This window comes from Argopecten irradians, chromosome 11 (assembly GCF_041381155.1).
Source record: "Argopecten irradians isolate NY chromosome 11, Ai_NY, whole genome shotgun sequence".
Lineage (NCBI taxonomy): Eukaryota > Metazoa > Mollusca > Bivalvia > Pectinida > Pectinidae > Argopecten > Argopecten irradians.
The window spans coordinates 35,520,497-35,664,675 of record NC_091144.1 but is presented as its reverse complement, the minus strand read 5'-3'; the positions used below and the strand labels follow the sequence as shown (position 1 = coordinate 35,664,675).

The window sequence follows — 144,179 nt, the reverse complement described above, 5'->3', positions numbered from 1 at the left end:
AATCTATCAGAGATTACGGAGCCAAATGACCTTCACCTCCAGCTAACTGCCTCCAAAGCCAACTATGCTTTCCCCGGGAGGCATCATTAGTTCAAACCTGCTAGTGATTTAAGATCTTCTGACTCACAAACTAAAAATATTGCGTCCTGATCAATACAAATGCTGTTTGTAAATGAATGAAAAATAAATTGCCTCTGTGCATGCGCTGGTTAAAATACATTCATGGAAGATGGATTTTTTTCCCTCGTTTGTTTTATGACTTTTTAAAAAAAAATTCTTTTCCCATCAGTAATTGATTTGCCGATTGAGTAACGAAATGGAATTACAGCACCATAGGATGACACTGTGGGTTTGATGGAGTTGCTGATCGATAACCATGACATTCCTTCCTTCCAGGCAAAATACATCAGAAAACATCTCTGTCAACCGGGCTAATGCACTTCAATCATCCTAAAGGCCGTACTGACCATCCCAATGATTGGGAGAGAAGACATATCTCCTAATATAGATAGCTGGTATAAGCAGCTTGTGTTTACCAGTTAAGTTGTATAAAATTGGTCATCCTCTTTATGTGAAACATTAACATAACAAACCTCATGGTGTTGGAACGTTCTCTATAGTCAAACTTGTCTATAACAACAACTCAAAGGACAGAGGAAAAATGGTCTTTATAGCCAGGTGGTCTTTATACACAGGTTGAATTTTGTTGAAATTTGTCATTTAGGAACCCTAGAAAAGTGGCCTGATTAAATAGGTGGTCTTTATAGAGAGGTGGTCGCTGAGGCAGGTTTTACTATGATATGGGGCCCTATGACAGTGGTCTGACTAAGTAGGTGGTCTTTATACAGAGGTGGTCGCTGAGGCAGGTTTTACTATGATATGGGGCCCTATGACAGTGGTCTGACTAAGTAGGTGGTCTTTATACAGAGGTGGTCGCTGAGGCAAGTCTACACTATAACAAACAAACCCTGAACTTAAACAGAATGTGATAAGACTGTTGTTCTCTCAAAATCTAACTGAAGGCGTCAGGTGTTTTGTGTAGTGGAGACCTACCTGGTATATGTATTTCTGTGGTGAGGTGTAAACATCAATAGATGTCTATAGGACACAGGTGACGCTACACAGCCCTCCAGGGGTTATTGTCAGGTGTAGCCTGATCCATCAGATGTGATAGACATTGTCTACGTCACCAAAGTGTCAGTGGAAATAAATAGTTTTCACAGCAAATATATCACCATGTACATGGTAAACTTGTATACACATACACTTGATAATCTGGACAATACAGTCCTCCACCCAAACATGTATGGAGTGCAAATTTTCCCGATAATTATATTCCCTCTATATTAATGGGACATATGAGTCATTTTGTTAAGCAAAGCAAAGAACACAATGTTTCCTTCCTAAAGCATACAGAGAAACCCTGTATCAACAGGGAAATATCAAGGTCACATTCCTAAAGCAAACAGAGAAACCTGTATCAACAGGGAAACATCAAGGTCACAAAGTCATGAAATCATCACCGCGGGATGCTACATAGGAAATACATAGTACTACAGGATATGTACCATAGCCTTGTCAGCTGTTGTCTGGCCAGCCACAATGAGATTTACAGGATATCAACAGGAAAATGTCTGTACTTTGAGCTTAAAAATGTAGAATTTGTATTAACCTCAACAGGAACTAATAAATATAGCGACATTTAGATAGCATTCAACAAGACCAGCAAGTCAAGGGAAGTTATAAGTACATATAGCGACATTTAGATAGGCATTCATCAGGGCAAGCAAGCCAAGTGCTATTTATAACACTAAATCTTACAACAAGAGTAGCTATCATCAGGGCAAGCAAGCCAAGTGCTATTTATAACACTAAATCTTATAACAAGAGTAGCCATCTTATTTTTTCTTGAGCATCTATGAACTGTTTGAGAATGTTAAAATGTGGCCAATACATAAACATCATTATTGACACATATTTATGAATGCCAGCAGCTTAAATAAAATGTTACCTTAGCAGTTCATTGCCTTTCCTACATGAACACCATCTATGAATAGCATTTCATTATCTTATGAATTTTGGCCTTGCCAAAAATGCCATGTGAAATATGCAATTTTGATGAATGTCCTTTTCTGGTCAGTACCTTTCCCTATAGTATGGCCAATGCTTAGGAGATACACATTTTTCAATCCAACATTTTGTGTGGTTAGAATGGGATTGTACAACATGGCATGTAAAGACCATGAGTCTAGTTGTACACAGTATATCTACAGCATGTAGTCTGCCAAGTCCATGTGATAGCAGAAGACATTATCATCAAGCCTTCCCACCGCGGTTGGAATTACTACTAAACATTGCACTGCCTGTACAGAGATACTACAATCTACACACAGACATATAGACAGGCCTGCGAGTCCACAAATTACACTCAAATTACAGCCCATCAGATAAGGCTTTCAGTGCCTAGACTAAATACAGCTAGCATGCTTGTTTCAGAAAAGTTTTCTTTCTCCTTTCCTTCCTGTTGCTAGGCTACCAACAGTAGAGAAGTGGCAATGCTGAAAGTGTGGCACAGCTTTAAAACCATCGCAAACTTGAATACATCAGTAATATGTAGTGTTGTACATTGCTTCACAGTTTTCTTATACATTCAATAGCAACATGACAGTGACAGTGATGCCTGATTCTAAAACAATTTTAATACACAATAAAGTTATGATTGATTTGTTTACTATTAGTCCTATTTACAGCCAGAGTCATTGCAAGGACGTTTGCCAGGTTTGATTGTGGAGGAAACTGGAGTACCTGAAGAAAAAACCACCAACCAGTGGAAGAAATGAACAGATCACCTACAGTTATTTTGTTGATATCTATACTTTAGTTTTGGTGACTATTGGATGCTGCTTTGGATCGGTTATATGTTGTTATCATCGACAGTTGGCCATAACAGCTAATGGCATAAGCAAACAACAATGAATGTTTACCGTAATACCCACTCAGAACGCTTGGAAAAGTGCACTGGGGTAGTTTTATGTCACAGGTTGACAGTCTTACAGCTAGCAAAGAAGCTTTGTCGGGTTGAGCAAATCCTCTCAGCTTAATAGGATTCAATGAAGACAAGGACCACTCTTGAATCAATATTTCGCCAAACCCTGAGCTCCATCAAGTTAGGCTGTAAAGCCAGTTTGATTTCAAATTCAAAATTCAGATCCATTAGAGAACTTGGGAAGCTAATCAAGCTGGTTTTCACCTTTAAGTATCCAAATTCTCCACAAGTATTGATTCTTGATTATACCATGCTTTTTGGCATTCATGCCCTATTGTATTAAAATTGCATGTCACAGCTGGACCGAAAACAAATATGATTATATCTTTGCTTTAAATATATTTGAGACTGAACAATCCTGCAAGCTTAAGCATTATGCATAAATTTGTAGTTAAATGCATAAATCTGTAGTTAAATGCATAAATTTGTAGTTAAAGAGTGTTACAGAATCTACAAAAGTACTTAATAATTCATCAACCATTCATCAATGCTGATGGGTCCCCTCTGGGCCTCCACATGTCATTGACCTTCACCTTCGGATGAACAAGTAAACAACTGCATGTGATCAGTAATTAATTACCAGGTGGTCAATACAGTGTTGGGTTTCAACTGATATATGGAGATACATCCTGACACCCCTGGTGATGGCTCTGTCCTGGCATTCTCTCCAACCTCTTGTTGACCGATTACTATTCCTTTCACCTGAAGGCCAAAACCACTCTTTAACATCTACCATTCAGACAATACCTGGATGGTAGTAGGGGATGTTATTCTAGTTGTAGACGTTGAGTTTGAATGCATTGCCTTATAACTTAATTTGATTCATATTTGCGAGACTCTCACAGGTAATGTTCTCAGAGGTTGGCGCATGCAGAACGGTAGTTTACAAAATGTTGGTTGATGTTAGCCTAGAAATTATCAACACTAGATTCAAAAGCATTTATCTGATTTAATACTGGTGACAAAGTTAAAAAAAAATCTACACCTACAGCTGTAATAGCATCTCCTACTAACATCCAGGTATGTGTCAAAGCCGTGTTTTATCGGAATATATTTTAACATGACACCATGGTTGGTCGTACATTGTACCCGATTTGGTGTCCCACACCTTGCGGTAAAGTTAAAATTAGTCAGAAGCAGGTGATTTCTTTTCCATGCAATTTCTGACTGACTTTTTCGCTAAAACAGTAGCTCTTTCCATACGTACTTCACTGATTAGCGCTGATTCAGAGTCTATACGTGAGGTAATTAAAACATATTTGTGTATTCTTTTTATATTATGAAGCTTATGATGCCAATCATTTAATGTATATATTATATACTGCCTACTGGTACAGTACATGTTTCTGATCTTGGTAATTGCCGACAGACATTTCCGACTATTTAGCTCCACCCCTACATTAAAGCTAGCTACCATGCAACCTGACTAGCTACCAATCAACTGAACCACCCACTAGACTGGCCGTCACATGTACGCTTATTGTAACTGTGCTGTAAATGCATTCTTATTCTAACCAGAGCCATACATTATGATCTTCTAACTACATTTGTTTATTGCATATGTCTGCTTTAAACAGATGTATTGAAGTTATTTTAACATGACCTTTATTTACTCACAGTTTATCCCGGATAGATCCTCACATGCAATGATGACCCACTTCTTAAGTAAGGTTATATAGTAATCTCTCTGGAAAATTACAAAAAGTAAAAGAAGTCTTGATTAAAAAAATATCAACAGACTCATGTACATAGTCCCAAGTTTATATATCTATAGTAACATATTGTAACATAAATTCTATGAAAATTTCACATCAAATAGTGATAGATAGAATTACATTGATTTATTTTTACTTTCAATGACAATCATATGTAACCCTGCGGCTAATCAACGGACACCACCTCCTGATTCCTGTGTAGCTGGAATACTTAAGTAAGGGAGGGTGATCAGAATCATCACAGAATAATAGTATTAGGCCGTAAAGACACCTACCTTCACCTCTTCATCTACATGTTCCTGGTCGACATACTTTTTCAGGTCTGCTAGTCTCGCGTCCAGTTCCTTTTGTTCCTTGAATGCCTGTATCTTACTCTCCCTTTCACTTATCATTTTCATCATACCAGGGGGCCTGAAAAAATAACAGTAAACATTTCATCATACCAGGCCTCGATTTCTTGAAACAAACTTAAGTCAAAAACTGACTTAAGTCATGATTCTCACATAAGGTAAAGGAGAAAAACTTTAGTTTTGAATTAAGTCTGCATTTTTGTTTCAAGAAATTGGCACCAGGGGGCTTGGAAAAAAAGCAAAGTCATATCATACCAGGTGGCCTGAAAAAGTGTCATATGGTTACTAGAGGGCTGTAAAATCCCAAAGTCATCTTCTGAAGTTTGAAAAAGTCAAAATCATGTTTAAACACAGGGAGCTATAAAAACATAAATAATCTTGATCACCTTCTATTATCTACAATCTGATTAGAATAACCTCTACAAATACAGACAATTTAGTTGTATATTTACCCTGAAGGAAGGACTCGGTTGTCAGATGTTTCTTCATCATCCTCTATGTGGACGCTCACTTTGGCCACTTTGTATGTCTTACATTGACGCAGAAAGTCTTCATAATAAGCCTGAAATATTGAATAAAGAAGTTATTTCTCTCATCATTCACAAATTTGTAGCACATGTTCAGTAGGAATAGTTTGTTTTCTCTTTGTTATGTTTTAAATTCAAATACTGTACTCAAAGTTTGCAGTTTTGTAGTGTTTGTAGCATGAGAATCTTACAAGAGTAACAAGATCTTACGAAGATTGTCTTGAGCCATGGATAAAATAAGGACATCAGTAAGTTTGTGGGCATCTATTTCTGTCAAGAGATAAAAATTTACAATCTAACCCTATGGAAGTGAACTTAATAAACTACGGTATATCATTATGATTTGCGTTGATTTATTGGGTTTTATTGTCTTAGGACAACCTCCTTTATCTGCAATACGTTGTCTGTATGTTTTGGAAGGCTGTGGTATATACATGTTGTGTCACCTTGTAATAGTGGAATTCTTGCATTTTTTATAGTGCTATCTCACTGAAGCATGTCATTGAAGAGGCCCAACAAGCACACCCCACACTGTCACATTATACTGTAACAATGAACAAACCAGTCATCCAACTACCTTTATGCTAAAGCAGGAGCAGAAATGAACACATTTTTAGACTATAGTGTGTCTTGGTCAGGGAACATAACCCAGATCCTTACTCACCGGGGCCAACTCTCAAAAGATAGTCAAGAGTGAGGCGGTTTAAGGGAAGATGTCAGGAAAAAGAAGGCCAGGTTAAGATTCTAAATTCAAATTATGAGACTATCATGCCATAGGGCCAGCAGGTACAATTTCAACCTTATTACTTTATCCTCATTAATGGTTAAAAGCTATACTCACTTTGCCTGTCCTAACAAGCTGAAGTCTGTCCTTTGTTACCCTTTTCTGTATAAAATATCCCATTAAGGCAGGAACAAGCATGTACCTGAAAAGTTTGAAACCACATTTATCCTCAAATAACGCCTCTATTTCTGTTGAAGTCTCAGGTGTTAAAATTTCAGAGGGAAAACTTTGGTAGATAGCTACTTGATGCAGTATTAGTATAGTAAAGATATTATAATTATTTTTTCTTTGTTTTCATAGTCTAAATCTGACTTTCTGATTGCATTATTTTTTTGTTTCCATACCATATGAAAAAAGAAATCTGAGAATGGTGTGAAACCTGCCATAATCAAATTGTGATATCAAAATAGAGCCACTGATTTGCATATTGATTTGGAAAAAGAATCACTTGAAAAATCAGTGGAATCTTACATTATACTTTATGTTATGAAATAGTCTTATGATTTAATCATAAGCATTGATGTCACTAGTTTTTAATATTATTGAAGTAAAAAAATGTTTTTAAACAACATTTTTCATACTTGTCTCAAATATGCATGTAATTTTAAGGTGAATAAAAAAAGACACTGTTTTCAGTGCTAAAGTTGATATAATTATTGAATAAAATGGTAATATTGGGATATTGATGATATTGTATCTATATTCTGGCCAAGTTTTACAATAAAGCAGATATTCTAATCTTAGATGTACTACTTGTAGGTTTTATGGTAGATCTTGGTGTAACTGTTGAGAGACTCTCCAGAAAGAAGGGTTTATATAACTAGCATAAACTACCTATTGACTAAGGTTATATATAACCTTTAGAAAATTCTAACTCAAGAGCCCTAAAGGGCCCCTTAACGGTCATCTCGACCTACCGTGGCAATAGTAAAATTAATTATATATGGTGGACACTTGTCAGGACCATGTCAGGATCATTTTAATTTTTCTTTCACAAATTTTATCTTCAAAACAGGGCCCATAAGGGCACTTATCTTATTAGTGATATTAATTAAATATAGTGTCATGGTTGCCATTCTTGTATTTCGGATCAACCCGAAAAATAACAACACTTTGTTATGGACACATAACCATGTGATATCATTGTCATGCAAGCTTCGCCAAAAATTCGCACGTGTAGAACTTGATAAGAAGTTCGAAATATGTTTTCATGATGGCGGCTGTGGCGGCCATACTTTGGATTTCGGAATCGACCCGAAATAAATAACCAAACTACTTTGTTAGCGACCTCATTCTCTGTCAGATCATTCAATGCCCAAGCATTCTGCCCAAAACTTCGCACTGGCTAGAGGACGTGATTAAGAAGTATCAATAATATTGCGTAGCTTTTCAATGATTGGCGGTTTGGTTGGCTGCGCCAACATGCGGTTTTCGGATCTCGACCCGGAAAAATAACAACCACCTTTATTTGGGACCAAAGTATGATATCCATTTTCAGTGCAAGCAATTCAAACCAATTTCGCAACACCGGTAAAACTTGATCTAAGGAAGTCAACAATATGTTTTCGAGATGACGGACTGGTGTGCGCATTCCATGGATTCAGGGATCACACCCCGGGAAAAAATTGAACAACGACTTTGTGTAGGTAATACCACTGACACGAGGATCCATTTCTATGCCAAGCTATCCAGCCAAAATAGCACCCGGTCTAGAACTTGAATAATAAGATATCAATATATGTTTTTTTCATAGACTGGCGGCTGCGCGTGGCGGAGCCAGTCTTAGCGATTTTTCGCGATCAAACCCGAAAAATAAACTACACTTATGTGCTTAGTCGGTCACCTTGTCTCTACTAGATCATTACCATTTGCACAACTCTTTCAGCCATATCGACACTGATGTAAAGAACTTGGAGTAAGAAGTTCTAATACTGATTATGTTTTCAAAGATGTCTGTGTATGTAGGGCGGTCCTATCTTAGGTATTTTCGGATCAACTCCAAAAAATGAACAAACACCTTTATCAGGTACCAAGTGAGGATCATTTCTATGCAAGTTTCAACCAAATCGGCACCGGTAAAACTTATGATAAGAAGTTTGAGAATAATGTTTTTTCGAGAATTGCTAGGCTGGATGGTCGGCCATCTTGATTTTGTCAGGATCAACTGCCGAAAAAATAACAACGCTAACTTTGGTCTAGGGACCACCTCATGGACCAATTCAATGCATACTTCAGCCAAATTTCGGCAGCCGGTAGATAAACTTTGTGAAGAAGTGTTCGAAAATATTTTTTCAAGTCAAAGCTGGCGGCTTGTTTGGCAGGCCAATCTTTATGGAAATTTCGGAATCAACCCGAACTATAACAACACTTAGTCCAGGACCTATTTCAGGCTCATTGTCATCGCCAACTTCCAGTCACAAAATCGCACCAGGTATAGACTTGATATAGAGTAAGATTCAAAATTGGTAGTTTTTTCAAGAGTGGCGGCTGTGGCGGCCATCTTGGGTTTTTTCACGGTATCAAACTCATAAAATTAACCAACACTTTTGTTGCGTATCTCGAGATGTGGATCAATTTCATGCACAGTTTTCAAACCAAATCGCACCGGTGGAACTTGAGAAGGAGTTCAAAAATGTGTATCAAGAAGGCGGCTGTGGCGGCCACCTTGGGATGTCGGATCTACCTAGATAACAAACAACTTTTATGTTCGGACCAAATCAGTATTCAATTCAATGCAATACTTCAGCCTCAAAATCGCTACCTGCTAGATACTTCGTGAATAAGTTCAAAATATTTTTTAATGAGGTCAGGCTAGTGGACGTCCCATCAATGGATTTCGTGATCAACACTCGAAAAAATAAACGCGAACAAACACTTGATTAAGGACCATGTCCAGCGAATCATTAATACATTGCGAAAGCTATCAGGCTCAAAACGACATCTTGGGAACTTACTTTGTAGTAAGTCAAAGCTTCAACAAAGGTGTTTTGTTCCTAAGATGGCGCGGATTAATAGTGGCGGGCCATCGTGACTGTTACTCGTGATCAAACCCCAAATTAAAATAACAACACTTTAAAATTGGGTACGAAAAGTTGAAGGTTCGATTTTCATGCAAGTTCTCCCAACCCTAAACGCGAGCACCGTTAGTAATCATTGATAAAAAAAGTTTCAAACATTTGTTTTCAACGATGGACGGCTGTTTGAATCGTGGCACGCGCCGATCTTAGTGATTTCGGGATCAACCACCCAGGAAAAATAATACAACACAAGTCTTTGATTAGGGACCACAACACAGGATCAATTGTTCATGCACAGCATCAAGCCAAATCCTAATCACGGATAGCGAAAACCTGATAAGAAAGTTCGAAATAAAGTGTTTCAAGATTGGCGGTTTGTAGGCGCCAGACATGGATTTCTGATCGGACCCGTAAAAAAATAACATACACTTTGTTATGGGGACTCATGCTCAGGGATCAATTTCATATGCAAGCTTCAGCCTAAATCGCACTGGTACAGAGACTTGCGAAGACATGGTTTATAATGTGTTTTCAAGTATGGGCGGGGTTGTGCGGCCATCTTGAGATTGTTTGCTGACAAATCCAAAATAATAACAAACACGTTTATCCTGACCCATCAAGTGAGGAATTATCACTTTCACTGCAAGTTATACAACCAAATCGCACGGTTAAAAACTTGAAGAAGAATAGTTTTCAAATATGTTTTTTCCCAAGATGGAAAGCGGATCTAGTGCGGGGTCCAAATCTGTGGATTTCGGATTCAACTACCTGGAGAAAATTAACAACACATTAAGGTTTAGGGACCGATATCCAGGATCATTTCCTGAGCAAGCTTTCAGCCCAATCGCCACCTGGTAGGAACTGTGTAGGACGGACTTTTGTCGCGATAAGTAAAGTTACTCAAGACTTGCAGGCTAGGATGCGGCCTTCTTGTGAGGATAAAATCGATCCCGCCCGAAATAATAACGATCACATTGTTCGTGACTCGATGTTCAGGATCAATTACATGCAAGCTTTCAAGCCAAAGATCGCACCGGTAGAAACTTTGTAGCAAGAAGTTCAAAATATGTTGTTTTCAAGAAGGCGGTTGTGGCGGCCATCGTTAGGTATTTATCGAGATCGAGACGCGACCTAAATAATAACAATCTCTTATGATTCCGGATCCATTGACAGGATCATTTCACGCAATATTTCGAGTGAAAGTCGTCACGGTCTAGAACTTGAGAAGGATAGTTCTAATATAGAGAGTTTTCTCAAGAGATAGCTGCTTGTAGGTCACTGTGTGACCATTCTTCTGATAATTGGGATCGGGACTCGAGTAAAAAAACCAACAACGCTTTCTGTCAGGGACTCATGTCAGGATCAAATTTCCATGTTCAATGGAGATATCAGCCAATATGCACACCTCGTTACTAGAACTTGAGAAGTACAGTATCCAAAAAAGTGTTTTTCACAAGCATGGGCGGCTGTTGGCGGCAGTCCTTGGATTTTCGGATCGACCCAAAATAACAACTACAATTTTGTACCAATTAGAAGACTAGCTGATGGGTCAAGGAAATCCATTCTCAAGCAATTATCCAGGCCTATATCGCACCAGTGTTAGTGGTAACATGAGAAAGAAGTTCAAAAATGTTGTTTTCCAGACAGCGGTCTAGAATGATCGCCGGTGGAGGCCATTAACTGTGATAACTTGAATCGTGACCAATTTGCAAAAACTACGCGTCACCAACTATGCTCTTGGAGATCCTTTAGTCTAGTGATCTCATAAAAAGCCAGTCAATAAAACCAGGCCAATATGCGCACCTGTTCAGAAACTTGAGAAGACGTATCAATAATGGCGTTTTACAACGGATTGAGCGTCTGTGGGCGGCCCATCTTTGGAATGTCGGATCGACCCGTGCGAAAAATCACAACACTTTTACGTGTTATCACAGAAAGTCCAGGGAACCATTTTACGACAAGTTGTCAGTCAGGAGCCACATATTCGCACCGGTATAATTTGAGGAAGAAGTCCAAAATTAGTTTTTCCAGATTGCGGGCTGAAGGTGGGACTCATACTTGGTTTGATCTGGATCAAGCCAGAAAAAAAACAACACTTTGGTCGTGACTCCATGTCAGGTATCATATTCATGCAGAGGTATCAGCCCAATCGCACCCGTAAGAACTAGAGTCAAGCAAGTAGTTCAAAATGTAACTGTTTATCCAAAGTTGGCCGAGACTAGAGTAGGCGTGCCATCTATGGATATCGGTAAGAAAGTGAAATCGACCACGAAAAAAAACAACAGACACTTTTGTCGGAGACAATGTTCCGGATCATCTTTCATGCAAGACTATCAGGTCAAATCTCCACCTGTAGATACTTGATGAAAAGGTTCAAAAGAATGTGTTTTTCATATAAGGCGGTCTGTGGCCGGCCATCTTGGTTTTTTCGTTATTGACCCTAAAAATGAACATACTCTTTTAGTTGTGGGTCCGATGTCTGGAATAATTTCATGATGGCCAGGTTTCAGCCAAATAGCACACAGTAGTAAACGTGAGAAGCTAAGATTCAAAATAGTGAAAAGATAACGCGCGGCGCACGACGGACAGACGAAACATGATGACTATCGGTCATCTGACCCATTAGGTCAGATGGGACCTAAAAAAGCATATCATGATATCAATGGATTAAATTAAACGAAACAAGACAATCAAGTTTCCATGGTTACCTTAGTTTCTGTTGTTGATACCTCCCCTATTGATTCATTAATGCTAAACAAAGTCAGGTCATTAATCATCCTAATTGCCTTCTCTCCATCTGCTAAACCTTTAATGGCTTTGCTTCTGTAATAAAAGATAATATCATTCAATCATTACAGAAAACATTCATCAATACAATCTTGTTCTCTATAATTTAACCTTAATGAAATACCGGTATATACATTATTTTAATTTATCGTTTAACAATAGATTGCTGAGGGATTTTGGTCACACAACTGTATGGTCTACATGGACTATGGTAGTTTATTCCTTCCCTTCTTTCACTCTTCCCTCAGAATATTTGATAGAATAGTGATTCTTAAATAAACAAATGTCCATTTTTTTTATGGTTATTCAAATCTGGGAATCAAAATTACCGATAAAATGCAATACTGGGCAGTACAGTGATATATACAGTTGGTAGTAGACTAAAGGTTACACATTGTGCACACGGTGTGAACTACGAGTGGACACGGAGTGCACGAGGTTTAGACTACAGGTAGACACGGAGTGCACGAGGTTTAGACTACAGGTAGACATGGAGTGCACAAGATTTAGACTACAGGTAGACACGGAGTGCACTACGTGTGAACACGGTGTCCACTACAGGTGGACATCGTGTCCAGGTAAAATGTCCACTACATTCAGACCACAGACAGACTAGATGTGTGTTAGGAGATATGCGAAAAGATATATTTTTTCTGTAGTCTATATAGACTTTGACATATAGAAGTATTTATCGCAATCAGAAACACAATATTTTACACATGAAATTGCCGTTAATTACTGGAAATCATTCGTACTGTAATGTTTATTTGAATTGATACATATAAAGTGTAAAATATATCAGTTCATATCATATATATCAAATTTATAAATGAGGACATTTAATAGAAGTTATAATTAATATAAAAGCAAATTAACTGCGTACAGGTCGTTACGGTAAACCACTGCTGTTTATGCCTCATCAATGGATAGTTCAACCCGCACTGTTACAAAGTAAAAACTGTTATTTCCTTAGCTTGTGATATATAGTTAAAACAATATGACTTTTTTTCTAACAAGAGGCCCAAAGGGCCTTAACGGTCATCTGACTACCTTGGCAATAGTAAAATTAATTATATATGGTGTCACTTTGTCAGGACCATGTCAGGATCATTTTCAATTTCTTTCAAACAAAAATTTTCATTTTGCAAACAAGAGGCCCAAGGTGCCTTAACATATAGGAAATTAATTAGATATATCAGTGTCATGGTAGCCATCTTCGATTTGTGAATCAACCAGAGATGTAACAATACTTTTGTCGGGACCATGTCAGGATCATTTCATGCAAGTTTCAGCCAAATCGCACCGGTAGAACTTGAAAAGAAGTTCAAAATGTGTTTTCAAGATGGCGGCTGTGGTGGCCATCTTGGATTTCGGATCAACCTAAAAAATAACAACACTTTGTCAGGACCATGTCAGGATCATTTCAATGCAAGTTTCAGTCAAATCGCACCGGGTAGAACTTGAATGAAGAAGTTCAAAATGTGTTTTCAAGATGGCGGCTGTGGCGGCCATCTTGGAATTTTCGGATTCGACCCGCAAAATTAAACACCAGTAATTTGTCGGGACCATGTCAGGATTCATTTCATGCAATTTTTCAGTCAAATCGCACCAGTAGAAGATTTGATAAGGAAGTTCAAAATGTGTTTATCAAGATGCGCTGTGGCGGCCATCAAGGATTTCGGATCGACCCGAAAAATAACAACACTTTGTCGGGACCATGTTCCAGGATCAATATCATGCAAGGTTCAGCCAAATCGCACCGGTAGACCATGAGAAGAAGTTCAAAATGTGTATTCAACGATGGCGGCAGTGGGCGGCCATACCTTGGATTTTTCGTATCGACCCCGAAAAACAACAACACTTTGTCGGGACCATGTCAGGATCATTTACATGCAAGTTTCAGTCTAAATAACGCACGGGTAGAACTTGAGAAGAAGTTCAAAATGTGTTTTTCAAGATGGCGGCTGTGCACCCAAATGAATTTTAATCAGTTTCCAAAAATTTCATAACAACACTTTGTTTGGAACCATGTAAGGATCATTTCATGCAAGTTTCAGTCAAATCGCAATACGAAATAGAACTTGAGAAGAAGTTCAAAAATGTTTTTGTCAAGATGGCGGCTGTGGCGGCCATCTTGGATTATGGATTGACCCGAAAAATAACAACACTTTGTCGGGACCAGTGTCAGGATCATTTCATGCAAGTTTCAGTTGCTAATCGCAAAAGGTAGAAAACTTGAGAAGAAGTTCAAAATGTGTTTTTCAAGATGGCGGCTGTGGCGGCCATCTTGGATTTCGGATCCAATGAAATGTCGAAAAAATAACAACACTTTATGTCGGGACCATGTCAGGATCATTTCATGCAAGTTTCAGCCAAATCGCACAGTTAGAACTTGAGATGAAGTTCGAAAAATGTGAAAAGTTAACGCACGGTTACATAACGACAGAAAACCTTCGGGTCAGATCACGACCTAACAAAATCTTATTTGGACTAATAGTTTCTTCAAAACACAAAGGACAAATTGATTCCAATTCTTGTTCAAATCATGCATTTGGTAATGAACTTTACGTGAAGTCAGAGATTTACCTGATTTTTTAGTGTTTGTCAAATCGTGCCCAAGAGTATTTTGATCAGCAAAATATTTTGATTAAAAAACTATATTGAAACTATGGCATAATAATTGATGAAGGAAGACATATAAACATAAATCAGAAAGTTGACATAAAAATTTAAAACTGTAAGTATGGAATATAATTTTGAAAAATGGCATGGTGATGTGAAAAAGTTTTAAGCCCATATGTCAAATGTATACTTTTGCATTGAAACATAGTTACCTGGTGCGTTTGCAAAGCATTTGTTTTAAAAAATATGAAAATCGTCATAGACCTTTAAAGGTCGGATTAGAAATTTGAACATTTTTGTCAACTTGTCAAACTGAAATGAGTGAACATGTAAGCAAGAATCTTAATTAAAATATATTTTTGATCAGCGAAAATAACACTGATCAAAGGACGATTTGGTACTAAAATGTCAGGTCACATTCCTGATAAAAATCTAATATTGTCAAAAATAAATCCAAGATTGTTGATGCCAATTTTAATGTAGATACAATATTGTTGAATTGATTATTATTAGTGGTTGTCAATTATTTTTAAAAAAACTCTGATAATTTGACAATTCCCATTCTGAATTTCTAAATTCAAACCGCGTGAATCATGTGGTAACAAAATCAACAGTGTCAATACATAATATACTGAGATTGTAGTAAAAGTGTTAATGAAATTTTATTGCATGAATTGATCGACATACTGCACATATCCGACAGTAAATGTACGCTTAAAATATGACCTGCTCGAATCATAAATGGTAATCGCTTCTAAGGAATCTGCATTGCCATGGTCAGACTTTTCAAACTTATCAGATATAAGCTGAAAATTGCAAGGTTTGATACTGTAATTTATCACTAACTTTGGTCAGACTGGGGCCTGGGCCTTCATTGAGCCCCTTTCAATGTGTTCAGTAAGGGTGTAACTCAGACTAACATCACCTGTATTACGTACCTTATCCCGGACCCCAGGATGGTTATAGCATGTTTGTTCCTTTCTAATAATTAGGTCCCGGTAGCATCTCTTCATATTATTACATTGTACTCACACACAAATACGTATCAATAAGCAAACAATGCAAGTCATTATGGTATGTATTTTAACTGGTTGTTGCCATTTTAATTAATTTGATAATGAAGCTTTGTATACTAAAATATATACACTAGGAGATAGTAAAGTCTGAAATTACTACGTTTTATCTGAATTATTCAGACTTTCCTTGTGGAATCAGACTAGTTTTATTATATTCAGACAAATTCTGAAGATTCAGACACGTATTTTTAAATTCAGATAAGTCGCCTAGAATTCAGACAAATGTAATCTAAAATTCAGACAAATGTCATCTAAAATTCAGAGTTGTCGCTGAAGATATTGGCTCCCTGCCAGCAGTCACCGTCGATTAGGTACTGGCCCCCCTGCCAGGGTCGGTCACGGCTGAGCGCACGGCTTACCTGTGTTTCAGCTAGCCAGAACTGGCCAAGTGCCAGGTCCCAGCATGAGCTACCGGTTACCGAGACATCAATCTGTCATGGTAGTATGTCAGGTGAATGGAGTGAAGCTTGTTAAATTAATCTCAAATTAAATCATTCTGAAACAGATATGTTGTCTTGCTATTGTTTTTTTTTCCCATTACAATTGCAAAATTCCAGTGTGACCTACCGGTTGCAGGGTATAAGTAATGGTACTGTATTTAATCAGGTAAGAGAAGTGAAGTTTTTGTAACGTAATCTGAATAAAATTCATTCCGAAAACTGAAGCATTGTCTTGTTGTTGTTGTTTGTAAATAAATAAAACTGCCAAATCCCACTGTGAACTACCGATATCCGGGGCATAAATCATGGAAATATATCAGGTAAAAGGAGTGAAGTTTTTGTGAAAGGAAGTATGTCTTGAATAAAATTCATTCCGTATTTAAACAGAAATAAAAGATATTGTCTTGTGTTTTTTGTAACTAAATAAAACTGCCAAATCCCAGTGTGAACTACCGATATCCGGGGCATAAATCATGGAAATATATCAGGTAAGAGAAGTGAAGTTTTTGGAAAAGAATCTGAATAAAAATTAATTCCGGAATGTAATATAAAAATTGTCTTGTTGTTGTTTGTAACTAAACAAAACTGTCAAATCCCAGCGTGAACTACCGATTGCCGGGGTATAATTAATGGTAGTATATCAGGTAAGAGAAGTGAAGTTTTTGTAAACGGATCTGAATAAAATTCTTTCCGGAATTAAACGGATGTATTGTGTTGTTGTTTGTAAATAAACTGCCAAATCCCAGCGTGAATTACCGAATGGTAGTATATCAGGTAAGAGAAGTGAAGTTTTTGTGAAAGGATCTGAATAAAATTCATTCCGTATTTAAACAGAAGTATTGTCTTGCTGTTGTTTGTAACTAAATAAAAATGCCAAATCCCAGCTTGAACTACCGATTGTCGGGATATAAGAAATGGTAGTATATCAGGTAAGAGAAAAGAAGTTTTTGTGAAAGGATCTGAATAAAATTCATTCCGTATTTAAACAGAAGTATTGTCTTGTTGTTGGTAACTAAATAAAAATGCCAAATCCCAGCGTGAACTACTGATTGTCGGGTTATAAGAAATGGTAGTATATCGGGTAAAAGGAGTGAAGTTTTTGTAAAAGGATTTGAATAAAATTCATTCCGTAATTAAACTGAAGTATTGTCTTGTTGTTGTTGTTTGTAACTAAATAAAAATGCCAAATCCCAGCGAGAACTACCGATTGCCGGGGTATAATTAATGGTAGTATATCAGGTAAGAGAAGTGAAGTTTTTGTAAAAGGATCTGAATAAAATTCATTCCGGAATTAAAGTATTGTCTTGTTGTTGTTAGTAACTAAACAAAACTGTCAAATCCCAGCGTGAACTACCGATTATCGGGGTATAATTAATGGTAGTATATCAGGTAAGAGAAAAGAAGTTTTTGTGAAAGAATCTGAATAAAATTAATTCCGGAATTAAACAGAAGTATTGCCTTGTTGTTGTTTGTAACTAAATAAAAACTGCCAAATCCCAGCGTGAACTACCGATTGCAGGGTATATAAGTAATGGAAATGTATCAGACCTTATAACTGTTCAGATATAGACTTGCTGATCATAGATGTGATAAAAGTGAACATCTGATGGTCCGTGCAAGATTTAGACTATTAGGGTTGATGCATGTCGATCATCATAGAATCATGATGCAGAGTACGTGTTTAAGCATTTTAGCTTCACCTTGTTAAATGAATTCAATATCTGTATACAATACCTGTGACCACCTTGTACCCCCTGCAGAGAGGTGTCCGACTGGTATACACACGTGCCAGGCGACAGGCTTTACCTGACAAAACACAGCGAGTGTTCACAGTCCTCGTGGAGCCTGCGTTATAAAATGAAGTATTTCGCCTGCAAAATGCTAACTAACTTTTCAGTACGATAGACCAAATACTAAAAAAAGACAACATGGATTGTACAGGAATATACCTGGTAATAGAGTTTAGAACTTGACTGCGTTTTTATTCCATTCCAAAAGATTTTATTGTCAACAACAAAAGTATTATATTTATTCATACAAGATGGTATATACACTGGGTTGGACATTAGGCTAAGCCTATATTTGTCTTCATTTTTGCTGTGTTATGACGACCCTTCATGCTTATGCAAGTGTATGTTATGTTTCGTCTGATATAACTTTCTACAATACAAACATTTTGATATTACTTTCTACAATACAAGCATTTTGATATTACTTTCTACAATACAAGAATTTTTAAGATATATTTATAATATGAATCTGCTATAAAATGCTTCTCTTCCGAGATTGGGAGGAATTTTCAGTCGATAAAGCGCCGTTTCAAACCAGACCTACAACGAAGACAAAGCCTGCAGATACCTTTAGCAGATAATTCATTGGATACTCAGTATGTGTGATGTTTTTCTAATATACACAACCTGTCACACCTACCGGTCTGAGGTAATCGGTACATATTTAGGGTTAGGGTTTGATTGATTGATTGATCATATTTAGGGTGAGATGTGATCTAATTATTACTCAGGAGAGGGGTAATTACCGTTGGTAACAATGACAACCTGCAATAGAATGTTAAGGTAATTATATAATTATGGTGATCCGTGTGACCTGACAGAGAAAGCAGTCTATATACACACAGAATATTGTTTCAAAAGTAATCTTACATCGCCGACTATATAAAAAAATCAATCAACCCTCCATTCGTCTTGTATTTATCTTGCCACATTCTCCTCTTTTTTGACTAGGTCAATGTTAATAATGACCAATTGAATTGCGTTATATACAATAATATAAATAACCGTTGTAATCTATTCTTCTATCCATCAGTAGTCATTTTGGCCCCGGCGTCATCGCTATACCACGGGACCTCTACACTCTGGAAATAAAAAGAAAACAATAGATGTAAACAAACATGTAGACGAACACGTTGGGTAGTGTTATTTCGGACTGAAGAAGGCCCTATAGTGCCAGAATATATATTCCATAGAAATGATTTTGATTTTACTTTGAATTTATTTTGGCCTTTTATTTCGGATTATTAATATACTAGCTTTATACCGTTTTTCCTCATTATGAAAAAAGAAAACAAAATAATATGAAATGTAAAATTAACATGACTGGTTAATTTCTTATCGTAAAGCCAGCAATACATTATGTATTCTGTTAAGTATCCAACGATAAAGCAGCTTGGTAAAATCACATAGTATTTTCTTATCATATTCGTAAAAATTACGGTTATATTACAAATAGTAAAGTTATGTTACGAGTTGTAAAGTAAATTACGACTTTTTCTCAAGCCTGGCCCGGAGGCTATATTCTTCACCGGGAGGTGTGAAGACTCCTGCTGTGCGACCATGCCTCGCTGGCACAGCTACTTTACCTGTGTCCGGCCGGCTAACTGGTCGGTCAACGTCCCAATATTCTTACTGTGGGCATTTCTTGTTTATTTGTTTATATTCAATAAAGGCATTTTTTCAGAAATATCGAGAAGTTCAAGTCGCATAATATATATTTCGTCTTCATGTCCAGCAAGTTTTCGTTTCAACAAACTTAACGTAAATATGATTGATTTTCAGTAAAACGTTCATATGTTTCATTTAAAATATTAATTTCAACACAAGACGATACATACATCATGAGAATATAGTACCAAACAGGTAGCGAGTTGTCCTAATTTAAAAAAAAAAGTGTGTATAACCAGACACATACATAATTTATTTTATCTACGTCTCTGTTATATTATGTCTACGTCTCTGGAATAACTCACGGGGAAAATCACAACCATTGTAAACTAAATCACAACCAGTGTTAACTAAGCAAAGTACCTTGCCGCGGGCAAAACGTTACGAAGACAATTAGGGATCACACATACTGATAGCAGGGAAAGCCCACCTGTGGTTTGATTGACAGCCACAGGTACGCTAATTAGTAATTGATCCATGTCACTGCAACTCACAGGTAAGTGCCCGAGCAATTTTATTCTGATTCTTTTGCAAAAACCTCTTTTCTCTAACCTGATATACTACCATTAATTATACCCCGGCAAACGGTAGTTCACGCTGGGATTTGGCAGTTTTACTTATTTACAAACAACAACAAGACAATACTTCAGTTTAATTTCGAAATGAATTTTATTCAGATTCTTTTACAAAAACTTCACTTCTCTTACATGATATACTACTATTTCTTATACCCCGGTAATCGGTAGTTCACGCATGGATTTGGCAGTTTTATTTAGTTACAAACAACAACAACAAGACAATACTTCAGTTTAATTACGGAATGAATTTTATTCAAATCCTTTTACAAAAACTTCACCCCTTTTACCCGATATACTACCATTTCTTATAACCCGACAATCAGTAGTTCACGCTGGGATTTGGCATTTTTATTTAGTTACCAACAACAAGACAATACTTCTGTTTAAATACGGAATGAATATTATTCAGATCCTTTCACAAAAACTTCTTTTCTCTTTCCTGATATACTACCATTAATTATACCCCGGCAATCGGTAGTTCACGCTGGGATTTAGTAGTTTTACTTATTTACAAACAACAACACAATACTTCTGTTTAATTCCGGAATTAATTTTATTCAGATTCTTTTCCAAAAACTTCACTTCTCTTACCTGATATACTACCATTAATTATACCCCGGCAATCGGTAGTTCACGCTGGGATTTAGTAGTTTTACTTATTTACAAACAACAACACAATACTTCTGTTTAATTCCGGAAAGAATTTTATTCAGATCCTTTTACAAAAACTTCACTTCTCTTACCTGATATACTACCATTTCTTATACCACGACAATCGGTAGTTCTCGCTGGGATTTGGCAGTTTTATTTAGTTAAAAACAACAACAACAAGACAATACTTCTGTTTAAATACAGAATGAATTTTATTCAGATCCTTTCACAAAAACTTCACTTCTCTTACCTGATATACTACCATTAATTATACTCCGGCAATCGGTAGTTCACGCTGGGATTTGGCAGTTTTATTTAGTTACCAACAACAAGACAATACTTCTGTTTAAATACGGAATGAATTTTATTCAGATCCTTTCACAAAAACTTCTTTTCTCTTACCTGATATACTACCATTAATTATACCCCGGCAATCGGTAGTTCACGCTGGGAATTGACAGTTTTGTTTAGTTACAAACAACAACAAGACAATTTTTATATTAAATTACGGAATTAATTTTATTCAGATTCTTTTCCAAAAACTTCACTTCTCTTACCTGATATACTACCATTTCTTATATCCCGACAATCGGTAGTTCAAGCTGGGATTTGGCATTTTTATTTAGTTACAAACAACAGCAAGACAATACTTCTGTTTAAATACGGAATGAATTTTATTCAGATCCTTTCACAAAAACTTCACTTCTCTTACCTGATATACTACCATTAATTATACCCCGGCAATCGGTAGTTCACGCTGGGATTTGGCAGTTTATTTACAAACAACAACACAATACATCCGTTTAATTCCGGAAAGAATTTTATTCAGATCCGTTTACAAAAACTTCACTCCTTTTACCTGATATATTTCCATGATTTATGCCCCGGATATCGGTAGTTCACACTGGGATTTGGCAGTTTTATTTATTTACAAACAACAACAACAAGACAATGCTTCAGTTTTCGGAATGAATTTTATTCAGATTAAGTTACAAAAACTTCACTTCTCTTACCTGATTAAATACAGTACCATTACTTATACCCTGCAACCGGTAGGTCACACTGGAATTTTGCAATTGTAATGGGAAAAAAAAAACAATAGCAAGACAACATATCTGTTTCAGAATGATTTAATTTGAGATTAATTTAACAAGCTTCACTCCATTCACCTGACATACTACCATGACAGATTGATGTCTCGGTAACCGGTAGCTCATGCTGGGACCTGGCACTTGGCCAGTTCTGGCTAGCTGAAACACAGGTAAGCCGTGCGCTCAGCCGTGACCGACCCTGGCAGGGGGGCCAGTACCTAATCGACGGTGACTGCTGGCAGGGAGCCAATATCTTCAGCGACAACTCTGAATTTTAGATGACATTTGTCTGAATTTTAGATTACATTTGTCTGAATTTTAGGCGACTTATCTGAATTTAAAAAAACGTGTCTGAATCTTCAGAATTTGTCTGAATATAATAAAACTAGTCTGATTCCACAAGGAAAGTCTGAATAATTCAGATAAAACGTAGTAATTTCAGACTTTACTATCTCCTAGTGCATGGAGTTGGCCTTGTATCGCAATTCTTACTGTGTTTCTTATATATATGTAAGTGTATATATGGTGGTGTAAGCGCAAGTTATAATTAAGTAAAAAGTTAGAATATATTTGAACACTCCATATATATGTAAAGCGTTTTGATGAATTATGTTTTCTTGGATTCTAAATGATTGCTACAACCTTTAAATTCTGACATTCTGCCTATTGCTGGTGCGAGCAATGTGTTTGCAGGTGACTGGTCTATTATAATGTGATTTGACAGTTTTTTGACAATATTTGTGTTTGTGTAAGTTTATTGTTAATTATACGAGATCTGGCAGACAGCTCATTTCAAATTTAGGTGTTCTGTTTCACAACATATAAAAAACTTCTCTGAATGCTTAATTTCATTGGGACATACATTGTACAATTTTTCTTCTAATCTTGAAACAGAGGCCACCAACCCACACCTGAATTTGGCACCAACTTTTTGGTTGTCATAATAACACAAGCCAAGCAGTTGTACAATATTAACATGATAGTAGGTACTAAATTGGTGGGATTGAAGTACAATATACAATGATTATTGTTTATTAATGACTCGATTATACTGAAATCAAGGGAAACATTTGAGCATGAAAGCATCCATATAATAATCTCCAGTTTTGGGTCAGTTCTTGTGGGGAATTCAAGCAGAGAAAGGCGGGGACTCACAGTTTTGGAATGTATACTGACACTCGGCTTGTTTGAATATGATCTTTATCTCACACAAAGAAAAATGTTTAACTATATAGTCACTACTAAGCAGCAAAGTATTCAAAACCATGGATGGCTTGGTGAAAAAGTTTGACAGATTTTGAAAAATTTGCTATGACAGTGACATTGATATACATAAATGTTGATCATGGCAGTTAATAAGATAATTGTAGCATGTATAGCTATAGCGCAAATGACACATCTAAAGTTTATACCTGGACTATAGTAATGAAATACCATTACAAAATAATGAAACAAGTGAAACTGGATTACTGCTTCACTGTCTTCCCAGTAAAATCTTCATCATCGGTCAAAATAATGAAAATCAACATTACAAAAAAAAAACCGGTTATAATTCAATCGATAAGTAACAATTGAATCTGTATGAATTTTAAGATAATAGTATTTGAAGCCCCCTTATATATATATTGCAAAGGTAAGAATCAACAATCTATAAATTGTAGATATATTACAGTTAATTTTACCAAAGATCATCTTAATCAGTCAGAAAATTGTACCAGAAAACAGCAGACGGCCTTATGTTTTGGTTGTAATATTGTAATCTTGACTTTATTTGCATATTAACCACACTTCCTGAGGATAGTCTCAAGCTTGTCTCCTAGATCTGCTGTAATGTCACAGCAGGCATCACACTGTCCTATATAAATGTACAGGCCATGTGGTAGCTATTTATTTAAAGCTTATGACAGATCGCAGAAGGTTTGTGTTCACCTGGAGTTTTTTTCAATTTCAAGAAATTTTATTGCAAATAAAATGCAAAAGGATTTGGCATGATCAGGCAAAGCCTATAATAGCCATCAACAAACAAATCCGGTATAGTACAATAATCAACAAAATATTTTAAATAATTACATCTTGAATGAATATTATTATTATTAGTGTATCTCCCCAACCTATCACTGTAGAAAAAATCTATAACGAAAAAAAATAGTTTCAGTTATGAATTCTGATATATGTACAATAAATATGTATTCTTTTCTTCACCTGAAGTTATGAAACCTTTTATAATTTCTGAATTGCTACCTAATATATATATATGTCAATGTGTAACACCATGTCCATCATTTCTATGTATAAATGTACACTCACAATTACAACCATATATCCTCAAAGATCTTGTCATCATGAGCAATTGAAAATCTGTTGATTTTTTGTTTGTTTCATGTTAGGGTTAATTAATTGGAATGATGCATTTAACATTTGATTACAATAATAGGCTTAGGTGATATAAGAACCCATTTTATTTGTGGGCTGTGTGAAATAGCAATATTATTATTATTTGTTTCATTGTTTTTGTCACCTCAGAAGGCACCTGCAGGTAGTGATCTCATGCATATTCAATTTACCAGACTGAAGGTGTCCAGTATTACAATTGATACTTCGGAAATTCCCTGTATTATTATGCAAGCACAGACATCAGATGTATTTTAATTTAGTGTTCTGATATAGTTGTGTATCAAATGTTATTTATTAGTAGATCATTATGTGGACTAAAATGTGAAATATGTATGTTGAAAGGGATGTGATGAATTCAGGACACCAAGTGGTGCTCAGTGTTGATTTCTAGACAGTGTTGTTCTTTGTTGATTTCAGTACAGGGTGTTGTATGTTGATTTCAGTACAGGGTGTTGTATGTTGATTTCAGTACCGGGTGTTGTGTATATATATATACATATGTTGATTTCAGTACAAGGGTGTTGTAAGATAACATGTGTTGATTTCAGTTCATGCAGGGTGTTGCATGTTGAGTTCAGTACATGGATGTTGTGTGTTGAATTCAGTACATGAATGTTTTGTATTGAATTCAGTACAGGGGTGTTGTATGTTGATTTCAGTGCAGGGGTGTTGTGTGTTGAATTCAGTATATGAATGTTTTGTATTGAATTCAGTACAGGGGTAACCGGTGTTGTATGTTGATTTCAGTACAGGGGTGTGGGGTGTTGAATTCAGTACAGGGATGATGGATGTTGAATTCAACACAGGGGTGTTTGTGTGGAATTCAGACGAGAGACATTCTATGTTGATTTCATGACATGCATTCTGTGATGATTTCACAACATGGATATTTCAATCTGTCAATCATCAGACATCATATAGCTTTAATATATTTACTACCTTGCTACACCTGAACATTATATTTGAGGATACCATAATCATCTTTACTATCATTAGAGAGGACCGGACCTTTCAGTGTTCATTAACTATACATCGATCAGCACTTACATCTTGATCCTTTGAAATCTATAGTAGGGTAGACAAACAGTGATGATAAACAATTAAATGGCATAATTGGCGATGTTAAAATGGTCTGTTGATTGTTTTATAAGTCTAAATATATGTCTACATATTATAGTATATCATTACTATACCCATTTATAGATAAAGAAATTAACAGAGTGTAGAAAAAAATTATGTAAATGTTGAGAAATTCAAGATGATCTGGAGTTATATTTTACTGATTTGAACCTTTATTATATCAACAGAACAGGAAGTTACATAAAGTTAACGCATCAGTAAACATCCACAAAGTATGAACAATATAAATATCTCATTGCCATTAGAATGAAAACTGTTTGACATTCTGCTGCAGTCTACACAACTTACAATCTGAGGGTTTTCCTTAATTGACATTAATGCATACCCCTGGAAATTCTTAATGAACTGTTCCTAATTTTGAATGGGAAGATTCAACTATGTCCTCAGGGGTGAATCTGCTAACACAGCAGCTGAGGGTGAGGGTAAATTGAATATAAAAGTCTGGATGTACCAAATAACTAATTACAAAGTGTCTACAAAATATTGTGAATAAGGGCTCTTCAAAACTCATCAAAGATTTTGGACAAATGTAGAATTATTTTCTCTTTATGTATCTTTTGTAATGTACAGGGGTGTACAATTCCACTAGCCCGACGTCCGGGGCTAGTGAATTTCAGGTCAGGGCTAGTGGCGTCACGATCATTACTAGCCCGTGGGCTAGTGGAAATTTCCTGATAAAAATCTTTACTTTGAAATTTAGTCGTAAATCAGCAGTTTAGCCTTCTATTGCTGTTCAGAATTCTACTAGCAGTAAATGTTTGGTCAAAACTCGTAAATAACATTTTTCATCTAGGTGCATCAAACGCTTTGTTATGTAATTGGTGAAAGTTAAGCGCATGAGTGACCCAGATGGCCATGTGTTTGCCGATGGTGTTGACAGACCCCTAGGGAACGGGAAAATCTAGATTTCTAGACTCTAGATAAAAATTAATTATGAAGTGACTGTTATATTATTTAGCATCACTATCATTTTAGTGTTATAAATTTAAGTATATGAGGGTTGGATTCAGAAAGTACTACTGCTGTGAGATGGATAGAGGATCGTTTTGAAGTATAAAATAATGGTAATTTTTAGTCCTGTGCACTTGCAGATCTATACATATATAGGTATGCTTAGTTCATTGACAAAAAATAAATTCACTAAATGTTTTTCAAAATAACTTAAATAGAATTGAAATCTTGTAAATGAAAATTAGCAGTGCAATTTAATAATCATTTACAAAATATTTTATTGTAAATTGTCAAGTTGAATTTGTGTACAGTTCTTGGAAATAAATTTATATGAAATTATGAAATTGGCAACATTTTATTCAAATCTCATGCAAATGTTACTAAATAAAATGGAGTTTTTTTAATACTCATAAAAATCATGGAAAATAAGTAAGATCAGTAAAAAGTAATTTTACTTCAAGATTTTGTTACAAAAATTTCATGAACTGTACTATTTACTAAATTCTAATAAGTTCATATTACATATAAAATGAAAACAGCAGATATTTAATACTGATTGTATTCATGTTATATTTCCTTGCTAAGCTTTAATATCAAAGTTAAACTTTAATAGATATACTGATTATGTTTTCTTTCTTTACATTTAATGATAGTTTTAAAGCAAATATTTGAGTGATATAAGAACTATAATTTCAAATCTGAAATATTTTTGCATGCGATGGCATTGTTGCATTATCAATATCGACTCAATAATGTTTTCACTATTATATGAATACCTGGTTCCTGTGAAACAATCTGTGTGATATCTTTATTAGCAGATATGGTATTTAACACACTGTTTAGACATGTATTTGTTTTGTACAGGTTTGTACAAAATCCAGATCGAGTAAAATGTGCATATGAAAATGAACGAAAAATAGGGCTAGTAGAATTCTGATCAGGGCTAGTGAAAAAATTGTTGGTACTAGCCCTTGGGCTAGTGCAAAATTTTTGGAATTGTACACCCCTGATGTACATTGATGTAGAAACCAGCATTTATTAATTTCTTTATTAAACATGAGAACACATCTAAATGGATAAAATAATAGTCTAGGAGAAATATTTTCCATAGTTGTGTAAATACATATATATATATATATAAGATAAATAATTATTTTCTTGAATATTATTAGTATTATTTAAATGTTGATTAATGTCTTTCACGTACATCTTTAGTATAAATTTATGTGATTATAAAGCAAAAAATTCACAAGTTCCTCGTTAATGATATTCTTATGAAGATAATCCTGCATAGGAAAAGTCTGTGTTAAGTGGATTTTCAATGCAGTTTATCATCATTGTATCTGCCAATGTTGTCAAAAGTTTCACATGAATATATATTATGGTTATACTGATTGGGCATTCTGATTGTACAGATTTTAACAGGGTTATATTTCATATCAATATTTAGTTTTATAACAAAGTTTGCTAAAATCCCATTGAAATGAATATAGATATACAGTTACTTGTTGTAGTGAGTAGAATCATGAGAATGGTAGTGTAATATGTTCAGCCATGCTACAAGTACAGTCATGCTATCTGGAGCCTTATAAGCCAGTAGGGTTTTACATGTATCTGGGTCAGAACACTCAATGCTGGCAGGAGGCCAGCTGTTAGTTGGGGGGCCGTCTCAAAAGGCAAACAAAAAGTAGTTCCGTTCAGCATTACTCTACTATACACAGCTAAGGCAGTTGATATTGATCTTCCAGTGTGTACACATGGAGGCACAGACTTGTTGTCACTGTGAACCACAAACTAGAGGAAATGTACATAAATTGTCTGACACAACACATCTCATGGTGGCTTTCAGCTCGGCAATAATTTTATTATAGACAACACGAAACACTGTTATTAGCTGTTCATAGCAAAATAAAGCTGTTATTATTCATTGATTGATATATGATACTGAAAAAAATCATTATTGCAAAGTTTGCAAAATGCAAAGTATTATTTATTTTTTGTATTACCAACAAATTCTTTTCTAAGGCATGTTTGTATATATAACATATACATGTTTGTATATATAACATATATACATATGGAATCAGGATTGAAATAACACTTTGAAGTGATATGATTAAAGTAGGAATTTAACCATATCGATCATATATAGTATATAGTTGATTATTACCAATAACACATTGTCTAAAACAAAATAATTTGATATACCATGTAAGTACCAAAATTACGAATTTCTAAAATTATTTAGCATAGAATCCTTCGCTTGTTGGAGATAAATAGTCATTATTTTCAAAATTTACAAGGAATTGTACATGTAATTGAAAGTAATAACATATATAAAGGATTTTCGGGGGGTAAATCAGGAGCAATTACCTAATTTATGATATGAATTTGTTAAAAGTCCTTACATGTTTATAATGAAATACAAATATATTAACTATATTTACATATATGTTGTATTGCATATATGACTTTCATTGAGAGTAAAAGCAGACATGTTTACTTCTATTTCTCAAACTTATTAATTTTCTTCTTTTTAGATATATCTTTGTATTTTAAAATGCAGAGATAACCTCTATCCTCTATCCTTCTATAGTCTTTGATTTGACATGCATTTCTTGTATTAATCTAGACAAAATTATAATGTTAGTGTGTTCCTTAGTAGTTGTTGAAATTTCTTAAAATCTAGATATTAAAATCTTTTCAAAATATCAAATCCTTATTTTCTTGCATTTCTCGATTAACGTTGATGTTAAATTGGGGAGCTTATTTCAAATATATTTGTACAGTATGTTACTGTTAAAACAATTTTATGTCTCGTCTGAAAATTATCAATTGTATGTCTCGTCTGAAAATTATCTTAAAACTTTGTAACTAAGAGATCTTGTTTAGCATTCACTCGCCTTTGTAGTTCTGTCCTGTCCATACAATATATATGGTTGTTAACTATAGCTAGCTGCTACCACAGCATCAAATCATTATTCTGGAAGATCCAGTTCATGTTAGAATTACTGAAACTCGGTCATGTTTACACTGTAGAGGATTTCAATCTGGCTGCTGTGTGAAGGATAAGACCTACTTCTTGTCCATCTTTGTTGTAGTTGTTTATATACTGTATCTCATCAGGAAGCGATGTGAGCATACTTCAAAGAAGGCCTGCCCCATTCTTCAGAGCCGCCATTTGTATAAATCTCTGCAGCTGACAGGTTTCGTGTGTCCAAGTAGAGCAATGTGCATGATTTATGGGGCCGGGTGCTCCAGAAAGGTTCCAATTTGAATATTTTTGAGACACCATTCGGTTTATTGATGAAATTTCCAGAATTTCTTTAACATATGGGTTCCTGGCAATTAAGGATGTAAATTGAATTTTCAATATTGGCAAACAAAATAGGGTTGAAATAACAGAAAATATGCTTTTCATTTCAGTAAAACATTATCCTAACTTTAGTATGCATATACATCTTCCAAAATTTCTCGTATATAAATATGAAAAAATCCCATAAACATCATGTAGAAAAAAACTCAACTTTAGTGTTGATATTGATGATGAAATGTTTTTAATATCAAGATAATCTTTTTTGTTAAAATGCTTTTTTCCAGGAGAGGAATTAATATATCTAAAGTGTCAAAGTTGTCATCCAATCCTAGCAGTTCAAATGTTTTTGTATGCATGTATCGTACAAGTAAATTCATATTATAATAGAACATAATTTTATTTACTTATATTCACCCCTGAAGACAAATTTAGACTCATCTAAACCAAGGACTAGACCAGTCTATTATGAAATTTCAGGGATGAATGAGTTAAATTAAATGAATTTTTAGTAATGGCCTAAATGCATTTAAATCATCACATCAGATTGTTATCAAAAAACACTTGATCCACAAATCATCTGTACATTTTTGAAATTAACAATTATGTAACAATTTTGCTTTGTATAATATAAGCAATAAATGTGTCTTTTTCCTTTGTTAATCATAAGAATTTGAAGGAGGATTGTTGATAGCCTATGCATCGAAAGGCAATATTTCTGATTGCCATGCAGGCAGCCTATATTGTTGGTGATGGGTTCCTTCACTATTGACCCCTGACCTGGTCACTCACCTCAGCTATTCCTGATTTATGAGCTATTTATAGCTGGAGGTGATGGGATGTGTACTTGGATTCAGGGGGAGATGTCAAAAGCTGTTTCTTACAAGCAGCTCCCTTACTGGGGGAGATGTCAAAAACAATTCTTGTGCAGATGTTATACTGGGGCATATCTTATCAACTGTCCATTGAACCAGTTTGTTCTGATTATCTTATGGACCAATAGACACAGCTTTTAAAAACACTGTTTGTATAATATTCATAAGAACAAAAATAGCATATAACGATGCTTTAGTTTAGGATATATATAAGAACTTTCATATGAATATAACAAGGCACATATGTACATGTATTATAATATTTTGTTATCCAAATCTGAACCATTTTGTCCCATCTTGTTTATTTCTTGTAGTGGCATAGACATGTTATGTCTTATATGACCGACTGTAATTTCTTATATAAGACATTTTCTTTGCTTAGAACATTCTTTTTACACTAGGCTTATGGATAGATATCTCTGTCCAAATGTATGATAAGAAGAGTTGAATGTAAAACAAAGCAACATACAGCCACAACAGGTAGATGTGGTAAATGTACCCGTGTTTATATATATATATATATAACCACACAACAGCTGGCCATCACCATATATATACATTATAGTGTTTATAGCTACCCGACACGGTCCATTGGTTATATTGATAATATTGGCACTTCATGTCAGAACATCTTGACATTCTAGAATTTGTGTGTTATATGGTTCACAATGTGGCGTCTGTCCTGTTTGGCTTATTGAACTATTATATCCTTCAACAACATTGATTCGCTTGTTTAAAAAAATGGGTTTATTGATAGTTTTTCTTAAAATCAAAATATTGGTATTATTTACAATAATATGTTACCACAGTTTAGAATCTATATACACAGGTATATAGATATTATTATAAGTTTGACTTATTAGTGTTTCCCACAGGAAAAAAAAGGGCATGGTGCTAGGTTTTGAAAAGGGCACTTTGACCGCGATAAATAACCATCAGAGGGGCACAAAGGTTATATCGACGACTTCCAATACAAGGGAAAATCTTTAAAACTGTCTTGTTGTTTATGTAATTCTGGTTCAACTTAATATCATTTAAATGCTTTAAACTCTCTTAGTTGCTAAGTAATATCAGGACATCTATTTAATTATTCTGAGTGAACAAAATGATTTTGGAAATAGTTATCTGCCAATCATATATGATCATGACTATAATTGATTCACAAGAAAGATCTAAATTTCATTTATATTAATTAAAAGAATGGGAAAAATGCAAAATGTATTCCTTTATTTCAATCCAATTACCTTTATTTTAATATATATCTTTATTGAAATATTAAAAATACTGTATTGAATTGAATAAGATAACATGTTTCATTATAATGGATATTTAATTACAAAATTTTCTAAATTTACAAGCATTAAATTAAGAAAATACAGATAATTAGATTAGTATTCCAAATATTTTAATTTAATCTGATAGAGAAAAAAATTATTTCTTTTTAATTTGATTTATTTTAATTACTTTGCCATTAATAATTTTATTATTATTAATATATCTTTTCTAAAAATAAATTCACATCGAAATTCTAAAAAAATTTATACCGTTTTCATTTTTAAAAACGTGTACATATTAGTAAAAATCCTGAAATTCAATACCTCCGGATCTACTTTTACAATACACCCAAAATGGCGGCCATTACGATTGCAAATTTTGACATCCATCAGATATAGATAGGCCTATTTAACATTAAAAACGTGAGTAAATAATTTACAGTTGTAAGCAGTATTTGTTTTTGAAGTAATGCTCACTATCTGTAGTCATAAAACTTATTGAAAGACCAGCTGATTGTTTTCTAGGCTCAGACTTCAGCTTACGTAATACACAGACCTGAAAGTGACACCACAAGCCAAGGTGGAAATAGCCCAAGGCTGCTAATTAGGGTCACTGGGGTATTGGTCAGGGGGTCTGGGAGTGGTCACACCTCTTTTGTTTACTTAATTATCAAGCCACTGCCTGGTATTTTGGTAGTTTAGTAAAAGTGTACTGGGGACAAACGGGGCAGGGCGTTAGGTTATAGGGGCATGGCGTCAGGTAAAAAGGGCACGGCGCGGCGCCATGCTAATCGGGGCTGTGGGAAACACTACTTATGAATTATCCAGCAGGTTTGAATATATTTTTTTTACCTAATGAATATCAAATTCAATAGGTTATGGGGGAATAACTGATAGTGATCAAAGATATTGACAGCTAAAATACATATTTCAATATCCAAAACTATAGGTACCACATATATTCCGAATCGCGATATGGAATAAATCATGACGTTGAAATGTTGCATCAAATATATACATCAATAGATAGAATGAAAATTATCTGTTTGAAGATATTAGAAATCATTTGATCTTCTGGTAAAGTTAATATCTACCAAACCGTTTTGTAATATACATAGCAAACAATTTACATCAACATTTAGAGTTTTCATTTTATGTAAAGTTTGAAAAAAACTTTCTAATACACAGACTCATTGCTTTGGCTTAAAAATTTTAATGATCGTGGTTGTGTGATAGAATCCTACATTACTACAAAATCTCTAGTTATCAAAATCATTTGTCCATTGTTGATTTGGACATTACCATTCATCCACAATATGGTGCTCTGACTGAATTTAACAAAGAACTGTTTCCTTTTAAATGTTTAGAAGCATTATCCATTCACACTGTCAAATAATGGTAAGATTTAGACAATTGTTGATTTAAAGCCTGGATAGCAATGTTTGTAGATTGTTCCAGGCATAGAATTTAACCTGTACTATAAGCCTGTTTACAAAGACCGGATTTGGCTAAATACAAAGTTAGATAATATCAGTCCATGTGTCACTACTACATGTGTGTGCTGGATTATTCTCCTACATGAACCTTGATGATTGTGTGAAATATTCTATAAAGTTTCACACAGTTACTGCCGCTCAGGGTAGATTTGCTTCGTACATTAATTAATATAAGTCCTTTTACATGATTAAGTCATTCACCCCTGAAGACAAATTTGAAATCTACCAAATCAAACAATGGAATATTTCATTATGAATTTTTAGGGGTGAATCAAGCTCAGAGTCAAATCATTGAAAATATTGTCACAAAAATAAAATTTGTTTTATTGGTATCTAATTACTAATATACAACTAAATATGACAGAAATGTTATTTATTTGTATTATATACTGTGTGTTTTGTAAATATCAAAACAGTTGTGTATTTGCCTTCGTGAATTATAATCCTTCCACTATAGGTACATCTGTTACTCCAGAAATATTTGTGGTTTAGCATGTGTGTATATATGTATATATCTGTAGTGAGTGTGTGGATTTATATGTATATACATACTGCTAGGATTCTATCAGTAAATTTCCTACATATTTTCACTTTGGAAGTTAACCACATCCTATTTTCAGAAGCATTATCCCTTGTAGATTACATTTAGGATTTTAACATTAATTGGCTTTTATGTAGGGCATGCACATGTTCACAGATACTTGGCCTGGACAGAAATATTTTTTATGAAACTGACATTAAAGAAATCATTGTCTTTTATACGAGTAAAGTCTGAGTGTTTTGACATACAATAGCTTCCCTCCAACTCTTGAGTTGTTCCTGATCATTATTTTATGGCCTCAAACAAAAGATGTGCTCTGTTTCCATTGCATATGACCTTTGGTGACCCTATCATCTTCAACAGAGAATCGGTTACTAAGCATGATAATGGTTTGCTCTGTGTCTTGATAGTACTCTTAACCTTTCATGGCATTGAACAGAGACTCTTGTTCCTGAGCAAGGTATTATGGTTGCTGTTTCCATTGCTCTTGACCTTTCATGACCTTGAACAGAGACTCTTGTTCCTGAGCAAGGTAATATGGTTGCTGTTTCCATTGCTCTTGACCTTTCATGACCTTGAACAGAGACTCTTGTTCCTGAGCAAGGTATTATGGTTGCTGTTTCCATTGCTCTTGACCTTTCGTGACCTTGAACAGAGACTCTTGTTACTAAGCAATGAGCAAGCTTGAGGTAAAGCTTTGTTCTGTGTCTAGTGCTCTTGACCTTTTCTGATTTTGAACAGATTCTTGTTTTTTAGCAAGGTAAAGCAAGGTGAGCACTTTAGTGAGCAGGTACCACTTTGTGACAAGCGCTAGTGAGCAGAGGTACCACCTTGTGACAAGTACTAGTGAGCAGAGGTACCACCTTGTGACAAGTACTAGTGAGCAGAGGTACTACCTTGTGACAAGTACTAGTGAGCAGAGGTACCACCTTGTGACAAATACTAGTGAGCAGAGGTACCACCTTGTGACAAGTACTAGTGAGCAGAGGTACCACCTTGTGACAAGTACTAGTGAGCTGAGGTACCACCTTGTGATGAGCACAAGTGAGCAAAGGTTCCACCTTGTGATGAGCACAAGTGAGCAAAGGTACCACCTTGTGATGAACACTAGTAAACAGTGGTACCACCCTGTGACAAGCACTAGTGAGCAGAGGTACCACCTTGTGATGAGCACTACTGAGCAGAGGTTCCACCTTGTGATGAGCACAAGTGAGCAAAGGTACCACCTTGTGATGAACACTAGTAAACAGTGGTACCACCTTGTAAGTAGCACTAGTGAGCAAAGGTACCACCTTGTGACAAGCACTATAGTGATCATGAGCCATCTGGCAGACAGCACCAAGACCAGCCACTTTCTTAGCTACAAATTATAAGGGCTCTGTCAGCAAAACCACAACGGCTTCAAAAAATAGGATGCACAGTTTTAGGAAGGGTGATAAGCATAGCTGCAAAATTTTACATGGCATAGTACCATAGAATGAAGTAGTCTTGAGTTGTATGTTACTTGATAGGCATTTTAAATATATATATATAAATTATATAAAAAAAGTTGTTGTGCTTTGTATGTGGAATGTGGTGAACTCTGTAATAATAAATTTGATACATTATTGTCTCTTTACTCTCATCCAGCCTAGCTATGAATGGTGATGGTGGTTACTTAACTCAGAGTAAAGTGCATCACAGGAGTACAAAATCTGCTGTTTGAAAGTGCACCAAATAAAACAATTTCCAATCAGTTGAACTAATCACAGGCACATTATCACACAAATTTTATTGATTTCTGAAAACAAAGCATACAGAAGCTGTACATGTGATGTCAGAATGTCTTGTGTTACAAACTGAGATGTTACTGTGGAGGTTGTGTTGAAACTCACTGTGGAATTTCATGCCCCCACAATGAAATGTGAGCCATTGATAGTCACTCAAGATTTGTCATGTTATTCAAAAAAGTAGATATCAGCATTTATTTAGAAAGAGGTGAAACATTGAAAGCCTTGTGGTAATCTTTGTCAATGCCTCAGATTTTTTCCTCAATTCTTCTGAATGACTGCAGTATGGACAGTGTTCAATCTACGATTATTTTTCGTGGGTCCTTTTCAATGGTTTTTGTGAAAACAATGGGTCCCACAGTGTTAAAGATACCAATTTCCAGAAATTTCATGGGTCCTTTTCAAATTCTGTGAGTCCAGGACTCGGGATGCGCATGTAGGTTCATCACTGTATGGAATGAACCATTACCACAAATGAGATGAAATTTTGTCAAAACAGGAGAATTTGAATAATTTCTGAGACATTCTGGACTGACTAGGATGGTTCCCATGGGAGGTGTTTGAAAAAAAAAATTCTTTTAAAAAATCAACCCTACTTTAACTCATACTGCATACTCATGGCACATTAATCTCTTAATTGCCTTTGAGATGCATTAGCATCACATATTTGTAAAAGTGAAGTTTTTATAACTTCAACTCCTTCAGAAAAGCGGAGGGTGCTTATAGGGAGAGGGGCACTAATTATGACAATTACGATAATAATATCAATATAGCGCTACAGGTATGATAAAAAAGGACATTATTTTTCGGCAATGAAAAAGGTTTTGAGAAAACCCCTCTGAGCACTTTTGACAAGACACCTGTTTGCCCAAGAATTTTACAGGGCAATTAATGTTGCTGTGTCTGTGTATTGGCTAGAGAAATTTACAGACATTCCAACAATTACTGTAGATATCAGGACATTTATACCCTCAAGCACAGAAGCACTGACTCCATTAATTCAAAACCTAAGTTGTGGAAAATTCTGACCTAAGTCTGTGTTTTGCTTTAATGTTGTGGAATTTCCTTTATTATTTAATTCTTGTCGGGTACAGTGTGATATTTATTATAGATAGTATTTTAATCTTATAACTAATAAAATCCGTTGTTGTACTTGGTGACTTTAGTTGTCCTCTGAATGTTTTAAAAAATAACTAGACAGGCTCTGGCCATGACTGTTTATCAGGAAAGCTATACCATATAAATAAGTAATTTACCTATGTCTCACCTGTATGGCTGCAGCCACCTGCATGTTGTGAGAGATTTATACCTGACCACTATAGGAATCTCAAGTGATCATCAACTCATCACCCCTTATATACAAATGGACTTTTCTAAGTCAAACGCTGGACCAGTCCATCATGAACTGTCAGGGGTGAATGATTTATAATGTGGTGTATTTCAAACGCAGTCCTATGAATATTTTAAACTGAGGATGACCTTGAACATAGACAAAATGTCTTTGTATAGATGGTAACGGACACCAAAACACATGTTATATGGAGAAGGTGGTAACGGACACCAAAACACATGTTATATGGAGAAGGCACTTACAGGTACTCCTATAGTCATTTACACTGTTATAGCTGTGTACAAAATGCATTAACCAATTCAGTGTGTTCACTGAATACCTGACCAACTAGTATAGATATATATCGGTTTATACTCGTGTCTTTAATATGCACATAAGGACACAGAAGACCCTTGCTTCATGTAGATTACAGAGAGCTTACCATTTCTGTTCAAATACTTACCCTTCTGAAAAAATGTGAATACTATTACTAGTATAGCTATTGGTTTATCCTAATGCATATGTCGACGTCCTTGTGGGGAGACAGAAGTCTACACTAGCTTCATGCACATGTTTATACAGCAAAACCCCTTTAACTCAAACAGTAAGGAACCAGATAAATCATACAAGGTTGGTCATGATCGATTATCGATAGTCAAAATGTCTTGTCTCAAAATATGACAAACAATGCATGTCAATGACATTTTAATTACCATGATTTTATGCATTTATAATTTTTATGAAAGTGGAATATGATTGCAATATCAAATTAAAAATGTATGCATTTAATAAAAATGAGTTTTTGAACATATTCTCAAGGGCCGAACACCTGTTCGATGACATACATGGTTTAAAAGTATGTATTTGATGAAACAGGGATACATTTCTGTTTGAGGAATATGGTGTATTCCATGAATAGCTGTTCGAGCTATTCAGGGTTTTGTTACATGAAATATATAGAGACACGCATGTAGAGAGAGGCAAGGGGTGTGTTTCTCTTAATGTAGAAAGAGGAAAGTTGTACGGTCAGGACCATGCTATCAGTTCCATGTATGGAGGGTATTCGAGGAATGCAGGTTCGAGTAAGAGGGGTTATACAGTATAACTTGTCTAAACCGGATGTGAACGGGACCAGTCTATTTGTTCAGTTTATACAGGTGTCCGGTTTATAGAGGATAGAACCTTATCACAATATGTTCACATGGAAATCATCAGAAGATTTTTTTTTTATTACAGCACAAACATTTATTCTCACATATGTACATGGTAGAACACAGAATTCCATCCTACGTTTTCTTGGTTTCTGAGGTGTACATGTACGATCCATTTCTCTCGGTGTGCTACATTCAACTGAACTCTCAGAAGTTATGTATATGTTTTATTGTTAGAATTGACCTTGAAAAGTATTCACAAATACATTAATGTATATGTAACAAAACCGTCGAATGAAAAGTGAAAAGTTGTCACTATCTAGCCCTTAGTATACCGGTACAGGTAAATCCCCATAGGCGCCTCATGATCAGTCCCATGTTGTGAAAACATCGCTGCCGGTTTGCCCAAGTTAATTTTACAAAGAAAGGTATAATAACATTACTTAGACAGTTCTGGTTTTCAAAGTAGACAGGTTCCGGATTATGCAGGTTTTGGGCACTATAGTTTGTTAAGAAAATTGCCGGGACCAAACAAATTAATCGGTATAGACAAGTTTCCGGTTTATACAGGGTTCGGTTTAGACAAGTTATACTGTACTGTATATATGATTGCAGTTCTAGTGCGTGTCCTTCTGAAAGAAAATGTGAATGCCATTATTGCTTTAGTCTACATGCCATACATTGGTTCAATTGTACCAGCTTGAACTTTTTTACTCCACTGTTTGAAATGTTGTATAATGTAAACACAGACAAATCTACAGTTGTAGGGCTTAGCTTGTTCATATCAAGTGGTATTTATTGAATGTCAACAAATTTAATGTACAACCTGCAGTTGATCATCAGCCTGTATTTATGTTTTTGTGCTCCATGATGAAAGTATATAAGCACCCCGATCCCATGGATTTAACAGTGTTTTACAACATATGATGCCTGTAACATCACTATTGTATTCCATATTACATGAACTTGTGAGTCTTTTTATGTGAATCACGACATAATAATCCGTCTCACAGGATAAAAGGCAGATGCATGTTTATACTGTAAAAGATTTATGTACCATGAGTACAGAAAGATTAGAAATATGGCAGACGTTTTTCGTCCACAACTTACATTTTGAAGCATCAATGAGCCCCTTCTTATGTTACCATTATAGCAAATACAGTATTATTATTTGGTCGTCTTCAGATGTCAGTCAGAAAGACCTGCTTCATCTGATGGCAAAGAAGCTAGTTGCGGTAGTATAACAATAACTATGACAGGTTACAGTTGACTTCAATATTATATATATATATATATATGATAAATTTAAAGAAAAATCCTTACGGACGAAATCTACAAGAAATAAAAACAATAACTACTGACTAGTAAGCGCTTTCGCCCCATTCCAAATATGAACGACTCATATTTGAAATATGAATGGGGCAAAAGCGCTCACTAGTCAGTCGTTATTGTTTTTATTTCTTATATATATATATATATATATATACTATATTCACCATAATTAGACCCCTCCCCATATAAGCACCCCGTCCCTCTTCTGGAGAAAGATTTATAATGTAAACACCCCCATCCCATGGAATAAAAATCACGTTATGGCATATGTAATAATAAACTTTCGAGTTGTTCATATCATATTTGAATCATGACTTAATACTGCATTTCAATTAGGAAAAATGACATAAAATTAATGTATGCATATGTATACTGTGACAGATTTATGTGCATGCATGAGTACAGAAAGTGTACAGAAATGGCTGACTTCTTTAAGAGCATTTTCGTCCACATGTGGTCCTTTAGAAGTGCCCACTGTATTACATTTTTTAAGTGGCCTAGATGCTAATTACAATGAATACTGTTATATGATATAGCATACAGGGTTTTACATGTTCATGATATGTATGTATAGCTACTGTACATGTGTAAGCTGTGAGCCAGTAAATGTTGACATATGGTGAGGTGTACTGTTATACAGATGACCAGATGTAGAAGGATATTCCTGGAGAATTAAGTCCCCAAAGTAATTGTACCCACATGTCTACAAAGAATGTACACAATTACTACTATTAGCAGTCAGTAAATCTATAGCTAGAAGGGTATTATTACACATATACACACCTGTACTAAAGTAGCCAAATCTACTGACATTTAAAACCAGTGTATGTTAATTATGATTATTATAACTATGGAATATAGGACATTGTTTTATCTTACTAAGTTCTCTTTCGTTAAGTTCTCTCTCGACTCTGCCTCACTTTAAACCTTTAATCTAAATGTTCATTTATGAGAGAAACTATTACGGGTTCTCATTTCAACTGACATCAAAGTCTGTAGATTTATTGGTATTTTATGCAATCTCTCTAAAATGGTCATCAGATGTAAAATACACAGGGAGTTGCAGGTACTCCTACTTTACAATCAGTCAATATTTTTATTTGTACCATTTCAGTACATGTATGTTGCAATGCCTATAAATTCCTTATCCTAACTTCACCCCTGAAGACACATTTAGACTCTTCTAAATCAAAGACTAGACCAGTCCATTATGAAGCTTCAGGGTGAATAAGTAAATTAAGCTTTTCACTTTTGTGTTCGATGTGGGAGATGTGTGAAAATGAAATTCTGTTTGAAGGTAAAATTGTTGAATTTTGATTACATTGATGTCTATGTCTATTTGTTACATATGCTAATATTGTTGATTATTGCTGATATAGACTTCAGGGCTCGAATTTTACATTTTTTGCCACTTGCTAAAAATAGCAAGTGCCATAAATTTTTACTTGCTAAAATATATTTTTTACTCATAATTAATATCCGTATTCAAATTACAGTTATATATAAAATCCTTTATTTTTGCATAGTGATGTGAGGTGTATAAGTACATAATAAATATCAACAACATTACTGTAAGAACTGGGCCCCCATATTTTCCATTACAACAATTTTTCACAATCATTATGCCATTTTTACAGTTGTCCCTGATAAAAACCACTTGCTAAAATAAGCAGGTGCATATTTTTTTCACTTGCTATTCTGGTATATCTACTTGCAAAAAGCAAGTAAAACAGCCTGAAATTTGAGCCCTGGACTTGGAGTTGTCTGTGTGAATATTAATTAATCATTATAATAATTAATTACTAGTCATAGTTGTATTAACATATGACTTGTAATGATATGTAAAATCCTGTTCAAGCTTCTAGTGGCTTGTAAGAGATAGACAGGACCCTGTAAACATTTCCTGCCTCAGTCATGTGTTGACAGATAATTTCTTGTGGCGTTTTATCTTTTTAGGTCAGACATGTTTATATACAGATCATATATAAATACACTATTACTATTTATCTGTGTTTGTTGATTTTAGTAGACTACAGCTTGTGTAGTAGAAAATGACTGTAGTGCATCAGTAAAGTTTGATGATCATTGTGTTACGTTTGTCTCCTAAACTCCCATAATGAACTTCCACCAATTCTTTCTAGGCTCAAAAAAACGAAGTTTGAGTTTCTTAGTTTAACATCCTTTTAACAGCCATGGTTTTGTATGTAAGGACATGCCAGGTATTTTGTTGGAGGAAAGCCGGAGTACCGGGAGAAAAACCACCGACCAACGGTCAGTACCTGGTAGCTGCCCCACATGCGGTTCAAATTTGCAACCCATAGGTGAAAGGCTTGTGGTAATATGTAAAGACATCTTAACCACTTGGCCACCGTGGCCGCAAAAAGAGAATTATCTCGTGTTATGTGTAACACAGGAAAGTTTGTGTATTGTTGAGGATTAATTCATGACATTGAGATGTAATAAAGAAAACCCAATAGTGCCGAGGATTATATGAATTCTGTAACTTCATGTAAACATATAAAGGATATAAAAATTACTGTCTGACTGTGTTTTGAATCACTGATAGATCTTATGATGAATCTCATGCTGAAAAAACTCCCATATATGTTGTTTGAAAGGTAGGTAGGACTATTTATGTCTCACAAAAAAGTTAATTACCTTGTGAGTCCTCCAATAGCATCCTTGTCACCTAGCTCTCCTCATTTGACCCTCGTTAACGATGTCTCCTTGACACCTGTCCTCATTTGACCCTTTGTTATGGTGCTTGTCTACCTGACACCTGTCCTCATTTGACCCTTAGCAATGGTGTCTCCATGACACATGTCCTCATTTGACCAATGGTGTCTCCATGACACCTGTCCTCATTTGACCAATGGTGTCTCCTTGACACTTGTCCTCATTTGACCCTTAGCAATGGTGTCTCCATGACACCTGTCCTCATTTGACCAATGGTGTCTCCTTGACACCTGTCCTCATTTGACCAATGGTTTTCTCTTTGACACCTGTCCTCATTTGACCCTTAGCAATGATGTCTCCTTGACACCTGTCCTCATTTGACCAATGGTGTCTCCTCGACACCTGTCCTCATTTGACCAATGGTGTCTCCTTGACACCTGTCCTCATTTGACCCTAAAAAGTTCTGCCCAGACATTTCCTGGTATTGTTTACATTCATGCATGGAGTTTTGCTAAATCCATTGACATTAAATATTTTCTCAAATTATCATCACTGGCAGAATTTTGCTAAACTCGTCGGCATTAAATATCTTAAATATTATCACTGGTAATTATATTTGTATTCAATGTTAGTATTTTTTGTTACTGAGCTACTTATGTACTATATACAGGAAATAAACATGTTTTATATTGATTATCCCCCACCTTATGCCCTATATCTATATAGTGTGTTGGTGGTGTTGTACTAAGGTAACCTGGCAGTGTTGGCCTGTCATAGACAGCCTTCCAGCATCCTATAAAATGCTGCTATCTCAGACAGTACTACAGCTGGCTACATGCTTTTATATTCCACAATTTGAAAGAGTGCCCCCATGTTCCCCATGTTAAATAATCAATAAATATTGATAAAGCCTTGCTTCTACATGATGCCTCTGGTTGCTAAAATCTGATACCTGCCTCCTACTGCGCTGAATGGAATGACCTTGACCTGGAGCTTCCTTTGGCCTCAGTGGAGCTGTTGCATTGTGTTTTGGGGTAGGGGAGCATGTTGGTATTGATCTTGTCATCACCCATAGGCACACATTGTACATGGTGATCACAGACCTTTTACAAGACATCCATTCAGATCCAAAACCTGCTATTTATTCCTCAGAGTTAAATACATGAACATGAAATGATGCCGGGGTTAGCTTTTCGTGCCTTATAGAACCTGTCTTTGCAAAATTACTTTTATACTAAATGCCACTTATTTTACTAAATTCAACTTTTTTTACTAAATGCAGATTGCTTTCCTGGGGATGCTACATTATAAGAGTTTAACTGTTGTTGCATTAATTAATATTGTTGAAGTTGATGGTACAAATAACTGATCTCTGAGGGCGGGTAAAAACATTTGTTTATTTATTGGGCATATTTTGATTTGCATAATGAAAGGGTTTATCTTAAAAATGAAATAATGTCGATGGAAATATATAACAAATAGGGTATTTTTTACGAAGGAATTTAGAAGAAAAAAGACTGATAGTGTGTTTATGGAATTCAACACTGTAACTCTTCCACAAGAAGAGTCAAAATTGCAAACTTCAATACCTGGTTCAGACATGGTGAGGATCCCTTACCAGACCCTATCATTATTTAAAGTGGTTAACGTTTCTTTCTACGCCACTCCAAAATAGAAGAGAACTGTTAAGTATATTGAATCCATGATTGCATAAAAAGTATAAATATATATTAGAACATAAAATGTATGCAATGGAGTCTTGATTATCTTTGGGCTGCGATAGCGAGTAGTTAAGATGTCCGACATATTACCACATGCCCTCCTACCTCTGAGTCGTGAATTCGAATCCCATGTGGGGCAGTTTCCAGGTACTGACCGCTGGTCGATGGTTTTTCTACGGGTACCCCGGCTTTCCGGCAATAAACCTGGTACATCCTTGCATGACCCTGGCTGTTAATAGGACGTTAAAGTAATAAAATCAAAAATTTCAATTATCTTGAAGTCCTGCACCAACGGCTATGGGAACATGGACAAATTCTATCTTTGATATATATGTGTGTGCAGTTCTTGAGACACCTGAAAAAATTGCAACAGGGTTTAAACTTGTGTTTCAGTACTGGTAACAAATCTAAAGTATTTCAGTATTGATTTCCTACCAGTTCCTGTTTATTTGTGGATTAATTTTGTTTCAGTAACGAGTTGTTGATGTCTAAAGTGTTTGACTACATCGATCAACAGGTCTGTACCATTAAGGTGTTGTGATAGTCACTCACTCTGAAATGGATGTTGTTAGGTTTCTGATAAATTACTCCACACAAGATGTTTATTTTTTAATGGATCTAGATCTGTAATTTATGATCTCCCCTGTTTATTGGATTTGTATTGAGCAGAAATCTTCTGATTTCAGTAATAAAATCAACCCAAAAGTGACAGTGGAATAAGGATTTGGGTTTAAACATCGTAGATGTGACAGTTGAAAAGAGGACTTTGGTTGAGTATTGACTCTCAACTGACCATTACTACAAGATGTAAGGGTCATTGGTTTCTTGGTCAGTTCGTACTCAGACCATCAGACTGACCATTACTACAAGATGTAAGGGTCATTGGTTTCTAGGTCAGTTCCTACTATCTCAGACCATCAGACTGACCATTACTACAAGAATTGATGAGGGGTCATTGGTTTGTAGGCCAGTTGGTGCTACTGACCTGCGGATCAATGACCACAATCAATGAACACATGGATCAATGCTCTAGGCCAGTGATCAGAGTACAAAGGAATTGTAGCTTAGGCCTGCAGCTGAGCCGATTCAGCAGCTGAAAGTCCGGTGTGGGAAATATCAATACAGCCAAGGAATTAAATCATAGCCAAAATCTGCTTAGCAATAGTAAGCATGGATTATATTACTCCCTCAAGATCTTACACCAAACCTACTACATCACATTAGACCAATAACATGGTGCATAATCAATATTTAAGTGGTTACTATCACTGCCATTATGTCTATAATCACTGCTGTTATTGGTGTAATGATAGCACTCAGTGATCGTAAATATAACCCCTGTGGGTATAAGGAAAGTGTCGAGGATGGCCAAAGTGTTTAAAACAGTAAATATAACACATAATTTCTCTGATAATTCAAACTCCCAATGCAGTGTATGTTTCTTCATACTAGAGAAAAAATTTTATCAATATTCTTACAACTTGAATTCACTATGTCCGTTCTTATCGAGGAATTACAACTTCAGCCTTTTTGAATGAGGTATATTTTTGATACCAACATTAAAATGTAAACCTAAGTTCTTTTTTAATTGGTGCATTATTTTATATTCTGACGTCCAACAGTACTGTTTTGATCAGATACATCCCTGTTTTGTTTTGTATTTTGTACATGAAATTGTTGTTAAAAACAAACCATGTGTTTTACACACTATGAATATCAGAGTGATGAAATGTTGTACACAGCCTGTCTTGTGTGTCTGTCACACTTGACAAAGCCTGGACCTCAGCCAACTCTCTATACCAAGGTCAAGGCCACACAGATCTAGATTGGCCTCTATCCAAACTCACTTTACTACAATGATATCACTGATTTATGAATGTCTAACTTCTGTACAATAATAAATTGTCTGTCTTGGAGTAAATGCTGAAATGTTAGAAAAAATTGTAATGTTTAGAATCAAGAGAGAAATTATACAGAATATATATATTGGTCAAGGAAGTAATATCAACAGTTTATTTTCCATTTAACACTGGATCCTTATATATAGACATATGTCTGTAGGATACAAATTACTTAAAATAGTAAATATAGGGCATTTAAGAAGTACAGAATATATATACTTATATTATCTCCATATAATTAATTTTTCTTTGTTGTACAGTATCATAATATAAGTTGTTGATTGTTGTGATGAAGTGGATAAAGGATAGATACAAAAATTGAGATTTTTTTTCTTTTTTTCTTTTGAAAAGCAAAATGTACCTTATCCATTATATACATGTAAAAAAATTTGAAAAGCAAAATGTACCTATCCATTATATACATGCACACTTTATTACTACGTATACTGTTATCAGCAATTTTGGTTACCATAGAAACATAATGTTGGCATCTGATTGATAAAAAATTAAGTACTGTCCATTTCAGTTGTAAATTGTTATAAAGAAGATTTAAAAGATGGCAAATACAATGGTTATAGTTTTGAAGACATCAGATGCCATTTTGTTGTATACATTTACCAGATGAAATGTCAACAAGAACATGAATTAAATTTGTATATTGATCATTTCGAGCTTATTTGATCCTTAAAAATTTTCAAAAATAACACGTCATTTGTTTGCCATGCTCTCAAATGTAGTGGGAATATTACTTAGACGTTGCCTTATAGTTCTAGTTTGTTCTGGTTTAAACGTTTCTCATAGTAAGAATTTCTTAAAGAGTTGGAGTGAAATTTTATTGAAATGTTCAGCAATCCACACTAACAAAAATCCATGTTGTCTTCATCAGATCTACCAAGGCAGCAGCAGGTTCTTTGTGTTTTAACATGTCAACTCCTTGTATTATTGTCTAAACACAAACTTGTGATCAGAAATATATTATTACTGCTAATTATGGCTCAATATCTACTTATTGACCTTCTTGATTCTAAAATGGCAAGAGTGAATATCTCGATTATATTTATTGGTTATAGTTATAAGTATAACAATCAAAAATGTTATCCTCCTCGCCAATGTGGTAAATATGCTTAGTATATATATAGAATGTAGATAGGGCAGTTGTAGTTTACTATCAAACATGAGTACGGGTTCGTATAGTACGTCCTAACACTAGCAGGTGTAAATTACGTCAATAATGGTCACAGACTTCTGCACATCACCTTCAAGCGAATTCACTCCGGAGAGGTGAAGCCCAACTCGTCCAGTGTCCTCACAACAATATCTCAATTTTCTGTATCAGTTACAGATATAAATGTAATAAACTTTGTCATTCCTGGAAATCTTTAGAACTTGTGGTTGTATGATCATCTCCCAGAAGGATCCTGTGATTATTACTATTTGCTGAAAGTTGTTACCAATAACACCGGTGACTGCTCTGGGGAAATTAGTGACTAAATCTATAGGGATGCCATTCATTAATTTACTTTCATATTGTATTTTATTTTATAGTCTTGTATTATTCATATAAATTGGAGGAATTGTTCTTATCTTAGTAAGAGATGTGAGTAATTCTTCTTCAAATCAAAATTCATAAATCATGATGTACTAAATGTAAACAACCTCCGACATATTCTGGGTGAAGGGGAAGTAACTCCTATAACAATATTGTACTTGCAAAGTTTTCTGCCAGCAATATTTTTTGAGTTGCCTCCCTTAGGTCACTGTTGTGTATTGACATTTCCCATAACAGCATGGTGTTGACTGGAAAACAGAGGCTACAAATCTGCATATGGCTGAGCATCAGACAGGTTGTGATAAAAAGAAAATAGTTACAAGGAATGATATACAAAATAATGTAGTATAGAAAGAAAAAAATTGACATACTCTCCTGTCCAGTCCATCAAGTACCATATATTGTTTGATTATAGATAAGTCAATATTGTAGGTCATTTTAACTACGAGTTGAAGCCACTCTCCTAAAATCCCCACAAACACCTCAATAACCATGGTATGGAAGACAAGCAAAAAAAAAATTTATGACTTATTAGTCATTAGTCACATAATCCTTCATCAACCACAGACGAAGCAACAAAATTTAAGATACACAGGAAAAAAAGCTTTATGTTCAGATAAAGTTAGTGATTTCTGTATTGTACTTCATATTAATTTAAAAAATCGGCACATAATTATATTTCATCTTTGTATATTATAGAGTTAGCTCCCTTGCGGGTAGGTATCGATCGTTATGTCATTATTTTGTGGGCGCAATTCACGTCGTTTTCTCCGAAATGTATGACATTACGTTCACAAAAACATGACGTCACAATCAATACCTACCCGCAAGTGCAGATAACTATGTAATATGCAAATTCGGAATTGCATAATGGTTTCCTTGATTATTAATTTCTAGGGCTGAAACTTGTGTCTTTAGAGAGATAAAAATAAAAGCAATTCTCAATATGGATAATATCTATATAAAGAAAAGTTACTATTTTGGTGTTTGTACCCTTTTTTGGGCAGATGAAAATCAAAATAAATCTCAATGTGAATAACATCAAGCTAAAGAAAATTTACAATTTGAAATTTTGTACTCTTTTTCTAGAATGTAATAATAGAAATATACCTCTATGTGAATAACAAACAAAACAAAAAAGTTATTTATATATACAATTTGAAGTTTTGTACCCTTTTAGATACAGAGTCCAGAGTTCACTGTCCACTTGTTCTCTGTAGATCTAGATTGATCGAGAGAAATCCTGTTAAGTGGATCTATTGCCATTTTATGATTAAGTACTTCGATCATCGCAGTATCAAAAGAACTTATATTAATTCCATGCTGTCCGCTATGCTGGCTGCTATGCTGGCACATCCTCGAGATTCTTGATGTTTTGGCGTGTTGATCCACTTGAATGCTGCTCCAAGACCCCAGGCGTATGTGGAGTGCCGCTACTGGCATGGGCCCTATCTTTCTTTCTGAGCAGCTAAAATGACTTGATTGCATACGTAACCCATAAACCCTGAAATATGACACGTGAAAAGATAAATACAAAAAACCGTACTCCCCACCAGCTACATGTGAAAGTTAGATAGATTTTCCCACGCTTCTCTCCCAGTCTGCTTCACTCCAAGCCAAGTCTTTGTCTTTGAAACCGCTGTAGATCTTAAAACTCTTAGGGGGCAGAAAGAGTTTTGGCTCGGCTGCAGTGGCCTCTCATTATGTTCATGTGGTATTAATTTAGAGTGTATAATTCAAAACATTTTTATAGGATCTTTGAAATTTAGATGCTAGCTTTTGTCTACATTCAAGTGATGCAACGTATGCCATTTCCTCGGAGAGGGTGTTAGGAAGAACACAAAAAAGCATCATGAATGATTGTTTGTAGTTTTGTTAGTTCAGATCTAATTTAGTTCAGATCCAATTTGTAGCACAGAAGCTCTGAATCAGAGAAAAGAATAAAATGCTGCTCAAAATTTTTGGTAATCATTTTCTCTTTAAAAATTTTCCTAAAATTCATCTTTGAAATGCATGATTACCAAAGTATACCGAGTAATATTTGAATGATTGGCCTTGACCTAGTTTGTGTCATGAAGTGATGAAAATACTGTTGTAGCTACTCATTTGTTATGTCTCTTCCATTGGTTTAGACAAATAATGACCTTGATCAATAGTGACCTTGAGATCGAGTGTAACTCCCTTTTAAGTGTCATTTCATTATAGAGTCATACTATACAGAATCTGATATTCTTTTGAGTTATACATAACCTTGGCCAAGGTCTTGTGAGTTGGCCACGCAAAGTTGTTGTACAGTAAGAAATTGTAAGATAATGACACGTCATACCAATGGGGTGATATATAACAGAGTTATATTTAGTAACATGAAATCAAAGTCTATGAGTGTGTGAAAGGGGGAGACAAGAACCAGGCTTTAGAAAAAACGATGTCTAGTCATTTATTTTTAACATATGTTTGTGTTAAACATAAAACTGGCCCTTCTGGTAGGGCATTAGAATTGTACCTGCTGCCCCTATTGCATGATCATAAAAGATGACTAAATTAAGGATCTTAACTTTTCTCTTCTTCCTAACTTATGTTTTCTTCTTAACATCTCCCTTGACACTGCGTCACTTTTGGGAATTTGTTGAGCGCTGATGTAGGCTCGGATTCTCTCTGGATTTTTGCTATTGCATGGCGCTCAGCATAAAAGGAGTGGGACGTCTGCCTTGTTTGCCCGAACGTTGTCAGTATAATGTGACGGGGTTTGGTGTGTTGTTTGGTGTCTTCGACAGCATGCTTCAGTAATACAGCACTATAAAAAGGGCAAGAGTTTCACTGGCTGTCAAGAAGACACAGCACAAATATACCACAGTCTCCTAAAACATGCACCTCGCACTTCACACATACAAGACACCACATACATGGGAGGCCGTCCTTGAATGACCCTGGCTGTTAATAGGACGTTAATCTGATAAACCAGACCAAACTTAACATAAAACTAGGACTGAATTTGTGAAGTCTGTTTGGTTTTACTGAAGTCTGTCTGGTTTTGTCTGGTTTTACTGAAGTCAGTCTGGTTTTGTCTGGGTTTACTGAAGTCAGTCTGGTTTTGTCTGGGTTTACTGAAGTCAGTCTGGTTTTGTCTGGGTTTACTGAAGTCTGTCTGGTTTAGAACGAGCCACTGCCACCCTTCAGAACTGTGTGTGTGATTGCTGATGTTGTCGCCCACATTAAGTCTCCAGTGGTTTCCCATCATTTGTTTCTCGGTGTGCTATCGATCGTGGACTCCGATATTATACTACACTTGTTACAATATTTTGTTCCTCAACGGTTTGTTATTGCCTTTTCAGGTCCTGGTCGAGTTTGACGATAGACATTGGCAGCGCAGAGAGTGGGTCCGAATTCACGAAATCTTCCAGCTATTCCTTGTAGAGCATACTATTGTATGGGCTGAACGAGCTGATCCCGAGAATTCTGAACAGCCAATCAGTTGGCCGGGCTTGGTAAGTAGCAACACACTTTGTATGTTAAAATATTCAGGTTCATCGTGTAATGGCATTTCATATCCAAATTTTGTAACATGTAGCCTATTTATGCATGCAAGAAATATATAATTGACATCAAATTAAGAATGCCTCTTACTTTGTCAGGCATTGAAAAATTCATAAAGTTTGAGGTTAAATCAATATATAGATTTGATCACATTTAAAAAGAGGGGAACAAATAAACTACCATGAAATTAAATTGAAGTAAGAGGGACATAGCAACTCTTCCAATTGTCTTATTCAAGTTACGTTTAATTGAATATAAAGTGAAAGGGCTCACACAGATCAAAACAAAACAGAAAGTTAATTTGCCATTGGGTTATAAAAGTTTGAGTAAGCAAAGCTCAATTGTACTGCATTATTTACCTAGTGAAACTAATTAGGATATTATGGTTATATACAAAACATATCTTGCAGCAAAATAAGATGTTGTCATGATTAAATCTATTATCGTGTTTAATGGTGCTGGCTGTGTTGATATATAGAATCAGTCTGTTTAGTTTGATAGACTTGAAGTTATCAATATGTTAGTACTGGATTGAGATGAGAAACAGATAAAAACCCTACATTATGACCTACTCTGAAGGCCCTTCCAAACTAGCTATAGATCTCTGCTTGTTGAGTGATGGATGGATTAAGGCCGAGAGCTGTACAAATTAGAGACCCCTACAAAAATCAATTGCTTCACTGCAGATGTGCTCTGGGGTCACTGGCTCCTCTAGCTGAAGATTCTATTTCAGTCTTACCCTTCTACAGTTTGTTGCCTCCAGTGTACTTGTTGCTAGATTGGTTTTCCTTTTGGTCTACTAGTTATATAAAACATTGACTGTAAATCAATATGTCTTTGTCACCTTGCTTCAAAGATGAAGATTCTTGGGGCGATGTTGATAAGTGTAGTGTTACCGGATCAATTTATACACACAAATAAGATATGTAGAACTAAAACGGGTTATAAAATGATAGAAAATCTGATATTTAAGGTTCTTGTCTAATTATTGAAATCAAATCAAATTAAGGTATATATGGTTTTTGCCTGAGTATTTAAAAGAAATCAAATTTGTGAGGTAGTTTTGGTTAATTACTTAAACGAAATCAAATTAAAGTACAGGTTTTTGCCTAATTATTTAAAAGAAATCAAATTAAGCTAGACTAATGCTTCAAATTTTATTTCTGATTTCCCACATTTTGGCTTCTATTGTTATAAAATACGACCTCCGATGGGAAACTCTACATTTACATAGAAAGAATGTAAGTGTATAATGAACCCAGCGTGGAAATAAAGCTTGGCTGAAAGGTCATGGCCAGGCGAATTATCCTTATATATGGTGACATGTAGACAGCATTCTGTAAATTGTTACAAAAAAGTGTTTTGGCAGATGTTGGTGATGATTTTAATGGCATTAAGAGAGCCATATTTTGCAGCACTAAGGCAGTGAGTCCCTGAGCAGGGCCAAGCGAGCATGGTGGGCCAGACTTGCTTTCTGTTGCCTGGCAACCATTGGAAATCAATATTTAATTACAATTTCAACTGATTTATTTCTTTCTACTTTTGCATTTCCTATCCAGCCTAAGGCAGCAGGGGATTACAGAGCTAAAGAGATAATATATTTAGTCAGCTATGTTAGAAGCCACGGGATAAGGCAACCAGACATGTCATTATTTTATACATCTTTTAAGTCTGTCACATGCTCAATCTCTAAATCCTAGTAGAGCAGGAAGCCAGCACCGTCTGAGGTCTGCAGCCTATATAGATGTCCAGTCTATAACAAGAGTATTGCAATACAAACATTTCTCAAATGTTCTAATAGTCATTCTGTTAATTCTAATTATTTGGGGTTCGCTTTGTTGAAAATCTTACAATTTCAATTATTTCTTGGATTTTTTTTTTTTTTGATTTTTTTTTTTATGAAATGATGTTGTGTATTTTTTTTTTTTGTCACATTTAATTATTCATTCTTTGAAATCTCATTAACAGATCGGAGATAATTACTCATTTGATAAAACAGGCCCTCTGGGCCTCTTGTTTGGTAATTTACTCTGACATCAACACATTTTAGAATGATAATTATGTAGTTATCTTTGATTAAGTTTGAATAAAAAAAAGATGCACAAGTCAGTTGCAAAACTAAAAAAAAAAAAAAAAAAAATCTAGCAAATGCAGTATAATTTGCGGCAACATTAGAAGTGGAGAAGCCGTCGGCTTCATTACCACATGGAAATGATGAGATCCCGCTCTTGTCATTAAGGTTTAATTTATCCCTTTGAAATTACTAAAAGTCGCAAAAATCAATACCAACACTACTATTACATAGTAAAAAATGAAATCTTAAACAGAGGCTGTGTCGAAACGGTTTGTGATATTTGAAAATTCACTTTAAAAATCTTGCAGCAGATAGTTGAAAAAATTCACTTTAAAAGCTTGCTGTAATTTTGAGTATTACGACTCTTGGTGCCTGAAGGTTACCTGTTGACATTATTTTTGTAATTCTGTTATTGTACCATCAAGTGCTGTGAAAGCTTCTAGGAGCAGTTTTACACCAGAGGAGCTTCTACATGCTCAGACTCGACATAACATGGTGGTACGGAATCGGCTTGATTCCTGGCATTTCTGAAATTGCCTGCTGCTTTAGTGGTGTTTTTAACCATAAAACAGCAGTGCGCCACCATCGAACATTACTTTTTCTATGTACATAAATGTTGTTAACTTCCTTTGGGAACATTTCAAAATGTTAATAAAGCAACGTCTTTGTAAAATGTTCTCGTTGTTCCTGTCATCTCCTGTTGAAGGGTGAATTATTTATATTGCTGAAAAATTGATTTTTACTAAACTGTCATTTGCCATTCTTGGAAATGGATAATGAAATTTGTAGAATTACAAATGAATAGGTGTATTGTTGGTAATGAGTTTCCAACCTTCCTGCACTAATGCCAATTATAGTAACTGTTTCTACATGATTTGTATGAAATATTCAGATTAATTTTTTTTCTTTGATTAAACTTTGCTCTGATAGACAAGCATCAGATGATGAACAGATGAAGATATCCTCTCTAGGTTTAACACCTGTGTTCCTACTCTTCTGGAAAGGGGGTGTCTTGTGTCTATGTGTATAGTAATGGCTTCCGCTTCACCAGCAAGAAAGTCTGGTTTCTGTGATCAGTAAAATGTTGTATAACTATTATACATACAAGGTGTTGGAGGGGTGGGGAGTTATAAAGTAGCTGCTGTTCTCACTTACCCAGATTGTTACCTGTTTTACATTTATACAAGTTCATGGTCGTTATGGTTTGCTCCACAATCCTGGATTCCATATCAAAATCTAGCTATAGATCTAGATGAGAACAACAAAACCTTTATTTTAAATTTAACATATTTTTAGGTCTCAAAATTGATCAGAAATATTTTAAGTTGTTGGCCATCATTTGTTTTCAGGATTGTTTAGTGTTATTTTCCCTTTCCAGAAATTGATATTAAAAATTATATAATTCAATGGCTATGTATATTGTTTGTTAAGAGTTGTAGATCTACAAGCTTGCTCCAATTGTTGCAAATGAATGCTATATTTTCTGTCCTTATTGTATATTTGTAATGTTTTTGTTCCACAGAACTTCCGAACCATTGTAGATAAGGCTTGTCTGAACAGCAGCAAGAAGAAGCCGATAGAGTTCCTGTCTGATAAGTTCCTTGGCTTGGTTGACGATAGGAGTCTGAAATCACATTCAGTAAGTACATGGACCACATCTTATAATTCTATCAGAATTTCACCACAACAAATTATCTTGTAGTTCATTGCCATCGTGCGAGGCATGTACAATTTATGCTGTGGGGGTTCTATATGAACAGTTATACCAGGATTCTCTTATGATATATATAGTGGTCTATATATCAAACAATGCCAATGAAGTACTTGTCTCAGAGAATTCTGAGATAGTTTCACCTTTTAAATTTCATGACATTATTATATATTTATTGTAGAAAATCATGCTTTGGAAATATAGATATTATATTGAAGAAAAAAGCTCACTAATAATTGTAAACATACTTACTTTTGCAGTCCAATTTTAGCACAAATGCCAAGAACTGTAAATTATGACTTCTTAGCACAGGTATAAAATAGTTCAATTGGATAGTTCAATACCGGAAATACCCTTTTACAGATTTTATGCTGTACATAAATTAACGCTTCAAAAACACACAAAAAACGCTGAAATTAAAACTAGCCCTAAAATAAGTATGTTTACTAAAGTTATAGAAACTTCCATGGTAAAACAACATTTGGCAGAGTTAAATTGCCAGGCTTAAACCTATCAGATAAAAGTAATTAAAATACCACTTCCTGTAGATTCAATTATTAGCTCCTATCTGCATTATTCATATTGGTGTAAGCACAGGGTTGACTCTCAAACTAGACAAAAGGTTTATACATCAAATACTCTGTGGATGCAGATTGCCATAGGTTTTTATCAAGGTCACTACAAACTGAATTTTCTCCAGTTGTGTTGTGTGTGGAGACCTGTTACAAAGTGTTTATTGTATGAGATAGGTGGAGTAATAACTGTCTATCAGGCCTGAAAGTCTTATCTCCCTGACTATGAGGGTGAATCACATTCCAACACTGTCTGCTTGTTGATTAGGTTTTCTTCTCTTGTTGAAAACTTCTGAGGCAAGATGTCTTCTCCCAAACAAACTTGGTAGGCATTTATATCAGCATGATACAGGCCTAATATTAGGTCTGTAGGCCTACTATAGAACTTCACAAGATGGCATTTGAAGGTTTTAGGAATCAGTGAAAGGAATAAGGTAAGATGTCTTTTCCCTTCAATCAAGGGAATGGGGCAAGATGTCTACTGTCTTAAGTCAAAGGAATGAGGCAAGATATCTTCTGTCTTCAGTCAAAGGAATGAGGCCAGATGTCTTCTGTCTTATGTCAATGGAATGAGGCAAGTTATCTTCTGTCTTCAGTCAAAGGAATAAGTCAAGCTGTCTTATGCCTTCAGTCAAAGGAATGAGGCCAGATATTGATGTCTTCTGTGTTCAATCAAGGAATTAGGCCAGATGTCTTCTGTCTTCAGTTAAAGGAATGAGCAAAATGTCTTCAGTCAAAGGAATAAGGCAAGATGTCTTCTGCCTTCAGGCAAAGGAATGAGGCCAGATGTCTTCTGTCTTAAATGAAAGGAATGAGGCAAGATGTCTTCTGCCTTCAGTCAAAGGAATGAGGCCAGATGTCGTCTGTCTTAAGTCAAAGGAATAAGGCAAGATGTCTTCTGCCTTCAGTCAAAGGAATGAGGCAAGCCAAGGAAAGACATGTTGTCCAAATAAAGGTTCTTTTGGAGTTGCCTATGTTCATGTCATAACTTCCAAACTGTTAAATATACCATAAGCTAAAGACAATTTGCAAGGCATATTTATGCAAGATTCATCTTGATTTCAATAACGGGAATATGAAACAGTAATAGAAAAGGGTGGGAAATTCTCACACTTTGTATAACTTAGAAAAGTTTCAATCAAAACCATTTAAAGAAAAGCCAATTTGGGTTTTCAATGGTTTTCCATGCAAATAATTAGACAGCGTTGGGAGAGTTATTTTTGGAACTGAATTGCAAGTGGTGGGTATTATGTATAAACTTTCTTAGTGTATAAAGTTCTTATGTCTATATAAGAAGTGGGATTTGTTAGCACTGTATGTTGCCTTTGTACCGTTTATAAAATCACTTGATTAAATCCTATGAATTTAATCCCGTCAGAATAAACCGGCTGGTTACAAGGCGTTTCTAGTGTTATTTTTAGCTCTACTATTAGATTTGAGTTGGCCAAGGCACTAAGTTTTCAATTCAAGATTAAGGTTCTATACCTTGTTCTAGGGTCAATATTTAATCTCGTATGAATCAGTCCTTTGTTTGCTCGCTTCGGTGACGAATATGCCTCTACGACTGTCGAAACGTATGTATACAAGTTCTTAAATAGGCAGCTCTTATACATAATCTCCCCTTTAAATTTATTTATTCTACTCTTCAGAAATAAAACTTGTCATATAAGCTAGATTTTAAAAGGACTAGTAGCGGAACAAACAGTTTCTAAAGTACGCGGCTAGAATTATAGATTTAATTGTATAACAGGTATTCAAAGGTGGGTATTTTATTACTGGTGGCCACAATCGGGCAATTCGTCTGCTTTCAACGATTTTGAAATGTGGCTGCTAGACAATTTCCAGGTCATAGACTGTTAACCATGATTTATGTTTAAAACTGGGTCTGAAATTTAGCAATTACCTCAGGATTATAGAGAGTTGTTAAAGGTTATACATGGCCATGAATAAGCAAAATTAAAATTTGCATAGAAGTTTTACTCGTATTATTCCACCTCATTCCTGAGACGCTTGGGATGGCTTTAGATGTTAACCCACTTACATAAAAAGGGAATGCTATATCACATCACAACAAAAATAGATAGAGGAATGCTAGAAAATAAACACATTCCGGCCCGGTAGTTTGTTACAGAAACCGATCGAATGATGAGTTTGTCCTCATTGACCAGACCCATTAGTGAACATAATGTACACATCGCTGACAGATTTAAAATCTTCAAGCTGCATTAAATGTTTATGGTGGAACGATTATGTGATAATTGTTTCATGGTGCGTCTTTGATGTGTGGGACTATCTACTGTAGTAGCTATTGTTAAGAGTAATCCATTAGCTGATATTGACTATACACACCAGCTAACGCAGCATAACTTAGGTGTATGGATAAACTATTTAGCTGGGTTGGCGCTCTCCAATTTGCATGTCAGACACAACTTTCCCAGTGCTGTTATTACAGATGCATTCTGACATTATATGTACAGTAATTACTTTAGTGTCATATTCCTTGCTTACAAGGCCAATTTAAAACCAGATTCATATTAACCACGGCCAATGATTTATAGTCCTCACATACATTCTTGATGGTGTCTGTTGATATTGAAGGTCAGAATTTTGCTTGAAATTGTAAATTCATCATCGTCTTGAGTAAAAATCAAATTCAAGGTCATAATCATGAACGAAAGCATTATTGAAACTATCACTGCATATGTAAACACAGTATGTTTACGATATTCATCAAGAGTGAAAGCAGAACTAATCAATATTATAGTTATGTGTTCAAGTTCAAGGTCGCATGGTGGATGTGAATAAAGCTGTAAGCCATCTCATTTTGATGAGCAATTAAAGTTTTCGCCTTGTGCAAACATTCTGATATCATACAATTAATCACTAAGAAAAATATTTTAAAACATGCACAACTTGTAAAATTGTTTGCTGCAAAATGAATTGGCTACAAAAAACTATCAAAAGCTGTTGATGGTCTACATTAAAAAAGTTCACATATGTGGAAACTCTTAGGTGAAGGTCACTAGTTGTTGATGGATTTGGTGATGATGATTGGAGGATGAGGATGGTGGTATACACATGTCTATAATCATCTAAATCAGCCGTGGGTTTAGGCTTGATTAGAGCTTTGGTAATTACTATAGTGTCTCTGGTGTTCTAGTCACACAACAACAGGACAAAGGGAAGCCAGGCAATATTGATTGTCACCAAGGATGAGTACTCAAAATAGAGCACAACAATTGATTGTCACCATGGATGAGCACTCAATATAGACCAGAACAGTTTTACCATACAGCACCACAGTCATTAAGCAGATCAACTGTTATTGATAATAAGGGTGACCTGAATATTAACTGTGAAAACACCAATTCCAAACAACACGCTTTAAGGTTATTGTACCAGATGTTGGCCACAAATATGTTTTGAATCTTTAGTCATCATTTTCTACAAGTTGTACATCATCGAATGAATGAAATACACCATTATGATTCATATCACATTACGTCATTTTAACCAATTGAAATTCATTCATGATCCGGAATAGTTTGATTTGCTATACAGTCTTTCCATTGAATATTGATTTTGTAAGTTCGTAAAAATATGCTCCTCCTTATGTAAGGTGTCTATTGTGTAATTGTCACTTACAGTGATTTACAAAAACTCTTTGATCAAAATCTACCACCATCACTATCTATCATTAGGTAACTTAGCTGGTTAAAATGGAATAACACTTCCATTAGCATGTATGGTCTAACATATGCATAATGTTGCCTTGGTTGAGATATTGCGGGTTTGTTGACATGTAATTGCTTCATTCATTTATCGTGCTGACTTTAATTCCTCTCCTTGGAATTAAAAATATGAAGCGTGGTCGTTATCTTTTTAATTTATCTCTGCACCACGTTTATAGGCATGCGACGATTTCTGATTGGATTAAAATGAAACTCCATTAAAATCTGCAAACATTGATTAATCTCGGTTGTGCCACGAAGGTCAAGGTCACTTGTGATATATTTATTTAAAAAAGCAGTAATAATACATCGTGAACGTAACTGTGATTTAATGTTTAAATTTGCGATGAAGGTCAGTGATAATGTTACACTGTTATTACCATGCCGCCTGCTGTTTTAATTTCCATAAACAACTTCTACATGAGGGTTAGACTACATACAGGTTTTACACATAGGTTTTGTGGTTGGACTCTCTTTCATGGCCAACTTGGGAGACATAGACATGCCACAGTTTTGTCAGGGCTCTATCGACCAGTCACTTCCAGCACTCTCAACACAATGTTAACCTGAGACCGGTTTGGCTGGTATTGATCAGGAGCTAGTGGCAATGTAATCTAGGTCATACCAGCTCTTGGCTTACAGCAAACAGCACAAAAAATGCTGGATTGGGTACTAAAATCAGTTGGTGATACCAACCTGAATCTCTCCTGTGTGATAGTGGATGACATGCTGCAGGGTTTCCAGATATATCAGAAATATCTAGAGTTACACAATTTGGTGATGCATTTGTGAATCTTATGAAAATATCAGATATATCTTAGGACAGGGCATTAGTATAAATCTTTTTCATTTTTAACTGATTTTTGTCAAAAAACTGTAATTTGCTTTCTTATTCTTTGTTTAGTATTTTGGAAGAGAGCAACAGAATTTTAGGCTCACCTGCCTAATGGGAAAATGAGTTTATGACAAGGTGTCCATGACATTGGCCCAATTCAAGGTCACAGAGATCAAATAGGCTAAAATATTTGAATGACGTTTTTGTCAATAAAGAGGTCAGTAAACCTGATATTAGGTATGTGGCATGCTTGGATAAGTGGCTCCCAAGTTTGTTCAAATAAATGACCTTTACCGTCATTCAAGGTCAGGGGCCAAATAGGCTAATAAATCTTAGAGAGATATCACAAAATCATCTGATACTTGTACTGTTACAACATAGCTAGCTATAGACTAGCCAAACCTATTATAGTACAATAAATCGAGAGATCTCAGTCAATATTATACTCTACACTATAGCCAAACCTAACCTCTTGTTATAGATAGAGATTTCACAATATCAGTTGATTCATAAATAGACCCACCATTCTATGCCAGAATGTAATCAGAATATTAATACAGTCACATTGCTCTACTTTTATCTCTCGTCTTGTTTATCATTGGTCGTTACACAGGTGTAGTCAGATCATATATACAGGTATTTCGTTACGGCACATTAATCATGCAGTAATTAGTTTCTATGTAACAATGTGTGTAGAGATATACCTATATTGATTGGTGTATCTTCTCTAGGTGTATATATATAATATTATTGGTTGTCTGACATGCTAAGTACCTTCTTCCTGTAACATGTACATGTATCCACACGGCTGGGTTAGCGAGTACAGAGCTTCAAGTGTGTATAAACAATATCTTACAAGTCTGATGTGTGCAAAGTCACCTTATCAATTCTCCATCTCAATCTAAGGTCAGTGTTCAAGGTCACATCAATAATTCTTTGTCTCATTCTTAGATTAGGGCTCAGAGTCTTCATCTCAATCTAAGGTCAGTGTTCAAGGTCATATAAACAATGCTCTGTCTTATTCGTAGTTCAAAGCTTAAAGTCTTCATCTCAATCTAAGGTCAGTGTTCAAGGTCACATCAACAATTCTTTGTCTCATTTTTAGATCAGGGCTCAGAGTCTTCATCTCAATCTAAGGTCAGTGTTCAAGGTCATATAAACAATGCTTAGTCTTATTTTTAGTTCAGGGCTAAGAGTCATCATTTCAATCTGGTCAGTGTTTAAGGTAACATCAACAATTCTTTGTCTCATTCTCAGATTAGGTCTCAGAGTCTTCATCTCAATCTAAGGTCAGTGTTCAAGGTCATATAAACAATGCTTAGTCTTATTTTTAGTTCAGGGCTAAGAGTCATCATTTCAATCTGGTCAGTGTTTAAGGTAACATCAACAATTCTTTGTCTCATTCTCAGATTAGGTCTCAGAGTCTTCATCTCAATCTAAGGTCAGTGTTCAAGGTCATATAAACAATGCTCTGTCTTATTTTTAGTTCAGGGCTAAGAGTCATCATTTCAATCTGGTCAGTGTTTAAGGTAACATCAACAATTCTTTGTCTCATTCTCAGATTAGGTCTCAGAGTCTTCATCTCAATCTAAAGTCAGTGTTCAAGGTCATATAAACAATGCTCTGTCTCATTCTTAGTTCAGGGCTTAAAGTCTTCATCTCAATCTAAGGTCAACGCTCAAAGGTCACACAAACAACTTCCTATCTCATTGGGTTAGAGGTCACTTCTAGAGGTTACCTTGATGGCTCAAGGTCACCTCTAAATAATTCTCATCTCCTCTGTATTTGTTACTAACTACAAAAGTTTCAACAGTTTTAAAATATTCTTATTTGTTCTTATTTGAAATTATCCAGCCCACTGAAATGTATGTCAGTGAAGAACCCTATAATGCATATGGTCTGTCACACCTGTACTGATCCTGGAGAAGCCAGTGTTACAATCAGATGGAAGGTATTTGTGGATTGTCGTTGACCACCTAATCATTGATTGGTTGGTGCTTAGCCAGTAGAAGCTGTACAGAATTTGGAGCAGCTGCCTGATGCCTTTCGGTATTACCATTGTAGATTTATAGGGACAGGGCCTGATGGGGATCATGTCCAATCACGGTTCCAGGAATGCCGAGTGATGGACCCTGGCTTACTTGTCTCCCCACAGACAATCAGGACCCATCCATCTTGATCCTAATGCCTTAGTTTGTTGCTTTTGTGTTCCTTCAATGAGCAGCACTAGCCTGACAGTTTATGGGCTAGATTGATGGCTTTAAATGACTACATGCATTATTCATTGTGTGCCATCATTTGACTTGTAAATACCGGGGTCTTGGCTATCTCATCGGGACAAAAAGAAGGTTGCTACATTCTAAAGGCTTAAAGCGGCTGCAAAAATGAACATTTAGGTCCTAAAAAACATTGATGGTCCTCTCAAACTAAACATTGATGGGTTTTCATTGTCTGTTTTATGCATTTTGTTTATGGTTTTATTCATGGGGCTCTGGTGGACCTTTCTGTTGGTGATGTAATGTGCAGTTCTCATTTCAAAACATTCTCTTCAGGGGTCACAAAGAAATTCACTGGTGTCATTGGAACTTTCTTTATAAAATTTTCAGGAAACTTCTTACCTTCATAATAGTTAAAAAAAATAGGGGGTCAAAGGAACTAAAAAGTTAATTAGTTATGCTGAATTGTTTTGTTATTGTGGGAAATGTTGCCAAAAAGCATGTTGGAGATAATGCTGAAGTTTACAGTTACTTTATAAGCATTGCATTTGGTAATTAACCACAACTTCAACTTGGAGATAATGCTGAAGTTTACAGTAACTTTATAAGCATTGCATTTGGTAATTAACCACAACTTCAACTTGTAAAACAAAAAGTCATGATCAGTTTAAACCTATTTGAATTGATGTGTACAGTGTCAGGACTTAAGCTGTTAGATTCCAGACATGTTGTAAAACCTCTCTTAAGCTGGTGTATATTTGATTGTCTGAAGACCCAGACGTGCTGAAGACATACCAGGTACAATTTACTCTTTGTTTGGGGAAGCCTTAGAACACACGCCCTTACCAGTCATGGAGATTCGTGTCTCAAAGCTTGGCCAGAATTCGCTGCCTGGAAATTGTCAAGCATCCATTCCAGCACAGGATCCTATACAAGCATGCGGGTGGTGTTCAACTCTCCGCACTTAAAGGGGAAATAAATTATTAATACGTACCTCGGCTCAGAATTAGACATCAGTGGCACTAATGCTCGAGTGATTTAACATATAACCTGTTATCTATATTACTTATGCGGGTAAAAAATAACATAAATTAGTTCTACCATATTAACCTTTATCGCAATCTCACTTTCAGGGTTTATATGATCCAACTATTTTTCGATATTTCACAGATAGCCAAAATTTTCGTGATCATAGTATTATTCCAAGAAATTGTGATTATTTTAATTCTCATTAAAATAAATTACCTTTTGGGAAATATTCAAGGTTTGATAATAAATGTACACATTTAGAATTACTTTCCTGTCTAATATTCAGATAACATACTCAGTGCTGATTGAAATCGCTCTTCCATAGAGTCCTATGTATGTGACTTATTGCTGGAAACAGGAAAACCATATTGGCTCTTTGGTAATACAAGTTCAGAAAGTTATCCTGCCTTGATATGAAACCACTGCCTTTCTTTAACTGAATCTTTCATCCACATACTATTGTCCTCGACCTGTCCTCCATACCATATTGTTTATTGCCTTTTGTTTAGAAGTCTATGGTTTCAGGGGAAACCTGTTATTTGTCTGGTACAAGTGCTGGGGATGACTTATGGATTTTGTAGTTGGTATAAAAGGAATACGATATAAATTACTTTCCAGGGTGTATCGACCTGAAATATTGCTAGCTCAGCATTCTAGCACCTATTGTTGCATATTCTGGTTCACTTTAACTATAATCGACAAATGTTCTGAAGGGAGATCGCGATAGGTGGGAAATACAAGGGGTAGGTTGGTCAAAGAACTTTTATCAAGTGGTGAACATGCACTCAAAATAGTGATCTGGTGTCTTTTGTGTCCAAATCCCCAGTCAGGTCAGGTTATAATTAATTTTATTGAGATGGAGGGTTGTGGGTCTAGCAACAATACAAGTGGGAGATTCCCCAGATCATAATGGTTACTTGTCTAGGGTCAAGCACAAGCAGAGGCACGTTTGAAAAATGACAGTTTTTTTCTACACAGAAAAAATATAATTACAGGGTACTGTGAAGTTGTCATTTTCATGTATTTTTGTGAGTTTATCAGTTAAAGGCTCTGCCATAGAGATAGGAGCTGCAGATTTTAGTGTGTTGCTCACATCAGGGTGGCTACCCACACTTTAGTGAAGGTCACACGTGTCATAAACTGTACAAAGGCCTGGTCGTACCATTATGTGTGGCTGGTCAGGGGTGATATTTCTCCACCGAGTCCTCCGACTTTATCAGATTCAGGTCAAACCCCGTATTGTAAACATAGGCTCGTATCACTGTAATTATAGCACTTCGATCATGGCCTTAGTGTATACACTTAAAGTGGTCCGGGCAAGGAATTAATTCACAGGTACCCAAACACATTGGTGTTCCTTTTAAAAGTTTTTGTAAATCACTTGTTGGAGCAGTACATAACGAGGAAGGTTAAAGGGACAAGGTTGATTTCCCATCGTTAATGGAACGAAACACCCTTTTCTTTTCATGTTTGAAGCTAATTACAAAGCATTCTTTTGGGTAATCAGACAAGTATTATAATTAATCATATCTAGGTGAATTACTGTGGTCCAGCCCTGGTGTTCGTTAATCATGTAGTTCAGTAGAGTTCTATTTGGAGCCTACAAAGCAGTGTCAAGGTCGTAACATAGCGTGGGGAAGTCAATTACTGAAACTAAATAGGAATGATCCAAAAACTAGAACATGTATTCTAAATGTTTTATTCAGTGTGCTTAATTTTCTCTCCTTGCAGTGACCTTCTGCTTCATTTTAATTTCCGATAGCTGTATGATTCTAGTGTTATTTTCCTATCTGATTGTTACATTTTCAAAAAACTTTTTTTCTATAATACCTGTGGATTGATGTGATGCTGTTTTTGTCATAACGGGGACATTTTTAATGGTATTTAGATATTATGTGTAGAAATGAATCTTGTATGTCATATTCAAAAGACAGTTTTTTTTATATCATACCTTTAGATTGATATGATGCTATTTTTATCATAACTGTGACATTTTCAAAGCTATCTGGATACTGATCATGTGTAGAAATGAATCCCCTATGTCGTACCCCGTGAGAGCGAGGGAGTTACAGCCGGAGGGAGTTACAGCCCCGCCAGTAATATTTACCTGGCCTAGATAAACAATGCCACGTCTTTGTATCAGCCTGTGTTTAAACAGCAGTCTTATGTTTACTCTGAAATATTGAGTCAGATTCTATCTTTTATCATGTAGGTCATGCTTGACTGCAACGCTATGTACTTCAGCCTTTCTCCTGTAATTGTTGTTAGCTACTTGAATGTCGAATTAAAATCTATATGGAGTGTGTGCCATAAAGAGCTCCGAAAATAAATATGACCCAGGTAGGTTGTTTACAGGCCTAATGTTTCAGTGGTTATGTGAACTGTGGGCGGGACTTTTTGCTTCGCTGGCCTATTTACTGACTGAACATATTTCATACAAGCAGATCGACTTATAAATATTAACACACATACATATGCAGACTTATAAATATTAACACACATACATATAAACTTACATATACTACCACACTTACATGCAGACCTAAAAACAATCCCTTTTCCCTGGTTGGTATGACGCATGCTGCGTCTGCATTTGCTACACCTCTTGATTATTGTGTTTTCCTGTAGCGCATCAAAAGAAAACTTGTGGGGTCTATATGGACATTGACAAAACACTGGGGAGGTTTACATTAACAAACACAACTGAAATGTTTTCTATAGAAATCCTACCAGCTCGCGTTATGTTATTCTGTTTTAACATGAGTTTGTGAATACTTGATACCATTCCTAGATATAGCTATCTGCAAATCAGGATTTATATATAAACTCTCCAACAGAGGTTGATGGCTTTTACACATTCCCATTTAATAGACTGCTTAAGTAGATTTCATGTCAGTCTGCTGAATTGAAATATTGTATAAGATGGTATGGAATGACAGCTGAAAGGTGAGAAGGTGGAATATGTTGTCAGGATTTTTGTGCTGTAATAACCATGACCAAAGTAGGTCAGCCTTCCTTTATATCCTATAGCTGTAACACTACCTTTATTGTGAGCTTAGATCAAATTCTATACAGGAGAAAATGTTCTCTCTGTTAACACAGAAATCTGCTGAAACATCAAACAGATTTCTACAATAGTTAGGTATTGATTCCTGCAGGTGAAAGTACAAACCTTGTGAACCTTCCAGTCTTTGATCCTGGGCCTATACTCATCTGTACTCAGGCCCAGCTGTCCTGGGGTCTATACTCAGGTCTCTGTACTCAGGCCCAGCCAGTCTTTTATCTTGGGGTCCAGTCTCTGTACTCAGGCCCAGCCTGTGTTTGGTCCTGGGGCCTATACTCTGGTACTCAGGCCCAGCCTGTGTTTGGGGCCTCCTGTACTCGGCCCAGCCTATACTCAGGTCTCTGTACTCAGGCCCAGCCTGTGTTTGGTCCTGGAGCCTATACTCAGGTCTCTGTACTCAGGCCCAGCCTGTGTTTGGTCCTGGAGCCTATACTCAGGTCTCTGTACTCTGGCCCAGCCAGTCTTTGTCCTGGGGGCCTATACTCAGGTCTCTGTACTCAAGGCCCAGTCTCTGTCTATGAACTTTTATGGGTTTGAAACTTGAATTTCTAATTTTGACATTGTCATTGGTCAGGACAAGTCAAATCAAATCAAACTTTATTTACACCACTATAACCTAACATGTTGACATCTATCAAAATACATAAATATAACAGTATTATAGAGTTATTATACATATTACATTCTCCATTGTGTACAATACACACCATCATAAATATATATAATGTGATATATATTAACCTTAAATCATGTTCAGACAAGGACACAACTTAATTCAGTACCTAGTGAAAATAGTTTCTTTCAGTAAAGATATTATCCAAAGCCCATCTGTCTATTACCTTCTACTCAGGGTACTTTTTGTAACCTGAGGTACTATTTGTATTTAGCCTGGTGTATTAGACCTAGCTTACTAAGTCTACATTGATCCTCTTAATCCTTACTACAGAAATAGGTACACAACTGTGAATAAAAGAAAATAATCATGAATTATCTAGGTTATTTATTAGAAGTAGTGGGGAGTATAGGAAATGTTCTAGACACACTTTATCTCATTTATTTAGATATTTACCAGATTATAGTCATATCTGGATTTCATCAGCATAAATTAAAATATTTAATAATTGGAGTTAATTGAGATGATTGAGGGGGGATTAGTTATAAAATTGGTGAAGGTAGCCATCATAGGGTAGGGGAAGGGTATTTATATGGGTTTGGGGGATTTGCGGTGGGGGGGGGGGCTGCATATAGGGATATGGTAACCTATGGAAGTAAAGGTATTCATTGGGTGGGTGGGGAGATATGTGACAATGGAAGGTAGGTGGGAGGGGGAGTTATGTGATAACAATAAGAATCTTCAGTAACATACACAGTATTCACTGCAGTAACAGCAGTTATGTAGGGGAAGAAAGAGGTTGATATCGTGTTAAGATTGAAGTACACACTCTGCATGTCTATGTAGATTACATATTTATGATAGTAGGTACAGGGCGTATAGATTAACTGGTGCAACAACATCTGGCCCTAAGGCTTGGTTGGGCAGCGACCAATACAATATTTATATTGCACTTACTAGGCCTTTCCAACCAAATTGATCTGCTGTGTGTTTACTTTTATCAATCTAGCCATCACAGGCTTTGTAGGAGATCAAATTGTTGTGAAAGATATTTTTAGCCTAGGTCATTTGAAGGACATGGACCTAGACCACAAGACCTTGTAGGGGGAATGTTTCAAAACCATTTGGTAGAGAGTCAATGATGGAGACTTTGGGGGCTGTCTCACAATGTACTTCTGGAGAAAAAAAACCATTGAGTGGGGCTGTCAAACACTTGAGTAAGGAGTTTAGAGTGGATCCTGACATTTGTTAATTAAGATACTTTTCTAAGTTCTGGTGATTCATCACTGTCTGCTGATGTAGAACACAAATCGGATGAGAAATGACTCTCCTGTCTCATTCCCGCATTTTCTAAAGTTATATTTGTAAACAACAGAGATTTTTGTTGTTATACAAGGGGATAATATTTATGGCGTATTTAATTGCTGTACAAAAAAAATATCCATGAATCTGCTTTATCAACTTAATACATGCTTAAACATTGACGTGACTGACACTCTATGGGCCTACTTATACACAGACACATACTTCAGTTACAAGTACATCTACCGACATATTGTCCTATGTTAGGTTTATTTGGAGGAAACACATGTTCAGACAAAAGGAGTAGTAGGGAAATTCCTTTCAATGCTGGTCAATTTTGATTAGCAGTTCTGTAACATGAAGTGTCAAGTGACCTATTCTAATCGCCTTTTGTCCGTCGTCGTCCGTCGTCCGTCGTGCGTCGTGCGGTGTGCGTCGTCCGTCGTATGTCCGTAAACAATTTACATTTTTGACTTCTTCTCCAAAACTGCTGAAGCAATTTCAATGAAATTTTGCACAAACCTTCTTAGGCATAAGGCCAATAAAAATTGTGAATTATATGGTCCCCACCCCCCAGGGGGCTGTGGGAGGGGCCAAAAGGGGTAAAATTGAGTAAAATTTCAAAAATCTTCTTCTCTACTCACAGATGTGGTAGAATCAAATACTCTTCATAGATAGAAAGGTCTTAAGGTCCTTTACAAAAATTGTGAATTATATGACCTTGGGGTCTCACGTTTCCCCCTGGGGAGGGGTCAAGTTTACTATAGTGTATATAGGGAAAATACATTTATGAGAATGTTTTGCTCAATTTTCATTGGAAACGAGTCAAACTTGGTTAGAATTATTAGCCTGAGATAGCATTTTAATATCATATCCACATTGGTCCTGGCCGACCCCCTGGGGGCAGAGGGGTGGGGCTAAAAAATGGTCAAATATATATAGGCTAAAACTTCAAAAATCTTCTTCTGAAATTCTGGAAATGGTAGAATCAAATACTTTTCATAAATAGAAAGGTCTTAAGGTCCTTTACAAATATGTGAATTATATGACCCTGGGGTCTCTAGTTTCCCCCTGGGGGAGGGGGTTAAATTTACTATAGTTTATATTGGGAAAACACATTTTTGCTTATTATTTGGTCATTTGTAATAGGAAATGAGTCAAATGTTGTCAGAATTATCAGTATGAGATTGGCCATTTAATCCTATTAACAAATTTTCTATGACTGACCCCCAGGGGCTTTAGGGGCGGGGTCAAAAGGGGTAAAATAGGCTAAAACTTCAAAAATCTTCTTCTGAAATTCTGGAAATGGTAGAATCAAATACTTTTCATAAATAGAAAGGTCTTAAGGTCCTTTACAAAAATTGTGAATTATATGACCCTGGGGTCTCACGTTTCCCCCTGGGGAGGGGGTCAAGTTTACTATAGTTTATATAGGGAAAATACATTTATGAGAATGTTTTGCTCAATTTTCATTGGAAACGAGTCAAACTTGGTTAGAATTATTAGCCTGAGATAGCATTTTAATATCATATCCACATTGGTCCTGGCCGACCCCCTGGGGGCAGAGGGGTGGGGCTAAAAAAAGGTCAAATAGGCTAAAAACTTCAAAAATCTTCTTCTGAAATTCTGGAAATGGTAGAATCAAATACTTTTCATAAATAGAAAGGTCTTAAGGTCCTTTACAAAAATTGTGAATTATATGACCCTGGGGTCTCACGTTTCCCCCTGGGGAGGGGGTCAAGTTTACTAAAGTTTATATAGGGAAAACACATTTATGAGAATGTTTTGCTCAATTTTCATTGGAAACGAGTCAAACTTGGTTAGAATTATTAGCCTGAGATAGCATTTTAATATCATTTCCACATTGGTCCTGGCCGACCCCCTGGGGGCAGAGGGATGGGGCTAAAAAAGGGTCAAATAGGCTAAAACTTCAAAAATCTTCTTCTGAAATTCTGGAAATGGTAGAATCAAATACTTTTCATAAATAGAAAGGTCTTAAGGTCCTTTACAAAAATTGTGAATTATATGACCCTGGGGTCTCACGTTTCCCCCTGGGGAGGGGGTCAAGTTTACTAAAGTTTATATAGGGAAAACACATTTATGAGAATGTTTTGCTCAATTTTCATTGGAAACGAGTCAAACTTGGTTAGAATTATTAGCCTGAGATAGCATTTTAATATCATTTCCACATTGGTCCTGGCCGACCCCCTGGGGGCAGAGGGATGGGGCTAAAAAAGGGTCAAATAGGCTAAAACTTCAAAAATCTTCTTCTGAAATTCTGGAAATGGTAGAATCAAATACTTTTCATAAATAGAAAGGTCTTAAGGTCCTTTACAAAAATTGTAAATTACATGACCCTGGGGTCTCCTGTTTCCCCTTGGGGATGGGGTCAAGTTTACTATAGTTTATATAGGAAAAATATATTTGTGAACATTATTTGCCCAATCTTTGTAGGAAATAAGTCAAACTTGATAAGAATATTTAGCCTAAGATATAGCATTTTAACATTCATATCTGTCCTCGATGACCCCTTGGGGGACCAGAGGGGCAGGACCAAAAAGGGTCAAAATGATTAAAATTTCAAAAAATACCTCTAAGCTAGTTCACAGGTTTGATTGAAGCAAATACTCTTCATAGTCTAAAGAGTCAAATTTATAAATCACTGACCAACTTCAAGGCCCAGCATATAGTGTTTATATGTCTTTAATTTGTTTCATTATTTGTTTCATTATATATTCTTACTCAGGTGACCGCTAAGGCCCATGGGCCTCTTGTTATTAGCAGTTCTGTAACATGAAGTGTAGAGTAGTGAGCATGCGTCACCCGTTGTCCAGTATAATGTGACTGAGTGGGGTGTGTTGCTTGGTGTCTTCAGCAGCATGCTTCAGTGATATAGCTCTATAAAAAGGGGAAGGGTTCTACTATACAAGAAGACACAACACAAATAAGAATACCGCAGTCTCCCAAAACACGCACCACACACTTCATACACACAACACATCACATACATGGGAGACTGTCCTTACATGACCCTATCTGGTAATAGGACGTTAATTTAATCAAACAAACACACAAAAGTCGTCTGTCTTGTCTTTTGATATAGAACTAAAGTTTGACTTCGTTTAGCTTTCCAATAAAAACAGTTAAAAAAATAATGCGTTTCTGCAGTTTCCTTATTCAATACTCATGTTGCAACGTTTTCCAATTTAAAGGAAAAGTACCTGTTGCTGTGTTTGGGGGTTTCAATTAGGCTTGCGTAAACATGAGCTGTAACATCACTGCTAGGTGGTTGTTGGTGAGAAAATGGCCTCTTGTGTATATTTTATCTGTTTTATCAGCCATTTCCCTCAGCATGACAAATCCAATTAAATCCAGAGAGATAGTATAAATAAACAGCAATCAGGAAGTAACATCTAACATAGAACCGCCATCTGTTTTTTTACACACAAATATTGGTTTATATTCACCCCATGCTGGGAGTCTAGGCTGGTAATGGGGGGTGTGGAATTCACCAAGGATAAAAATATTCAAATAGAGATGATACAGTCTAGGTAATAGTTTTACCAACATTTGCGAAATTCTGCAGTTTTCATATAACTATACTAGATGGGCTATGAAGCAAAGTCATCTCATAAATTCTCACATATTGTAAATGATCCTGACATCAACTCAAGAGACATGCATTACCATGTTGTTGATTCAAGTGTCTTGATTTGGCTGGAAACAAGTTGTTGATGTAGCTGTAATCATATTGGTTTAGCTGTAGATATTAATATATCTTTGGTGTAGCTCTATGAACAGGTCATTGGTTTAGCAAAAATTGAGCATTGGTTTGAACAGGTCATAGGTTTAGCTGTAAATAGGTCGTTGGTTCAGCTAGGTCAAGGTCATATAGCTGTAATTTGCCTGTATATGGGCCAGTATAAGGTAAAACCCTGTTATATCTTCACCTGGTATGCCAAACTCGATTATTGCCATAAATTTATTCAGAACAGATTTTCGTCCATATAAACATGTCTGTAATATCTGTAACTATCCTAAAGATATTATTTATGTATTACAGGAAGGTGATGAAAATAAAGCGCGGACACTTGGACGTTTTCCGGAGACAGGCTTGGCTATAAAGGCGTGGCAGGACTACCAAGACGGCCAGAAGATCCTGCTGACAACTCCGTCTGTCCTGGTGGGGTATCGTGTGGAAGTGTACCGCGCCGAGGGAACCACCCAGTGGTACACTGCTGTCATACAGTCCTACAACCATACTACCAAGGTCAGTATCCACCCAACATAAAGTTCCGCTTCTTCATCTTTTTATACCCCCGCCATGAAAGGTAGAGATATAATATGCAATATCTTGTGAATACCAGGTATTTGTTTTGTACCCAAGGAAAACTGGCCAGACCTTTTAGGTTTTGCTTTTCTGGGGTACTTTCACATACAATGTGGAGATACAATAATTCAATATCTTGTGATTATGACTGTATTGTACCCAAGACATTTTAATTTTAGCTTTTCTAGCGTACTTTCACATACAGTGGCCTTCAAAAAATAACACTTAAATTTGAATGCACAATTTTAGGAGTTTTTGGGAACTTTTGCATGGTAAAATTCATCCACATTAGCCATTATTGGACTATGAATCTTGGAATACAGAGATCATGCCTCATTTGTATTCAACTATCTCCTGGAATGAAGCTGGAGAAAATTGCATGCAAGTGATGAGCATTACTGGCAGCATTATTGAGGTCATTATAGCGGAATCGGTTCAAGCGCTGATCCAGGAAGTATACTCTATCTGGAAATTGAGCCTCCACAAATATAACTGGCTGCCAATTTGTTATGGATGTAGTGGAGAATTCATACTGATTCCCTCGACAGAGCTTGCAAGGATCAGTGTTCCTGGCTAATAATGTATGTACCAGCAGCGCTTTGGGTAAAGAAACATGCTGTTCTTCAAGGACGCAAATCCATCATACCAGAAACAAATTAACACAAAGATCAATGCGACAGACTTTATATTTGCATTTATGCCCGAGTTGCCACGACAACCAGATTCGTGATGCATAGTGATGGGGGATTTTATTCCAATTTGCAATGTAACTAGTTGGAGGCCGATTGCTTGATGGGTAAATTGACAATCACAGAAGCCAGAAGAGTTCCATTATCGGCCAGTAGAGAATAGCTTGTCACTTGTTAGGCTTAGATCAAATATTCTGCTTCAGATTCTAAACAATTCTTCAGACATATTGGGCAGAGGTTAAATAAAATAGCTCTTCTTGGAGTTTTTTTCATGCAACACTAAAATAATGTGTTTTCAATGGAATTCGAGAAACAAAGAGTTTTCTGAACTACTCTAAATCCCCATTTTCATCGGTTTTATGATGATACAGAAAAATGTCTTGATGGAAGTGAGGGGTGGGTGTTAGATTTTTATTAAGATTACAAAAAAGTTCTTAATGGAAAGGAGGGAAAGATGTTTAAAGAAAATACTTCATTTGCCCAATAGCCGCACTTTTGGCTTTAACTTTAAAATGCAGGGTTACAGTAAGAGAGAAAAGAGGAAATTTAAATTAAAACAAACAAATATGTATTTCCAAAATGGTTTTAATATTTATCAGATAAAATTCGGGGCTTTATTTTTTCTTAATCAGGGCTTGAACATACTGTCATAATTTCTCTAAAGCTCAGCAAGGTCAAGGTTACACATGTTCAGATAGAGTTTTTCTGGTGACGTAATATATATTGATTATGTATCTTGCTTCCATTTCAACAATATTTACATATCGTACAGACTTTTGATTATAAGAGACTGCTGGTTGTCATTCTCTGAACTTCTAAGTTTGTGTAAACAATATGACGTAAGATTTTAGATGTCTCCTCCTAAATTTGCCATTAATCTTGAGACATGATGTCAAGCCCGCTCGTGACAAATGAGTAAGAACTAAAAAAAAAAAAAAAAATAATGAAATAAAAATTCACCATTTGGAAAAGAGCATTAATTTCCAGACGTAAGCCTTTGTGATATGCCTTGTTACATATTTTCAGCCTAATGAATGATTCAATAGTCTTGCTCCATGTAATTTTATGACAATGGGCTTCATAACATTTACATCTAAAAATACCACGTTTGTGTGGTTTCAAATGACATTTACCTGACACATACGTTGCATATTAGATCATCTAATACCTGATGACACAATATGTGATGAAATGATAGCTTTAAGGTTTATTACAATGTAGTTGTAAGATTGCTTTCTATTGAATCTTTTGAAGAAGCAGCATTTTTAGCATGTGATATATTTCTAAGTTGTACCAGGTTTTGGAAATGAATAAAAGAAAGACAAAAAAACACCAACCCACAATTCATGCCTGACAATATCATCACTATGCTTTGCTTTAAACAAAAAGATAAAGATTGTCAGCTGTAGCATTCTGCAACAATAGTAGAGATGGACATCATAGGAGCCCAGAGGAGGAGGGGTAATGGTAGAATGTTGGACACCATAACAACTATAGGCCACTACAGCCCAGAGGAGGAGGGCTAATGGTAGAATGTTGGACACCATAACAAGTATAGGCCATTACAGCCCAGAGGAGGAGGGCTAATGGTAGAATGTTGGACACCATAACAACTATAGGCCACTACAGCCCAGAGGAGGAGGGCTAATGGTAGAATGTTGGACACCATAACAACTATAGGCCATTACAGCCCAGAGGAGGAGGGCTAATGGTAGAATGTTGGACACCATAACAACTATAGGCCATTACAGCCCAGAGGAGGAGGAGGACTAATGGTAGAATGTTGGACACCATAACAAGTATAGGCCATTACAGCCCAGAGGAGGAGGGCTAATGGTAGAATGTTGGACACCATAACAAGAATCGACCATTACAGCCCAGAGGAGGAGGGCTAATGGTAGAATGTTGGACACCATAACAACTATAGGCCATTACAGCCCAGAGGAGGAGGGCTAGTGGTAGAATGTTGGACACCATAACAAGTATAGGCCATTACAACCCAGAGGAGGAGGGCTAATGGTAGAATGTTTGACACATAACAACTTTAGGCCATTACAGCCCAGAGGAGGAGGGCTATGGAATGTTGGACACCATAACAATATAGGCCATTACAGCCCAGAGGAGGAGGGCTAATGGTAGAATGTTGGACACCATAACAAGTATAGGCCATTACAGCCCAGAGGAGGAGGGCTAATGGTAGAATGTTGGACACAATAACAACTTTAGGCCATTACAGCCCAGAGGAGGAGGGCTAATGGTAGAATGTTGGACACCATAACAAGTATAGGCCATTACAGCCCAGAGGAGGAGGGCTAATGGTAGAATGTTGGACACCATAACAAGAATAGGCCATTACAGCCCAGAGGAGGAGGGCTAATGGTAGAATGTTGGACACCATAACAACTATAGGCCACTACAGCCCAGAGGAGGAGGGCTAGTGGTAGAATGTTGGACACCATAACAAGTATAGGCCACTACAGCCCAGAGGAGGAGGGCTAATGGTAGAATGTTGGACACCAATAACAACTATAGGCCACTACAGCCCAGAGGAGGAGGGCTTAATGGTAGAATGTTGGACACCATAACAACTATAGGCCACTACAGCCCAGAGGAGGAGGGCTAGTGGTAGAATGTTTGACACCATAACAACTATAGGCCACTACAGCCCAGAGGAGGAGGGCTAATGGTAGAATGTTGGACACCATAACAACTATAGGCCACTACAGCCCAGAGGAGGAGGGCTAATGGTAGAATGTTGGACACCATAACAACTATAGGCCATTACAGCCCAGAGGAGGAGGGCTAGTGGTAGAATGTTGGACACCATAACAAGTATAGGCCATTACAGCCCAGAGGAGGAGGGCTAGTCGTAGAATGTTGGACACCATAACAAGTATAGGCCATTACAGCCCAGAGGAGGAGGGCTAATGGTAGAATGTTGGACACCATAACAACTATAGGCCACTACAGCCCAGAGGAGGAGGGCTAATGGTAGAATGTTGGACACCATAACAACTATAGGCCACTACAGCCCAGAGGAGGAGGGCTAGTGGTAGAATGTTGGACACCATAACAACTATAGGCCACTACAGCCCAGAGGAGGAGGGCTAATGGTAGAATGTTGGACACCATAACAACTATAGGCCATTACAGCCCAGAGGAGGAGGGCTAATGGTAGAATGTTGGACACCATAACAATATAGGCCATTACAGCCCAGAGGAGGAGGGCTATGGTAGAATGTTGACACCATAACAACTATAGGCCATTACAGCCCAGAGGAGGAGGGCTAATGGTAGAATGTTGGACACCATAACAACTATAGGCCATTACAGCCCAGAGGAGGAGGGCTAGTGGTAGAATGTTTGACACCATAACAACTATAGGCCACTACAGCCCAGAGGAGGAGGGCTAATGGTAGAATGTTGGACACCATAACAAGTATAGGCCATTACAGCCCAGAGGAGGAGGACTAATGGTAGAATGTTGGACACCATAACAACTATAGGCCATCACAGCCCAGAGGAGGAGGGCTAATGGTAGAATGATGGGCAGCATGACTAGTTTAAGATGCAATGCACTGTATGCTCTCACTTCACCTAAGAAAGTTGGGATTGTGTGAATGGAATAAAGATGACATCTCTATGGCAACTGTTTTGTGCAGAACATAATATCAAAGTGTTATGCCAAGGAGCTGTCTCCATAGCTTTCTCCTTTGTAAGCATTATTCGCTCTCTAAACATAGTTTGTCTTACTTATGTCTAGTCTGAGAGGAAGTTTGTCATTTACTTTCTGATGACCAAAGGTGAAAGAGCAACAAGAGCAACAACCTGAGATCTCCCGATTAAGTATACAACTGCTCTGGTGGAGAGTTCCTTGGTCCACATTTCAGTACAGGCAGGCACCTATACACACCCGCCTGCAAAAAAGTCCTTAATTATTGGTGGATTTAAATGGGCCGCTGGCTATTTACATTGCAGATAACATGGTCTTTTATGCCAGTTGATAGTAGTGGAGCTTTGTAATTAAATGGCCCTGTGTACAGAGACTAGAAATGTCATTTTAATTGAGTAGCTACACACTGGAGTGGGCTACCTTGCATGTTCTGAATAGAAACCTGAGAGGTTTTATCATAACCCGATATCTGCTTGGTCGACAATCACCCGGACTGTAGGCTAACATGTTACAGTTTAGTGGAATGTACACAAGAGATTTTCTGTTTGACATTGAAAGGAGACAAAACACTGACGGGCCACCTGCCAAAGACGACTCACATTTCCTTTTACTTGTAGTTTCTGCCTGCGTATGTGACCCATAGGTAGGGATCACTGCTCTCTGAGATATATACAGGGTGGGGGAGCCTTCTCCGAAAGCTATGGAAGCACTGCTCATATATCACAACCAAATCAGTCATTGGATATTGTACAGGAAAAGGATAGGTGCCAATTTACAAAGCTTCTTTCACTGCCTTTGAATTGGCCATTTCTGTTTTTGAAGGGGCATTTTGTAATAATATCAAAATATCTGGTGACCTTGACAAGATAGTTGCATATAATGTGTGGTGACCTTGACCAGATTAACGACCTTGACCTGTGGTTTTGTGGTATATATATCACCTGGTTTCAATGTGAGCTATTAGGTATGGACTGTCAAGATCACCAAATGATCAGACTTAACAGAGACAAAAGGCCTACACTTAAACCATGATTTTAATGATTTACTCCGATCAAATCAATCTATATTAATTTGGTGATATGCCGTGATTGAACAGCTTTTCTTCAATCATTAAAGATTGCAATAGAAAAACCAGAAGAAACTATTAACCATTGTGGTCATTGCTTGGCAACTCGCCACTGCCCTCACATTTTACCCTCGGGTAGAGGACACTAGTACAGGTATAATAATGGACAATTTGTCCCATATTTGTCTATTTTTATTATCTGTTTTCGGTAAGAAAGAAAAAAAGAGGAAGAACTCCACTCTTCATTGGATTAGTAGCATGACATTATAGCTATACTGAAGTTCAGACAGAAGCCTTTCATAAGCAAGGTAAAGCTTACCCATTAGTTCCTGGCTATAAATCATGCCTGTGTGTACATTTGGCTGTACCATGGAATCGCTGTCGAACATGAAACACAAAGACAGGCCTTAACAAAGGCTTTCAAGTGCCGCGATTATGTAATAAATGCACCAGGGAAAAATCAATGCAAACATTATTGATTGAGTGAACATTAGGGAAATACTTGATTAGTGCTGTGCTGCAAGCTCGGGTCTTTCCTACGCAAATCTTGTAGTTCGGCATTTAAGCCTGGCATCATCGTCAACAAAGATGTTTTTTTAAGCATTAATGATAGCATACTGGTGAAGGTAATACAGCCATTCAACATGTATTGTAAAGGCAACAGGCACTGCAATGGGTCGGTTTTGCTTCGGAATAAACCTGAAAGTTAAAAATGGTTTCTCCCATGAAAATTAAATGTTGTTGGATTTATAAGGATAATGGAGCAGAATTGATTTTACAACAGAAATGATTACGCTCTGCAAGTTAGATTACAGAGACGGGAACCATTCTTTGTCAGGAAGATTTTTGAGCTCTGATAAAGCCGAAGGCAGATTTTTAGCTCTGATAAAGCTGAAGGCATTACAATTGTAACACCAAAATGCACGTATTTATGGAATGTTTTTTCATTTTCTGTTGCTGTATCGAACTGCATTTTCTTTGGGGTAAATACACATAGCTTGGTTTATGCATAATTTCAACTGCTTTTTACAAGACACTATTTACAGAACTCTTTCACACAGCAAAATGTTTTATTTCATGTCATGTTGCTAACTTTACAAGGATATTGGTTTGCTACCAATGTTTCGTATTATATTGAATATTTTTTGAGACCTGATATTATTTTTCACAGACTCCTTTTTTTTTTTCCCCATATCTTTCTTTCTCCATTTACAAATTCTTGTTTTATTCTAGTGTTCTGATTTCATGCTGATCCTGCTTGTGTTTCTTGGTAACCAAGTACTTCCTGTGGGAGACAATACAATATTATTTACAGGAGATAGAGCTGAGGAGTTATAGATTCATCACTGTGTGGGGATCCCTCTTGTGTATTGAATAGGTCAGGCCTAATGTCCTGACAATGCCATCCTCCATTAGTAATTCCATTAGGTAGAGCTAGGGGTCGGTGGGAGACAGCAAGGTGCCCGATTAAACCAATCCAGCAAACGGAAATTCAGTTAGCCATCTAGGCCATGTGGAATTTGGTGTCATCCAATCAGAATAAAGCATGTCTTTTAATGGCCTTGACCTTCCATCAGCTTCCTCAGACAGTCGCAATAGATTTTAATACCATAGGTCACAGATGTCACCTGAGGAATTTTATGCTTTGCTGGAAAAGTCTGTGAACATTTGGTTGGAGTGTGTTTTGATTTACTGGAGAAATGCTTGGCTGTTTTAGTGTTCAACAGGCTATCAAGGGATATTCACTGAACCATAATCAGATCTGGTAGTGGTACTTTATTTTGTTGTAAAGATATTTGTAAATTGATGCATATTTTTTGAATAAATACTAATGTAGCTTGATGGCCCCAGGCCTTGCTGTACTTGGAATCTTCTGAATGGTAAGGTAGCCTTTGAACTTGTTGTACTTGGAATCTTCTGAATGTCAAGGTCACTTATTGACCTTGTTCTCTAATATACATTCAAATATAAGCATGTGTTACAGCTCATTTCCTATTGATGTTGAAGTGTCACTCAATCCTTATTAATGTTTCTGCAGCCTAATTTAGTTTACCAAGGAGAGGGATCAAAACAGTTAAACCATAAGACATAAAATGCTGTCTGATTGATTGCAATTTTTTATGTGTGTTTTACCATCGGTGGAGTGATAAACCTGAATATGATAGTCATTTGAAATTCCCCTTGATGCTTAGTATGCCATCTTCCTTGAATCTAAAAACCATGATGAAGAAGGTAAGTCTGATCAGCCTCTGGATATCCAGCCTAGGGACCCAGGAACCCATCTCCCCACACACTTACAAACCACCGGCATTGGCTCTACTACCCCCTCTCCCCTCTCTCCCCCCCCCCCCCCCCCCCCCCTGTTTTTAAAAACAGTGATATCACTAAGTCAATATACCTGTCTTTCTGAGCTATCAAGACATTATGATCTTCAGTGCCCTGTCACAATTTCTTCGCGGTTTGAGATATCTTTTAAAACTTTGCCATAAACTTCTTTAACAGACATTGCACATTGTTCTTTTACATGGATAATGGAACCAGAGATGATTGCTCACCAATGTCTGAATATATCAAACATTTGAAGGTGTAAGCCAAGGTATTGCAGCCACACACAATTAAGCAATCAACTGGGACTGTTAGAATAAAAAAAATATTGAGTAAAAGTGAAGTAGCGTGCAAAAGAGGACTTATAAAGATCTACAGGTAGATAAAAACAGAATCAATATCAGCAGAGGAAATCTTTTGATCGCTTTAATAGGCAACAATGTGACACATTTCAAAGGAAACTTTTTTTAACATCTGATGATTTCCCAGGTACTGCATTCATTCTACTGTCGTAAAACCAGGGGACATTAAAAAAAGAATGACTAGGAATCCTTGTAATAGAGTAATTGATTCAGGAAGTGAGAGCAGACGTTGGGCCTTTCAAGGTCACTTGTTCCTGGGGCTATTAGGCTTTAGAACCATTCATCAGTCACATAAAAACAGAATTAGAGTATTTGATCAGGATAAACATCGCCATCTGTCGGGATCAACGTTAACAGGGACTGGAGTCAAGGTCAGCAGGGATTCACAGGGAATATTTAGGGGAATCTTGAAATTCAAATTTTCATCAACACGAATATGTTATTATTTTCATCACATTACTCATTCTACCAATACGAAAAAGTAGATAAAAACAATTTTTGATCTTCAGACCAACTTTGACCATAAACTTTATTTCGTTATTCTGGGGTCTAGAAAAAAATATGTAAAAAAAAATTTATGATAAATTATTATTGATGTTCATTTTTGGATTTTTAGAAATTTTTGTCAATCGTTGATAAAAGATATGAATATATAACAACTCATCAAGTGGCTAAATTACTTCTGATTAGGTTACTGAAAACTTTAACCTTTCATTTCAATTTCATTGATCTAATATTGGCTTCTTTGAAGTCCTCTGGTCTTCCTGACTGGTCTGAAAATGCCTTTTAAGCTTCCATTAGGGGAGAGCTGTTAAAATCAAAATAATTTTAAAGCTGTAAAGCAAATTGATAAGATCAGTGAACTCCTAGAAGATTGTTGAGATAATGGTGCTCTGGAGAGACCTTGAAACCTTAATCTGATATTTATCAATCTAGCCAGCCAACACGGAGAGTTTTAACCTCTAAGATTGTGAGTAGTGTTTCTTTACCAGGTATTTATTGTACCAATGTCAAAGTCATTCCAGCACACGTTTTTGACTGGAGAAATCTTGGTGTAGACATAATCATTGATCTTTCAAATTTTCACTTTGAAGATCTTTCAAATTTCACTTTGAAGACAATTTTGTACACATTTGGCATCTTTGTGTGTATCTGCCGCCTGGTCATTTGACTGAAGAAGACAACAGGGTACACCGTCAAACTAGTCATCAAATTATCATGTTAAAAAAACTTTCACTGATCGTGTAGCAAATATTTGTATATAAGTCACTATAGATCTTGTTTTGCTTATATTTGTGGTGTTGTCACTGCCCTCTGCGGGTTAAACCAGTAAAACATGTATCATTTACAGTGTCCATAGGTCAAATGTTTTGTTGTAAAAGTTCATGTGGAAGTATGTGTATTAACCCTTTCAACCCTGAAAACACATTTAGGCTCTTCTAAATCAAAACTTAGACCAGTCCATTATGCAGTTTCAGGGGTGTCTGGTGAGAGATACTGAATGACCTTCAGGTTAGGTCAGCAGACGAACAACTATTACTCCTTACCGCCTGCTTGTTCATGTTTAATTCAATCAGCAAACACTTGGTGTATACAGGGCAAAGTCCAGGGTCACATAGTTGATACAAGTGGCTTTGTGGTCACCCTAATATAAATTTAAATCAGCACTGAGTGGCTATAAGGACCAACAACGCCTCAAATATCCTTCAGGCTCACAATGAATTTATCAGAATATTTGGGGTTCGTCATATTTGAATTTATTTTAATATTGTTTATTTGGGATGATTTAAGGAATGCGGTTGTGGGTAAGGGTATTTGACATATACTGGTACATAGAGTGCAAAGATATGTATTGATGTTGAGTAATAAGGTTCTCCTGCAGTATTTACCAAGGGAAGGCCAGCTGTAATTTGAGCCGTGACTTGAGATTAAGTATCACAGGATTGTTGACAGTATTTACTTTAATTCCTACTTATCGGTGTTTGTGAGAGGGTGAGGAAGTTCAGGTAAATTTGGCTGTCCAATGAGAGATGACACAGCACCAATATAGAAAAGTGTACATTTATTGTGTTTATAACCATTTATCTCTTATAATTATCTCTTGAATCATGTGGAAATAAAGAAATGAAATATATCTTTACTTCAAGTTTGGATATTCTACACAAATCAAACCTGCAAGTAAAGTTAACTGCTTTGAGTTTGACATAAATCAGATGTCTAGACTGTAGTCTGGTACAGGTTTGACCTATATCTGATGGCTAGGCTGTAGTCTGGTACAGGTTTGACCTATATCTGATGGCTAGGCTGTAGTCTGGTACAGGTTTGACCTATATCTGATGGCTAGGCTGTAGTCTGGTACAGGTTTGACCTATATCTGATGGCTAGGCTGTAGTCTGGTACAGGTTTGACCTATATCTGATGGCTAGGCTGTAGTCTGGTACAGGTTTGACCTATATCTGATGGCTAGGCTGTAGTCTGGTACAGGTTTGACCTACAACTGATGGCTAGGCTGTAGTCAGGTACAGGTTTGACCTATATCTGATGGCTAGGCTGTAGTCTGGTACAGGTTTGACCTATATCTGATGGCTAGGCTGTAGTCTGGTACAGGTTTGACCTATATCTGATGGCTAGGCTGTAGTCTGGTACAGATGGCAAGGCTATAATCTGAGTGAGGTTTGACCTATATCTGATGGCTAGGCTGTAGTCTGAGGCAGGTTTGACCTATATCTGATTGGTTTTATCTATATATGATGGCTAGGCTGTAGTTTAAGGCATGTTTGACCTATATCTGATGGCTAGGCTATAGTCTGAGGCAGGTTTGACCTATATCTGATTGGTTTTATCTATATATGATGGCTAGGCTGTAGTTTAAGGCATGTTTGACCTATATCTGATGGCTAGGCTGTAGTCTAAGGCAGGTTTGACCTATATCTGATGGCTAGGCAATAGTCTGAGGGAGGTTTGACCTATATCTGATGGGTTTGACCTATATCTGATGGCTAGGAGAATAGTCTTAGACAGGTTTGACATACATCAAATAACTAGTCTTTATCTGTTGTACTTTCTGTCTCCCAAACTACCAGGTCCCTTTGTTTAATTGAGGCAGTGACCAAAGGACCATCTGCCATGCCCTACACATGGTAATTAGGTGGCTATTGATTGTGTGTTACACAGACATCACACTCAGCCAGTTTTGTGTGAAGTGAGATATTACAGATTTGTATAGGCGCTGGACAGAGTGTAATGTGTATTGTTGGAGAAGAGATAGTGATCTTGTGCTTGCTTTTCCATTTCAGACTCTCTCCGTCACTGATGACACAGTGTTGGAAGAACACAATGAAGATCCAGCTCTCATACAGATGCGATTGATTGATGATGGAGGTAAGGCCTATTGATCTGTCACTCCTTATATATAGCTGTGACCATCACAAGTTATTTATATTCCTTACTCATGATTACTTCATTGTAACCATAGCAACTGATCACCTCTAAAAAAAATTCATCTGATGTATTGACGGTGTACTATAACAGCTCAAAATTATTTTGGTGTTTTGTTGTAAGCTATGCACAAAGACTTCTGATGTTCGGCAAATTTGATTAAATAAACCATGCAATTGATGAGTTAATAAACCACAAAAAATAGAGTATGGACCTTTACTTTGATGTGGTTTGTATATTAAATGAATGAAAAAAAATGTAGAGGGGTCGGACTCTGGCTAAGATTCAAAATATATCATCCGGCTAGTGTTCAAAGGCTCTGGGTTAGAGCCCTGGTCTGACCTCTACATTGCTCCTCTCCTATTAGAATTTACATCGCATTGTAGAAGCTATAAACAATGGTTTAGATACTGTTGTTGTTTTCTCGTATCATGATACTGTAGTGAGAGGTATAAAGCCAACAAGAATCTGGTTGAGTATTTCCACATCAGGTTGTTATTGTAAAGATATCATCCATGATAGTTGAGGACAGAGATAGTTACAAGGATAGGCCTCACTCAGCTACACCTAACCCCAGGTGTGATAGATAGGCAATCACACTGGCTCAGGAGGGTTGTGACTAAGCAGTTATTTTTGAACATAGACGTCATCACCCATGCGTTACCAATCTTTAAATACCAGTGTCCATAGAGCTTTTCCTTTATTCAAAATGTTTATGGTGGTTTTCGAGTTTGTGTCATTAATTTAAGTTGTTGTTTTTTTCTCCTGTGTTAATGGTGAAGAGAAATTTTTCCCTTAGCCAGATAGATTATATCTCACTTTAGATATGACCTTGACATATCTCTAAGGGACTGTCTCAAAACACAATTTATGAAACTTTTGACAATTATTTTTACCAGATAAAATATTGTTCACGTTTAATGGGCTTTTTGACTGACGACTCTTTTGAAGCGAAGACAAATTATGGTCTACTTTGAGGAGGCGAGTGTAATTTTAGTATAAATTACTTTTTAATCTCCACACATAACATCAGACATAGAAAGCACTGTTGATTTATAATTATATAGTTGCCTGCCACAGGCAAATAGCTTTTTTGTTGTGACTGTATGGAGAAATGTTTTGAAGCGGTAATTACTTACTGTATATGGTAGATTTTAATGGGTCTTGCACTCCATTGATGGAATGCTTCTCATTATTATAAGCGGTAATGACGGCTTTTATTTATACTGTTGACAGCACACATCAATATTTTCCACAAAAATTCAATTTCGGAATCTTTGTTGATATAGTCGTGTTTTAGACTCATTGATTCTAACATTGTTAGACCGTGTGACACGTGGACTTATATTCTACTCAATAGGCAGTTACTATAATCGGTAATTCACCTATGTAGGGATTGCTTCTGCACACCAGTGTCTGGGGTTTCATCATAGGATTTCTATTTTAGCTGTCAGGCGATGACAACAATTTATACCTTTCTTCATAATGAAGTGTATTATAAGAATAGAGTGTCACTTTTCTAAACTATATGTCTTTGGAACAGCATATCCATTTCCAGATTAGACAGGTTTTAAGTATTTATGAATTAAGAGGGAAATTAATACAATTATACTTAATTAGACAGGTTTTAAGTATTTATTAATTAAGAGGGAAAATGCCATACAATTATACAGATATACACAGGGATCTGGATTAGACTAGGGTCGGTATTGACAAAATATACTGTACAGTCATAGCTAAGTCTAGAAATCCATCATTTCTAGAATTCATTGTTCTGCATTTTAGTCATGTGAATTTCGTCACCATGGGACATTATTTCGGACACATTTGAATAAAAAAAAAATGGTGGTACACAGACTGAATAATGAACAATAAGAATCATAACTACAACTAGCAATTTAATGTATGGTGATAAATGTTTTCTTAGATGGCAGTTAGAAATAAACAGAATACGAGGATGAAAAATACATAAATTTCAATGATTAATCATTATCAAACCACTGCTTTCTATCAATGTATTGACCTTTATTTATTTTGCCTTCAGAAAGCTGACTGAAATTTCTCTTTCATCTGCATTAGTATACCTTTTTCTAAACTTTATAGTGAAATTTAACAAAAATAGAGTAGAAAGCATCATAATTACTGGTAATATTATTGGTGAAGTATCTTCAAGTCTGTACAATGTCATTTATTTCAACCTTGAGTCATGTCGGTCAACGTCATAAGTGTTGTTTCATCCCGTAGCCAGAGAATTTGGCGTGTTTTAATAAAACACCTTTATGTTGAAGGTGCGCTCTAGCTGCCTTTGAATTTAATAAGACATATTTCATAGAAGCATGATTGAAATTTTTTTCCCGACCGTAGAGCCTTCAACCACAAGAGACATCATGTTGTACAGCTCATTTAAATAAATCCATGCTCATCTGTGACAGTGACAGATATTAGACACATGGCTATATTACATCACCTGCATTTTACAATTCATTTGTCATAACACTACAAGACAAGCAAATTTTTATCCATTGATGTACGACTTAATTGTTAAAAGATTGAGACAAGAAAAGAGTCAACACCAAAGAAATTAAGTCTTGTCTTATACTTGTTTTCACATTTATTTGGGTGTAAAAAATTATTTCTTAGATCAAATTTCTATGTTCTTGTCGGAAAAATAGTTTCTCAGCTTAATCTTGCATTCTTATTTTCTTCATAATTTACTAATTTTGCTTACATCCAATTTAGGTAATATATATATGTTATAATTTCTTCTTGAAGTGTTTCTGAAAATCTTCAAATCAACATTGTATTTCAATAATTGTTGTGCTCAACTATACCTTATCTGTCTGCTGTTTCAAAGAAGACAAGAATTCTTGTTTTTCCTGGTCCAAGGTGTGTGGCAGGGTGATGCCATGGGCCCTTTACTTTTGTTCCATTACAAACACAAAAAAAAATTTTATATGAATAGAAAACTCATCATTCTTTTACCATGAATACTTGTTTTTTGTGATACTATTTTCTGTTTTTCAATAAATATTTGATGAGTATTCATTGGAATTCTTAACAGGAAATATTTGTCACAAAATGTTATAAATCAAGATTAAAATACAAGACAAATCTACAGCACACTTCAGATTGTAATGCTTTAAAATGACATCAGGAGACGACATTCCTGTTGTAAATTTAACGAACATCCTGTACAACACTCCGGCGAAAGTTTCCTTCCAGTGGCGGATATGAGGAGGCGAAGGTTGCATGTTCCGACAATAGATTGAACGAAATGACGGATCAGAGATAAATAATTAAGGCCCAGTGCTGTAGGCTAGCAAGGCATAGGGAGTTGTCAGCAGAAACACTTGTAATTATACTAAGAGGATGATGGATTTTATCTTATCATGCCATGGACTGCATTACTTAATGGTTATTGATTGTCTGGCTGGGGTAGAGGCATTTATTGTCTGATGATGGCAACCATTGATAATCCTCGATGTATACCTGGTCTTGTCTGGAACTTCATCATTTTGGTATCAGATCTTCAGCTTCATTGCTTGTGTATCAGATCTTAAACTTCATCGCTTGTGTATAAAATCTTACATTTCATCGCTTGAGTATAAAATCTTCAACTTCATCTATTGATTATAAAATCTTAAACTTTATTGCTTGTGTATAAATTTTAAACATCACTTGTATATCAAATCTTAACATTCCTTTTGGAAATTGATGATACAAAAAGCTGGCATATTGTGTATAGCTAAGAATTGTCATTGGTCTAAAACTTAATCACCTGGATATTAGATCTTAACTTCATCACTTGTGTGTGAAATCTTAAACTTCATCATGGGTTTTTCAGATCTTAAACTTCACCTCTTGTGCATCAAATTTGAGCTTTCCTTTGAAAATTGATGAATCAAAAAAGTTGGTATATTGTAAGCTAAGAAATTGTTTCTTTATTTTGGATTGATTTAAGGAATGTTAGTGTACATGCTACTTTGAAGAGCTATTGCCATGATATAATAAGTGTTTGTTGGGAGAGCTCACAAATAAGTCTTGTTTCTGATGATTTACGACAGAGAAGACTTCATTTGGCTGCTGATGAACAATAACTGTCTGTATGTACTTGATAACATTATAGTCTTACAGGGCCGGGGTAATTAATTCTCAAGGGGGGATGGAGAACTTCCAATATTTATAGACCTTATAACATCTCCTCTGCACAGTTCCTTAGGAGCTGTGAGGTTGATCCAGTTTGCTATCAGAGAGAAAAAACAGTTTAGCTTATGCAGCTGTATAAGTTTTAACATCAAAGTGTAGATTTTCTTACTGAAAGGCTGCTTCACCAAGTTCATCAGCACTTTTGTCCTTGTCTGAGCAGACGGGCGGTTACATTAAGATTGTGACATATCTGATAGTCCATTACACTGGGACAATGGCTGACAGAGAGAAATCATTACCAATGTGACGAGAGTCGGGGCTCTATGTGAAGGTAGAACCTCTTGTGATTGGTCTGGACCCATGATATGGGGCAATGGCTGAGGAGTGAAATCATTACCAATGTGAGGAGAGACTGGGCTCTATGTGAGGGTAGAACCTCTCGTGTTTGGTCTGGATCCATGATGTGGGGCAATGGCTGACAAGAGAAATCAGCACCAATTTGTGGAGAGTCTGGTCTCACCATGAGGGTATAACCTCTGTGTTTGGTCTGAGATGTGAGAAATAGATGATATTTAGTCTGGTTAACAAACCTAACAACTCTCCCACTCTGGAATTCTGCCAAATTGGTTGGCATGCTTCACCTATTTGCCCTTGAGATGCAATTTCATATTTGAGGTATAAATATAGCCAGGAAAACAGGGAACATGTCAGAATAAGGCATCATGGCCAAGGTCTATAGAACACTTGGTCAAATTGGAATATTGGAATCCCCCACCTAAACTTCCAATAATTTAGTTCACACTTGTTATTATGTTGAATGTGATGAAGTTTAGTTGTTGTCAAAGTGCAGGCCAGCTATTGTTGTCACAATTATAACCTGGTCTACACAGTAAGTTTTGTTTAGGGGTCGCGGTGGCTGTGTGGTTAAGATGTCCCGACCGACATATTACCACAAGCCCTCCACCTATGGAAGTTGGGTTCGAATCCCAAGTGGGGCAGTTGCAAGGTACTGACCGCTGGTGGTTTTTCTCTGGGTACTCTGGCTTTTCTCCACCAACAAACCTGGCACATCCTTACATGACCCTGGCTGTTAATAGGACGTTAAACTAATAAAACCAAAACAGTGGTTTTTTTAATACACTTTGTTTATTTTCTGATCTTGTAAATATAAAACTGTTAACAGAAAAACACTACAGCTGTTCAGTTAGGTATGTTTCTACTCCACCAACTAAATATTATACATCAGTGAAAAATTGTTATCGTTTTTATCATCTCTTGTTTACATGCCAAAACAGATGGTACTGTTTTGTTGTTGTTTGAGCCTGTGGAGTTTTATAACCGCTAGCCTGAAGCCTCATTAGTTGCGGAGTGGGAAGTCATTTGGACAAGGTAACAATTGTAAATGACTGTTGCTGTGGCCTGCAGAGCGTTGAGGAATATTTATAGTGCTGGCAAGTCACGCTGTTGGCAACGTAATGTCTAAACCAGTAAATGTCAGTTAAGGACGTCCTGACCTGCTTAAAGGCAGGCTGTGTAATTAAAGCCTCAGGCATCTACATCACTCGTCTCAAAACGATGACAACATGATGAGCGCTCACCAGTACAACTCTATGTATTTGTGTTACAATGGAAGCCGTCAGGATAATTTGGTAATGTAATGTTATTGAATGAATCGAAGATGTAAAGAATTTCATGGAGGTTAAAAATATTTGTGTATCTTAGAACCTCTGTATCCATTGACCATCAACATTTGCCTGACCATCTAGTAGCCATTGACCATCAACCATTATCTGACCAGCTAGTAGCCATTGATTATCGGCCTTGGCCATCAACCATTATCTGACCACTAGTACCATTGACCATCGACAGACCATCACATTACCTGACCAGCTAGTAGCCATAGACCATCGACCATGACCATCAACCATTACCTGACCAGCTAGTAGCCATTGACCATCAACCTTGGCCTCATCAGCCATTACCTACTGACCAGCTAGTAGCCATTGACCATCGACCTTGGCCATCATAGCCATTACCTGACCACTAGTAGCCATGACCATCGACCTTGGCCATCATCAGACATTACCTGACCAGCTAGTAGCCATGACCATCGTATCATCAGACATTACCTGACCAGCTAGTAGACCATCGACCATGACCATCAATCATTACCTGACCAGCTAGTAGCCATTGACCATCGACCTTGACCATCAACCATTACCTGACCAGCTAGTAGCCATTGACCATCGACCTTGGCCATCAACCATTATCTGACCAGCTAGTAGCCATTGACCATCGACCTTGACCATCAACCATTACCTGACCAGCTAGTAGCCATTGACCATCGACCTTGGCCATCAAGCCATTACCTGACCACTAGTAGCCATTGACCATCGACCTTGGCCATCATCAGACATTACCTGACCTAGTAGCCATTGACCATCAACCTTGACCATCAAACATTACCTGACCAGCTTGTGGCCAGGACATTAAATTACATATGGCATGTAAATCTGGAGACGGCATATCAAACTTGTGAACATTGATTGATTACTGCTGTAAGGCATGCATTTCATTAAATTGTCGCTGTTAATGTTTCATCGACATAAATGGTTGGAAATGGTTAATTCTCATTTGGAAATCAATTCAACACTAGGCTAGAGTTGACCTGGATTCAACTGCGTGGAGGTATTAATAAAGTCAGAGTTCCCTGAGAAAAAAACCACTGACCTAGCAGTGCACAACCTATACCTTAAAAAATGCCCCCATATTGGTCTTGGAATGTTCAGCCTAAATGTGGAGGGCTGGTGATATGGCCTAAAACACTTGTACACTATTGTCTACAGTTAGGAGGTCAGACAATCCAACCTTTTCCATATTTTATAGGCCTATCTACTGATTTGTAAAAATGTAAGTTACACACTCCGTTTTTGAACAAGGATAAAAGTGATATGGCACAACAAAGTATGTGGCTGAAGGTCCATATCAATAACCTTGGACATTATCACTGGCAGAAATAAGTATCCATTGAGAATAAAGTCTAAGTCCACATTTGTTTTCTCTGATGTTTGAATTCATGGTGAAATATTAGGTTTGATGTTTGTGCTGTTTATACCAATGGACCAGACTGCAAAGGGTTCAAAAGGCTGTTAGAAAAGAAACAGGGAAGGCTAGAATGTGTTTGGGTGGATATGTTTACACAGCATGTCTGAAGGCATAAACCAAGCAACGGGTGAGGACTATTTAGTGGTGTAGCCATGTTTTGCTGTAGATTCCAGAAGCACATGCCCAGTATCTGTTTACATGATTGGTAGCCAGGGAACAGAAGGATTTGGAGAGAACATTGATCTACAATTCCAGCACACGTGCCTCCCAATCCTTCTCTCACCCCGGTCTACCTGATTGCTGGGCCGCTATAATTGGTGTAGCTGCACCTCCTGTATGTTGGATTCAGAGCCCTGGACCCTTGCCAGCCATGTGGTTTGTTATTTCGAGCTTGTAAACACTTGCCCAATTTTTACTTGCACCAATAAGTGCCAGTACGTCTTCCTAACATCACTATAGGGTTGAGCCTGCCAGCACAGCATTCCTGGCTGACAACCATAACTCCTTTGTGGAACTTCTCCAAACATTTCTCTATGTGGCATGCATCTTCGGTATGCTGTAGTAGTTGAGATTCAGAGGAACATTTAGGTTTGTCATTCACTACAGGGCCGTTTCTCTCTCTCTCTGCACTAGATAAATGGGGTCGGGAAGGAAGTTATCAATAAATGATAGCTGTTGTTAGTAATGGTTTAGCTTGTGTATACTACAGTTTGCAGTTAGGATTGAGACACCAAGGTATGGAGACACTTAAAAATAAAAGTAACTACAGTTTGTAGTTAGGATTGAGACACCAAGGTATGGAGACACCTAAAAACAAAAGTATCTACAGTTTGTAGTTAGGATTGAGACACCAAGGTATGGAGACACCTAAAAATAAAAGTATCTACAGTTTGTAGATAGGATTGAGACACTAAGGTATGGAGACACCTAAAATAAAAGTAACTACAGTTTGTAGTTAGGATTGAGACACCAAGGCATGGAGACAGCTAGAAACAACAGTAACTACAGTTTGTAGTTAGGATTGAGACACCAAGGCAGGGAGACAGCTAGAAAACAACAGTTACTACAGTTTGTAGTTAGGATTGAGACACCAAGGCAGGGAGACAGCTAGAAACAACATGTTACTACAGTTTGTAGTTAGGATTGAGACACCAAGGCAGGGAGACAGCTAGAAACAACAGTTACTACAGTTTGTAGTTAGGATTGAGACACCAAGGCAATGAGACAGCTAGAAACAACAGTTACTACAGTTTGTAGTTAGGATTGAGACACCAAGGCAGGAGACAGCTAGAAACAACAGTTACTACAGTTTGTAGTTAGGATTGAGACACCAAGGCAGGGAGACAGCTAGAAACAACTGTTATTACAGTTTGTAGTTAGGATTGAGACACCAAGGCAATGAGACAGCTAGAAACAACTGTTACTACAGTTTGTAGTTAGGATTGAGACACCAAGGCAGGGAGACAGCTAGAAACAACAGTTACTACAGTTTGTAGTTAGGATTGAGACACCAAGGCAGGGAGACAGCTAGAAACAACATTTACTACAGTTTGTAGTTGGGATTGAGACACCAAGGCAGGGAGACAGCTAGAAACAACATTTACTACAGTTTGTAGTTAGGATTGAGACACCAAGGCAATGAGACAGCTAGAAACAACAGTTACTACAGTTTGTAGTTGGGATTGAGACACCAAGGCAGGGAGACAGCTAGAAACAACAGTTACTACAGTTTGTAGTTAGGATTGAGACACCAAGGCAGGGAGACAGCTAGAAACAACAGTTACTACAGTTTGTAGTTAGGATTGAGACACCAAGGCAGGGAGACAGCTAGAAACAACAGTTACTACAGTTTGTAGTTAGGATTGAGACACCAAGGCAGGGAGACAGCTAGAAACAACAGTTACTACAGTTTGTAGTTAGGATTGAGACACCAAGGCAGGGAGACAGCTAGAAACAACAGTTACTACAGTTTGTAGTTAGGATTGAGACACCAAGGCAGGGAGACAGCTAGAAACAACTGTTACTACAGTTTGTAGTTAGGATTGAGACACCAAGGCAATGAGACAGCTAGAAACAACTGTTATTACAGTTTGTAGTTAGGATTGAGACACCCAAGGCAGGGAGACAGCTAGAAACAACAGTTACTACAGTTTGTAGTTAGGATTGAGACACCAAGGCAGGGAGACAGCTAGAAACAACAGTTACTACAGTTTGTAGTTAGGATTGAGACACCAAGGCAGGGAGACAGCTAGAAACAACAGTTACTACAGTTTGTAGTTAGGATTGAGACACCAAGGCAGGGAGACAGCTAGAAACAACAGTTACTACAGTTTGTAGTTAGGATTGAGACACCAAGGCAGGGAGACAGCTAGAAACAACAGTTACTACAGTTTGTAGTTAGGATTGAGACACCAAGGCAGGGAGACAGCTAGAAACAACTGTTACTACAGTTTGTAGTTAGGATTGAGACACCAAGGCAGGGAGACAGCTAGAAACAACAGTTACTACAGTTTGTAGTTAGGATTGAGACACCAAGGCAGGGAGACAGCTAGAAACAACTGTTACTACAGTTTGTAGTTAGGATTGAGACACCAAGGCAGGGAGACAGCTAGAAACAACAGTTACTACAGTTTGTAGTTAGGATTGAGACACCAAGGCAGGGAGACAGCTAGAAACAACAGTTACTACAGTTTGTAGTTAGGATTGAGACACCAAGGCAGGGAGACAGCTAGAAACAACAGTTACTACAGTTTGTAGTTGGGATTGAGACACCAAGGCAGGGAGACAGCTAGAAACAACAGTTACTACAGTTTGTAGTTAGGATTGAGACACCAAGGCAGGGAGACAGCTAGAAACAACTGTTACTACAGTTTGTAGTTAGGATTGAGACACCAAGGCAGGGAGACAGCTAGAAACAACAGTTACTACAGTTTGTAGTTAGGATTGAGACACCAAGGCAGGGAGACAGCTAGAAACAACAGTTACTACAGTTTGTAGTTAGGATTGAGACACCAAGGCAGGGAGACAGCTAGAAACAACAGTTACTACAGTTTGTAGTTAGGATTGAGACACCAAGGCAGGGAGACAGCTAGAAACAACAGTTACTACAGTTTGTAGTTAGGATTGAGACACCAAGGCAGGGAGACAGCTAGAAACAACAGTTACTACAGTTTGTAGTTAGGATTGAGACACCAAGGCAGGGAGACAGCTAGAAACAACAGTTACTACAGTTTGTAGTTAGGATTGAGACACCAAGGCAGGGAGACAGCTAGAAACAACAGTTACTACAGTTTGTAGTTAGGATTGAGACACCAAGGCAGGGAGACAGCTAGAAACAACTACTACAGTTTGTAGTTAGGATTGAGACACCAAGGCAGGGAGACAGCTAGAAACAACAGTTACTACAGTTTGTAGTTAGGATTGAGACACCAAGGCAGGGAGACAGCTAGAAACAACAGTTACTACAGTTTGTAGTTAGGATTGAGACACCAAGGCAGGGAGACAGCTAGAAACAACAGTTACTACAGTTTGTAGTTGAGGATTGAGACACCAAGGCAGGGAGACAGCTAGAAACAACAGTTACTACAGTTTGTAGTTAGGATTGAGACACCAAGGCAGGGAGACAGCTAGAAACAACAGTTACTACAGTTTGTAGTTAGGATTGAGACACCAAGGCAGGGAGACAGCTAGAAACAACAGTTACTACAGTTTGTAGTTAGGATTGAGACACCAAGGCAGGGAGACAGCTAGAAACAACTGTTACTACAGTTTGTAGTTAGGATTGAGACACCAAGGCAGGGAGACAGCTAGAAACAACAGTTACTACAGTTTGTAGTTAGGATTGAGACACCAAGGCAGGGAGACAGCTAGAAACAACAGTTACTACAGTTTGTGTAGTTAGGATTGAGACACCAAGGCAGGGAGACAGCTAGAAACAACAGTTACTACAGTTTGTAGTTAGGATTGAGACACCAAGGCAGGGAGACAGCTAGAAACAACAGTTACTACAGTTTGTAGTTAGGATTGAGACACCAAGGCAGGGAGACAGCTAGAAACAACAGTTACTACAGTTTGTAGTTAGGATTGAGACACCAAGGCAGGGAGACAGCTAGAAACAACAGTTACTACAGTTTGTAGTTAGGATTGAGACACCAAGGCAGGGAGACAGCTAGAAACAACAGTTACTACAGTTTGTAGTTGGGATTGAGACACCAAGGCAGGGAGACAGCTAGAAACAACAGTTACTACAGTTTGTAGTTAGGATTGAGACACCAAGGCAGGGAGACAGCTAGAAACAACTGTTACTACAGTTTGTAGTTAGGATTGAGACACCAAGGCAGGGAGACAGCTAGAAACAACAGTTACTACAGTTTGTAGTTAGGATTGAGACACCAAGGCAGGAGACAGCTAGAGAAACAACAGTTACTACAGTTTGTAGTTAGGATTGAGACACCAAGGCAGGGAGACAGCTAGAAACAACAGTTACTACAGTTTGTAGTTAGGATTGAGACACCAAGGCAGGGAGACAGCTAGAAACAACAGTTACTACAGTTTGTAGTTAGGATTGAGACACCAAGGCAGGGAGACAGCTAGAAACAACAGTTACTACAGTTTGTAGTTAGGATTGAGACACCAAGGCAGGGAGACAGCTAGAAACAACAGTTACTACAGTTTGTAGTTGGGATTGAGACACCAAGGCAGGGAGACAGCTAGAAACAACAGTTACTACAGTTTGTAGTTAGGATTGAGACACCAAGGCAGGGAGACAGCTAGAAACAACATTACTACAGTTTGTAGTTAGGATTGAGACACCAAGGCAGAGACAGCTAGAAACAACAGTTACTACAGTTTGTAGTTGGGATTGAGACACCAAGGCAGGGAGACAGCTAGAAACAACAGTTACTTTAGTTTGTAGTTAGGATTGAAACACCAAGGCAATGAGACAGCTAGAAACAACATTAACTACAGTTTGTAGTTAGGGCTAGAAAGATAAAGCTTACTATAGGTACATCATCTAAGAAACAAATGTTAACTTGGCTTTAAGTATAAATACAAACTCTGGATGTAAGGCACCAAGGTCAAAGACTTCAAACCTTATACAAACACCCGTCATATTGCTTATTAATTACCCTGCTTCCTGCTTTTCCAATTTGTGTTAATTAATTGATTTCTATATAGAGAAGCTTTGATGGAAAAATCAATACCCTTTGGTGTTTTAAAACAAATAGAATGCAATACAAATGTGACCGTATTTGTTGCTGAGGCTGTTCCACTGTGAAGTACATTGTGAACTAGTTTTTCTTGTTCTATTATTTACTGCCTTGAAATTGCCTTCCTTTGTTACATTGTTTTGAAGGACCGAATTTTCAAACTTTTGTCCTTGAAGATAAAAACTTCATATTTTTCTGTAACAAAGGCAACATTTCTGCCTAGCTGTAATCTCAATAAATTCTGTAAAAAAATTGTCTTTGAGTACTATTCAGTCAAATCTTGTAATCCTCTGTCCATAGGCATCATATTCGTTCACAACATGAGATATGCAATTTGAATTTGAGTTGAGGTTCGATATCTGGTAACCAAACAATACAAACGGTGAGTCAACTAAACCATAAAATCATTAACTGCTGAATGGTCGAGTCAACTCTCCAGTAACCATCACCGTAATGTGTGCTTTATGACAATCAAATGTGGATTATTGAATGTTTTACAAAATTATCTGATTTAAAAAAATTGGCATTTGCAACTTTAATGTATTCTAATCTAACGTAATGCATTCATAGCAAAGTCACACTACAGCAAGATTTACAGCCATAAAGGTTTAATTTGAAAGCACCGGGGTGTTCTAATCACATCTTCTTTGGTCTGCAATGCAGCTGCAAAGAACATTCATTTTGTTTTCATCGGTAATTTCACAACCTATTCTGGGGTGCTAAGAAAACAATCGTGTCACTTGAGTGTGGCAGGTGCAGAAACAGGTCTATCAGGTCTATCAGACAATCAGATGTAGCTATCATGTCTTCTGTGACTTAGCCAGTCCATCTAGACTTCATCTCAGAGAAAATGAATTTTCAAATTGGACTTTCTCTTCAAACTACATCATTGTTCTGTGTTGGTGTGACATTGTGTATTGACCTTTTAAGCACAGTATAATTTGCACAGTAATTAACTCATTCACCCCTGAAGACACATTTAGGCTCTTCTAAATCAAAGATTAGACCAGTCCACTCTGACATTTCAGGGGTGAATGACTTTATACAAGAAGTGACATTGTTGTTGGCGTGGTGGCAGCTGACCTGAGTGATGTATATCCACCCTGGACTGGTATTCCTTGTAATCCTAAGACCAAGTTGAATTGATTTTCTGTATCAGACCATTTATTTTGTTGTTCTGTGAGGCTGATGTGCAAGAGCTATTGATTTTCAGTCTGCCTGCTTGTGGCCCATAAAGCCCATCGTTTGTTACAGAGTTATGTCTGCTGCAGTGACAGAGGCCCCTGGGGGTTAGGGGCACCAATGTCTGCTGCAGTGACAGAGGCCCCTGGGGGTTAGGGGCACCAATGTCTGCTGCAGTGACAGAGGCCCCTGGGGGTTAGGGGCACCAATGTCTGCTGCAGTGACAGAGGCCCCTGGGGGTTAGGGGCACCAATGTCTGCTGCAGTGACAGAGGCCCCTGGGGGTTAGGGGCACCAATGTCTGCTGCAGTGACAGAGGCCCCTGGGGGTTAGGGGCACCAATGTCTGCTGCAGTGACAGAGGCCCCTGGGGGTTAGGGGCACCAATGTCTGCTGCAGTGACAGAGGCCCCTGGGGGTGAGGGCATTAATGTCTGCTGCAATGACTGGAGTCCCTGGGGGTTAGGGGCAACTATTTCTGCTGCAATGACTAGGGCCCTTGGGGTTAGGGGCACCAATGTCTGCTGCAATGACTGGCACCTCTGGGGGTTAGGGGCACCAATTTCTGCTGCAATGGCTGCCCCTGGGGTTACCTGTCACTACAGAGGAAAGAGCCACCAAGATTAGGCAGGATATACCAAATAATGGGATTGGAATGGCAAGAAGTCTACAGGGAAATACACAAATCTTTACATAAAAAAACTGAGTTGAATTGTAAATTGCTCTCTTGTAAGGCATTAATGGGATTGTGGAGAAATGATGCAATTATACGTAGAGAAAATGTCAAGACACTTTTTGTGTAAATCGAATGAGGAAGAAGGTTAACACAACCAGATATTGCCGGAAATTTTCATGGGGAGTATGATATTTGTGTGTAAGGGTACGACTCATTTGGGGATGGTAGGATCACAGTTCAGAGTAATGGAATAATAAAAAGTGAAATTTAAAAAGAATATAACATTTTAGGACCTCATTAAAATGAAGGGATATTCTGTGATTTTAGTTTGAATAATACAAACTGGTATTAGGAGCCGGTGAGCGAATACGACGTAATCTGAATTATTGGTAGTTATAATAAATTGTCTTAGTGTAAAGTGAGGTGAATGGAAAGGTTGTGTTTACCATTCGTTAAGAGTGGGTGGAGATGTTTATCTTAAGTACACCATACACATCAATTTACATAACTAAAATCATTTAAAATCTTCAACTATCGATAACCTTTTTCATTAGTGTAAATGAATGATGACAGTTTAAGAACGCGGGTGAATCATCGTACTGTAGCTATATAGGGGTTGTTGTGTACTTTAGGACCCGTCTGTGTACAGGAGTCTAGGCCCTGGTTGGTAGGTGTTGTTCTCTGTGTATTTACACAAGCCTCTCTACTTATTGATAAATCATGTTCAGGTCAACATGCCATCTTAGACACCTAGAACTGTGGATAATTTGCATTTATATCTCCTCCACATGTGTGTTTTAGGGAAAGCTTGTCACAGCCATGTGCATTCCATGTGAACACCACAAGCTTCTGTTTCTGTTACCGTACTTATCCACCGATGTACTCCATGTCTAAATCGATAAAGCAGTACTACCAGTAATACATAAGATGATGTTTCATGCATTAGTTCATTCATTATTTTACATTATTTTAAAATGTTGGCCAGCTTTTCTTGATATGGAAACATTGGATTTTGTAATTTCACAATTTCACCTCTTCAATGGCATTCTCGAATGCTTTTATAAATAGATTTCTATTTGGAAGTAGTTTCACATTCTTGAAAATGGGAGATAATAGATATTTTGGCCTGTAGTAGAACTCTAGGAATTAGCACTTCATCAAGAATTTATGGATATGTGGTCAGATCATGGCCACCTTGCAGAAAATCTAGGTGATAAACTGTTCCATTGGTATATTGTACATCTGCTGCTTTAAGTAGGGTGGTAAGTACTATATATAAGGGACTATATTAAGCCTGGTAATTGTTGGGGGGTGTAAATTGTGATGCAAAGTTGATAATTGTTGTGCTATTAAACTTAATGGTGTGATATAGAGCTAAACCCTGTATTGAACCTCATCATTGGCATCTGTCTGTTCAGTACCATTAATGATTTGTCATGTAGGAGAAAGTCGAACTTGGGGTGACACGGGGGTCTTCCTGATCTTGTCAAAAAATCGATAGTCCGGCCTGTTGTTGGAAGTAAGAAGGTTGACTGAACACTGTGTTGGTAACCTTTAGCCTCAATAACCATCACAACGCCACATATTTGTCTGGCTGGATAATTCAATAACCAGCTATCGACTGCCTACATTCTCCTACAGATAGAAAATCTAATAAACCTCTTCTGTTTCATCACTCCATACTTCTTGTCAATGGTCTTGTATCAAATTTTGCTTTGTTTCTGTACAATAGCTAAGTTTACTTTTACAGTTTCATTTCTGTTTCATTTCTGCGGCACGTCTGCTATGCCGTATATTTATTGTTACTGATAGCCTTGCTACAATTAGAAACATGTTTACCGAGTTATCTAACTGATGCATCATGCATTCAATTCAAAAACATACTGAGAGCAGCAATAACATTCGGTTATTTTTAACATCAACTTCCGGTCGTTTTTCTCGAGAGTAATAATTTTGATGTTCATTGCTCAAATAAATTGATAGGGAGTTGGATTATGCCCTACCCAAACTGATAAAATTTCCCTGACATTGCTTTAACTCATCTTTATCATATAAGTGAAGCATACAGAAAATCTTTGTTTGCTTAGAACATATCCATTGGTCCATGATGCCTCTCTGAAAAGATGAAACTTGTATTGGCAGATGTTGGCCCTATTGTTGATGTTTACGTTTGCCTTGATCTTTTCTTGTTGCCTCTTCTGATGTCAATGTTTACCTGACGTTTATTTGTTGCCTCTTCTGATGTCAATGTTTACCTGACGTTTATTTGTTGCCCCTATCTCCAGATGCCAATGTTTACCTGACGTTTATTTGTTGCCCCTATCTCCAGATGCCAATGTTTACCTGACGTTTATTTGTTGCCCCTATCTCCAGATGCCAATGTTTATCTGACATTTATTTGTTGCCCCTTCTGATGTCAATGTTAACCTGATGTTTATTTGTTGCCCCTATCTCCAGATGCCAATGTTTACCTGACGTTTATTTGTTGCCCCTATCGTTTATTTGTTGCCCCTATATCCAGATGGCAATGTATACCTGACGTTTATTTGTTGCCCCTATCTGCAGATGCCAATGTTTACCTGACATTTATCTGTTGCCCCTTTTGATGTCAATGTTAACTGACGTTGATTTGTTGCCCCTATCTCCAAATGCCAATGTTTACATGACTTTTATTTGTTGCCCATATCTCCAGATGTCAATGTTTACCTGACGTTTATTTGTTGTCCCTATCTCCACATGTCAATGTTTACCTGACGTTTATTTGTTGCCCCTATCTGCAGATGCCAATGTTTACCTGACATTTATCTGTTGCCCCTTTTGATGTCAATGTTAACTGACGTTGATTTGTTGCCCCTATCTCCAAATGCCAATGTTTACATGACTTTTATTTGTTGCCCATATCTCCAGATGTCAATGTTTACCTGACGTTTATTTGTTGTCCCTATCTCCACATGTCAATGTTTACCTGACGTTTATTTGTTGCCTCTTCTGATGTCAATGTTTACCTGACGTTTATTTGTTGCCCCTATCTCCAGATGCCAATATTTACCTGACATTTATCTGTTGCCCCTTTTGATGTCAATGTTAGCTGACGTTGATTTGTTGCCCCTATCTCCAGATGCCAATGTTTAACTGACGTTTATTTGTTTCCCCTATATCCAGATGCCAATGTTTAACTGACGTTTATTTGTTGCCCCTATCTCCAGATGCCAATGTTTAATTGACATTTATTTGTTGCCCCTTCTGATGTCAATGTTAACCTGACGTTTATTTGTTGCCCCTATCTCCAGATGCCAATGTTTACCTGACGTTTATTTGTTGCCCCTATCGTTTATTTGTTGCCCCTTCTGATGTCAATGTTTAACTGACATTTATTTGTTGCCCCTGACATTTATTTGTTGCCCCTATCTCCAGATGCCAATGTTTACCTGACGTTTATTTGTTGCCCCTATCTCCAGATGCCAATGTTTACCTGATGTTTATTTGATGCCCCTTCTGATGTCCCTACTGACTTATCAACCATACCTTCATCTGCTGATCTGTGCTTCGTCATTCTCTTGCTCTACATTACATTGCAGTGGAAGTGATAAAGAATTGAATTGGAGATTACATCACTGTTTTCTTACATCTTGATAAAAACTCTGAATGCATGTGTGAGCTAAGGCTAAGAGATATATCACCTGTGTTGTCTGTGTCAGATTAAACAGGTATGTTTGGTGTGTGCCTCGTCTATATAGATCATGTTGATAACTACCAATAAAGATCCAATGATAACCATCCCATGTGCTGAATATTGTAACTTATATACCATTTGAAAAGGCAATCATGCAATTCTCTCATCACCGCTTTCTGCCTCAGCCGCGCAGTCTTCGCTGGTGCCAGCCTCCTATTTCATACATATTTCAACAAGTCATTAAAGCAAGTTGATTAACAGTGTAGAATAATTAGAAATCAATCCAGTAGTGTGTTGTATTTTGTGCCATTTGTCAGAGTTTAGCTGGGTTTTCAAGGCTGAGATGAAACATAGGATGATTTGTGTTGATGAATCCGAGGGATGGTTGCGGGGACTCGACCAACCTTGAACTACTTCCACTTATTCAACATGCAACCTCACATAAAAACAAGATATTTATAGCCATTGTTTTTCTAATTCTCCAAACAATCAATTTAGGTTATTGTTTTAGTAATGAAAAAACAAATATTGTGAATTTGCTGCATATGATAGCATCATTAGAATCCTTGTCTGCTTTTATATGCAAGTATCTGTATTATAATGTGGCTCTATTCAGGAACCTGTACTACAGAGAGACATTATTCAGAAGAATAACTATCTATCTTCTCCTGGAGTCGTTTGCTGCCTGCAATAAGTTTTAAGTTCGGTGGTATCAGTGGAGGCTTGAATAATGTAATCTGTAGGAGTATTATAGAGCTGGTGGTGGTAAGATCCCTTCTCACACACAACAGGAACATTATTTCAATCCAGCAGAATTTGCATATATTTTAGAAAAGAGACCTTGGCAAGGCTAAATTGTAAAAAAAATCCCCCCCTCCCCGCCCGATCCTATCAGCCAGTTAGCAAAGATGTATACACGCATGAAATGTCTGCAGTGAACATCTTCTGATTACTCACAGATGTTATCATAAATCTAAAATATTGGTATAAAAAACTTGATGAGTATCTAGGAAGGATTGTGAATATGTAGACGCAGTGATTTGATGTGCAGGCTTGAGAAGATGTATCCCGAGAGCAATAGAGATAAGGTCTGATAGGGATTCCAATTATCTAGTTTACTGAAGATGCCAAGCTCTATCTTCTGTAATGTTACAGAAATTTCAGCTCCATGGTTAGCTATTTTTGGAATTAGAAAAAAATATACCTAGGTCGCAAACAAATTCTGAAGTTGGTGAAATTAACTTAGCCATATTGTATTTATGCATCTACCATGGTGTGCTGGGTATACCTGGCTAATGTTATTATACATGATATGAAGCAGCTGAGTCGTGGTCTTATTTTAACTATCAGAATTATTTTGATAGGCTTTAATAGACTGGCTATGATTTGTATCGTCTGAATGAGGATCTGCATAATGGAAAGAATTATAGATACATTCTTCTAATCCAATATGAAGTATTTCAAATTTTGTTAGCATATGTCCTCTGTTGAAATCCCTTGATGGGCTATAGTAATCAGATATATTTCCTATAAATATAGATATCTAACTTAGGCAACAAGGTTTTGTTTGACACGCTTGTTGTGTCTGTAGACCACTACAAATGGCATCAAGGATTTGTTAGACACACTTGTTGTCTCTTGTCTGTCGACCTTTACAAATGGCATCAAGGATTTGTTTGACACACTTGTTGTGTCTGTAGACCACTACAAATGGCATCAAGGCTTGTTCAAACAGACTTGTTGTCTGTAGACCACTACAAATGGCATCAAGGATTTGTTTGACACACTTGTTGTGTCTTAGACCACTATAAATGGCATCAAAGTTTGTTACCTCTACAAATGGCATCAAGGCTTGTTCAAACAAACTTGTTGTCTGTAGACCATTAAAAATGGCATCAAGGCTTTGTTTGACACGCTTGTGTCTGTAGACCACTACAAATCACTACAAATGGCATCAAGGCTTGTTCAGACAGACTTGTTGTCTGTAGACCATCCAGCTTTTGTATTGATCAGAATTTCCTTGTCTCCAGTTCCCATACTGTCCTCATTAACAGACATGGTCCTGCTGGTCTTCCTTATCAGTTATTCACATAGGGTGCTGATTGGGAATTTTAATTAGACACTTGTACATTTGTCCCATTAGAATTCTTTTGAAAGTCATTTGTTAATTTGATTTTTTTCCTGGGCTAATTACTGTTTCCCATTAACTAATGCATACAGTCGTAGAGTTGTAGTCTTCCAACAGAAAGGGCATCGCTCCAAACAGTATGTCTGCTGTTGCCAGAACAGTGTTGGATGTACCTACATATTGGGTACGATTCCATTGCAAAGTTAAAAGAGGGAGGCATGAAATTGCTTTGTTTCTTTGCACTGTGATTCAGGATTTAGAAAAAAAAAACACAAAAAAAAGATTTAACGAAAACATGTCAGTGATGTTGTGAAAGAATGAGCAGTGTCTTTTGCTGTATCCATCCGTCCTGAAATCTCAGATGCGTGTTTTGCAACCACACTACAGAACAGGTAGCAGGATGTCTACCCTCTGGTTACACTAATCAGGTTGACATGCCTTGTTCAGTTTCAGAGCTAGGTGAAAATAAATCAGTGTGATAACAATTAATAGGAGGAGGTGGGGATTAGAATAACTGAGATGTGTGAGAAACTTCCCAGCATCCTCCTGTGGAGTTATTGATTTACTGGGCACCAGATGTACTTTTAGACTACCTACAGTGACCTTTCTAGATTTGTATATGACAGCTGATATAATCCTTATCAGTTATAGGCTGTTTACATTGATTTTATAGTGCCATAAGGTCCTCTTGGAAATTTACAACAAAAACACAGGCTTTAATATTCAGTATATTTTCATCCAAAGTAAATAAAGTTTGTAAACAACATAAAAAAAGATTGTAAAAAATGCAGAAATTATTTTGATTTGTACTCAGAACTCACTTATTTAATGCTTTTGGTGTGGTAAATCTAGGCTTAAACTCCAGTAAAGTTCAAATCATAATTTTTTAGCTTATTTCTTGACAAATCAGCATTTAAGTATTGTAATTATGATTGTATGGTGAAATTAGTGATTTATATGTTGCTATGGTTACAAAAATGAAATGATTTATTGACTGCCCCTCCATTTAGCTTTTGTCACATTCCATTAACAGAAAACATGAATGACTTTAGCAGTGAGTGTTTTATAATGTAGGACTTCCTCTCCTGGGTCATGTTTGAATTGTACCATCAGGTGGCCATCATAGTATGCCCAGTATATTTTGATTTCCCCTGAACATCATAGTGTTCGAATGGTACCATCATTGATGATGGGCCTCATAGTTCTATATTCACCATGCTATATCCATTTTGATTTCCCCTGAATGTTATGGGTGGTCCCATGTGGTGTATGATTGTGACATAAGTTTTGATTGGAGAGAGCCTGGTATTGATTGGCTGAGACACACTGGGGGTCTAATGTGGACTGTGTCACAGGTCATTAGTGTTGACATGGCCAGACATCATCCTTTACCAGCTCTGAGGAAATCTATATTGGGCAATACAATTACAGATATGTTTACAGGCGATACACTGTGGTGTTAGGGTGAGGGGGTAAGATAGAATAACAGGTTCGTATATTGTGATGTTGTGATGATAGGGAGAGGGGGTAAGATAGAATAACAGGCTTGTACATTGTGATGTTGTTATGTTAGGGTGAGGGTAAAGATAGGTGCTCAAGATAAGTTGACAGGCTGTACACTCTGATGTTGTGATGATAGAGTGAGGGGGTAAGATAGATTTACAGGCTGTACACTGTGATATTAGAGGGAGGGGGTTAAGTTAGATTTACATTGGGGGAGGAGTAAGATAGATTTACGTAGGGGGAGGAGTAAGATAAATTTACAGGTTTTACACTGTGATGTTAGAGTTAAGATAGCTTTACAGGCTATATACTGTGATGTTGGGGGAGGGGTAAGATAGATTCACAGGCTGTATACTGTGATGTTGGGGGAGGGGTAAGATAGAATTGCAGGCTGTATGCTGTGGTGTAAGGGGGAGGGGTAAGATAGATTCACAGGCTGTATACTGTGATGTTGGGGAAGGTGGTAAGATAGAATTGCAGGCTGTATGCTGTGGTGTAAGGGGGAGGGGTAAGATAGATTTACAGGCGGTATACTGTGATGTTGGGGAAGGGGGTAAGATAGATTCACAGGCTGTATACTGTGGTGTAAGGGGGAGGGGTAAGATAGATTTACAAGCTGTATACTGTGATGTTTGGGGAGAGGGTAAGGTAGATTGATAGGCTGTATACTGTGGTGTTGGGGAAAGGGTAAGAAAGATTTACAGGCTGTATACTGTGATGTTGGGGAAGGTGGTAAGATAGATTTGCAGGCTGTATGCTGTGGTGTAAGGGGGAGGGGTAAGATAGATTGACAGGCTGTATACTGTGGTGTTGGGGAAAGGGTAAGAAAGATTTACAGGCTGTATACTGTGATGTTGGGGAAGGTGGTAAGATAGATTTGCAGGCTGTATGCTGTGGTGTAAGGGGGAGGGGTAAGATAGATTTACAGGCTGCATACTGTGATGTTGGGGGAGGGGGTAAGATAGATTTACAAGCTGTATACTGTGATGTTGGGGGAGGGGGTAAGGTAGATTGATAGGCTGTACAATTCAGGGTTGCCTGGGTACAGACTGTGCACTCTAGTATTTAGTACAGCTAATAGACAATGTGGTCGTGTAATAAGCTGGTAGGGTAAATCATCAATATTTATGTGTAGGTCTATGACTGGGTTTGCCTCGGATCATTATGATGATGTAGCATCTGTTTGGAGGTGACAGTAATGGCCGACAATCAGCTCCATTAGAAAGAGGATATTCAGCTGGTGTTGGTGGTTTTAAAACCTGTGTGAGATATCAGAGCTGTAGTGGAGGTGACCTACATTCAGCTGTACAGTGGCTGCCATGTTGTTGTCTGTAAACAGCCTGTGGCAAGTCAGGAGCTGGCGGTTCACACTTTTACACCTGCAGTCTGACTATAGCCTAGCTTATATACAAGCTCTGTGTTAGAGATCAGCCAGGACTATTATAACATATATTATTGTACTGTATTGTTGACCGACTGTGTGGTGTATTTTCAGTGGTAGATTCTATATTACGTGGAGTGGAAGTGGGCATTGGACCAAGGCGCACAAGACAAACCAATAAGGATAAAGATCTCCAGTCCACCTCGGTAAGTGTCTCAATCTTTACTCAAACTCTGTATGTTTTGTATGTATTACCCGAGTCAATGTGTGAATTATACAGTGGATATTTTCATTGTTGTTGTTTTCTTGTATCTTTTGGTAAACGCTGTCGACTGAAATGAGGTCAACATAAAATGGATATTAGATTGATTGTAAAACTCATTCAGTATATTAATGTTCTACTACTCTCTTCGACGAAATATGAATTGATAAATATTCGTGTTTTCTGGGTAATAAAAACAAAACATACACAGTGATTAATAACTATTCATGCATTTTAATGTCGCAGTATTATATATTATTTGAAGTTTAATCTGATCAGAGTTTGATGTTTTATACACATGTTGGTTTGCTTTGTTTATCGGTGAGAGGAGTGGTATATATAGGTTTATACTATACACACCAGACGAGTGTACTGACATTGTACTAAACAATACTCTGTCCCCTGATTGTACTTTGAACTACCACACACAAGACTACTGATTACACAGCAATAGTGGTACCAGCTGTTTATTAACAAGTAATTGTATTACGCATAGACACTATATTCCCCCTATTTCATTGTGTGCTCAGAATTAATTTCGTTACTTATAGATTCTCCGTCCCTGGTACTTTATTGTGTAACCAAGCTGGGGAAAAAACGACACGGATCAATAAAATATGTTACAATCTGTCAAGTTGACAGGGAAAATTGCTAAGTCAGGATCAATAAAATGAGTTTATGTAAAAGTTGATGTGTGGCTTGTCTAGATCAATATTTTTGTGGATCAATACATTTCTGTTTCCTTCCGTAACAATTTGTCGCTCTCCTCCACATCTGACCTTTGTTTCCTAGTTAATCTGACCCCTTGTTAATCTGACCTTTTGTTAATCTGACCCCTTTTCTCTATAGTCCATGGACAATTAAACAAAAATCTTTTTATTGCCCCACTTCCTATTTAAGAATATGTTATGTATTTAGTCTGTTTTCTTGAAAAACACTCCTAAATGCTGCTGATTCTTATTGCCTGGTCTGCAACAGTACCACTTTTGCATAGTACTTTTGGTTGCCTTTGGCTCCCAGCAACAGTTTCTCTGGTCTTCCCAGCTACCCAGGGTCAAAGATTTGATTGTTCCCTTAGTACTCATAAAACAATTGTATACAATATGCTTAGCTTAACTCTGTCATTTCATGCAATTTACCTCTTTCTTGGTCTGCTACCCAAAGACAAAAAGTTGTTGAACCTTTTTCAGACAGAATTTGCCGGTACAGCTTTCCCAGACTCCATTTCTATGATGCTACAAACATCAAAAATTTAATGTTACAAACAACAAATCCTCTATCTATGGTGTCATAAACTTTGTCTATATACCATATTGCTATGTACTCTATGTACTAAATATGTTTACTGTGTATCGGTTGAAAGAGCAAACATTGTCTGTTTTCTGTTAAATATTGATCATGTGAAATATTTATTGCAGTGAAATATTGATGTATATCTAGAGCAAATAGCTCAAACACCCAGTGTTGTGTGCTAGGCCCAATAAATTCCGCTGAATAAATCACCTACTGAAGTCAATTTATTCCTAGTTCTTAGGGACTAACACTTAACAACAACAGGTCTATAAATTCAATGGTTACCTCATTGTATTGTGAAATTGTAAATGTAAAACTTTTGTGCCTCAATGAATGTAAAATGTTTTAGGCAAATGTCATGACATGTAAGAACTTTCTCATTGTTAAACTTCAGTAGAAAATGCAGCAAATTTCTAATTTCTTTGTGTGTAAACCGGAACCCTATTGTGAGATGTGAAGGTTGGAGATATTTTGGACTGACCTTGACCTTAACCAGACAGCTGTAGGATGTTTGTCACAGTAATGGCGCCCTGGAGATATGACCTGCCCTGGGCCCCCTAACAGTTCACACATACTAACACATCAGTCATCCTGCCAGCTCACCCCAGGTCATCTAAACTGACCACTGCCCAGAAACCATGACCTAAATCTATTGGTCAGTAGTCCTGTTACACATTACAGCAGGCTAATCTGGTTCAAATCTGTGGTCAGTACTGACATGACAGATGTACTTATTCACCTTATAGATCTAGATCATCTTCAGGGGGGAAGGGGTGGGCAATTGGTACATGGAACTATTCATACCAGGATTTCTAAAAGGCAAGGAAATAGGGAGAAACCAAAGATTTTGTTTGCAGCAAGGGAAGGTGATCGAGAGAAGTGTACAGAAAGCAATGTAAAAATATTCACCAAATGGACCAATGCCAGACAATATGCTGTGGTAGGGTGCAAATAGCCGACATTGAAACACAGTCAAATTGTCCTTTTATGCCTGTGGAGGTTTTGTCTTTATGTGTTGTAAAGACCAATATTTACATTTTCACTTCGCTCCGCCTCAATGAAACTAGTAAACTCCGATCACTTCATTTCCCAATGAAGATGCTTGGTCACGCGCTGACCTCTGACCGGCGTGAGAATACATTTTGACATTGTTTACATTTATAACCTAGTTTTACGCCGCTTCAGTTTTGAATGAACTTTCTGGGATGTGGCCTATCGCTGTACATTTAGAAACACAGACAGAAATGTTTGATAAAATGATATTAGAAATTGTTGGTAATATGATATTACAGATATTTTACACGTATTTTGAAGAAACGATGACTTAAGCTCAAGCCCCGGAAAATGCTGAACTTAGGCTACTGAGCGCAGCGATGTTCATCACTCATCGAAGTAGGCATAATCGAACGCAAATAGTTAGGATAATATGTACAATATATAGATCTATATGTGAAACGGTGACATACATGTAAGATTAGAAACGATAGATTCCATAAAAATACGCTCAAATACCAAACAGGCTGATTTCAGTGACATAAGCCTAACGAAACGATTCTGCGAGTGTCAAAACCCACGGCATTCGAGGGTCGTTGGAAAACACCAACATTTCAAATAAATGTTTCTCTACTTACTTTATACAGAATTTTAATCCTAAAACTCCAGTTGACAGAGAAGTTATCACATTTCAAGAATAACACACAAGTCTTCCAGTGATCTGCGACTAAATCCCACATTTTAACAAGTTTTATTGAGCCCCTGAAGCATGGTTCTTGGGACCGCATCGCATACCATAGACACAGGGGTTGGATTTCACAATCAGGTTTAGTTAATAACATTTAACTGCCAGCTACAAACAATTACCAGACGGAAATACAACATTTAGGTACATTCCATAACAATCGCAATTGATTTTTAAAAGATTTGATTATGTTTAGATACCAACTATTCAGCATTTTCACCACAATCGTCATTTTCTTCAAAACCGGACCCCTGCTAAATCGAGCAACCGGATTACACGTTGACTGCACTGCTAGTACTGCGCAGTATTTTTTTATTTGAAGCTACATGATCATGTTTTTATGATACAATTTAAAGCCATTAATTCCTGTACATAAAAACAATATTTCAAAATCGCCTTTTTTAATTGTAACAACGCGCAAAGAATGAAGTTATTTTTCGGAACTACATTTTATGTTGCCTTGGTGACGAAAAGAACTGACTGGCGGCTGTTCCGTAGCTGTACATACATGTACGATAACTGATACAATGTTGCAAATTGTATAATAATCTTATACCGAATACATATAATTTGACTTTTTTCAAAAGCGGGATATTTAAATTGGTTAACGTAAATATAAGGATTGATTATCAATTTTGTTGCTTGCATTGACTGATGAAGAAAGTTAATCTCGTGCAAATGTTACATGAACTGCTTCGCAGTTCACTTCATTTGCACGAGATTAACTTTCTTCATCAGTCAATGCAAGCAACAAAATTGACAATCAATCCTTAATTGGGGATTCTTGCATCAACAAAAAGTGAATAGAAAATACAACAAATAACACAAGTCATGTAGTCTAAATAATAAATCTTTCTGATGTAGGTATGAATGATCAAGTTGGTTTTCGCTTGACTGCTTAAATATTATTGGTTTTCATCCCACACAGGCTGTTCTATTCTACATAACATAGAAGAAGCCAATGCATGGCCAGGGCAGACAGATCTGTGTGATGTGGCCAATGTCACCGTGAATAGGGCCCTGCTGGCTCTGACAACCTTTACACAGATCTGTATTGGACAGTGTGAATGGCAACCATTGAATGTATGAAGGACTGTATCCTGGGTGATTCAATAAAATCAGCCTTCAGGATATATTTGGCTTTTATTATGATTTTATCTGACAGAAGCCAATATCCTAAACAGAATCATTCTTTTCATTTAGAAATAGGCCAACAAATTACATCATTGTCCTTGGTTTTCAAAGAGCATTGGTGACAGGGATAGATTACTGACATTCCTCCCTCCAATCTCTGAATCACAGGTTATAATTGGGAAAAGGTCAGCGATTTTCCCCTAGAACTACGGTTTTCTACCCCCACGAAAATCTGCTTTGTCCTTATGTGACCACATTAAAACATAAAATATCTAAACAACAGTAAGGGGCGACCATTGACAATAGTATGAGCCAAACGCCTATGTGGCAGGACGAATAAGGTAGCATGTTCAGGAATCAGCTATGTCATCTGAATGATGGTTGACCCTGGGGAAAACATCAGCCAGAGGCCTACTAAGGTTTAAAGAGTGGCATGCATAAGGATGTATAAAGAGTTTTATGGACTACTATATGGTGACGGATCCACATGTTGACGGTCATAACAAGATGACTAGTGCGAGGCCAGCATTTCTCCCTCTCTATGATAAAAACTAACATCAGGACTACTGGCTATTGTTTGACCTTGACCATGTTTCTTAAATAAAAATCTGATAGTATGGCATTAACATCTTTTGATTTCATGTATTTCTTTAACAAGATATTTTGGAATAAATTTGTGCCAGTGGTTTGATCTGTCACATTCATGGCTGCTAAAAAGCAAAAATGTCATTTTAAAACAGGTTTTTTGTCCTAAAACAAATCTTTAATGTATTGTTAAAGCATTGATTGCCTTCAACAAAAAGGTTTGCTTTGGCAACAAAGAAATTCAACAAACAGTACTATAGGATGTTTTAGGATAACTAGTTTTAGACGTACAATGATCATGGAATCAATATTAACAATAAATACAATTCTCTGAACAGCAAAAAACAAAGGAATAAAGCCTTATTTGTGGCAATGCTTAAAACCACAACAAATGGTCTAAACACTGTAACAGGTTGGTAAATTTTTTGGTGATTTGGGTGAAATGGTAAACATATTGGTGAATGGTCTAAACACTGTATTCAGATTGGTAAATATATTGGTGAGTTGGGTGAATTGGTAAACATATTGGTGAGTGAGTTGGGCCCAGTATTTGCCTGACTGACTGTTGATGGTGTGTAGTTGTAGCTGGTAATACATAATACTTAGTAATACCTTCTGACTTGGTACACAGCCATACACACATATAGAACCTAATGCCTCTAACATGATTTATGATTCAGGCCACCTGATCCTGTCGAAATGTATGTAATTATTCTACCAGAGCTACACACAGCCGCACATGACTTTCATGGACGGCATATTTGATAGCGGGGTCTGTATTCTGTGAAGATAAACCCCAGAGCAGGCCTAACCCTGTGGTTGTATTTATAATAAGACTTGGGTGTTTTGTTGTAGTCCTGAACTCAAGGTACACTAATTATACACCCTTCCCAATTTTACATATTACAGTAGATGGACATGTAATGTGATAATCGTGGGCCTTATCAGATGAGGGTTGTCTGTGTTATCTCTTTGTGTAGATCGATGACACAGTTTGTGTAGATACATGGCTGGTGTATCCAGCTTTACAGCACACACAGAAAGGCGATGTATGACTCATCCACAAGGTGAAGGTCGTACAACATTAACATAGGTATATATGCTCAACTCCTTTCAAAACACTGTCTGTCAGCTTTCAAGGGCCTGTCTTGAATTAATGCCTTTATCTGCCAAGCATTGAGCAGCTAAGCTACAAATATAGTTCACTTTTATCAGGCTTGAAGCAATAGCTTGCCAGAACATTAATCATTCTGAAATTCATTATAGTCTCTCATAAAGGCTGTCAGCGCAACTCAGGAAGGCTTTCCTGCCGGCCCGGCAGTGAAGAAACTATCTGTCACCATGGCTGGCAAATAGAAATGTTTGTTGATGTGCTGGGCCTCATTGAGAGAAAGACAGTTTTGTTGACAACTGAAACATTTCAGACATTAAAAGTCACCAGTTACATGTTACTTGTATTTTTTGAAATTATTTGTGATAAATGACATCACCAGTGTTCCATGCCTTCCCTTCACAAATTACAGTGACAAAATAAAAATATTCTATGTAGTTTGTAATTGTTTGTAGTGTTGTTAAAGCCAGGTATAGGCTTGTAAGCCGGGCTCACCTGTACAAGATTTATCTGTGATTGGCAGAACAAAGGAAGTACTCTGTCACTGCGCCAGGCTAGTACAGGTTAGTTTGAAGGTCATCGCACTAGATCCGGTTTGTGTGGAGATGTGTGGTTTTAGGTTCTGACAAACCAGGTGTATTTGTGTTTCTTGTAATGTTCTTCTAAGGTGTGGTGATATAGGACACGGGCAGATACCAAGTTATACACCACATGTCTGCTAATAAGCCCCCCCCCTACAATCTTGTACAAGTAACTGTTTACATACAAGTTCTTTGTTAAACCTTTAATTGCCTTTTACTATTCATATTAGTCATTTCACAATCATACACCCACATCATACATACTTTCCAGCAGATGACATGGATGTGGTGCAATGGTGTAAGCCACAGGTATGTTTGGCTAGGTTATTGGGTGTTGGATATTGAGTTCGAGACCTGGATAGGCCACATGTTAAAAAATTGTCTTCTTCCTCTGTTGTGATTCTGATATATTATTTTCAATAATTGCTTTCTCAGGTATTTTAGCTATGCTATAACTGACAGAGTACTGGAATGCTGATGTAGATATTCCTCTAAGTAACCCTGCAGAGGTTACATAGTGTGAACACCCCATCTTACTGGTCACATGGGGAGGTGGGCCTGATAACAAAAGGTACAACAGGTTATCAAGTTGTGATAAGGCTGGCAGGCTACATTCCACAAGATCCCTACAACTGGTTGACCTATTTCTCCTATCACCAGCCTGCCAGGCAAGCCTCTTTGTCTACTACTTCAGGAAGAAATAAGGCTACTTGATATATAGTGTCAGCTGCCCTCCCTAGAGCAGGGGTCAGAAGGACTGTGTCTTTGTAGTACATTCTCATTCCTGTCTGAGAACAACTCTCATAGTGGGTAAACAATTACTGAGACATGTTGTTCTGTTATATCCGCTTCATATTACAAACATACTTGTGTTCTGGTAGAATTTCCTGTCTTCGTAGTATATTGCCTAACACACTTTGTATGTTTGTATTGTTGAAAAAATTTTGTAAAATAAATTTGGTTTAATGCAAGGATACTGGATTTTGAAGATTATTGTTTTGTATCCTGAAATATGAGGGTGCCCATCTCTATAGCTTAGAACCTAGGAGTTCAGATGACAATCCTGAGGTAGTCAGGCCATTGTATTTGACCTTTATCGACTGTGTAGCTGGCTGCTGGGCACAGGTGTTGGGAGACCTACACAGACAACTGTTGTGAAGACTTTCTCATGATGCCGCAGACTCCTAATCACATTTAGAGGAATACTTCAGGCAGCGAGGCAAGGGGAATCAAATTAGAGCTGGGAATCAATGAGTGAAGGAAACTACAGTAAAGAACATCACTCTTGTTTTATGTCCATCAGCCAATAACAGTTAGACGTTACTGCGGGTCGTACCTGGTCTCTAACACGTGGTTTGGTTTATTTATTTTTACGTCCTATTAACAGCCAGGGTCATGTAAGGACGTGCCAGGTTTGTTGGTGGAGGAAAGCCGGAGTACCCGGAGAAAAACCACCGACCAGCGGTCAGTACCTGGCAACTGCCCCGCATGGGATTCGAACCCGCATCCCAGAGGTGGAGGGCTTGTGGTAATATGTCGGGACATCTTAACCACTTGGCCACCGCGGCCCCTAAAACTCTAACACAGATCCAGAGGAACTATCAGCGTGAATGATCTTATAATTACTTCTAGAAAAGAACACAAATCTCCACCAAAAATACACCAGTACAATCAAGGGGCTGTATAGTTTATTGTCTGAATGGTAGATTGTATTTCATCGTCAGATACTTGCGATACACAGCACTAACCTATATGTCATCATGCACCTTCCGTCGTCGTGCATAATTTTTTTTTCACTCAAACGACTTCTTCTCAATATCAGAAAGGCCTATGGTACTGATATTTGGTCTGCGGCATGCTAGGAAGAAGGGCTACCGAGTTTGTTCAAATGATTTACTTTGATCTACAATTCAAGGTTACAGGGGTCAAAAAGGTTAAAAAGCTTTAAAGATATGCTGGGATAAAAGGCTTCCAAATTTGTTCAAATGAATGACCTTGACTGCCATTCAATGTCACAGGGGTAAAAAGTTATAACTTTAAACAACTTTTTGGGAATAACTAAGAGGCCTAGAGAACTGACATTGGTTTATTCAAACGAATGACGTTGGCCGCCATTTAAGGTCACTAGGGTCAAATAGTCTAAAATCCTTTTTATAACATCTTGCGAATAACTAAGAGGCCCAGAGAACTGATATTGGGCCTGTGACATTCTAGGATAAAGGGCTACAACGTTCAATGACCTTGACTGCCAGTTTAGGTCATAGGATTCAAATAGGCATAAATATTTAAAACAACTTGTTGTGAATAACTAAGAGGCCTACAAACCTGATATTGGGTCTGTGACATGCTGGGATGAAGGGCTACCAAGTTTGTTCAAATGAATGACCTTGACCTTCATTCAAGGTCAAATAATCAAATTAAAGAGTTCTTTTTATTGCCTGAATTATTGCAATTACTTTTTTTTAAATGCTGTATTGTGCCAATAGTCAGATAGTCATTACGACCCGCATGATCCTTTTGTTATTACTTGCATTTAATTTCTAATCTTGATAACTTTTTAAGTATCTGCCTTTCCTTCTGTGGTTGATCTATACCACTGAGTTCACCCAGAAAGTTTTACATGTAAATTTGAGATATTGCATAAATTTGCTTATCAAACGCTATCAGTAAACAACATTTTAGATAAAAGACATGAAACTTGTGAAAACCAACATCATTATCTGTTATCATACACCATATTAGGAATATACATGTGTCAGATTTGACTTAGTTCTTTAATTGAGTCTTAAGGAAAAGTTAGCTTGTTTCCCTTGTTGTCATTTTCTAGCAAATAGCTTTTAGCTGTACATGTATGTCTCCATGACCTTGTCCTCAAGATCAATAATCAAATAATGTTAAGGATGTACTCCTCTGAGAAGTCAAAATTTTCTTGTATTAAACTTTTTTTTCTCATATAGATTTTTGGAAAGAGGAGTTCATGCCATGAAAGAAAATGAAAGAAAAAGCATATGTCCGTGTGCTCGTTTTTGAGCTACTGTCACTCAAAGATACCTAGTTGACAAAATATTGGATTTTATGGGAATTTTGCCGTTTTGACCATATACACAAGAGATTAAAGCCATAATTTTCTAATGAGGTGTTTGATATGTATTAATGTTTTTATAATTTATTTTCCGGTAGTCTTCTTTTAAAATATACCAGTTTTGATTAATAAGACTAATATTTTTTCGCAGAATAACAACATATGCTACCCCTACCCCTTAATTTTGAGCTACAAAATGCACCATTTTCAGCCATTTTTGCCAAATCTAACCTTTATAGAAAAAGTTCTGGTATTAAACTTTTGTTTATATTTTGCATATCAATAGGGAAAGGGTTGTTCTTTCAAAATCAGGCAGAAAAATGGGGGGTCCGTGTGCTTACTTTTTTGCCCCGCTTGAATATTTGTTATTTTTCAGTATTTTAGAGTAAAAAATCAAAAATGCTCAAATTACCATTAAATGTAAAAATAAAGTGAAAACAGTGGATCATTTCACACATTAATGCTCAGTATTTTTAATAACCACGAACCAAGTAAAGATTTACAGCAAAAATTAGCTTGATACAGCTAAAAATGCTGGTGCAGTGATGTTTTAAGTAAAAACAATTTCAGTAAAAAAAGGTAAAACTTTGACTCTACTCAAAGCGAAAAAAGACACAATTTCAAAATGGCCGCCAAATGGGCCATTTCTTAAAATCCCCGTATAAAAAAAAACTGCTAAAGTTAAAACTGTAATTTTTTGACAAAATTTGCAACTGGCAACTTGCTACAGATATTGATATATTGTATTGTAAAATCTCATAACTTCTTTGATTTTTGTCGAAACGAGACTTCAACGGGACTGAAACCTCAGAAGAATACACCCTTAATTACACTTTTACTTCTCTCTAGGGAGATTATTTGGATAGGAACACATTTTTTTTAAGTTGTAGGTTTCAGTGATTATTGCTACCATCCCAGATTATAATCGGTTGCTTTGCCTGCCATGTTGTTGGGATTTCACATGGTTATAAATAGTCTGTTCACTTTGATTGGCTGGCCAAAACGATTTACATGTCTTGATTGGTTACTTGTTGTTGAAGATTTCATGTGTGTAAGGGGTACCAGTGGGGAAATTAATGCAAACAAATTATCATTAGATAAACCCAGAGAAGTCCAAATGTTTGGTTTTTTTTTTCTGGTTGTCGGACATTATTCTCAGAAATCACACAAGGCGTCGCTACACGTAGTGAATACAAACATTGACGGGAGCGCGTGGAGCATCTACATCACATATACCTAGATATACAGTATAACACTGGTAACCCAAAATGTGTTAATCTTGCCGAAACTTGTTAGAATAACGGCAGAATACTTAATTTTTAACAAGTTTCGGCAGGATTAGCATATGTGCTTTTTTATTCAGTATTAACCCTTTATATTAAGACTTTTCCTCAGAATTCCAATTCGATTAATAAAATTAAGTATTTCTGCCGTAAAATTAAGTATTTTTCTGTCCGCCGTGGGTCGTGACGGCTGACGGCCGAATAACAGAGGGTATCAGTCACAATTACCCAACTTCGTTACGTGCACGGCTATTTATTGCTACATTGTCGGAGGTTGGGAATCGCCAAACTTTTCCGATGCGACGGTGAAATTAACAGATTCGGCGATAGAATTAAGAGTTTCTGCGTTTATATTCAGTGTTTCTGCGTTTATATTCAATGTTTCTGCGCTAATATTAACACATTTCGTCGCTTACATCGAGCGGGCGCGCCGAGCCGTGACGGCCGAGCACACGGCTTACACAGGTAAACTTTACCTTGTGAAACGAGACTTACAGTACGTACAGCCGCCAGCCGATTGTACCTGTAAAATAATTATGTTTACAATTCTCTTTTCCCCTTTAAAAATACATATATCCTCATTATCCTATTCTCCTATCTTGTGTTGTTTTCTTTCCCGCGTCTCGTCATTTGAGCTATGCATTTTGCACCTTTTTTCGGAAGAGTTCCGATACGAGCGGTAACAAATGAATAACTGTCAAGCGGTAACAAATGAATAACTGTCTAGGTTATGTGTAAAATATGTGTATATACACGGGGATTAACTATGACAAACAAATTATGTGTTTGATTATGTGCAATTACATGTATGTATATTCTTCTCACAAATTTGAATTGTTGACGATATTAAAATAAGATCGTTTTCCATAAAATAAATAAATATTTGTTATTTACAGACGTTTTGAAAGATATTTTGCTGTTGCCTTTAATTGTAAAATGCTGATTAAGTGTTATACATAATGATCTGCTTTTCAGGTTTGCTGAATTGATTTGATATACATAAAACGACTGATATCATATTCTGGTAATATTTGATGTACTTTGTTGCATGTAATTCCAGTATTTATTTATTTCTGCGTTTATATTCAATGTTTCTCCGTTTATATTCAATGTTTCTGCGTTTATATTAACACATTTCGTCGCTTACATCGAGCGGGCGCGCGCGCGAGCCGTGACGCAAGGTAAGCCTAGTACTATACATGTATACAGCATATATACGTATACGTTAGATCTACAATTTGAGTTTTTCGAGTAAATGGTTATTCTAGCTTTATGATGTAGATATTTTCAGTTTCAAAACATTCCATTTACACCACTTCAAAAATTCAAACAAGCATATATTTAACTTTAGATTAGATAATCAGTCCAATTTGATAGCGATATCAAAATGATGTTCGGATCAGTCTGGACTGAGATTTAGATAGCATATGATGTAAATTTCAGTGTAATAAAAAAAAAGTATAATGTAACACTATCTTTTTACGAGTAAAATCCCAAAATTTAGCATGAATATATCTAGAATCCGTGTTTTTATTTCATTCAAACTTCTGCTATAACGATATGATGCAAACACGGCACCGTTTTTGAGTAAAAATAAAATGTGGACGGTTATCAGTTATGTGATATTGGAGTTACAGTACCGAACTTATACCGAAAATAATATGTATATCTATATTGTTGCCTTTGAAACTTTATCCATAACGTTTACTAAAAAGCAGAAATACATCAATGGTATTTCTGATATATTTTCCTATATTACAGTTTAAGTGTAGATTTAAATTCATTATTTCAAAATTATACTAAATCCTTAATAGTATATTCATTGTCGACCGTTTTGTATATCATACCGAGATTTAATAGTATGATATATGAACATTTATCGTATAATCCAAAAAGTAACCACATACAGTGTTCAAATGAAAATTGAAATTACTCGTATACAGGCATTAAAAATAGATATAATATCTTGTACCTTTTTAAAAATATGCTAAGTGATATTTAAATAAGTATACATTTGTATTTAGTGTGATAATGTTGTAACCCTTCTTGTATGACTATACATGTACATTAAGATTCGAAACGGTGAAAATACATGCTTAGAATTTTTACTAATACCTTAGAAATTACTGGAGATTGCTATATGCCACGATTCCGTAATTACAGTCTAGACTGGAATAATTTTTAAGGTTAAACCTTTAGTTGAACTAGTTCTTAGAACCATTTTTGTTTCTGAATAAGTCACCTTCCATTTTTGTTTTACCTGCGTACGACATATATATATATGTGTGTATGTAATATGTATTCCTAGGTATGATCAGGTATATTTTATTTCCATTTGCTTTTACATCTTCATTCTAAAAATGGAGGTGACAATAAAAAAACCTAGAGCATAGATGTACGGGGTTTCCATAATTCAAATCACAATCCAATTAACGGATGTCCTAACCTGATTGACAGTAAGACAATAGCAAATACCCGATATAGTCCACCGGCTGTATCTCCATTTGCCCACTTTTTATAATCTGATAATTAGCAGAATGTTATGACAAGGATTATAGTCTATTTCAGAGAAGTAAACCTGGATTTACCTGTGTGTTTTGCCTGTGAATTTCACCTGTGCTATTGTACTTATTCCGTAAGGGTATCATTTATGCATAACATGTACATGCATGAAAATTTTATTACATGGAAACATCTATTAATATGTTACTCTTTTTGTAATCTCAGTTATGTTCTTGATATTTTTTATGTTAATTGAACACATCAAACATAGAATTAATATTTGGTACTAACTTCAAAAGTTCTTTCTATCATTTTGACAAACATATAATATATACATACATACAACTACATTAAACTTCATCTAGTTTATGGTAATATGTATCATACATTTTATAATATATATATAGCCTCTTTTCATTAGAAATCACTTTTTTGACAATTTTACTGAAATACTCTGCAATATATTGTCATTTTTAGGGCCACATTGTGCCGATTTGCCGACAAAAGTCTTACTTTTATGTTCATCATTGGACAGGTGCAAACTATCCGAAGAAGAATATATTATAAAAAGTCATCACTAGCTATAAAATTACTGTTTTTCTTGGAAAATTGCGTGTTCAAACTATCCGGAGGTTTACTGTATATAAGTTAACGAAATTTCAAAATCAGCAAAACTTTGAACAATTTCTCATTGTTCTTCAGTTATAGTATAACATTCGCATTCTCTCAAACAATTTGCAGTTTTCAGAAGTCTATCTTCTGTAGAAATGCTGAGGTTTTTTATAGTGTGATAAAAGTGATGCGCATTGATATATATAATACATGTATTATCAAATTATGCAAATTTACTAATTTATGCAGGTTACTGTAAACAAAAGATATCTCAATTAATCCAAATATTAAATTCTGAATAAAAAGTATATCTAATTTATTAATATCTCATACTTAGTAATTATTTCATGTAGGATATTTTATGTTTCCAAAAAATTGCGAAAATATCTTCCTTGATGTAAATAGCTTGATTTTGTCAATGTCTAACATACAAATATACAGTACATGTATGTTTGACTTTCTTGTTACTGTAAAATTGGAATGTCGGGACATCAGTAAAGTATGATATACAAGATATATGGAATACAACTGTATATGATATAATTAAATTAGATACATGCATATTTTATATGTGTATTGTTACATGTTTCATCCTATAGAATTGAACAGTTTCTTGTGATATATCCTCTATATAGCTACACAAGTACACATGCCAACATTACAAGCATTATTGTCTTGATTGGGTTCTCCTAATAATGACAGATGTAGATGTTCTTATGAGTTTAACTAATTCTTGAAATTGAAATAGTTGGTTAAAAAAACAATTTGCTCTTCCTATGACACTTTGCCTAAAACTTGGATGCAAATTGTTCTTTATTCTTATCTTAATGTTGAAATTTACAAAGATGTAACATATAAAATATATATATAGTACTGTACTGTATATATTGATATCTCTATTTCCCACTTTTGACAAACTATAGGTAGCTTTTCCATAAATACAAATCACAAAAAATCCAATGAAACTGACGGATAATTGTCCTAACCTGATTGACAGTAAGACAAAAAGCAAATACCCATACCAGTCCACCGAATAGCAAATTGCCCGCGGCCAGGTAATTAACAGGTGAGTTCGATGAATGGCGTTGTGTACAGGTAAATAACATCCTGGTCAAGGTATTACATAACCATCAAACCAAAGGCATGGCTAATTATATATCTATAATGTCGGTGTATCTACTAGTATATCGATTAAAAATTGAAAGCGACCGCACGGTCTGAAAAAATAGTTTGTTTTGCTTAATATCTCAATATTTAGATCTTTTATAATATCGAAAGTAAATTCTTTCTACCACATGTTGAAACGTTTTACGGTATTGTAATAAATGTATCTCGATTTATTCGGTTAGCAACACACAACACAATGTTTGTAATGATAAATCATCGGTGTGTACGTATGTCAAGCATCATATCCTTGATGCTTTAATCAAGAATTTCTTCAATTGTTACGTAAAATTTCATTCTACAGTCACAAACTTTGCAATTCACAATGTATCAAAGATACAGACTACAGGAAAATATTATTTAATTAAAGCGTATTCGTTGCTGAACTCCTCGACAAAAAATCGGAAACTTTTATTTCTGTGTGGATTTTCTTTCATAATTACACGAAGATACCTGCTATTAGAGCACAAATTAGAGTATTTGAAACATCGAATTTCACTCTTTTAGTTATTTATATTCGAGACAAAGTTATTGTACGATTAACTTCACTCAAAAGTAATCATAAAAAAAATCTTTGATCGGCTTTTCCTGTGACCGTCGATGTAAGTGATAGCACATCAGTTAAAGTACAGCAATAAGCCACGGACTATTGTGACGTCACACGGTTTAGGGCTAGAAAATATGCATAATCGGGCGGTCAGAAAATTTGACCTCGATATCGGCGGTTTACAGGAGATTTCCAGAAATGATGGCGTGACGTCACAGAAAGTTTACATCGGGTCCTCAAAGGTACAAACACAGTATGGCGACTGATAAAACCAATAACAGATACGTACATCCATGCTTCATAATCGGATACTTTTGTCAAAAGTCCTTACGCTTTCATACTTGCAAATTCTGATTTTGAAATGGTTCTTATTATGTTTAGGGTTACGGATGTTAACACACTTTTTATATTTAGGCCTTTTCATTTGTTTATTGCTAAATTTTGTGTTGAAGCCACCTAGTTATCGAAGCGCTGCCGGGACATTACACGTAGCCTCATACCCGATTTTGTTCATTACGTTAATAAATTCAGGTTGTGAAAAAGGTGTATGATCTATTTCAATGTTATTTTGTTTCTGTTATACATGCAAAAATGTTCACAATACGATGATATGATATAAACAAAAAAAGTGAACCACCTGACCAGACTACTGCGCTCGTGTATGGCTTTCGGCATCGCTGGTAGATCACCGAGGCCTCAGCATTGTTGGGGTGGAAATAAATCATATTTATAAATACCAACACTTTTATCTCAAAAAGTACTTACGTTTAAGGAGATATTATTCGTTATTTAATATGTACAGTTAACCGTTGTTTTAATGGAATTTCTCTTGTATCAGAATACCAAATTACGAATCTGTAAATTAAACTACTGTTTTACACGTACACGTATGGCTGCCGATCGCGTAAAATAATATGGTGAATTTCATGCTGCAGATTTCATTTTCAATATTTCATTTTCAGCCGCTTTTATGCCATGGACTGCTAATGTTAAGTCTCAAACTGAAGTGGTATTACTTATTAGATAATTGGAATATATATTAGGTAGACTTCATTTAAATTGATATAAATTACAGATCGTAGTACTGTAAATGCCGATACATTGAGCACGGCTTCGAGAATCCTAAATACTCAAAGTTTTGTTTAAAAAATATGATAAAAAGAACCTACAAACTCACTCATTTGTATGTTATAAACTAAATCCCAAAATTGATGACAAAAATAACCAAAATACGTAATTTAATGACACTGAAAATGGACGAAATTCGGATTCTCGGCTGTACTGCAATGGCTGCCGTGGGCTTGGGGTAATCTACGAAAGCAAATGTTTAATTTTGCACTAATACACTGTGGATCGTAAAGTGTTTTATCAAGAAACACTTCGAAAACAGTAATTGCTTATAATTATATTTTGAGGGACTTTGAATTTAATTTGTAATTTCAAGTTGATATTTGCAATATATCTGTCAATGTTTATACGTAATGGCGACCGTGTGTTCTCGTAGCGGTAGAAAATGGAGTATAAACAGAGTAAAATATATGAATACTATATATATGTTTAAATTTATATATTATTGTAAAATATTTTTTATTTACACTTTTTGAAATGTAAATAACGCAATAGTTCTCGGATTGGCGAACTATTTATTACAATAAAATGTAAACAAAACATCACAAGCGGCTGTGTTCACACAATGTTTATGTGTACAGATATAAGAGTTGTACCTTTGAGCGCCCGGATGTACCTTTGTGTGACGTCATAATCGTGCCATCTTTTGCGGTACACAGTAAATCTCACAGTGAGAGGTGTATCTATGCGACACGGATAAGTTAAATGTACAGGTAATATAATTCACCTGACAGAGAGATTTCCAGAAACATAAACTGAATATTTTTTTTTTTTTTGTAAAGTTCATTCTTTGTAAACCCCACATTAAAGTGTACTTTAACTTCACTGACAATCTAGTCTCTGTCTTTCGTTGATTAGCATTTTGAGTATATAATTTTTAACAAATGACACAAATGAAGTATTTTCATATGACTATTTTAAAACAGTTATAGCAGTGACGTATGTTGTCGATTTCTTCACTAAAAAAAAGTATAGCTTTGAAAAAATTACCACCATTGAAAGCCGTTGGTCGGTTTGTGTTGACTTCATTCATTCCATAAAAATTGTATTTTAATGTAATAAATTGCATGCCAGCGATGATAAAAAATTAACTGGGTTTCGAATAGAATGAAGTCAATAATTGCAAAATTGTAAAAAATTATGTTATTATGTGTTAACACTATATACACGATTAAAAACCAATTTTATTCGAATTCTAAATGCCATTAAACTCAGTCAGGATATTTCGAGCATCTCAAAACCCAAAATTATAAAATCACTGGAATTATGTGCTTTTAAAATAATTATGTATGATGTAAGGACACCGTATATTCCGATATTTTATTAACTTTTTGACGACTTGACATTAGGCCTAACAAATATCCCCAGCTAACGCACCATTTTTGCTTTGTACAAAGTACCCGATTTTTAATCTCCTAAAATTGACTTGCAGTGATAGTAATATAAAAGTCAGGAAAAAAAACCCTTTTAAAAGATATTTTTAGGTGTAACGACGTCCACGAGTATAAAAAATGCATACTGAATCAAAACGTATAAAAAAATTTATGTATGTCGTTAAGTTTCAGATTCAATAAGTTAATCGACAAAGAAATAATGATTTTAAAAAATTCGTTAGAAACCTCACTACCATTATGTGTAAACTGGAATATGAAGAAATGTAAAGTTTTTATCATTTAACCAATCGATGAATACAGCTGCCTATAAGATACTATGTCCTTATGGTCGTATCCAAAGTACCTCTCTTTGAAATGACGACACAAAAGTAAATCATACATGACCAAGCTAAGTTCGCTTCGTTGTAATACACATAGGCTGGGCATGGCCTCGTAATTAGGGTAGTAGTAAAAACCTTTACCAACGTAACACTGACACAATTAGCAAAGACAGTATATCACCATTGTTTATTTAAGTCAAACATGTAATTATGTAATATATCAAAAAAAAAAAAAAACAATTGATTCCTTTTAATGACCAATTAAACTTCTTAATCCGGAATCTTGTTTTGATTTTATAGTCTTTGTCATTCCGAAAAAAAATCAGTGGCCAAGGCTATAAATACTCCCTCACACAATTTCTTATAGTATCATACAACATGAATACCTTTCAAGAAGCAACCTACCGATACCTGTCCAGCGATCCCACTAAGAAGACCTGCATCCTCGGTCACAGCTTTATCAGACGCCTCATCGCCCGATGGAGAAAAGAAGAAATACCACTACCCAATTTGGTCATTCCATGCCTTATCTGTGGAGGTAATTAGGTCGGATGAACGCTTCGACAGTACAGCTGAGAGAACATCGTACTAGCCGAAGATTTTTCCATCTATCACTCCGTCTTTGTACAGATAGGCGAAAATGACATCGCTGACCAGTCAACGGCCCGTACAATTGGACTTCTTCAAGAAATCCATCAACTGTTTATCGCCCAGGGTGTAGAAGTGGTGATGTTCGGCGAGCTTTTTCCGAGACACGATCGCAAATTCAACAAGACCGCATCACTTATCAACAGAATGATGAAGAAACAACACCCTGACATCATTTGCCAACACGACAGAGACTTGTTGAAGACAACCTCAATCCGAGCTAAAGATGGTACACACCTGAAACCGTCGGCGGAAGTTGCTTTCTCCAACAGCATTGACCGGGCCATCAGACACATGAGGGCTTGATCTTATAATCAGCCAATCCTTTATAAAAAAAAAGCCATTTTCATGGCTACCCAAATATCACAAAAAGACCCATGAACGAAAATACGCATTTATATATTACGAATTATATATCTTTAGCATGAATAAAAACAACTGAAAATTGACACGTGTATACTATTTATAATTTTATTATAAATAATTGACGAATACTTCTTAAAACTAAACATGTATTTAATCAGAAACATATATGTATAATTGTTTCTGACAATATGAATTAAATTTTATCGTATTAGTTCACCAGTTAAGTTTGGCCTCTATACTGGCATTACGTGCAACAAAGTACATCAAATAATTACCAGAATATGATATCGGTCGTTTAATGTATATCAAATCAATTCAGCAAACCTGAAAAGCAGATCATTATGTATAACACTTAATCAGCATTTTACAATTAAAGGCAACAGCAAAACGTCTGTAAATAACAAATATTTATTCATTTTATGGAAAACGATCTTTATTTTAATATCGTCAACAATTCAAATTTGTGAGAAGAATATACATACATGTAATTGCACATAATCAAAACACAGCACATAATTTGTTTTTGTCATAGTTAATCCCCGTGTACATTTGTTACCGCTCATATCGGAACTCTTCCGAAAAAAGATGCAAAATGCATAGCTCAAATGACGAGACGCGGGAAAGAAAACAACAAAATATACATGTAGGAGAATAGGATAATTAGGGTATATGTTATTTTTTTAAAGGGGAAAAGAGAATTGTAAACATAATTATTTTACAGGTACAATCGGCTGGCGGCTGTACGTACTGTGAGTCTCGTTTCACAAGGTAAAGTTTACCTCGTGTAAGCCGTCGCTACTCCGGCCGATCACGGTCTCGGCGCGCCAACCCACGCCCGCGCCTCGATGTAAGCGACGGAAATGTGTTAATATATAGCGCAAGAAAACATTGCGAATATAAACGCAGAGAAAGAAGTAAAAGAGACGGAAACATTGAATATAAACGCAGAAACATTGAATAATAAACGCAGAAATAGAAATGATAATACTGAATTAATTACGTGGCACAGAAGGTACAATCAATCTATTACCAGAATATGATATCGGTCGTTTAATGTATATCAAATCAAGTTCAGCAAACCTACCGGAAAAGCAGAATCCATTATGTATAAACACTTAATCAGCATTTTACAATTAAAGGCAACAGCCAAAAGTATCTTTCAAAAAGTCTGGTAAACGTAACAAATATTTATTTATTTTTGATGGAAAGCAACGATTCTTAATTGCTGGATGTATCGTCAAGCTAATTCAAATTTGTGAGAAGAATATACATACATGTAATTGCACATAATCAAACACATAATTTGTTTTGTCATAGTTAATCCCCGTGTATATACACATATTTTACACATAACCTAGACAGTTATTCATTTGTTTTACCGCTCGTATCGGAACTCTTTCCGGAAAAAAAGTGCAAAAATGCATAGCTCAAATGACGAGAAGACGCGGGAAAGAAAAACAACAAAAGATAGCGAGGAGAATAGGATAATGAGGATATATGTATTTTTAAAGGGAAAAGAGAATTGTAAACATAATTATTTTACAGGTACAATCGGCTGGCGGCTGTACGTACTGTAAGTCTCGTTTCACAAGGTAAAGTTTACCTGTTGTAAGCCGTGTGCTCGGCCGTCACGGCTCGGCGCGCCCCGCTCGATGTTAAGCGCGACGAAATATGTGTTAATATTAGCGCAGGAGAACATTTGAATATAAAACGCAGAAACACCTGAATATAAACGCAGAATAAGAACTCTTAATTCGCTATCGCCGAAGTATGTCATTTCACCGGCGCAACGAGAAAGTTTGGCGATTCCCAAGACCTCCGCAATGTAGCACCATAATTAGACAGTGCCACGTAACGGACGAAGTTGGATAGGGTATACGAAAGATGTGCTGAAACCCTCTCCTGTTATTCGGGCCGTCAGGCCGTCACGACCCACGGCGGACAGAAAAAATACATTAAATTTTTAACGGCAGGAAATAGCTTGACTTTTTATTAATCGAGATGTGCGTAATCTGCAGGAAGAAAGTGATCTGAATACATAAGTGGTTAATACTGTATAATGTAAAAAGCATCAATAGATCGCTAATCCTGCCGTACTACTTGTTAAAAATATATAATCATTCTGCCCGTATATTCTTAACAATGTTTCGGGCACAAGATTAACACATTTTGGGGTTACCAGTGTGTACGCTAGATGATCATGACCTACTTGTAAAAACTGTCCGTACATGGGAGATGCTAGAAACAAAGTTAGGCTTTACTTAGGGGAATATTTGTTGAACTGTATGCGCTAAAGTAAAGTACAGTTTTTTTAACCGAAACGTTATGCTTGTTTCTATGGTATACTATGTATTTCACCAACTTGTCAAAGTACATGTAAAATATATATCAGAATAGTGTATATTTGACGGAAAACTTGTTAGCATAAGGTAAAGGCCCACTTCACTTTCTGAAAAACTTTATTGGACATAAATAAAACGTTAAGTTTTCATAACGCAGGTTAGTATTATGTTCCTAGCGTCGTCATAATTACGACGCGTTAGTTGACCATTTCTGGCCCACACGGCAAAACTTCAATTTATTATGTTATAATTGTTATAAAAAGACATCTATTATTTTGTTTTGTTTCGGAAAGGTAGCCTTGGCCCTTTCATGAATATCATGAAGTTTTGATAATCTTTTACATTGAATGTGAAAGCATTTGAATTATCATTCTTCAAAAATGAATTATCTTAAGAACTATGGCAGCTAACTGTGAACAGAACAATTCGTCAAGCTTTCCTATCATTGCTTCCTAATAATTAATAATAATGTATGGTACCTTCTTAGCTTTTTGGAAGCTAATGCTTGTTTTTTTCATGTCTACTCGTCTGAATACCTGCAAATTAAACTTTCTTCACTTGCCTTAAGCTCCAGTACATTTTAGTACTTTGATTTTTGTTTGACGGCATGCTTTAAACGCAATAGCTATTCACAACCCTTGTCATTTAATTACGAACAATGGAAAATTTGGTTCTTCTGTCATGAATGCTTGCTGCAGTTGCGTCACATTATGCAATGGAATAATTCACTATATAGTTTGACACCACTCGAACATATACTTTCTTAGTCAGCAAGGCTAATGTGGTTAATGTAAACCGTTTGTTACACAGAACTTATTTCACAGTCTTAAACTTCAAGTTCATTCCAAATTAAAAATTGAAAATGGAAAACAAAGTTGATAACAATTCTGACATTTTATTTTTAATTTAACTTTTGCAGCTACATGAATCTATTTTGCTCTTTGAGTTTGATATATTTGTCAAGTTTCAATGTACTGTGAACTCGTGGGGTGTTAATTACGTTTTGTTCATTTTTTGACCTGGAGTAATAAAATACGTCATCACGAACTGTGATATGTTTAAGTGGACATACATGAACATATACTAAGAAATTGGTGTTCCGGCATTTGTAATGACAGCTAAAGATAACAACATACATATTTTTTTTAAACAATCGTAAATCGTCTATTTTTAATCGAAGCCAACTTTGATGTACTTGCCGCTTTATCCAAGGCCCCATATATAAAACTAACCATGACAAATCACCGTGAACAGGTCTCCTCAGGAATGTGAATTCCAGATAAATTGAAAAATAAAATAAATGTGATTTCACAGTATTAATGTAATTAGATAGTGTCATAGCCTTTTATTGCAAACCGTCTCGTTAAAATAAATAATTGACAACCACCAACTGGGCGAGAAATTAATTTTTAAAAAAATCTGATGTCTACGTCAAATGAGTTAAAAGCGTGATATATATTTAGCTATCAACATTGGAGCCTTACATTTCTTTTAAACTGAATTTTTAATACTGAACTTGAAAGATACACATTCCTTTTAATGATAGAGCTTTTATAGTGATGATAGCATATCGACAGACATGTACACAGATTTCAGCTTTTAAGTTATGTCTCCCTTATTGCACATTTTCTCACGACACCTACAGTTTGTGTTATTGACGTGACGGAAACCACATGCAATCATAAAATAATAACTTTGGTACAGACAGTACTGGCATAAAGTTGCATCAACACCGTGTAATTAAGCAATTACGAGTTTGGCATAACTTGTTTTCATTTCGTGTGATTGTGTGCTGAAGCTTTACGTGTATTGCGTGTAAGTTACAGGAACACGAACAACATAATGTAATCTAGTCAATCAGTCATGCCAATATCATTTCAATTTTCTTTGTTTCACATGACATGTTGTTTTTCATAGTATGTGTTACCTTTCGATTTCGTTATCAGTGGGTCAATAAGGCTTCAGAAAAATATTGGTTCGTTAAGTTGTGGGGGGGGGGGGTGCACTTGGACCCCCCCCCCCCTAGATCCCGGCCTACATGACACCGCCTGTTTGAGTGTTCTGTCGTATTAATGCCTAACCGTAACGCTGAAAAATACACTTCTTTACTGTCATTTTGGCTGAGGTCTGGGGTCTGCATTTACATTGACGTTAAGGACTATTGGACTTGACTATGTCAGTTTTTTATACGGGTAAATGCAGAATACCTGAAATGAGACTTTTAACTTATGTCATGGTCTAAGATGTTAATAATTATCCTATCATATCTTCAATATACGCATATTTACTTTTAGAATTTATGATAACACAATATCCTAAAATAACAAAGCTAAACTTGAGCCGAAATATCTGTCAAAATGGCTTTACGAGGCAGACATATTGTTTCGATAAGAATAATTCGTGAAGAAAGTTATACAACTAACAATAATCATACTTTCTAAACTAAAAGCGATGATGGTATTAATATATTTATTGGTTAATATATTGCAAAACACGAAAATACCGCTCCAACATTTTCAACAATACACAATCATAACCTGCGGTACACTTCTGAAATGTCAACAGCGCTATCACTTTTCTGTCATTTTGACGATGAGCTTAACATTTTCTGCTGAATGTTGCATGAGAAACATATACTTAGAAATCAATTGTCATGTTACATTATGTCTTGCCATTAAAATCCGTTGAACAAAAAATACAATTTGTAAAAAAAAAATTAAAACCGAAAGTAGGTAAAACTGGAATGGCTGCCCATTATGTCATCGCAAAAATTAGATCATGTGTTATCGATAAACTCGTATCGGGTTGACATTTGACTAAATAAAACACGGCAAATAAACATATTGCTGTTTATTAGTCGTTTCACAGGATATTTTCTTTCGAAGACTCTGCCGTGGCTTAGAATTTTCAATGACATAAACGACAAGAAAGTGAAGAAAGTGAAAGTAAAACGCATTATCGGAAAAATGTGATCCTTTCGTATGGCAAAGGATTTGTTCGAGATTGGCATAGTTTTTCTGTTGTATAAAGGTTTTAACTGCCAGCGACGTGTTTTGTCCCACATTGCTTGTGTGTACGGCAAATGTGTCCAAAAGTACACAAATATAACCACAATAACACTGAACATGTATGGAAGGGTGTTTGTTTACAAATATGCATTATTATGATGAATTTCAAACAGTTCTTAACACCACCCGACAAAAGTTAAGATATTTGCGGTTACAAAGTTATTTTTGTCATAAATGTCGAGTTTTCAACGTTTATGTATGTATTTTTTAAGCGAAGTGAGGAAGATATTAGAGCATTCCGTGCAGTTAATAGCTTTTGTGACAAATTATGTTTCACAGCCTCCAAAATGGCGATAGTGTCGTCCAATAGACATTAACTATTGCACACACAAAATGATCTTTTGTATTGATATGTAAACTTCATTTTTTGACTTAAGCCGTACTTTGTACGGTTTGAGTCTAAGGCACTACTTCCAGTAACCTTTCAAACTCGATAATTTAAATGCCGTTGACCTATGACACGCTAATTTAAATGCCGTTGACCTATACTGTGTACTACACCTCTACCCTCTCCTCTAATTTAAATGCTATTGACCTATACCTATACTTTGCACTACATCTCCCCTCCCCCCACCCCCCCCCCCCCCCATCCCTCTGTGCCTGCATGTGTATAATGGACAGCTAGTACCTTACCTTCCAGCTCACTGCTGTCTACACAAGTTATACACACTGGTGACTTCCCCCATCTAACTTACATATCTAAAATTACCATACCATTACTTATCATAAACAGATATGAGATAAAAGACAATATAAGGCTGTCCTATTGTGTGCATGGTTTTGCTTACATATATAAGTGAGCAATACAAGAGTAGCAGGACAAAAGTTTTTTTTAATGAATATAAGACTTTTGCTTCTTTATTTTAAAATCTTTTCTTTTATTTTTTATGAATTTTGAATTAAATAGAATGTCAAAGCAAAACATACACCAAGTATGGTTTTTCTGTGATCAGTTGAATATTCTTGAAATAATCTATATTAAATGTAGTCGGGATCACAATTTTTAGACCATTTGACTGCTGATAGATACACAAAGCTTTGAATTAAGTTTCTATAACACACAGTATCTGTTTCCCGGGATATGGAAAATCTGCCTAACACTGGGCTTCTAGATTGTTTTTACATGAGTAGTGATCCTTCATTACTTCATATCATTAGGAGGACTTAATTTATTAGGTTTTTTCTTCACTATAAATAACAATAAATTGTAATAAATACAAGAACGTTTGTTGTACATCATTTATTGGTCATATATATCAGCCGATAACCTTGAAACTAAAAATCATTTTTGAATTAGATGTTAATTATGATGTGGCAGTACTGCAATGATAACTAGATAAAAATTATTTATATTTACATCCTATGGTGAAGTAAAACAAGTACATACCGTCAGACCATAAAGTCAAATTGTGGTATACAATTTTCATTTCGTCCTATGTTTGACATTTAATTAGAGCTGTACTTTGTATGGTTTTGAGTCTAAGGGATTACATCCAGTAACATATCAAGTCTATAATTTAAATGATGTTGACCATACGACATGCTTATTTTCACTGCAGTTGACTTATACTGTATCTGAGCTATATGGATACACTGTTCTTGCAGTTATAATACAACACATCATGTGCTATAAACTGATATAATAAACTGCTATATATTTTTGGGTATATAATAAATTATTTTTCATCTCTTGGTGCCAAATAAACATACAAAATAATAGCATTTATCTAAACTAATGTTCATAGTGAAATATGTTATTTTGCATCTCACTAGCCCAACAAAGATGCAATTTTGGGGGGGAGTCACTAAAATACTGAAATCCATATTACCATATACATGTGCGGCATGATCATTTCTTATTAATGTAATGGCCTTAAAATCATCTTTTTTTGCCTTTTCCTCAATACATATTGAAATATCATATGCGAATAAAAACAACAATTTTTCAGCACATAAGAATGAAATCACTGAAATACAACTGAATTTAATGAGACAATGTTTTCATGTTTGATACCTTTATTACAGTATTTCGTATTCAACACATCCATATGACTAAATAGATTTACTCTTTGTGTTTACTTACCCCATAATGCATTGATTCTCAAATTACATTACCCCCCACACAGTTCTATTATCTTCATATAATCAGACCTGAATTCCTTCCATTCTGATAAAAACAGGGACATCATAACAGTGTTAAATTACCGGCATTACTTACTATTGAATATTAAAATGCCCCTATCCTATATAAAAAAAGCTCTTATCTCCCCTATATGATGGTTTTGAAAAGTATAAAGAAACGAAAATTAAAATTGTATTTTGATATTTTTCAACATTTTTCAAAATTAACTTGAAATTATATCTAGGTGGCTTATAATTTATATTGTGTTAAAATACCAGGATATTCTCGAGTATGTGGAGTTCCAGTTGGGGTTGTAGTATTTATGCATTGGCATTACAGTTGTTTTGTCATCTCATTAGTCAATTATGAATATAAACCAAATTGGAGGGATGACAAATTCATGTATGGGCGCTCTAGCTTCATGGCGAGTGATTGCTAATGATACAAAACAAGCTTTTCACATTCAATTTTCGATTAAATATGCCGGAATGAAAGAAATAATATGTACAATGTATATGCGCAAAGAATGGTAAGATTATAGGATTACCTATCCAACTGATGTTGTCTGAAGAGTAAATTTGAGAAGCTTTGCAATAACAGGGCATTTTAAAGGATATGATAGCATATCTAGGTACACATTAATAAAACAAATTTTTAAAGCGACAAAGTGACATTTTTTTTGCCATTTTCTCAAAATAAAGAGTGAAGGTCAATATTTATGTATCATTGACTCACGGGTACAGTGATCATCTGTAATGATCCTGTTTTGTGATTTATCTACTAATATATATGTGTATGAATAATGAAATAACCTGTCGATCTTATAAAAGAGTGCTTGCATTTATAAAAACAACACTTTTAGCTGGAATTCATAGTTTTCCAACTTGGAATTTTACATGAAAGTGTATGATATGCTGTTCACCGATAACAAATTAATTTATCTTAGAAAATCTGCAATGGACTTTCAATTACATTATTGATATCGCATAACGCATTGTTCTTTGTATTGAGTAGAAGGAAATAGAAAATTAAACTTTAAAAAGGTGTATAAATAATTTCTTTACCATTTCAATTTGACAACAAATGATTGGGATATGCTAATGCGCATTGACATTTTTTTTCATTTATGTAATCAATGGCATATCAGAATTCTTTGATTTGTAACTTTTTTTAGGCTTAAGTCTCACGTACTTTCAGTTACTTTGATTAATCGTCAGATGTTGCGTTCACCATCCTGACCATGTCGATTACGTAAATATCCCAATGTATGTTATACACCAATGCATGTCAAAACGATCGACAACATATGCCCGTTGTCTAGCTTCATGTGTGTTAAAGTATTTGTACGGGTATCATTACTTACAGTCGCCAAGACTCGGGGAACTGGAAGGATGGCTACAGTATTGGACGGAAATCCCTCTAGAAGAAGACAAAGTTTCAGGAGATCATCTTTAAAAACAAAGCATAATGCTTTGTTACATGGTATGTTTTAGCACAAATAAATAGATAATATCGGAGCAGTAGAAATGTGAGCTGATCTGACTAATGCCTTACCCAATGTATCGTTCTGGTGAATTTTTTAAGCAATACACACAAGTCATATTTTGTATTATTGACCACAAAACTTTCTACGGTATGTCTGATGTTCGATCGTATTGACAAATTTAACATTATTTTGGACAATATGATATCTTGAAAATTAAAAATTGACATAAAACTTAAGCTTACGATGTTTTAAGTGATAATCTTTAAACACATTTTTATTTCTCCTAAACCCCGACACTATATTTAGAACCAACATTCATGGGTTGACAAACGAACTTTCTGACTACCAACTGCTTCGCCTTAGATCTCTTATAATCTTGGGTCAGAGGTTTTGGTAGTAGACGGTAAAGATTTGCGGACGACAGACGGACACTCGGGATGGTTTTGCTACCCATATTGGCACGCTACTCAAAATTGCACGCTTTTTGATAATAATGCTTCCGTTTTAATTCACTTTTGGAAATTTTCCTTTAGCTGTTGCTATGATTATTCCTCAGATTATCATGAAATATTTTTAATAGTGATATTTCCACATGACCATAGCTAGGAGGAAAATACCTGAAATCAAGTGTTACTTTAAATATTGCTTCGTGCGATGACTCTAGTTTTCTTTTTTTTCTCGCACAAAAGTCTGCTCTAAAAAGTGGGAAAAATTGTATAAACTATGTCTAGAACACATCAATTTAGTTGTCAGTTATTTGGTAGTTTCATAGTCCAGAGCTGTTTTAGCCTCAGTAAATGTCGATTTTCCTTGTATGGAAATTTTCATCTGTGGATAATGTGAGCATGCGAAATGAATACAAAATTGTTATTTAGTGGTTGTTAATACAATCAAAGAAGGTTCCGGACTGTTACAGTCTTACATTGTTTTTGCGCTACACACGTGATGTTCTAAATAGGACGAAATCAAAATGTCAGGTCCGGAACCTTTACGTGTATAACAACCACTAAAAATAACAAGTTTGATTATATAATGAAATACGACTTTAGAAAAGTAATTCCATTTCCAACTTCGTTAATGTGTAGTAGTTACACGGTAAGGTTTGGTAAACATTAGATTGAACATCTTTTTTTTAGCCAGTACATATCTGCTTTGGTTAATGTAGAACCATTACTGGAGAAAGTATATGGACGGGGATTTTCCGCTAGGTCCGTCATAAGCCGAAGGAGGATCAAGTTTTATTCTAATCACATTAGGATTTTAAACTCAGTGTCGTCGTGCGTTGTGTGTCATGCATCCGTACACAATATATTATTGGGACTTTTTCTCAAAAAACCACTGAAACAAATTCAATAGAAAGTTTGCAGAAGCCTTTCATAGCCTAAAGTTAAAACCCAATACAAGTGAATCATGGTCTGCATGTGCAGGTAGGCCTATTGATCAAAGGGGTTCAAATGGATTCACGTGATTCAAAATGATAGGTTTCACGAGAAAGTAGCGTCGAAAACGGCCTTATTGAGCGATTCTTTTCACCATAGACCAAGACCAGCTAAAATCAATTAACAATAAATAATTTTAGCTATAGTTTAAAAACGATTCTTTGTGTTGGTTCACATAGAGAATACTATGGTTAGTATCTTACAATACAAGGTTTATTTTGGTGCGAGACTTAGGAAAGCCGAGATGACGAGGCTTTGCCGAGTCCTCTCGGCTTTCCGTGTCGAGCACCAAAATATAAAATAGTTATATTGTAAGATAATCAACCATTTACTCTGTTTATCATGCAGATTCATTATGACAATTAAACGGAAACGCTAAAGTGTTAGATATTTTACGTGGTTTCGTTCGAAAGCGAAAGCACGCTTCTTTGATGATGCGGAATGACAAGAGTCAGTTTCATTTAAGGTTAGAACCCGTCCCTTCTGGTTTCCTTCTCATGGAATTTCGTTCATATATTTGAATCATTTTTGAATTTTAGTTATACCTGATCACATAAAACCCGCATAAAAATTCATATGTCCACCCGGGTTTAATTTTTCTTCCAGGGTTTGCGTAAAGAAGGATATGTACAAATTACCTTAATAATCCGGATTTTAAGGATTTTTAAATTAAATAATTATTTCCTCCCTGTAGCAGATCCACTTAACTTAAAAATGAAGATTACCTGTAAACATGTTCATACCTTCAGTAGGTGATATAGAAGTCATTACTATATCCAATAAGCTCGGTTTTCCACAATAAAACGAAATATCGTTATTTTAAAAATTAAGTCCGGGACCCAATTTTAGTGAAAAATTGCATAAAAATAGTAATATTTTCTTTTTTTCTGAAAAAATGATCTCAGGAAAAATCGATTTTTTAGAATTTCCATGAAGACTGGCTTATTTGCAATACGAAAAGCCAATAAAAAGTAATACCTCACCGCATTTTTATTTTTCAAATTATGACCGATTTGCTTCCTACAAACCCCTTAAATTTTGGTCTGAAAATGTTAAAAAATATAGGCGAATCTGTAGCACTTTTCAACGTTTTATGTTATTCATCTACCCTTGTTAGTTTTTACCGAATGGCACACCTTTATATTTATACACTTCAAGTAAACACTCGATAGTTCAAGATGGCGGACACCAGATTGGCTGTGTAATTCCCGGTCCTGAGGGATTGTTCTCAAAATTACTATGTGAGTGGTGATATTCTACAAATAACTTCTCGCCCACCAAGAGTACTGAACAATCAATGATTGTGTGTATTTTTGTTACCATTTTTATGCATCTTAGCAGTCTAAATAGATCACTTATATATATCGAAGCGAGTGATGTGATCTCTCTTGACTCAGCCATTGTGTCATTTACGAACTCGCCCCAAATCCATAATCCGTGCTATTAGGCCTATAGACAATAGTGATTCTGAGAAAAATGGCCTCGTCTTTTGTTGACAAGACTCCTCCGTCCACTAACAAACGAAACCAACCTGATAGTAACACGCCGAGTCCGGTTTCTAAGCAACCAAGCACAAGACAACGAACATTTAAACCTGTCACACCAACCCCGGGTTCGTCCGACTTCTTCACTCTCCAACTCGGGAAAGGGAAGCAAATTGACATGTCCACTTTAGTCAAATCTACCATGATAAGCCCAGATTTTGCTGAAAGTGTAGCCCCGGCGTTAGCTCCGGCACTGGTTGATGCCCTTACTCCTCTTTCTCAAAGAATCCCTCAACACTATAGTCCGCGAAGCTTTGGACGAAATGGTAACTCCCCTGCGCCAGACTATAGACACACAAAATAGTAAAATAAACGAGTTGACCAAGTCAATCTAGAACTTTCAGACAGGTGTTTTCTCTTAGAAGAAACCGTAGGAAACTTACAAACCCAGTTTGAAGAACTTGAACAATATGGTAGAAGGAACTCTCTAAGGTTCCATAACGTTTCCCCTGGAAAGGGCGAATACCGCTAACACTGATCCCACTAATCGTAGAACTGTGCAAAGGGGTCTTGAAAGTGGAAATATCAGAAGATGACATATTCAGGTCGCATATCATAGGGAAACCAAGAGACAACAAATATCAAATCATCTGCCGATTTAAGAACTGGAAAATTAAAAATAAAATCTACATGGCAAAAACAAACCTTAAAGGTAACCCTCACAAAACGTTTTTAACTGAAGACCTAACCCGAGTTAGACAGGCTATCATGAAAGACTTAGCAGTGTCAAAATCGAGGGGTGCCATCCATTCTTTCTGGTCGAATAAATGGACACATATTTATCAAACATAGCCAGGAAGGAAGGAAGATCTTTTTGAGATCCAGACAGCAGATGCTGGATGAGATCCCATCCCTCATCACAAACGTGGACACTGTCTGAGTGAAAACTACGGCTTTGTGCAAAAACAATATTACCTATGATTGACCACTCATAAAATTGACACAAGTTTACAGAATTTAACAGCTTAATGTATGTGCTAAATTATTATAATATTCATGATTGGCAGCCAGTGAGTATGTATTAGATGTATTTGTACAACATGTAAAATAGTATATGTAAATTGAAAAATTAACCGACAATACCATACAATCAAGTACACTGAGGTTATCAATAATGCGATAGCAATAATATATCGGCAGGTACAACGATTGCCATATGTAAATAAAATAAGCCTTGGTATATAAAATAGTTGTATACAATTTATGTCTAAATAGAACATAAAGAGCTTATATATAAAAAAAATGTATATAAGAAAACAAGAATATATGCACATATAGAAATAGTATGATTTTATGTGTGTACATAAGAATATATAGTCATATATGCTGATAGCATGTAGGCAAATAGAAGTATGTGGGGATGTGAATTGATTGCATATATGTAAATAAGAATATATATGGGCATATAGAATGATTGCATGTATGCAGATTAGGGGATGTCACGGTTCATGTTTTTATCAGCTCGGTGTTCGGTTTCAACTTTTTTGATCGGTTTTTCGGTTTTTCGGTTTTTTTCGGTTTCGGTTCAGGCAAATCTCAATTACACTTTTTAAGTCTATTTTCTATCAAAAGAATTCTGCTTTAGATTTAAAGATGGTATATCACTTAAAACAAATGTTTTTTTTTTCTTTATAAGATTTCACTTCTAATTAAAAACATATAATTTATTGCGCCCTGAAAAATAATCCACAGCACTATATCCTAGTATACATTGAAGTTTCTAAAAGTGCATGCAGCAAAGAAATTCATTAATTATTCTATATCATTTTGTGTCTTAATAAGACATATAACACGATTAAATACCAATTTTTGTTCAAATATTGAGTATCATTTATGATCTCTCAGCAGTGGAACATCTTTAAAAAAACATAATTGAACATTTTCTTATCTTTTTAAACTCTTTCAGTACTATTGACACATTAATCAGTCACAGAGAGATATATGTCCTCGTAAATCCCTTTATGATACATTATTTTCGTCACTAAAACTTTTCTCCGTATCCTTCATGACGCATTATTATGTGATGATTCGACATGGTGAAAAATTTTACCGGCAAATCAATACATCGGTATTATCTCAGAAAAAAGTGTTTTAAAAGTATTATGCAATTAGAATTATAATCAGATATAAACATTATTACGTACCAGGTGCATGTTTCAAAATCGTAAAATGGTTTAAATTCACGGAATATTGGCCGACGGAAACGGCGAATTGTTTACAATCGGCAACACAATGGCGGCTTGATTTAGCTGCCGAAATTTCTGCGGGATTTTTTTATTGTTTATCGGAAAAATCACATTAATAAAAAAAATTATCAATTATAATAATATCAAACATTTAGTGAAATCATATCATTTAGATATTATGTATGTGAAAAATCATGTCCGCAGTAAGACAGCAAAAAACGATCTGCTGAATGACTTGGAACTGCACACGTGTTACACATATATGTCGGGTCATACAGGTGTATTTCTCGGGATTCTGAACAAACAACTTCGGCCGTATTTTTTCAATGAAATAATCTGCAATACAGTTTTATAACACGTAAATTTACAGGTTTATAGGTACAGTTATTTTTTTAATGAACCGAATCCGAAACTTAAATTATCGTACCGAACCGTTACCGTACGGTTTGCAATTTTTAACCGAATTTTCGGTTCATACTATATTCAACCTTTAGTGAATTACTCTGTGAATGACTTGTTGTCTATGTAAATATGTTAGTAATCTTGTATACAATGTATATGTCTATAATAGAATTGAATATAGAGCATATATTGGGCAAAAAAATGTATATAAGAAAACAAGAATATATGCATACATATAGGACCTATAGTATGATTGCATGTGTGTAATTATAAGAACTATATAGTCAACGTATAATGCTGATAGCATGTAGGCAATATAGAAGTATGTGGGGATGTGAATGAATGATTGCATATATGTAAAATTAGTAATATATGGGTATATATATTGATTACATAAGTGTAGGCAAGAATGTCATGGGGCAAATAGAACTATTGCATTCAAGTAAATAGGGAGTTTCATGGGCAAATATATTAATTAGCATATAAGTAGATAGGAATATATGGGCATATACAGTTATTCTGTATATGTTGATTGCATGTATGTAAATATATAAAAATATGGGCATATATATTGATTAAATAAGTGTAAAAGTTTTAATCGTATGGTACAGTATATAATAATTGTTTCCATTATATTTACAGTAAATCAGAAATATATGTATGGCATGTATATCGATTGCATTTAATTTACTATAGTAATATATAAAATGATTGTGCATATGTGTAAATTGAAATAAGTATATGGGTGTATTATTGTATTGCATAAGCGTAATGGAATACACTTAATGTGAGTATATAGGGAATAATTAGTATATATGTAAAAAAAAATTTATGGCAATAAATTATTTATAAGTTCAATGTGGGTAGAAGTAAAGTTAATTAACTATTCCTTATTGTGGTCATAACGTGTAAACATCTGCAAAGAATGATAAGATGATTGATCACCTATATGACTTTTTTTACTACATTATATATAAAACAACACCTTTTTTTATTTTTTATGTTGCTATCTAACAATCATCACTTTATGGTCCCTTTCAATGATTAGACTAACTGGTTCATACTTATTCAACCTTTAGATGAATTACTCTGTGAATGACTTGTTGTGCTAAATATGTTATGTAATCTTGTAAATAACAATGTATGTCTAAATAGAATAACCTAAGGAGCATATAAAAAAAATGTATATAAGAAACAAGAATATATGCACATATAGTGTAATAGTATGATTGCAAAGTGTGTAAATAAGAATATATAGTCATATATGCTGATAGCATGTAGGCTAAATAGAAGTACATGTGGGATGTGAAATGATTAGTGCATATATGTTAGCCATTCTCCCATGCTGATCATCTCTGTTACCAAACAATCTTATACGCGCCTTCTAATAGTTTTCTTTACATTCCTTCGCCTTCAATTCCAGCAGTTTACGCTTCTCCTTCACCAAGACTTTAGGAAACGCCATTTGAACGGAATCGATAACGTGAAGAATATTCCTCCACAGATTATAAACCCTCCCCACCATGCACCGATCCACTGAGGGTCACCCGGCATTATGTCGACATCGTAGATAAACATATCCACGTAGTACTGTAACAGTAAGGCTCCGAGGGCGTATCCTAACACAGGGCCAAGTACTCCAGAGGCGTAGATAAACGCTGAAATAAAGGTAATACATACTGATCATATAGACTGTAAACTAGATTTGTCGTCAGAGTGGACGACTAATACCCCCCGCTGCACAAATTTTGTAATAACTCCATTAATATGGGGACATTGCAGATCCTATACATATAGTTTACTCAACTCCCCTTTATGTCGGGGTACTGTTTACCAAATTTTGAAAATTATATTCTGTCAAGTAGATTAGGAGGAGTTCCCTGGACAAAGATATACCTACAGACAGACAGACAGACAGACAGACAGACAGACAGACAGCTGGACAACCTGATTCCAGTATACCCCCACCTCCCCCTAACTTCGTTGCGAGGCTTACAATTATTTAATCTTTGACTTTGGCCTTTTATTTGATATTACTGGTTGGATACGACTTCAGAGCAAACTTTAAATGTACATTTTACATATATCTTGAAGTGTTCTCATGGCCCAATTTGCTACAAAAAATTGTGTGAACAATAATTACAGCAGTACATCACTCATTCACCCCTAAAACACATTTAGGCTCTTCTAAGTTGAAGACTAGATAAGTCAATTAGGAAATTTCAAGTGTAAATGGGTTAATATATTATGAAACCTATTTTGGTTTATTCTTACAGCTACTTATTATCTTTGTTTTCTAACATATATATAGTACAACTATGTATGAAGAAATATTTTTTTCTGAAAGTGCTGAAATTATGCAAGCAAATTTGAGGAATGAAATTAATTCTTTGGAAGAATTTTTCCATTTTTTTTTCTTAGAAAAACCTACACTGGTTCTTACCTAAGTACACAGGTGCCTTGTCCTTGGACACGTGATCATCCACATACGTCGTACCGAGGGTTAGGATTGGCGTCCCTCCTGTTCCTATCAGCACCTGGGCAAAGATTAGGATGAGAACGTTCCCAATGTTCCCCGACCCTTCACTGATACACTTGTCCCCAAACGGCCCACTCTTGTCCTGGACCTTACAGATGTTTTCCTCCGTCACATTCGACATTATGCCTTGGTTCACAGTGTATTTCTCAGCCAGAATGTGCGGCAATACGATCAGTAATGC

General features: G+C 36.3%; 2 protein-coding genes and 1 pseudogene across 2 annotated transcripts; 1 reads left to right on the top strand and 2 right to left on the bottom strand.

Moving 5' to 3' along the window:
* Window positions 1-4,610: 4,610 nt before the first annotated feature.
* On the bottom strand, window positions 4,611-30,888 carry LOC138334600 (immunoglobulin-binding protein 1-like). Its single transcript, XM_069283243.1, has 5 exons — window positions 30,788-30,888; window positions 6,480-6,564; window positions 5,564-5,673; window positions 5,037-5,172; window positions 4,611-4,733 (listed from the first exon to the last, which is right to left on the bottom strand). Exons 1-5 carry the CDS (start codon window positions 30,886-30,888, stop codon window positions 4,656-4,658), a joined length of 510 nt encoding a protein of 169 aa, XP_069139344.1. The 3' UTR covers window positions 4,611-4,655.
* Window positions 30,889-37,371: 6,483 nt separating this feature from the next.
* On the top strand, window positions 37,372-112,131 carry LOC138335416 (probable JmjC domain-containing histone demethylation protein 2C). The gene is made up of 7 exons (XM_069284496.1): window positions 37,372-37,490; window positions 50,888-51,040; window positions 54,686-54,802; window positions 72,300-72,506; window positions 83,978-84,062; window positions 107,235-107,326; window positions 111,342-112,131. Exons 1-7 carry the CDS (start codon window positions 37,434-37,436, stop codon window positions 111,363-111,365), a joined length of 735 nt encoding a protein of 244 aa, XP_069140597.1. The 5' UTR covers window positions 37,372-37,433; the 3' UTR covers window positions 111,366-112,131.
* Window positions 112,132-142,843: 30,712 nt separating this feature from the next.
* Window positions 142,844-144,179, bottom strand: part of LOC138334599 (solute carrier organic anion transporter family member 5A1-like) — a 17,659-nt pseudogene continuing 16,323 nt past the window's right edge.

Bases quoted from the DNA above. Each gene is read 5' to 3' on its own strand.
- LOC138335416 (XM_069284496.1), top strand. From the start codon at position 37,434: ATGGAGAAGGTGGTAACGGACACCAAAACACATGTTATATGGAGAAGG. The intron at 37,491-50,887 runs GTACTCCTATAG...TTGCCTTTTCAG, and splicing joins TATGGAGAAGGCACTTACAG to GTCCTGGTCGAGTTTGACGA. The intron at 51,041-54,685 runs GTAAGTAGCAAC...TTTGTTCCACAG, and splicing joins CAATCAGTTGGCCGGGCTTG to AACTTCCGAACCATTGTAGA.
- LOC138334600 (XM_069283243.1), bottom strand. From the start codon at position 30,888: ATGCCCCAGTATAACATCTGCACAAGAATTGTTTTTGACATCTCCCCC. The intron at 5,173-5,563 runs GTAAATATACAA...TTATTTTTTCAG, and splicing joins AACCGAGTCCTTCCTTCAGG to GCCCCCTGGTATGATGAAAA. The intron at 4,734-5,036 runs GTAGGTGTCTTT...GTAATTTTCCAG, and splicing joins ATGTAGATGAAGAGGTGAAG to AGAGATTACTATATAACCTT.